Source organism: Aquarana catesbeiana, linkage group LG03 (assembly GCF_042186555.1).
Source record: "Aquarana catesbeiana isolate 2022-GZ linkage group LG03, ASM4218655v1, whole genome shotgun sequence".
NCBI lineage: Eukaryota > Metazoa > Chordata > Amphibia > Anura > Ranidae > Aquarana > Aquarana catesbeiana.
The window spans coordinates 328,911,833-329,056,011 of record NC_133326.1 but is presented as its reverse complement, the minus strand read 5'-3'; the positions used below and the strand labels follow the sequence as shown (position 1 = coordinate 329,056,011).

The 144,179-nt window shown below is 42.8% G+C and overlaps 1 long non-coding RNA gene across 1 annotated transcript; it reads right to left on the bottom strand.

Annotated features, from left to right (window-relative positions):
• Positions 1 to 40,712: 40,712 nt before the first annotated feature.
• Positions 40,713 to 123,126, bottom strand: LOC141134546 (uncharacterized). Its single transcript, XR_012243196.1, has 4 exons — positions 122,478 to 123,126; positions 53,808 to 53,895; positions 44,180 to 44,287; positions 40,713 to 40,984 (listed from the first exon to the last, which is right to left on the bottom strand). It is a non-coding gene; the product is annotated as an uncharacterized lncRNA (long non-coding RNA).
• Between the last annotated feature and the right edge of the window lie 21,053 nt (positions 123,127 to 144,179).

Genomic DNA, 144,179 nt, shown 5'->3' with positions numbered 1-144,179 from the left:
CACCTGATTTATAGAGGGCTGCTGACGGGGGCACCTGTTGTAAAGGGGGACTCTGATGGGGACACCTGATGTAAAGGGGGGCACCTGCTGTAAAGGGGGACTCTGATTGGGACATCTGATGTAAAAGGGGGATCTGATGAGGACACCTTATGTTAAGTGGTTTTATTTTACTTTACTTGAAATGTGAATGTGATTGGCCTACTGTGATGGACACAGTGATGCTGCATATGATGAGCACAGTGAGGCTGCATATGATGGGCACAGTTTTATCCAGCAGTAATAATACATAATCACCTGATAAATGGCTATTTACAGTCCTGCATTACTAACATATTTATGGAAAACACTAAAAATAAGTGTCTATTCTGTAAAAAATCCAGTAATACACTGTCTCACCCTGCTCTGCACATCTCTTTTTTGGGCACTGCCCAATTTGTAGAAGCCGATCTGCTGACAGCCTTAAAGTGGAATTAAATCCTCCTATCCTTTACAGCCAAGGAAGCTGCTTCTGTTTGATCTGCAACTGCCATGGTGCTGCACATGTGATCAGTTATGACACCAGCCATATGATGGTTTGACAGCTTGGTTGAGAACACAAGCAAATCTGACAGTTAGCAATCCCGGTGTTCCGTCGGATACTGCAGATTGTCGGATAATGCCTTGACAATCTGCGCATGCGCAGTAGTAATGTCATTCCAGCTGATCTGACAATCAGCTGGTGTGATGTCAACACTGCATGCACAGATGGTCAGAGGCATTATATGACGATCAGCAAAGACAGAACACCGTCTCCGCCACCGGTGCACGCCACACCTACCACCTCCCAGCTGCCAGGCATGACCACAACACAGGCTTATTCGCCACTCTCTGCACTGCAGACAGCCTCTCCTCAACGCGCGCAATGATCAGCCTAGGCAGGGAAATTCCCATTGACAAAAACACCCTCAATGTGGGGCCCTGCATCCTGCACTGTGCCACATCCATGCTCCGCTGGGTTCTCTATGCTTCTTGTCCCAGACAGAGCACAGGAAGGTGGCTACAGGGCAGGTGACTACAAATCCCAGCATGAGCCATCCTAGGGGGGCCTGGGACCTGTAGTCCTACAACACCTGGAGAGTGAGCTGGGGAGGACGATGTGGACTCTTTACATGTGATCTATAGAATATAGAGAGAGGCAGCGTTCCATGCACAGGAGGTGACCTTGTACTGATGAAGGTAGGTGGAGGATTCTGCCTCCGCATTTTGCTGATTGTCAGATAATGCCTCTGACAGTCTGCGCATGGGCAGTGTTGACGTCACGCCAGCTGATCAACAGATCGGTTGGCGTGATGTCACTAGTGCGCATGTGGAGATCGTCAAAGGCATTATCCGATAATCTGCAGTATTCAACAGTACACCGCCATTCCATGAATGCAACTGTTTTTTCAAACAGTTAAATCGAAGAGTTTTGTTCCGCTTTATGATTTATTGCTGTTCAGGGGCTCTGGGCTTTAGCAAAATGGCAGCCTCCAGCAAGAAGAAACAGGAACAATGCTGGAGGCAATTTACAGCACATACGTATTTTGGTAGCACAATTATTAATGTGGAATGTATGTTCCTTGCTAAAGAACATTCTTTTTTATATAGCTGCTATGGGTAAGTTACGCTTTAAAATCTTTAATTTGAATTGTAAAAAAAAAAAAAGCCCATGAAGACTCCTGGGATGTATGGCATAATTTTGGCCTAGGCCAGAAACCAGGAAGCAACTGAAGAAATGTAAAAATTATAAATCAAGTAAATAAATGATACCTTCCTATCTATTTACTTATGCTAGCAGCATAAGGATTTAACACTTTCAAACCCCAATGATCCCAGCTGAAAATAACTATCACTCACCTTTTCATTAATTTAAAGAGGAACTAAGCCCATCAATTTAAAGTGATTATAAAGTCTTGCTTTTTTTTTAAATAACAAACATGTTATACTTACTTCCTCTGTGCAGTGGTCTTGCACAGAGGAGCCCGGATCCTCCTCTTCTCGGGTCCCTCTTTGCTGCTCCTGGCCACTCCCTCTTATCGAGTGCCCCCACAGCCAGCAGCTCTCTATGGGGGCACCCGAGCTGAGTCAGAGCTCTGTGTCTCTATTCAGACATGGAGCCCTATCCCGGCCCCGCCCCCTCACTTCCCTGATTGGCTGACTGACTTTGATTGACAGCCGCGGGAGCCAATGGCGCCGCTGCTGTCTCTCAGCCAATCAAGAGGAGTGTCCCGGACAGCTTAGACACTCTTGGACATCACTAGAGAAAGATGGGGCTCAGGTAAGTAATTAGGGGAGGCTGATACACACAGAAGGTTTTTTATCTTAATGCATAGAATGGTAGTCGAGGGTAGGGCATAAAATGTCCCCGCCCACCACATATGGGATAGTGGCAGACCAAAAAAAAAGTTAAACCAGTTTTTGTACTTACCTGTGATTGGCAACATGATGTCATCAGTGGTCCTGGCACGTGCAGTCAACTATAAAAGAAGAAAAAAATGCGTCATTAGTAGTGCAGTCAGCGGGGATTTGAAGAAGGAAGCACATCCCGCCCTCCCTCCCATGTCACGGCTCACATTATGAGGTCTTGTCCCTTTCTTTACAAAAGGGACTTTAAGTTGTAATTTTATTAGCTCGAGCTTTAATAGCTAAGCTAAAATGTGCGGTTGTTGGTATACTTTAATATCGGTATTAGATTATATGCTGTTAATATCATTTATTACATACCTATAGTAAAGGCCCGCGGCCATTTGAATCCACAGAAATAGGAGTCCAGTGTTATATGTTATATTTTATAACTTCAATATATAGAGTGTGTTCTGCCCAATAATATATATAATAATATAAGGTATTTCATGGCAGAAAAAAATGTTTTACTATCCAAAGTTAAAACAATAAGGGCAGAAGATTTAATAGATGGAAAGTTGAAAAAATGACTGAAGGTCTGCTTTAAATATTTGTTCTTTGGCTGAGAAATGCTTTAGAGGTAAGTGGTCAAAAAAAATTATATATGTGTGTGTGTGTATATTGCTCAAGTTGTTTGACACAATGATAAAAAAAAAAATAACCTTAGTGCCATTGTTCCTAGCCTATGTGGTGCTCCTATGATCTACGTTATATAATAGAGGATGACAACGTAATGCGTGCACATGTGCATCCTGCCTTTGAGATGCAGTCATGCCATATGTGCTTATCCTACATGTCTGGTTTCATATGTGACCCACCAGTCCCTAGGGAGGAGACAGAATCTTTCTATAATTAGTTCCTTGACTCCCATAAATCACCTTTAGTTACTTTTCAAGAACTAATTAGGGAAACCTGTGAAATGTAACACATTTGAGTATTTATCACCTGTTTATATCTGTGTTGTGTATTAAGCTCATCTTGTATTGAATAGGTTAATTAAAGGATTATTGCTCCAACCTTTATCCTTATGTGTACCCTCCTGTCCAGGTTCAGGGAGTTCTCTGCTTTGCATTATGTGCTAACTTGGCCACATTAAGTTACTGTTTTTTTTTTCCTCTTCGTCTTCTAGTGGGGGGTGTTGACCAGAGTAAAGTCACTATGTGATTAAGCTATTCCTCTGTGCTGTTATTTTTACTAATGGACCAAGCTCCTTGCAGCTCTATTGAAATTGTAATGAGTCCCAGACAAAAGCACTAATCAGGACTAGGTGTGGTAAGCAGCTCAAGAAGGTGGGGGATGGGGTACACATTCGGCTTGACCATTATTTTAGGACACAGAAGGGGTCACTAATCTTCCAAGTTCCTTGACTGCCAACTGGACAGAAGAACATAGATTTGTCAATTAAATCCCATGCCATGTGGTGGTGTGCACAGCGATGCCTAATGCTCCATCCAAAAGAAATTGCCACAAACATTGGCCAAAGCTTCCAAATACAAAATAAAATGTGTACGTACAAAGCAGGTGCATATAAGCAGTAGCTAATTGTGCATAGTCCATTTAATAACATTTGTAGACTCGTGGTCCTGCTGTGGGGTAAGTGCTACTGCTTTTTATATGCATTGTTAAAAAGCGTATGGCGGGGCTATTTTTCTTTCTTATATAAATACAGGGCCTATTAACCTGACATCTTGTACCTTCCAGGTGATCATAGCTGTTACATTTTGAAGCATGCCCACGTCATCAGCCGTGCTTGTAATTTAGTCGTACATAAGACAAATATCATAAATGACCCTTAATGGAAATAGATATCGACAGAATGTCAACTGCATGAATAAAATACATGTCTAAATATAAGGATGGGTTCAGACGTTTGTGTTGTGATTAATGCATGCACGCTGACTCATGTTATGCCCCATGTTTTTGTGTGACGTGTTAGAGCAGCCCGTAGCTGCCTAACGCACCAAAAAAAAAAGGTGCATATACTTGTAGTGCAGCACACTGCAAAGCATTGTACCTGCATTGCTACATGTTGCAACACACATCCGTTGGCAAGGTGTATTGGGGTGAAATTAATCAATGGCACTGCAGCACACCAACGTGTAGGACATATGTTTTGTGCATTTTAGTAACCCATTCAGTAATGCACGCATTACCTCAGTGCAACAGGATGGACAAACCCTAAAGAAAACCTGTAGCAGCTGCAAATCTTGTATCCTCCACTTGATATATAATAGCATTCACCTCCAGGTGTCTGTTCCTGGTCTCAGCTATCCTCTAGAGCTGGGGTTTTCCAACTTTCAACACAAGGGGCCTTTTTACTGTCCTTCAGACTTCAGGGGGGCTGGACTGTGGCCAGTGAGAGTAGAAAAGGTCCTGACATCTGTGGGAAAAATAATGTCCCATCATTGGTGTCTTTGGGAGGAATTGTGACCCATCATCGGTGTAATTGGACCCAATCGTTGGTGTCAGTGGGGGGAATTGTGCCCCATCATTCGTGTTAATGGGTGAAATTTTTCCCCGTTGTTGGTGTCCATAGGAGGAATTCTGCCCCATCATTGCTGTAATTGGGCCCAATCGTTGGTGTCAGTGGGAGGAATTGTGCCCCATCATTTGTGCAATTGGGCCCAATCGTTGGTGTCAGTGGGGGGAGTTGTGCCCCATCATTCATGTCAGTAGGTGGAATTTTGCCCTATTGTTGGTGGCAGTGGGAGGAATTGTTCCCCATCGTTGGTGCCATTGGGCCCAATTGCTGGTGTCATTGGGAAGAATTGTACCCCATTATTGATGTCATTAGGAAGAATTGTACCCCATCGTTGGTGCCATTGGGCACAATTGCTGGTATCATTGGGAACAATTGCGCCCCATTATTGATGTCATTGGGCCCAATTGTTGGTGTAATGGTGAGACATTGTGCCCCGCTGTTGGTATCAGTGGGAGGATTTGTGCCTCTTCATTGGTGTCAGTGGATGAAATAGTGCCCCAAGGGCCAGATAAAAGCAAGCAAAGGGCCACAGTTTGCAGCTCACTGCTCTAGAGCTTCAGGGGAACTCTATATGGGGCATATTCTTAAAGCTGTAAATGTGGTATGCAGAACATTTATGGCAGGTAAATAAAACAATTTAATTTAAAAACATTAAAGTATAACTAAAGGCTAAATCTTTTCTGTTAGTTTTGCATAGAGTGGAGGAAGATTTAAACACCCGTCAGGGTTTAATTGTTGTTTGTGCCCAGGTTAGGGTATTTCATTCTCTCTATTTGTTCTGATTACTGTATTTACCGAAAGTGAAAGTAAAATGAAAATCCCAAATTTTTGGTTGTCCCCAGAGCAGGAATAATGGGAATATCTTCCAATGGGGACAACAGTTCTGGTGACAACTAAGGATGAGCTCCGGCGTGTTCGCATGCTGCACGTGCTGAGCCCGCCAGGAAGTCAGCGTAGCGCTAATCACAAGCAATGAGACATTTCCCGATGTGCGGCTGCAGAGATCGGAAAATGTCTCACTGCCTGTGATTAGCGCTGCGCCGTGCCGACTTCCTGGCGAGCTCGGCACGTGCAGCATGTGAACACGCCGGAGCTCATCCTTAGTGACAACTAGAGATTCCCTCACTTTAGGGGGGGTTTCTCTAACTTCCTCTTTTAGCTGTGGGACAGGAAGTGAAGGAAAATGTCCCCAATGAGAAACAGATGGCAAAAATAAACCTCCTTATAACCCTCCCTTATTCTACCCAAAGTTGCCATTTTAATATTCATTGAGCTTTGGCCTACCCTTCCCAATTCTCACCGCCTGTTTTCTGTCAGTGGAGCTACCTGCCATAATGATGGACCAATGGCAGAAGAGATGGACCAAAATGTTGATGCACTGTATGAAGTTTGGGTTTTGGTGCTCATAGAATGCTCTAAAAAAAATCTTAGACTGAAAGCAGATACCTGGAGAAGCCAGGAGAAGTAGTAGATGATCATTTTTAATAGGTAAAGTTGAATTAAAGGTAATGTTTTATATGGTGTGCTCAAGCAATGAAAACTATGGTTGCAACTGTACACCAGATACCATAGGGGGGTCACAGCATATGTTTACTTTGATTGCTCTTGGAGCAGCACTGGAGCCCTCCGAGTTCTTATGCAGACACCAACAAAGTCATCTGTCATGTTATATAATCTGTAGTTTTTAATTCCTGTAAATAATGTAAATAATATTAGTTGTTCCAAAAACCTTGCCTACACATACCATAGTTCTGCTTTCAGTTTTTGTATACTACACATTGGAGGACTGATTACTCTCAATGCAAGTTTATCTGTAAATCAATCAACAGACTATTTATGTGGATTCTTGATCTTATCACAGCAGTAATTTAGCATGGTTGTTAACTGCACTACCTGATTTACAGATAACCACAAGAAGGGGAATTTACAAATGTGTATATGAAATACAGTCATCAAAATATGGAACATTAGGCAAGTAAATTTTCAATTTCACTTTAAAGGGGACATAGCACATTTTAATGTTTTCTGAGCCGGCCATAGACCGTTCAAATCTCCTGCTGCTGAGATTCGAACCATTAACAGGCAGGCTGAATGTACCAAGTTGCTATAGCCATTAGCGATAATCATTGTCTTCTCCTGGCGGGGACGACTTCCCCTGTCTGGAGAAGACAATTGCTTGGCAGGAGGGATTCCCCTATCAACACTGTCTGTGTAGATGGGGGAATCGCTGCAAATTTCTTTCCTGCAACCTGTGGTTTGGCATCCTTTGAAAAATCAAAGTGGCTGGGAGGAAAATTACCGGCCAAACAGCTACTGCATCCAAAAAGATGCAGCCGATATTTGGGTATTTTGACAGCTGACAGGGCTGGCTGTCAGAATACAATAGCAACAGCAGGATATTCGGCCATCTGTGCTGAGTAGTGGTGGATGGAGGACTTTGTCAGACTTTTTTGGAGGCTGAATGGAAAAAAATCTGTATGTGTATGGCCAGCTTAATGCACACGATGAGAAAATCGGACAAAAAATATTGCTTTTGGAGCGATCGTCTGAACATTAGTACACAGCTTTCCAGAGCCGATCATGACCATTAATGCAAAATTATACAATGGGGCAAACACGAAAAATTTTCTCATGCGATAACAGAACAAATAATTTTTGTGCATGTTGTATGGTATTTGTTCGAAAAAAAAATTGTGTGACCAAGACCATGCATGCTCGGAAATAAAAGAATACATTCAAATACAATACAACACATTACATCACAAGTTTTATTCTGTCGTATGAGAATTTTTGTAACTTTAGTAACCTATTGGTTTTCGATATGAGACTAGCATGCAAAAAAAAAAACTAACAATCATTTGTCTGAGATTCTTATCAGGTAAATGAGGCTTTATTGTGCATTGCTCTTCCTTATAACTAGCTGCAAATTTACTGGACAGGGTCTGTCTGAGACAAAACATGAGATGGCGCTTGAGAGCATGGCATTTTTCTTAACCACTTAAAGAGGGAGTCCACCTGAAAATAAATTATTAAAAGCCAGCAGCTACAAATACTGCAGCTGCTGACTTTTAATAAACGGACACTTACCTGTCCTGGAGTCCAGCGATGTCGGCAGCCAAAGCCGAGCAATAGCTCAGCTCTCGGCTGCTGCCGCCGCCATTCTCGGTGAGGGAATAAGGAAGTTAAGCGGTGCGGCTTCACTTCCCAGTTCCCTACTGCGCATGCGCGAGTCGCGATGCGCGCCCTCCCAGGAGACAGCGGGGGGGGGGTTCGGGAGGGGGCGTGACTCCCACGGGGAGTCTATTCCCGGAAGTGTGTGCTGATACCTGTTGGTATTGGTAATTGGTAATTATGGCACCGGAGGGGGGGAGGAAACATATGAGCGGAAGTTCCACTTTTGGGTGGGACTCCGCTTTAAGGACCGAGCCTCTTTCTGAGATTTGTTGTTTACAAGTTTAAAACAGTTTTTTTTTTTTTGCTAGAAAATTACTTAGAACCCCCAAACATTATACATTTTTTTTCTAACACCCTAGAGAATAAAATGGTGGTCGTTTCCTTTCTGTCACATCGTATCTGCGCAGCGGTCTTGCAAGTTTTTTTACAAGAACTTTTTGGGGAAAAAATACACTTTTTTGAATTAAAAAAAAAAAAGACAACAGTAAAGTTAGCCCAATTTTTTTAAATTAATAATGTCATTCCATCAACAGTGTTGCCTGTTTTTGATGAATGAGAACACTTAAAAAAGGCGTGTTCTGTCTAGGACTAGGGACAAGACTCCTCAAACAGTACACAGAATAGTACAATAAATCGTCTGAGATAATAGAAAACACTAATCCCCTAACGATCAGTGGATTGTAATCCAAACACTCTGTTGACTAATTAGCCATATATTTTGAATACATATGGCTACAGTCTTGTTATTCCTTCCCACCTTTCTATTTTTTCCTTATTGAAGTGACTCTGCTGCTAAAAATCTAACTACGAATAAAAATCCTGAAAGATTTATTACACACCAATTGATGACCCGTATCTTTTATGGAGGCCAAAAGAGTGGTAGCTAGAGCTTGGAAGACCCACATAATTCCCTTTATAGAAGTCAAGTCATGTTCTTAACACTCATAGCAATGCAAACTGATACTGAGAGCTGCGGATTTAGTTCTATCATCCTTCTACTTTCCATAGAGACTCTCCGACAATGTAAACTTTATTGATTGAGATAGGACTCCTGGCTGTTAAGTTACTGAAAAAAACAAACATAAAAAAAAAAAAAAAACCTTATTAAACCAACAAACCAAAAAAGAAAAAAATACAAATTTATAGGGTGCCCTCCAAAAAAGAAAGCGAACAACTCTCCTTTGCCTGCCTCTGTAAAGAAGAAAAATCTACCAAAGTCTTATCAGAAATCAACAATTCCAGGAGAGTTCTTCTGCCCACCTGTTCAGTAGTTGCAACTGCTGACCCTTAAAGAGAAAGGGAACCCTGATGGGTTTTTCTTCCTTTCTTCTTCCCTGCAAAGTAAAGGCATAATGTGCTAGTATGCTTCGCATACTAGCACATTATGTAACACTTACCTGCAAACAAAGCCTGTGTCATCCCCGCTGCAGGCCGCATCCATCTTCGCCTGTCTTCCTTTCTGGGGCCACAGACTCCGGCTCTGTGACTGGCCAGAGCCATGTGATGTCACTTGTGCGCGTGGGAGCTGACGGTCACGGCACACTTGCCTAAAGAAACGGCACGGGCGGCCATTCCTTCAGAGAGCATGCGCGATGACGTCATCGACACAGTAAACAGTAAGTATCTTAAAAACGGTGCACGTTTAGGAGAGCTTTACAATACCGAATAGGTAAGCCTAGAATAAGGCTTACCTATAGGTACAACTTACATGGGGAGGTTTACAACCTCTTTAAGCCTTTTACACACAGGCTGAATGCCGGGTGACATTGGATGGTTCGACTCGTGTGTCTAAACACAAAACTCCAGCTCAATAACGTTGTTTTAATTTGCATAAGTACAGAACACAAACGAAAATACTGTACTGTACAATACAATGATGTATAGAGCGTTGTTAGGGTGGGGAGAGCTGGTCGTAAGTCCGAGTGGTCGTTAAATAGGTAAGTCGTTAAACAAGGAGTATCTGTATACAGGATTTAAATAGCGCCAACAGTTTGCACAGCGCTTTACAACATGATTGCAGACAGTACAGTTACAATAAGTTCAATACAGGAGAAATCATATATGTAATATATCATCATATATGCATGCTCTATATGTAAATTCTGAAGTCCCTATTTGACTGCTATAGGCAGCAGTTTTTTTCAACTATTTCAAACTATCCATATAGCTCTAATGGGCACTACAGTAGAAGCTCCCAGTTTTGTTCTGTTAGCCGAATAATTTACTTTTAATATAACTGAAGAATTTACTGTCAAATGGCATTTTGTTCCCCCAAGGTTGAATAAAACTGCAATTTACAAGTATGGAGTTGTTTAGTTTGGAGGGGGAGGGAAGTTATTTTGCTAATATATCTGCTAAACCATACCACCCAACTTTTTAAGAAGGGAAAGAGGGACTTCTTTAGTAAAAGTTTGTAGGCAAAGAGAATACTCCACATTACGCATGCAACAAGACATTGATAAGCAAAGAAAATGATTGGTAAAATCTATGAATGCTTTTCGCACCACTATTTTATACTGACTTTTCAAAATTACAGATGTAGCTATTTAGAAATTGGATAAAAGGTTTAGTTTTGTATAACACTTTAGTACTTACATTTTGCGTTTTTAATAAAGGTTCCTTCCACACTCCAAAGAGGTAGGTTTATTGGATCCTGTCTAAATTGGCCCTAGTATGTATGAATGTGAGTTAGGGACCTTAGATTGTAAGCTCCTTGAGGTTAGGGACTGATGTAAATGTATAATATATATGTAAAGCACTGTGTAAATTGATGGTGCTATATAAGTACCTGAAATAACATTAAACCAAAAAGAGGGTCACATAAGAAAAAGAGGTTCAGAGGGATTTGATTTTAAAAGAATACTTCATATTCCCATCGCACGCTTTCATGGGTGAGCTCACGAAATATGGGTACTGTAGCAACAGCCAGCTGGATACTGGTTCAAGTCAAAATAAAAATATTTGCCAGCACACCATGGAACAACGTAGATAGCGTCCAAACATGTAATTTATTGCATGATCACAACACAAAGAGAGTGCAACGTTTCGGAGTCACGCAGGACCCCTTCATCACATGCCTGACGAAGGGGTCCTTTGTGACTCCGAAACGTTGCACTCTCTTTGTGTTGTGATCATGCAATAAATTACATGTTTGGACGCTATCTACGCCGTTCCATGGTGTGCTGGCAAATATTTTCATTTTGATTTTAAAAGAGGGACAGCTCAGAGCTATGGCTAAACTTTGTATTCTGGGCTAGACCTGTAATATGAGGTCAAGTCACAATAAATATCCAGAAATGAGAGAAGTACTTTGGATCATATTTTCTAGGAATTGTTTGGTTCCTTTGACTTGACATGTCCATTTTCTTGTGTTTCCAAATGTTTAGAAATGAGCTTCCCATAAAACTTCCAGGACAGACGTAAAAATGTCAACAAAGCATTCAATTCATCTATTGGAGTGTTGAGTCCTGATGTCTCTCGTTGTTTTGCAACCCCAATCTCAAAGATTGATTTGTCTCACATTACAATATTCCTAAAAGTGAATGTGCTGTTGTGTAGAGAGCTAAGATTATTCCAGTACTCTATTTCAAGTGTTACCTCAGGTAGCAAAATGGCCTCCTTCTGCCTGGTCATTGGTTTATTAGTGCCTACATGAAATTGAGTAATTACAGGTGAAGCTTTTGCTTTTCAACAGGTAATTAAGTTTAATTTTGGGGGTAACTTTTACTGCCTTTCCACAGGAAACATAGTTAGTTCAGTGAGCCTGTAATTATTCCTCTTAAAACTTGTCCTGCAGGGGGTACTTGGAAGAGGGAGGGAAGAGGCCTGCTTTTTGGAGTAAAATGAACATCTGGAAAGATCAGAGGACTGAAAATATCCTACCTGAGCCTGAACACAGACCCCCTCCTACTCCACAGATGAACTCATTTTTGTACCATCAGGTAAAAATTCATTATTAACCGATAACATATTTTACAGCAGCCAGATTTTCTCTTCACCACCACTTTTCCACAGACCACACAATTTTTAAAGCTACACCAAGACTGTTACTTGATCTGGCCATGCTTTTACAGAGCTCTGCAGTAGTATTCTAAAAAAAATGTTGGCAACAAAAAATGTTCTGTTCAACCTTCTAAAAAAAAAAAATCATCACTTAAAATGTGTTAGTTCTATCTCTAAAATCCCAATTGATCCAGAAAATCTGAAAAAAAAATGTATATACGTAAACCCAATCATGAAAATCTTGTATAACCTTTACCATGTTAATATAATTTCAGTTTGTTTTTAATCTTCTTGCATATGGTTCTCCTACCATGAAGGCTTTTTTTAGGCAATCCCAGTAACTTTGATTGGCAAGGCATGGTCTACATGTATACCCAGAAACTTCTTAAAGTGGTCCTAAAGGCAGAAGATTTTTTTTACTTTACTTTACTTCCTGTTTAATTTGTTCATAAACAACCTGGAGGATGGGGTAAACAGTTCCAACTCTGTATTTGCGGGTGATACTAAGCTAAGCAGGGCAATAACTTCTCCGCAGGATGTGGAAACCTTGCAAAAAGATCTGAACAATATAATGGGGTGGGCAACTACATGGCAAATGAGGTTCAATGTAGAAAAATGTAAAATAATGCATTTGGGTGGCAAAAATATGAATGCAATCTATACACTGGGGGAGAACCTCTGGGGGAATCTAGGATGGAAAAGGACCTGGAGGTCCTAGTAGATGATAGGCTCAGCAATGGCATGCAATGCCAAGCTGCTGCTAATAAAGCAAACAGAATATTGGCATGCATTAAAAAGGGGATTAATTCTAGAGATAAAACGATAATTCTCCCGCTCTACAAGACTCTGGTCCAGCCGCACCTGGAGTATGCTGTCCAGTTCTGGGCACCAGTCCTCAGGAAGCATGTACTGGAAATGGAGCGAGTACAAAGAAGGGCAACAAAGCTAATAAAGGGTCTGGAGGATATTGGTTATGAGGAAAGGTTGCGAGCACTGAACTTATTCTCTCTGGAGAAGAGACGCTTGAGAGGGGATATGATTGCAATTTACAAATACCATACTGGTGACCTCACAATAGGGATAAAACTTTTTCGCAGAAGGGAGTTTAACAAGACTCGTGGCCACTCATTAAAATTAGAATAAAAGAGGTTTAACCTTAAACTACGTAGAGGGTTCTTTACTGTAAAAGTGGCAAGGATGTGGAATTCCCTTCCACAGGCGGTGGTCTCAGCGGGGGGCATTGATAGTTTCAAGAAACTATTAGATAAACACCTGAACGACCGCAACATTCAGGGATATACAATGTAATACTGACATATAATCACATACATGGGTTGGACTTGATGGACTTGTGTCCTTTTTCAAACTCACCTACTATGTAACTATGATAGGGGTGATCCCTCCCACGGAGCTATTGTGTGCTTCCGGCTGGCAGAACACATAGTGATTATTGCTAGCGGCTGTATAATAATAGCATGAAAAATCGGACAGATTGGTTGTACCCTAGAAAAAGAGGATCGGGGCTGCTCTGTGCAAAACCATTGCAGAGCAGGTAAGTATAATATGTTTATTATTTTAGGACATTTACGCTTTACAATCACTTTAATCACAGAAAGATCAGTTTTACCAGAGATAAATGCATATCTTTACTAATTATGCATTTTTTATTTTTATTTTTTTGTAATAAATCTTCTTTTCAAGGTGTCTGCTAAAACATGTTATTTAGAAGTACTTATTCTTTCACTATATTTAGAGATACCACAGGTTGAAGGAAAGAAAATAGCTTGATTCCCCCATCAACACAGTCAAGAAAAAAACGGACAGGCTGGTTGTACTGAAGTCGATCCTTTGTTTCCTGCTGTATTTTTATCCGTCTATGGCCAGCTTTTGTAGGTTTTCTTTTTAATTCATCCACGATTTAACATACAGTTGCTAATGACTACATGTTGTCTTAGGCAACAAGTCTAAGGCCCCTTTCACACGGCGGGCGGACCGTTTAGGTCCGCCTGTCAGTTTTTTAGGTGGACCTGAGCGGACCCTCCATAGAGGTCTATGGAGCGACAGATGTCAGCGGTGACATCCCACCCACTCAGATCCGCTAAAGTGTGACGGATGGAAATCCTATTTTTTTCATCCGTCTGGCAGATCAGATGAAAACGCACGCTACAGTCCGTCTTCATCCGATCCCCCATAGAGGAGAGCGGCGCTCTGACAGGTCGGTACCTGCACAGTGTGCAGAGACAGACCTGTCATCTGTCTGCTCAGCAGGGATCGACAGAGCGATCCCCCGCTGAGCAAAGCGGAGCCTGTACACGGACACGTCCATGTGAAAGGGCCCTATTGTCTATGTGGCACCTGCAAACAAAAGTTTCTCGGGGGTAACAGGGATCTGACACAGTAGAAAATATAGCCCAATCATTGTTTTACCCATAATAAGGCAGGGCCCAGAGTGTGCCTCTCCTGCCTTCCACATTGACTAAGCTTAAGTGGGTAATAGAGGGAACTGTTCATGTTTAAAGGCTCATCAGCTCTCTCAGATGAATGATTGCAGTGAGATTATGCTACATGTTCAACTTTTGTCCACGGTAGGGTTGCCACCTTTTCTTCAAGTCAAACCCAAACATTTCAGCATCGCACAGCAATTTTTTTTCATAGTATGCATAGATAAACTAAACTGTTCCCCCTTTACATCGTAGTCCACAGAGTTCCCCCTTTACATCGTAGTCCACAGAGTTCCCCCTTTACATCGTAGTCCACAGAGTTCCCCCTTTACATCGTAGTCCACAGAGTTCCCCCTTTACATCGTAGTCCACAGAGTTCCCCCTTTACATCGTAGTCCACAGAGTTCCCCCTTTTACATCGTAGTCCACAGAGTTCCCCCTTTTACATCGTAGTCCACAGAGTTCCCCCTTTTACATCGTAGTCCACAGAGTTCCCCCTTTTACATCGTAGTCCACAGAGTTCCCCCTTTTACATCGTAGTCCACAGAGTTCCCCCTTTTACATCGTAGTCCACAGAGTTCCCCCTTTTACATCGTAGTCCACAGAGTTCCCCCTTTTACATCGTAGTCCACAGAGTTCCCCCTTTTACATCGTAGTCCACAGAGTTCCCCCTTTTACATCGTAGTCCACAGAGTTCCCCCTTTTACATCGTAGTCCACAGAGTTCCCCCTTTTACATCGTAGTCCACAGAGTTCCACCTCACTGTAAGGGAGAACTCTGGGGACTCTGATGTAAGGGAGAACTCTGGGGACTCTGATGTAAGGGAGAACTCTGGGGACTCTGATGTAAGGGAGAACTCTGATGTATTGAGTGCTCTGAGAACCTGATTTACCTTAGCATACTCACTTAGAGGCAGGAGAGAGAAGGGGGGATACTTAGTCCAGTCTGAAACCCGGACACATGATTCCAAACCTGAACTGTCCGGGTGAATCCCGAAGAGGTGGCAACCCTAGTCCACGGTCAACGTTTGATTTATTGTAAAGCATTGTACATGCAGGCCCAAAATCAACAGCTTCAGCAGGGACGGGCTGACTTTCAGTTTCAGGCTGTATATCATGACCTTTACAATCACTTTAATTGTAGAAAGACATGTTTTACCAGAGACAAAAGCCTACAGTATCTTTACTAATTATGCATTTTTTTTTCAATTAATTTTTCTTTTCAAGGTGTCTACCAAAACTTTTACATTATTTAGAAGTACCTATTCTTTTATTATATTTAGGGGTAACACAGGTTGAAGGAAATAAAATTGCTTGATTACCCCATTAACACAGTCAGTGTTGATGGGGGAATCCCTCCATCTGCGAAAAAAACCTGACAGGCTGGTTGTACTGAAGACAATCTTTCATTTCCTGCTGAATTTTGATCCATCTATGGCCAGCCTTAGAGGTTTAATCTCTGATTCATCCAAGATTCAACATACAGTTGCTGATGACTACATTAAATCTGCTAAAACTTGATCAATTTGCTAAACAATAAATGAATAGTAGAAAACATGGTAAAACTGGCCTGGTCCATATACTGGTAGAATTTTGTTTGCATTTTCATAATGTTAATTTAATTTCCCATTCATTGGATAGTGGGGTTAAATCAACAATCCTTTTTTTTTTTTTTAATGCAGTGATGAGAAAATTTTGAATTTTTTTTTCTCAAATTAAATTCTAACTAACTATAAATGTGTGTTTTATTTGGGAAAAATCAAAATGCTGTAATGGTCAAAAAAGAGACCCACTTATTATGTCTAAAATTCTATTCAAGTGGCAGCTCTGGACGAAATTTGAAGGGCTTGCAAAAGAAATTAGTTGACTCAGAGCTAGTAAGATCCAATGCTCTGATGAATAATTTTTCAAAATTTCCATACAAATATTCAAATGAAACCCAGTGACGTAACTGGGTGACCCCGCCCCCTTTGACGCCACAGGGACTTCCCCGTGGCGTCAGAGGGGGCAGGGTCACCGGATGGCCCCGCCCCCCTCTGACACCACGGGGAAGCCATGGGGAAGTCCCCGTGGCGTCAGAGGGGGGCTGGGTCACCCGGTTACGTCACCGGGTGGCCCCGCCCTCAGTTATATAAGAGCTGTCACAAACGAAGATGTGTCAGACAGTAGAAGCCTCCCATGAAGGCGGATCGGTCACTTTTTTTTTTTTTTCAGTAACTTGTATATAAGCCTTTAAAATGAACACTTTTGATTATTCATGTTTGTGTCCCATAGACTTTAATGGTGTTCGTGTGTTCTGCCGAATTTTTTGCCTGTTCGCGTGTTCTGCTGTGAACCAAACAGGAGGGTGTTCGGCTCATCCCTAGTTCTGACGGGGCGCAGTGCCTCTGTCAGAACACAAAGGAACAACTGGGGGAGATCACAGCACTAACATAACCTGTGTTAGTACTGCAATCTCTTAATTTTTTTTTTTTGTTCAGCCCACTGGGGATATATATATATATATATATATATATATATATATATATATATATATATATATATATTTTTTTTTTTTTTCTTTTAAGTAACAAATGTATATTTAAACATGATACACAAACATGGCACTAAAATTTGGTAAATCATTGACTTGGGCATGACAGGGTGATTATTGATCTTCAACATATGCTTGTTATGTTAAGTGCTCCATTAATTACTTTTAGTTTAAATGGCACTGCTCGTTGCTATGGACAGCTGCAGTACTTCCTAGTGTGTAAGCACCTTAAATAAATAGAAAAAGTTGTATAGGTTGTCATGAAAGTTGGGGGTGGGGAAGAGGCATCTAGTGTCATAATAAATCACAGAGTCACTTTCATCGTTTGCTGCTTTTGCTAATTGCTCAGGTAATTAACTGAGACTTTGCACAGCAAATGTCATAAAATGGTGCTGAATCTCATTAGGAGTCATTTATTACACCTAATAAAAACCTTGTGTATACAGTGAACATACTAGGTAATACCTTATATACCAGGTAGGGAAGGTAGAAGTGGACTAGTGAGAATTAGGCCTCCTCACCGTTCTCACTAGGACCTCTGTGCAGGCTCCAAACTGGCTTAGTTAGAGGACAATGTTTATAGGGTCTTACACAACAGGTTCAGAGTTCTGTAGATGACTAGCCTTCTCAAGGTCGTAGACTTGGCTTACTATGAGCTGCCGTCTGATAGACATTTAGCTGATAGCCTATCTTGATGAGCAATATTTGGGATGAATAAACAAGCATTTTATTAGGGCATAATCATACATGCAGCTTTTATACTGAGCGATCTCTGTTGTCCACAAATCATCAATGTTACACATTGCATTGAAAAGAAAGCAGGAATAAAGTATTTTATTTATTTCCAGTACTTGTATAGCGCCGCCAAGTTACGCAGCGCTTTACATATACATTGTACATTCACATCAGTCCCTGCCCTCAAGGAGCTTACAACCTAAGGTCCCTAACACACATTCATACATATACTAGGGCCAGTTTTAGACAGGATCTGATTAACCTACAAGCATGTCTTTAGAGTGTCGATACCATCACAATTATAAAGTCCATCTAAATAAGTGCTGGATATTTTAACAATATAGGCCATTGTAGATTTAATCCACCTATATACAGTTGTGCTCATAAGTTTACACACCCTGGCAGAATTTATGATTTCTTGGCCATTTTTCAGGGAATATCAATGATAACACAAAAACTTTTCTTTCTCTCATGGTTAGTGTTTGGCTGAAGCCATTTATTATCAATCAACTATATTTACTCTTTTTAAATCATAATCACAACAGAAACTACCCAAATGACCCTGATCAAAAGTTTACATACCCCAGTTGTTAATAATCTTCTCGGATGGTACAGCTGCCCATTCCTCTTGGCAAAAAGCCGGTTCCTGTAAATTCTTGGGTTGTCTTGCATGAACTGCACGTTTGAGATCTCCCCAGAGTGGCTCAAAGATATTGAGGTCAGGAGACTGAGATGGCCACTCCAGAACCTTCACTGTATTCTGCTGTCGCTAATGACAGGTCGACTTGACCTTGTGTTTTGGATCATTGTCATGTTAGAATGTCCAAGTACGTCTCATGAGCAGCTTCCTGGCTGATGAATGCAAATGTTCCTCCAGTATATTTTGATAACCTACTGCATTCATCGTGCCATCAATTTCGACCAAATTTCCTGTGTCTTTGTAGCTCACACATCCCCAAAACATCAGCGATCCTCCTGTGTGTTTCACACTAGGAATGGTGTACCTTTCATCATAGGCCTTGTTCACTCCTCTCCAAATGTAGTGTTTATGGTTGTGGCCAAAAAGCTAAATCTCGGTCTCATCTCTCCAATGACTTTGTGCCAGAAGGTTTGAGGCTTGTCTCTGTGCTGTTTGGCGTATTGTAAGCACGATAGTTTGTGGTTTTTGGGTAGTGATGACTTTCTTCTGGCGACTCGACCATGCAGCCCATCTTTCCTCACGTGCCTCCTTATTGTGCATCTTGAAACAGCCACACCACATGTTTTCAGAGTCCTGTATTTCACCTGAAGTTATTTGTGGGTTTTTCTTTGCATCCCGAACGTTTTTTTTCTTGGCAGTTGTGGCTAAACCTTTAGTTAGTCTACCTGACCGTGGTTTGGTTTCAACAGAACCCCTCATTTTCCACTTCTTGATTAGCATTTGAACACTGCTGATTGGCATTCCAATTCCTTGGATATCTTTTTATACCCATTCCTGTTTTATACAGTTCAACTACCTTTTCCCGAAGATCCTTTGACAATCCTTTTGCTTTCCCCATGACTCAGAATCCAGAAACATCAGTGCAGCACTGCATGAAAGATGCAAGGGTCTGTCAGGAGTCCAGAAACTCATTGACCTTTTACACACACACAAATTACAAGCAAACAGATCACAGGTGAGGATAGCCATTCAAACCTCTTTGTGTCAACTTGTGTGCATGTTATCAGGCCAAAATCACCAGGGTATGTAAACTTTTAAACAGGGTCATTTGGGTAGTTTCTAGTGTCCTTATGATTTAAAAAGAGTAAACACAGTTGATTGATAATAAATGGCTTCAGCCAAACACTAACCGTGAGTGAAAAATGTTTTTGTGTTACCATTCATATTCCCTGAAAAATGGCCAAGTAATCATAAATTCTGCCAGGGTATGTAAACTTATGAGCACAACTGTATAGAAGCCACCAATTCCAATTACGGATCAATGTCAATCTGAATATTGAACAGCTTGACGAATGGTGCTGACTGGTGACCACACCCATCGTTACTTATGGAAGACATGTATAGTCTTAACAGTCATGCAGCCGTCTCAAATTTTATTCACGGCGCATCTGAATACATCATGTGAAAGGCGGATCTAGCATGGTTATAAAAAGATGCCTTAAAATATTTCCCTTTGTTTGACAACCTTGATCACACTTGTTTGTAAATGTAAATGCTCTTCTTTTGCATTCTGCTAACAGCCTTATGTATAGGGTTGCCACCTCATCCTTTTAAACCCGAACACATTAATCACACAGGTTATGTGGCTGGGTTAGGTAGTATTTAAACTCACGTGGTGACTTTTTTGCATTAAATTAGCCTCAGAACCTGTGTAAGTCATGTGTTTTCTGGTTTAAAAGGATGAGGTGTCAACCCTACTGTTGTACCTGTAGTCTGATTTAAAGGATCAGAGGTGAATATAAATCATCTTAGAGCACAGTGAAAGTTTCCCAAAAGTATTTCCTCTTCCTCCATTGCATGCCAATATGATTTATAAGAGACCCTGCAAAATCTAAGCCAATTTTATTTTTTGGTGCCTAAATAGCCAATTTTCCATCAACAGTGCTGTCATGTGAAATGGGAGTGAGTCCCATGATTCCCATGCCTGGAAGTAACACGTATTTTAGTTTTATCTCAGTGGCTGAACAGAATAGTAGGGGAGCAAAGGGAAAGTAAGTATAAGCAACTGGAGGGGCTGCATTTAAAATAAACGTATTCCGTTACCCTCCATGGTCAAAGCACTGGTTCATCTTTACATTTAAAAACAAAACACTGTATGTATGCCAGTACACAAGGCTCCTCCAAGCACTAGCTCACATTGCTAAGATTGTCAAAGACCTGGGAGACCAATGGGCATCTTGAACAGAGGAAAGCAGCAAACAGTACATGTGATCACATCTCACTGGACAATGGGTATGATTTAAAAGGGTATAATTTATATAGCACAATCCTTGCATATACAAAATGGGTAATGCTCCTTATATAGATGGCAAGTGGTGTATTTCCTTCTTAGACCCTGGAGGCGTTTTTCAGGTGCTTTAGCACCTAGAAAAGAGAATAGAATAGAGCCTTGAAATCAATTGGCAGCGCCGCCGAAACCGCGGCGCTTTGCAGGCGCTTTTAACCCTTTATTCGGCCGCTAGCGCGGGGTTAAAAGTGCCCCGCTAGCGCCCGAAAATCGTAGCAAAAATGACTTTACTGCCGACACTCGGGCGCTGGCAGTGTGAAAAGGCTCTTACATTGTTGGTCATTGGTGTGGTGTCCTGCATTATTGGCATTTTTAAGTGACTGAACTATGCATGACAACACTTCTCCTGGCAATGCCTACATGCAGCTGGGTCTTGGTGTTGATAAACTCAGAGAACCCAGCTGCAAAACCTGGGCATTTGGTTCAAGAGAGGACCAATATTTTACAGAAAGAGGTAAGGGCCATCTTATGTACAGTAAAATACTCAAGCTGACCATGCATGCTCAATTCCCCCATCAACTCTAAACAGTGTTGATGGAATAATCTTCCCTGTAGGCTATTGTATTCTTAATACCAGCACCCGCGGCTATTAGAAACCAGAACAGTAGCTGCAGCTAATTGCAGTCAACTGTTTTTCCATCTGACACCTTCAATTTCTTAATCGAAGTTTGTTGAGCCAGGTGGTGTCAGCAGGGCCAACTTGAATTACAGACAAAATTTGAGCATTGTATAGGCACTGGCAGCTTTACACACAGAGAAGAAACCTCACCATTTGTAGAAATATTGTGATGTAAGTCCATTGTTCTGGGTTTAACACGTAAGTAGACAATGGTCCATAATAATGCTACAGATCATTCATATGTCAGCAGGCAGTCTTGATTTTTGTAGCCTCTAAACTAATGATTATCACCTAGGATACTTAAATCTCTTGACAAAATAAGGTGATATTGATGTATTGCTAGCATTTATAAATATTACGTTTTGTGAAGTAGATAGTGCTATTATATTCTGCAATACTTTAATAAAACAAACTGATTTTATATTTGTCCCTCCACCAATGGATCTTACAATATATTGCTCTTACAGTTGCAGCACTCCATTACCCCTAGGCAGTATTGAGGATGCCCAGGTGGCTCGGTGAGCTAGCATTTCAGCTCTAATTCAAATTCTTGACTCCTTGTGGGGTGAAATAAATTGCGCTAGAGAAGTTTATAACGCAGGACACAGGCAAAGGATTTCACAAAACAACCAATAATGCAGACTCTATGCTCTACTTACAATCAATACAGAAAAAGTGCCTTTAAGCCTGAACTGCTACCCTGCAATCTTCAGAGTGGATAGCAGGACACAAACGTCTTGGATGAACCACCAGAACTCCCTACAATGTCCACAGCTTGAACCCAGCTCTAGTGAACATTCTTCAGCAGACAAAATCTAACCCTTGGTGTTCCAATCCAGATAGTTACTTTCCTGCTCTACTTCCCCTGGATGTACCTTCCAGCAGCATAACAGGAAGCTGCGGGCCTTAAACCAGCCATAGATGGATCAAATCTCTGCTGGTTCAGCAGGGACTGGCTGAGGTTCAATCTATATATGAGCAGGCTGGTTGAGTTAAAGTTGATCCATCAATCGACTTCAGTACAACCAGCCTGTTGGATTTTTTTCAGGTGATATCTGCTGGCGGCTATAGCAGCCAGCAATGACCATTGTGTATCTAAGAGCTGCTTTAGACCTGGGCCACCCTGTAGCACAGCACACCCCTCCCTTCCCCTTAGGCAGGAGGCCTTGGAGAAAGAGAATACAGACACACACACCTCCTCACCAGGCAATGCCTGGGAGGCAAATGAACTTCCAGAAAATCAACCCAAATATTTATATCCTCCCCATAGGTGTGCGCAGCCTATTGCATTAGGGTGTGCACCTCAAAGCTCAAACAAACATGCGTGTGTGACATATTTACTGGCATCTTCCCAGCTCTCCTTCCTGAAGCACTGGGGGGAGGGGTGAACAAGGGAGCTCACAGGGGGACCCAGGCAGCAGAAAGAACATGGACAGGGGGGTGGCATATATTGGTATGGTATTTCCCTCCTGTGGCAGCTGAATGTCGGTGAGAGGGAGAGGGGGAGAAGCCTACTTTCAGCTGCTGCAGGAGGAAAATATAGATTGGTTCCACTAAATTACACCTCCTGTCCAGGTTCTTGGGGTCAGCATGGAAGGATCGCAGTTTACCTGTCGCCTGCCCATGATCACTGGGGAGTTCACCATTTAATGGGTTGCCAACCCCAGGATTAGGGTGTGCCCAGGCACACCCCTTGCGCACGCCTATGATCCTCCCTATCATGATCACTGGCAATACATCTCCTGGTAGTTGGCCAGGGAGGCACAAACATTCATAAATCAAGATTATTGTATTCTCTAACACTATTGCCAGGGCCACTCCTCCACTAAAGGTAACAGATAATGACACTGAGTTTAGGGAAAACTGGAGCAAGGCACAAATAGAGCTCAGGCTGACTACAGCCCTGGGGCATTAAATTTAAGTTGGGGACACTTCTGCTAAGAGCAGGAGCTCTACAAAATCATAGCAGAACGCATTCTATGGCCAGTGTGGGTGAATGTTTTAGGTCTGTGAAAGAAAGTGGTGGCATCCATAGGAAACCTACATGAAAACAGGAGGAACATGAAAACTCTACTGTCCCTACTGAGGACTGAATCCAGCATCCCATTTTTGCAAGGCAAGAGCACTAACCACTAAACTACCAATTGAGAAAAACATTAAGCATGTAGTATTTTCATCCCAACCATTTTTTCCAATTGTTTTATTGTACAGGTTTGCTAATTTTACTGCACATTATGCACAATGAATTTTGACAGTATTCCTTATGTACAGGTTCATTCACAAAGATTATATGAAGAATATATGAAATCTTCTAGAGTGGAAGCATATGGCTAAATATAGAAATGATTTGTCACTCAATTTGATAGCTGGATCAGGGAATGATTATGTGTCGAAGTGTATGTCTGACAGGTGCAGACACCCCTGGACTAAATCTTGGGAGAATTTGCTTGATTAAGAAAAGTAGGTGTTTCAGGTGTCAAAGTGCATAGATCTACACATATGACCATTATAGGCATGTGTGTTCATACCTGTGTCATTGCAGAAAACAATTGTTTGGTTACTGTCATCTTATGTCTATTGGCCAACCTATATATGTGTATGTAATTGAAGGGCTAAAAACAAGCCTGAGTATGTCTCTTGCTATTTAGATTGTCAGCGGCATGACATTCTATATGTGGCTGGAAGATTATCTGAGAAAAGTATGTCACTTCATACTATTTGTGTGGTAGTCCCCAGCACTCATAAATCTTTGCTAAACTCTCTTTTCTAGTTTGAGCTTTTTAAGACCACTACATTGATGAAAAACAAAATTTGTGTTTGACAGTCAGTATAATAAAATTTATAGACAAAAAGCACAAGGCAAGGAAGCCAATCCTATTCTTGCAATTAGTACATCTTAAGTAGACATATTATTACTTTTAGGGATGTACCGATACCAGTTTTTTAAGACCGAGTACAATACTTTTTCTCAAGTATTCGCTGATACCAATTACCATTAGTTTTTTAGGGCTTGTTCACACCAGGGGCGTTGCTAGGTCTACAAAAGATCTGGGGCTAGAGCCCATAGCAGCGAAGTAAAGAGAGTCATACGCGGGCATACACATGTATATAATATACGTGTGTGTGTATATAGAGCAATATATATTATTACATAAGGGTCCCCAAAGCCCCCCTCATTAAATCGGGGTCACCAGAGAGCTTGTCACGTCACCTGCCACCAGATGCAGATTGTGTATACAGAGAGGCTGGGTATACAGAAGATAGGCTGGTTATTTACAGAGAGGCTGGGTATACATATAGGCTAGTGTATATACAGAGAGGCTGGTTATATACAGAAAGGCTGGGTATACAGAAGATAGGCTGGTATATATAGAGAGGCTGCTTATACAGAAGATAGGCTGGGTATATACAGAGAGGCTGGGTATACAGAAGATAGGCTGGTTATTTACAGAGAGGCTGGGTATACATATAGGCTAGTGTATATACAGAGAGGCTGGTTATATACAGAAAGGCTGGGTATACAGAAGATAGGCTGGTATATATAGAGAGGCTGCTTATACAGAAGATAGGCTGGGTATATACAGAGAGGCTGGATATACAGAAGATGTGCTGGGTATATACAGAGAGGCTGGGTATACAGACAAATCGGGGCTCCAGCCTCAATAGCCACCCACCTGTGGACAGCCTGTTCACATATGTGCAGGCCAGCCACAGTGCGATTTGAAAAGGAGCCCTGTAAGATTTCAGTCTATTTCAGGTGTGATTTCTAGTCTCATACACTAAAATTCGCATTGGAATCACACTTGAACCCCTGAATGCATTTGCACTGGACTGGGCTTTGAAATTGCACTGCAAAGTAGGCCGCACATATGTGAACTGAGTCTGAAGGTATCGGTTTATATATTGGAGCACAAGTACTTGTGCAAATGCTTAGTATCAGCACCGGTACCATTATAGGTCCAACGCTAATTACTTTAGTAAATACAGAATGTAAAAAGAGTTTGTAATAATAAAAAAAAGGATCATTTAGTTTCAGTCATTGAACTTCTAATGTCTCTCCAAAGGTAACTTGGGGCCATCTCTTCTACTGTCTTCCCAGAGTCATCTATGTTGCAAGGAGATAAGATTTGATAACAAGGATAGCTCCATGATAAATAATAATAAATTCCAATCCTAATGTAGAACTTATGCCAGATGGACTAAAACAGTACTGCTGGACAGAGGATCCCAAAATATACTTTTATTGTTGAGTACTGGGCATGTGGCAATCCTAAATCAAAGTTCAGGGTTTTTCTTTATTACAGCACATTTAAAAAGTGAAAGCAAAAATCTAGGAAATTACTCATTAATATATTTTTTTTATAACACAGTGCTTTGTTTTGTGTATATTTTTGTGATCTCCAGTAATTTATGTTTGCTATCTCCACATTCTGTATATATTACAGGTGTATATATAGGCGTTTTTCATTTTTGCCCATTTAAAAAAAAAATAAATAAATAAATAAATATATATATATATATATATATATATATATATATATATATATATATATATATATATATATATATATATATATATATATATATAATAATTTTTTAGAAACGCTTCTAAACGCAAACGCGGCAAGACAGACGTTTTAAACGTGGGTTACTATCTGTCAAGTTAAATCGTTCAGGAGAGGTTGTAAAAACGTCCTGTGTACATGAAGCCTAGGTAGAGATCTGTGTTTACGTACAATACATGCCTCTGCAAATGTCTTTCCCATGTTTGTGTATTTTTCTGGTTTATACAAAAGTTTGTCTTGTGTTAACACTGTAATTCTTTCATTAGTATTTGGTTACTGTTGCAGAATATAACACATAACTGCTTTGCATTATCATATTACTGTGGATAAAAACCCTATACTCCATATCTTTCAGGTCCTTTCAACAATATAATACTTATTCTCTCTGCCTTGATGCAAAATGTTAACCAGGGTCCTACCATATCTTCTTATCATTGTTTAGTTTCTGCCACTATACACATAAATACCCAATACAATATATAGCTGCCCATACACCAGTAGAATTTTGTTCAAAATGTTTTATTTTCAGAATGTTCATTTGATTTTTTTTTTAATGATTAGTGGGTTTCATTCTTCAATCATTTTCTACCATAGTGACAAGAACAATCAAAGGAACAGGATGAATTTTTTTTCTCAAACAAACCAAACCAACAAAAATCTTACATGTTGTAATGAAACCTGTTTAATACGTCTTGTATTCAATTTCAATAGCAGGTCTAGACAAATTTTTAAGGGTATTCAAGCAAAATTAGTTGACTCAATGATGGCAAGAATGAACTCTAAAGCCTCATACACACGATCCGATTGTTGGCCAACTGAGCGCCTGACTTTTGTCCAAAGGGCTTGTGCCAGGAACTTTTCTTGCATACTAACGGTACGCAATTGTCGGCCAACAAACACGAACGTTGTGACGTACTAGATGTACTACGAGACTATAAAGAGGAAGTTAATTTCTCAAGCGCCACCCTTTGGACTCCTCCTGCTAATTTCGTGTTAGTAGAAGTTTGGTGAGTGTTGATTCGCGCTTTTCAGTTTGTGCTTTTCAGTTCGTTTCTAAACGGATGTTTGTCAACCAGCCATGTTGCGTAATCGGAGGAGAGTACGTGTTATTGTTGGGCTTGGGGTTATTGCTTTGATCCAAGTCCAATCCAGGAACAGGAGGAGGAGGAGTTCTTGGAATCAAAAATTGGTTGCTTAATCATGACCAATTATGTCATATGCCATTGCTACGGGAGCTCCAGGAGAATAATCCGGATGATTTTCGGAATTATCTCTGGATGACGGACCCCTGCTTTCACCAACTATTGGTATTGGTGACCCCCTATATTAAGAAGCAGGACACATGCATGAGGCTTGCCATCACTCCCGAGCAAGGGCTCATAGCCACATTGTGGTACTTGGCGACGGGCAGAAGTCTCCAGGACCTCAAGTTTACGACTGGGATCTCCCCCCAGGTTCTGGGACTCATTATTCCAGAGACCTGCTCAGCCATTATTCAAGTCCTGCAGAAGGACTATATTAGGGTAAGTTTTTACCTTTTAAGATCACATTCTATGTATTGTTTGCTAATGTATTGTATTAATTTGTTGATTACATAATTATCAATATTGTAATATGCTGTGAATGTCCTCTTTGTCCTTATGCATGCTGTAAGCTTTTCCTGCTCCTTTTTTGGCCTACATGCATATTTTCCTTCACTAACCTCCCAAGCATGCTATCGTGGGCCCATACACACCTAGCTTAGTAACTTAACAATGTTTTTTGTCAGCTACATTTTGGGGCTTACCCTAAACAACCCTAAAATGTGTATAAATGTTAATGTTGTCCTCAAATTCAGGCAGAGTGCAAGAAGCCATTTTTTGGGGCCCAAACTCATTTGGAACCCTCCCTCCCCCCAAAAAAAAAATGCTAAGTCAACAGATACAAATACTCTATCTGCTGACTTTGCAAAACCCATACACACTATCCCTCTTTTGTGTTCATATTTCTGTATAAATTCATCAAAAAGTTGAATGCAAGGGCCTGATTACTTTCAAATTGTAACATAGAAAGTTTTTGTCTCCTATTATATTGATAGGTTATTTCAGAATGTCAAAATGTGCTGCAATTTGGACAGATTTTAAGATTATGACACTTCTTACTTGTCCACTGGGCTGCCACTAGTGTAAGTAAGGAGGGGCTGGCCAAAGTATCACAGGTTATTTATGCAAACAGCTCTCATGGAAGTGGAGAAGGTTACCTGTCCAAAACATCTACCCATTTTCTCCCCCACCCTAAAATTTGTCTAATGCGCCACCAGAGGGGTGAGGAATCAGATAAGTTGACCTTACTCTTTTGTCTTTAAATACTCATTTAAGTTTTATCCTTATGTTGCCTAAGCATGTTTGTGTCAAATCTGCTTGCAATGTTATGTGCAGAAGTAGTAATTTCTTTTTTCTTTATTTAATCCACAGTTTCCTTCCAACCCAAAGCAATGGCAGGACGTTGCAGCCCAGTTCCAGCAGCAGTGGGATTTTCCCAACTGTGGTGGTGCTATTGATGGCAAGCATGTCCAGATTGTCCCACCACCCAACTCTGGCTCATATTATTTTAATTTATAAGGGCTTTTGCAGCATAGTCATGCTAGCTGTAGTGTCTGCCAACTATGAGTTTTTGCACCTGGATGTTGGGAAGAACGGCCGCAACTATGATGGAGGAGTGATTATGCAGACAGAGTTCTACAACCGGCTCCAGAATGGCACCTTAAACTTGCCACCTGCTCAGGAGAATGTTGAGGGCCTCAATTTTGTTTTTGTTGCAGATGAGGCCTTTGCTCTGGGGGAACATCTGATGAAGCCGTTTCCTATGAGGAACCTCACCCCAGAGCAGAGAATATTCACATGCAGACTCTCTCATGCCAGAAGGGTGGTCGAAAACGCCTTTGGCATCCTATCGAGTCATTTCAGGCTCTACAAAATAAACCATGTGGTCCTGTGCTGCTGTATCCTACATCATTTTTTATGGAGGAATGCTACTAGCTACCTAGCCTCACTGCCAGGTGACATGGACCCTGCAGTGGCAGGCCTAGCTAAAGAGGCTGCAGCTCGTCCGTCTGTGGGCGTGCTGATGGCTATGGAAAATGCCCGTGCTGGATTGTCCTCACAAATTGCCAGAGAGTTACAGCAGAAATACCTTGATTGTTTTGTGGGTAGAGGGGCAGTGGCTTGACAGCAAATTGTAGCTGATCATGTCTAATATTTTTTGAGATCACAAACTCATATTTCATTTGAACTACTGTTGTCTGTGTTTCTTATCTATCTAATATGTTCACAAATGGGCTTTATTTTGGTCACTTGCTACAATAGTGCAAATGCACCTTATTTGCTACATGAGGTGACAATATCTTCTTCAGCTAACTATTATGGTGTGCTGTGGGTCTGCTACACACACACACACACATTGTTTTTGTTCTTAATGGATCTAATGCATGAAGTTCAAAAACATTATGCCTTTTCAACTCCTTTAATTTTTTTGAGGCCTAATTTAATTATCTACCTTACAGAATAGTTCTCCTGAAGAAGCGGTCACCCGCAAAACTAGTAGAGAACCCAATCAATTTTGAGAATTGTTTCAACAGCAGATACTTTCTAGGAGTACCCTGAGTATTTGCTTTTTGAAAATCAATTTTTTCCTAATTGTTGTTTTAATATACCCTGTATGTTGTTTTTATGTAATAATTTTTTTTTATATTATCCATTTGTTTGTTACTAGTACCTAGATAGTCCATCACAATTTCTTGAGTTTGGGATTAGATTTATGGCCAGCGTCAGCAACTGTCCCACCTTCCCATTCTCATCCCTTCCTTTTTATATATCAATTTGGATGATGGTACCTTGCTAATTTTTTTATTAAAAATATTCTATATGAGGCTATACTCTCAATTTAAGAGGCCTAAAAATTGCAGCAGGATAGATAAAAGGGGATTTTGCGAGCCACAATGGTATATTGCCTCAAATGTGGAGATCACCTAGCTGCCCGCGCAGAACACGTTTCATATGCCGTATACAAAAGATACGCTGCGCTAACGTGAAAATATCAATCTGGAGATTATTAATGCATATGAGGTATACTGAAAATACCGCATAAGCAGCTTATCGAGCCACAGCAAGGCACAAAGGAGATATATATATATATATATATATATATATATATATATATATATATATATATATATATATAACAAGTGATTTTTAAGTGCAGTGTGTAAATAATATACTAGATGTATACCATTAGAATGAGAGTAGCGATTACTGAACTGCTACCTGTATATATAATGGATGAAAAAATCATTTATATAATCTGAAATTTACCGTGAAAAAAAAAAATATATAATATAAATAAATATATCACAGTGATAAGTGCAAAATACAACAAAGTGCCAAGTGCCACACAATGAGTGTGAATATCAAATCCAAGATGTGGTACATGATTATTAAAGTCCAATATATGAAAGAAATGCACATAAAGTCCATAAAAACAGTTCATAAAAAAATCCAATATGTGCGCATTAATCTTAGTGCTCAAAATTCTATGCTCAAGTGCCATCCAGTGACCCCCCGGGGATAGCCGCTCACCTCAGAGCGTGCGACTCAGCTGTGAGACTGAGTCTAAACACGCTTTTGAACCATCCCACGGCTCAGTGATGGAATCCAGATACACAGTTTTCAGCAGCAACTCCATAGTTAGGAATAAAGGAAAAGAAAAACTGGATAGTGTGATATCGTTTATAAATCTTTATTAGAATAAAAGCTCCCTACATTAGGGTACTCACATTTGCAAGGTGCGTGAGTGCACCAATCTGATAAGTCTCCAAAATTTGCCTCAAAGTTTGCCTGTCAGGAGGGATAAGCTGTGCATTGCATCTCAGTGGAGTGAAAGGCTCCGTGCTCCGTCCTGGCCCTTCCCCTACGTGTTCGACACAGGGTCACGTGTCTTAATCAGGGGGATTTGGGGCCAATTTTCAGAAAACGCACACCTGTGTGATTTTGTGGCCCCACATCCACCACCTCCACAGCCACCCCACCCACCACAGCAGCATGGCGGTCAGTGGCAATACCAGCCACAACATTTTTTTTTTTTATAATGATTTTATTTGTTATATTTTTCTATATTTTTGTATGCATAGAATGCACATTTTGGTTAAGTTTTTTTGGATTTGGATGGCAGATGGCATTTCTAATTTAATTTTTTAATTTATTTTTTATGCACAATGAAACATTTGTGGAGAATAATACTTGGCTATGTGTTTTATTTCAAATGACAGTTTGGGAGTAGGCAATCACATTTTCAAAAATACAATGTAAAATTAACAAGGGACACCAACATCTTAAAAACTCATGGATAACGGTGTTGTGGTAACTTGCCCCAAAAAAGACAACAACAAGCATAATAATAATCTTGATATCACTAGAAAACAAAAGCCTTTTAAAATATGTTTGCCATAACTCCATCACTATCACCAGCAAAGCAGCTTCATTATTATCCCATTAAAGAAAAAGAGAATGTGCGCTGCATTTCGAGATTTCATAATTTGCCGCGTCACGAATATTTAATTCTTCATTACGATCGCTAATTTACAAGACTGACCGCTTCTGGCTCGTTCCCTGCTTCTGATTATGCGTGTTTGTACTTTCGACTTTTGTGTGACCGACTCGTGTACTGATGATACGAAATTCGGACAACAGACCATTGTCCGCTGAAAATTTACGAGCCTGCCATCCAACGTTTGTTGGCCGAAAGTTGGGCAACAATTGTCAGAAGGAGCGTACTAACGGTCAGATTTTAGGACAACAGACAATCTCCTGCCAACAATCGGATCGTGTGTACGAGACTTAACAAGCCATTTTTCTACAAAATATTTGAACACAAATTTGAGAAGTTTCAGTGCTAGAGTTTTAAGCACAGGTGAATTTTTGCATTGTGTAGGATTTCTCAATCTTTTCTCATCAAACTCATTGTGATAATCTTTTTTGCCATGATGATCTATATAAAGATTTAAAGATTTAGAGCGGAGCTTCAGTTTTTTTTTTTTTTTTGTGCTTATTAAAAGTCAGCATCTACAAAAAGTTGCTGACTTTTAATAAACACTCACCTGTCCCAAGATCCAGCGTTGGGGCTGCCTGAACCCTCGGTTCTCTCCCCCTCCTCTCGCCGGCATTACAACTGTGGGCACCCAGCTGTGACAGCTCGCGGCTTCACAGCCAGGTGCGCACTACTCATGCACGAGTCGCGTTGTGCTTCCTGTATGGTCGGGCAATCTTCTGGGACCTGCAACGTGTCCCAGAAGATTGTAGGGAGGGAGAGGAGAATTTCCCCTCGGACCGCCTAGATGGTCCGAGCGGAAGTGGAAGCGGGTACCTATCAAAACTAGGTAACAGCCCCTCCCCAAAAAAACTACATGTCAAATGTGGCAAACGGTGCGGGGGTTGCTTAAAGCGGAACTTCCCCTTTTGGGTGGACCTCCGCTTAAAGGTGTATGTTTGAGCAATATAAAAACATGTTCAGTAGATTGCTGCAATGTATGCACATGTTGTATCCCTTTTAAAAATGCTACAAGTATTGAAAAATATCTCTTGATCCTGCCAGAAATCAAGTGAGCTCTCAACTTCCTTTGTGAGCTTACAGCACAGTTTAAATGTCAGAGATTCTCTACACGTTGCATAATTTATGGTCTATCTAGAGCAGGGATGTCACACTGGTGGCCCTCAGGCTGTTGTAGAACTACAACTTCCATCATGTCCCTGCTTTTGGGAGTCATGCTTGTAACCGTCATCCTTGCAATGCCTCATGGGACCTTTTAGTTCTGCAACAGCTAGAGGGCTGCCAGCCACCCGTGCTCTAGATTGTCTTCCAAGTTGACCACCATCATACTGAATCTGTTTTCATTTTTTTTTTTAATAACATGTTTTTCATTCTGGCATTCTGTAAATCCTGATCGCAGGTTCCACAAAGAAAAAACAGGGATACATCATAGCAGTAGATAAGAAATGAAATAGAATATGTTATACATAGCCAGGACTACATCATGTTGTTTATATAGACCAGTGTTTCTCAACTCCAGTCCTCAAGGCACCCCAACAGGTCATGTTTTGAGGCTCACCATTATTTTGCACCAGTGATTTGATCAGTTTCACTGCCTTAGTAATTACCACAGCCGGTTCATCTGAGTGAAATCCTGAAAACATGACCTGTTGGGGCGCCTTGAGAAGAAATGTAAAGAGCAAGGCTAATTAACTCCCTTATCAATACAGCCACTGGAGATTATTTCTCATCTATGTGCATACTGTTTTCACCAGTCTTATCTAGCACTTACACTTTCAAGCTCTAACATTTAAACAGTGATAAAAAATATGTACTTGTTATGCTCCTGCTAAGCACCCAAGACCACCTTAGAAAGAACCGATCACCAATTGGCACCTATAAAAATTTAAGCCTCCACACATTTTACCTAAATGTTATAGTAGTGCATTTTTAGCTCTCATGAATTACTTGGCTATTCATTATATTTCTGTATTTTCACCCCGTTAAAGGTTAGGCTCCATTCACACTTGTACGACTCCAAACTTGCGCCGACTTTGGAGTGCAACTGTGACGCAACTTTGGATGGGTGCAACTTGGATAGGACTTTGATTTTGAACAGTGATAATGGACAACTGTTGTACACAAGTTGTATTGTATAACATTCAGGTACGACTTTCATGCAACTTCTGAGGATTAACATTGAAGGCTATAGCCCCTCAAGTTGCATGAAAGTCGGACCAAAGAAGTGCATGAACTACCTGAAGTTGCTGCAACTTTAAGTTGCGCATATATGAATGGGTATCATTGGAAAACAAGGGGAACCATTTGTCAGGCAACTTTGATGTCCAAAGTTGCATGACAAGTCGCACAAGTGTGAATGGAGCCTAAGGCCCCTTTCACACGGGACGGATCCGTGTTGATCCGCCCCGTGAACATCCGCTGCTCAGCGGGGATCGCTCCGTTTTCCCCAGCTGAGCCGGCGGATGACAGGGCGGGACCCGCACACTGTGCAGGGACCGCCCTGTCAGATCTCCGCTCTCCCCTATGGAGGATCGGAGGAACACGGACCGTCTGTCCGTGTTCCTCCGATCCGCTCTGCAGACGGATAGAAAAATAGGATTTTCTTCCGTCTGCAGAATCGGACGAGAGCGGAGCCGGATGACATCGGGTGTTAGCGGATGTACATCCGCTGACACCCGCTATCCCATAGGGATGCATGTATGTCCGTATTTCATCCGAAAACGGATGGATGAAATACGGACATACGATCCGCATGTGTGAAAGGGGCCTAAGGCAGTCCTCCTAACTCCTGGCTGAACTCAGGGCTGATAAAACACTCAAAAAATGCAGGACCTAGTACTATCTGCTCATGGGATAAAATGTATTAGCCAGAAAGGCTCTCTTTTGTCAGGCACATATTCATGCATGCTCTTCATTATGGAAGAATTGGATATTGTCGACTACAGTCTCTGATTACCTAAAGTTACTTAATAGGATCTGAAACAGATCCCAACCACGAGAAAACATCACCATTACAGTACCTAAGAACAAGAAAACGAATAAGAATAAGTAGCAGTGGTAGATTTAACAAGTACACCAGTTACCAGGCTTGCTTTTAGTTGAACTTTGTTGTGATTGTTCGATGTTTACTATATGAGTTGTCTCATAATTCATGTGGGCTGCTTGGTGTGTAAGCCATTCCTCAGCCTGTAGTGTGTGGTTTTAGCAGCTCATGTGCGTTTGATGGAAAGGAACAACTGGCGATAACTACACAGAATATTATTCAGACTTTAACCTCCCTCTTTCTGTCTCTCAAGTCATGGCCCTTCTCTTTCTCCACTTCTCGGCCGTCCACATATTCCTGCTTGATCTAAGCACTGTAATGAGTGCAGCTGCTGTTTAGAAACTGATACACTGTCTCTTTAAGGGCTAAAGAAAATTGTGTTGCCCTAAGCCTTTAATGCCTTGGAGAGTTTAAGCAGACTAGCAGAAAAGACAGGGTTAATGTCCCATAAACGGATACATTATCTAATAGAAAAATTACATCTACTCTGCCCATCACTGTTCATATATACATACCATATGTAAACTAGAGGGTTACAAATGTCATCAATTATGTGTACTTCCCATCCCATATGTCATTTTAATATGGCAACTTTTACAAGCAAAAAATATATTGTATATCTGGCAAAAGGGACTGTGGTCAGTTTGTCTGTGGCTGGGGTATATATGCAAAACAACCAAAGCCATTCCTGGCTATGGCTATATGCATACTGTCACTAAGTACAATTTCAGGCCAAAACATAATCTCAGGATCTTAATTTATAAGCTCCTATATATGTCTTGTCTTACTCATTTAGGTGCAAGCATCTGGTATGCAAACAGTTCAGATAAGGTAAATCATGGTAAAGGTTTTCATCCATCCGATAAAAAAATGACTGCTTGGGATTTTCTTCTACACTGTAGTTACCCATTTCTCCCTAGCCTTTTATTGCACAATGAAGGCGTAGCAGCTCATTTAATTAGATTTATGTGTTGGTGTTAGGCTGACTAGCACTGTGCAAAGCAATGGTTGGCTGAGAGTGCTTGCCCCACTATCTCTAGCACGCCTTTGGGATGAATAAGAGCAGAGACTGCGAGCTAGGCCTTCTCATCCAACATCAGTGCCTGACCTCACAAATGTGCTTCTGGAAGAATGGTCAAATATTCCCATAGACACACTCCTAAACCTTGTGGACAGCCTTCCCAGAAGAGTTGAAGCTGTTATAACTGCAAAGGGTGGGCCAACTCAATATTGAACTTTACGGACTAAAACTGGGATGCCATTAAAGTTCATGTGCATGTAAAGGCAGGCGTCACAATACTTTTGGCAATATAGTGTATGTGTATATGTATTAGGCAATATAGTGTGTGTGTGTGTGTATATGTGTGTGTGTGTGTATATATATATAATTTTTTTTTTTAAATATATTAGAGCTGGGCCGTGGCCTCACCTAAAAACTCCTGCCCACAGCTTCTCAGGACCGGCGCGGTGAAAAAAAAAAAAAAAACTAAAAAAAAACGATTTGCTTAAATTTTGAATCGATTTGACCTCTCAACTCGATTCAAGATTTAAATTGTTTTTTTTTCCCAGCCCTAATATAAAATATATATTCTACAAATATACAGTATTACAACATGCTTCACTCTATGTAGTTTGAATAAGTACAGTTCCTAACAGCGTGACATGTAACCCTTTCTCCAATGGACAGTGCTTGGCTTATGTCATGCATAGACAGACAGCAACTGCTTGAGATGTCAGAGATTTCATAGAACATTGTTAGAGAACATGATATATTGCCTCCAGTGATTTTTACATAGAGGAGTGCGAGGAATGCAGAGAAAAAAAGATCGTTCTCTTTCAAATACCCAAGTCATGTTGTCATTGTTCACAACTGGAGCTGGAGCTTTTCTGTGTAAAATCCAACTGCCCAATACCAGTGAGCAGATGCTCTCAATGCCAGACTGCAGTCACATTTCACAACCCATGACATGTCACCCAATACAAATACTGTGTGGTAGAAAAGTGAAATTTGTTTCCCTGCAAACAGTTTCAGGTGTGAAGTTTGCCCTTCACATATATGCATGCATGCATACATACATACATACATACATACATACATGGTCATGTTCTTATTATTTCATGAATCCAACAATGCACAATATATGCTTACAACAAAAAAAGACTAATTTAATTTATGTGTGTGTGTGTTGGAGATGGGTCAGATCAAGAAAGTACGCACAATATACTACAAGAACTCTAAAGCCTCGTACACACGATCGGACATTCCGACAGGAAGTGTTCGACGACAGGCTGTTGGCGGTAAATCCGACCGCGTGAATGCCCCATCGGACAATTGTTGGATTTTCTGCGGACAAATGTTGGATGGCAGGTTTTCAAATTTTCCGCGGACAAATGTGTGTTGTCGGATTTTCCGAGCGTGTGTACACAAGTCTGTCGGACAAAAGTCCAAAGTACAAACACGCATGCTCAGAAGCGGTCGGCCTTGTAAACTAGCATTCGTAATGGAGAATTAACATTGGTGACGTGGCAAATTATGAAATCTCCAAATGCAACGCACATTCTCTTCTTCTTTAATGGGATAATAATGAAGCTGTTTTGCTGGTGATACTAATGGAGTTATGGCAAACACATTTTCAAAGGCTTTTTTTTCTAGTGATATCAAGAATAATATTTTTATGCTTTATTTTTTTTTATTTGGTGCAAGTTACCACAACACCATTATCCCATAGTTTTTAAGATCAAAGATACAACTATGTTGGTGTCCCTTGTTAATTTTACATTGTATTTTTTTAAATGTAACTGCCTACTCCCAAACTGTCATTTGAAGTAAAACACATAGCCAAGTATTATTCTACACAATTTTTTTTTTTGTGCATTAAAAAAGGAAAACTGATCTATGGCCAGCTTCAGAGGGACTATTCAGAAATGAGGAGGCTTGGATCACATCATTAAAAATATTCAGTTTTTTGTTCTTTTAAGCTGGATACACACTATACAATTTTCTGTAGATTTTTTCCTTCAGATTTACAAAAACCATATAATGAGGTCAAACCTTAAGGCCCCATACACACTATTAGATTTTCTGCAGATTTTTGTCTTCAGATTTACCAAAACCATGTAGTGCAAGGGCCTGCCTGATTGCATACAAATTGAAACTCTAATGCCACGTACACACGATCGGACTTTCCGCCAACAAAACCGTGGATTTTTTTCCGAAGGATGTTGGCTCAAACTTGTCTTGAATACACACGGTCACACAAATGTTGGCCCAAAATTCCGAACGTGAAAACGCGGTGACGTACAAGAGGTACAACGCGCCGAGAAAAAGGAAGTTCAATAGCCAGTGCGGCTCCTTCTGCTTGATTCAGAGCATGCGTGAACTTTTGTGCGGACTTGTGTACACACGAACGGACTTTCCGACAACAATGTGAAGTTGGTGGAAAATTTGAGAACCTGCTCTTAAACATTTGTGGGCGGAAATTCCGACAGCAAATGTTCGATGGAGCATACACACGGTCGGACTTTCCAACAACAAGCTCACATCGAACATTTCCTGCGGAAAGTCCGACCGTGTGTACGCGGCATTAAGGTTTGACCTCATATTACATGGTTTTGGTAAATCTGAAGACAAAAATCTGCAGAAAATCTAATAGTGTGTATAGGGCCTAAAGCCTCATACACACGATCGGACTTCAAACAAACTTTTCCGTGGATTTCTGTACAAAGGGCCTTGCCCGTAAGCTTGTTAAGCATACACATGGCAGGACTTTTTAGGCAACAAACACGAACGTAGTGACGTTTCAACGTACTGACGACACTTCAAAAGAGGACATTCAATTCTCCGACACCACCCTTTGGTCAACTTCTGTATTGTTGTCTGATCTTTTGCATTGGTTTTGAGCATGTGTGTTTGTACTTTGTACTAAAGTCCGATGGTTTTGTGTACACACGATCGGACTTGCCGACGTAAGACTTTTGTTGCCACCAAGTTTGTCTGCTCGCACAGCCAACATTTGTCCGATGAAAACCAAAAAAAGTTTGTCCCATGGAGCGTACACAAGGTCGGATGTTGCCTTAAAACAGCTAATTTGCATGTTTGTTGTCAAAAAATCCGATCGTGTGTATGGGCCTTTAGAGTTTCAATTTGTGATGATTTTGGTAAATCTTAAGGAAATCTGACAACAAAAGTTGTATAGTTTGTATGGTGTCTTAAGCCACGTACACACGATCCAATTGTTGGACCCGAGAGTGTCCGATTTTTTGGCTTAAGGGCGTATGCCAGGATCTTGTCTTGCATACTAACAGCACACAATTTTCGTGCAACAAACACGAACATAGTGACGTACTACGAGGAATTTCAGCTCTTGAGCGTCACCCTTTGGGCCCCTTCTGCTAATTTCGTGTTTTGGAGCATGCGTGTTTGTACTTTTCAACCTTTGTGTGACGGACTTGTGTACTGACCATATGAAAATCAGACAACAGACCGTTGTCCCCCGAAAATTTACTAGCCTGCCATCCAACATTTGTTGGCCGAAAATTGGACAACAATTGTCAAAAGGAACGTACTAACGGTAAGATTTTAGGACAACAGTCTGTCAACAATCCCCTGCCAACAATCATACCGTGTGTACGAGACTTTAGTGTCTATCTATTCAGATATCACTCCTTTGGAAAACACTGTAAAGTACTAGAGTGTCTTTTTGTACACAATTAAAACATTACTGTAATTAGCGAGAGGAAATCATTGTGTACTTTTAAACCCCCTTTTTACAATCTCTTGCTTAAGCTGGAGATTGGAGGCGCTATCTTATACAGTTTGTTTCCTTTTATAACTGCTGTAAAGCAATAAACCCCCCCCCCCCCCCCCCCCCTGCCGTTTTTATAAAGTAACACTCATCCCATAGTTACCCATAGTTATTTTGACTTTACAAGCATAAGGAAAAATAATAATGACAGACGTAATATGTCTGTAAAAGTTTAGTTTGCCTCCCTCTTATATGATGAAATCCATGGATGTGAATGAACTGTCTGTCCCAGAATGTGACACAACGCATTCAAGGTCATGTTCAAAGCACATTACTTCAGATGCTGTATGCAGTCTCTGCCCAAGGTCAATGGCATTACTGCTGATACTTTTCAGACTTTTGAACTGAGCATAAACATTGTCGCTGTCGGGAATCTGTGTGGAAGGTCAGAATAAGAGAAGTGAGCATTACTGCAATGGAAAGACATGTTAAAAGTCACATTTTAGTATTTTTTCATTGTTTTACACATTTTGTGTTTGGTGTGATGTTTACTCCTTTTTTTTGCTTGTCATTCTATAGTATCAGAAGTGTATTTCATATATAAATTCAGATTGCAGATTCTCCTTCTGGTGGCTGTCTGTGCATCAGATAAGCAAAGTTAGCGTCCTTGCTAAATGCTGAGAAAAATCCATCACCAGCCACTTAGGCAAAGCATGGTTTTTAATCGGTCCTAACAAACTGATAACACCCAAAGGGCTTGTTCGCACTTGCTCAAAGTACTGACGCTTATCAAATGCGCCTATTGCGTTAATGCGCTTTAATAGGTGCATTCAATAAACATTTAATGAGCATTAGAAGCCTTCCCCCAAAAGCCCTATGTGCATTTGCGGCGCGGTTGACATGCGTTTTTTTTTTTTTTTTTTGCGTGTTAAAACCCCACCACAAATACCTATTAGTAACTGTAATATACTAAAATGCCACAACCGCATAGCAACAGCATGCCAGTTACCATAGACTTGAATGGAAGGATTTGAAATGCTTCAACTTCTTTCAAACTCAACATAAAGTGTCAATTTTGAAGCGAAGCGACGTTGGCGCTTCATGTATTGATAATGTGAACAGCACTGTGCGCTGTCCATATTATCAACTACATAGGCATTTGAAGAGTGTCCCTCAAACATCCCTCAAATGCCCGCTTTCAGTGTCAGTGTGAACTAGGCCAAAGGAAGGAAAATGCGTACATTTTTTTTGATCCTCTTAATATGTGTATTATCCACTAACAGTGGATAATAGGTATCACATATGAATCTAATATAGATTCATGCATATAACAGAAAAGGATGATATTAATATAAACAAGTATTTTATTAAATAGCCTTATTGGCACGTAGTAAAATATTAATACACATCGTGTTTACAGCAATCGATATGGTAAAACATTTACATGGTAGTCTAATAGATCGATACCACACTAAAGTGGGGATGTAGGGTTAAAAGCTGATAACGTGAGTGGTCACAATTATTACAATTTTAATGATGGACAAAAATAATTACAACACAAATCTAAACACATAACTGTAACCGAGAGATTGCATCCTATAGTGCTCGACGTGTTTTGTCGGATTCCACTTCCTCAGGAGCAGGTGCAATCAGCGTATCTACAAGGAATATATAGACAATGGAATTGGATTAAAAAAAAAAAAATACAAACATTTAAAGAGACCAAATTAGACTAGTACTCTTCATAACTTCAACTCACAATTCAGGTTAGAATTTTGGCGCATGGTCTTGAGGGCCAGTAAAAAGTAGTCTGTTCTCTTTGTATTGCTTACTTGGTGGTGAAATGCTTAGTGATCCTGCCAGTCCCGCTGCAGTTCTGTTTTAATCTGACTATGCCAAGCATATAAGCACATCTGTCCTAGCATGATTAGTTTGCAGCTGTGCCTTCTATTTGGGAGCTTCAGGACATGGTACATGTGCACAGCGTGCATGTAATCCTGCAGTCAGACTTCTGCTGCCACACCCCTGCCCAGCTTGTCAGGACCAGAGTGCAGAAGCCTGTGATATATATAATTTTTATTTTTACATGGGCATTGTTTGCCTGTATTCTATTTGGACTGCTGCTGCCATGCCACCCCAGCCCTGCACTGTTTTTTTTTTTTTTTTGTTTTTTTATTTTGAAAAGCCAGTGGCGTGCAAAACGCACCCCAAAATTTCCACCCGGTGCCAAAAAGGTGCACACATAAAGAGTGAAACACAAAAAACGTGCAACGGGTGTACAGTGTCCTCCACTAGGGAAAGACCTTACCCTGATCCCCCCGGGGCGTTAGGCTCCAGACAGGGACTGAGGTACTTTACAATGGGTCCATCTGGCCGAAACCAGGCGGACCCCCGTTCTCTGGAAGGTCTGCCGAAACAGACCCACCCAAGTACTAGGTGGGGCTCCCCCAAAGGGAGACCCCCAAGGGAGAGGGTGAACCAAGCCAGAAGGTCCACCCCTTCCCAAGACTTTCAGAGTAGGCCCGAGGACCCACACCCTACTCATCACACAGTGACAAACGTGTATACACATCAAACAAAAATATACAAAAAAGTGACAAACAAGGGGATAAATAAAAAGAGTGGGGAGATATGGAGGTGGGAGAGTGAAAGTGACCATTGTGTAACACAATGGCCGGCCCTCCGGCCAGGAATAAAAATGTCCCCTGGTCCTAGCCAAAAGGCTCGGCCCAAGAGGCAGGTGTGAAAAACGTGTGTTGTGGTGAAGTGACCATGGTGCCATAAATCAAGTGCTGAAACACAGTGACTGTACAGCACCCCTGAACTGCCACTTCAGAGGCACATTCACCACTGGCTTTTGGTGCAACCCTGACCCCAGACCACAGCAGCCCCCACCCCAGCCAGGAAGACCTGGAGTTCAGGAAACTTGGTGAGAGCCCTTTACCATCAGGCCTCACCATCGTTCCATCCCTCCTGCCTAATTACATTCGGGATATACTGACCACTCCCCCCCCCCCCCCCGAAGGAGGAGTCCCGAATTACTGACCGGAGCTAGAGCTACCCCAATCCAGGCCAAAAGGCCAGGGACCTGACCCTCCGGCTCAGACCCTGTGGTTCTCCATCCCCATCAGAAGGCTTCCCTTTCGGCTACAAACCGTTCCAGGTCACCTTTACTCCAGCAGGTTTTGCATAGCAACGGCCATCCCAGCTCCACTTCGCCGTAGATCAGGGACGGAAGCAAGCGCCACCTCCTGGAAACTGATAAGAACAGATACTGCACTTGATCTTAGCCAAAAGGCGATACCCCAGGCCTGCACTGGTTGAGTGGTTGTGGTTGGGATATGTGATGTTAGCAGATCATCCGATCGCCACAAAAAGTCTCCTTCCCCACCCCTCTAAGCCTGTGTAGCAATAACTCTTGGTGGAGCTGCTGGTTTAGGCGGGCTTGTTACCATCACTCTCAATACCTCTGTTTCACCGGCACCGGGTCTAGGGTTCCGTTGAGTTTACCTCTGGACGATACAAGCACCAACACTTGAGTACGTTTTCAATGCTTTATTGAACCAAGTAACGAAGGAAGTAGCAGGAAAGAGGCAGGAGGGAAACTGCAGGGAAGCTCAAATACCTTTCTTTAGGATTCTTTAGAACGTCCTTTAAAGTTGAATACTGTAATTGAATGCGATCCCCTTGTGGGACACGATCTTTGCTCGCCTGGATAGGCCTCTCTCACTTGCCTAGCAGCCAGTACGTAGCACGAACAAAAGTCTCTGCCACAGACTTGCTTGGAATAAACCCGTACGATCCTCTGCCACAGGATGTATTGGTTCGCAGTGAATGTCAGACACAGTACTTGGACCTCTAAGCCAACCCGGCAGTACTACGTAATAAGACTACTTCAGGATACGTCCTCCAACCGAGTCACCAGGCCCCTCTCCAGACCAGCACTCTGCGTGATCCTTCCATGACGGGTCCTCCCCTGGGATCTCCTCGGTTGTCCAGCTTCTTCACTCTGGATAGACAGCTCAGGACCATTCCTCGGCTGCTGTAGTAGGCCCCAGACAGACCTCTGGGCCCACCCACGCGCCGCAGCGACGCGGTCGTCCGGAACGGAGGACCACGAGGTGGTATTCTAACACATACCTGTCTGCCAGGAGGGCCAGCAGGTGGCTGTAAAACGAACCCTAAACATGGCGTCTGTCCCATAAATACCCTCTCCCAGAACGCAACTCGGAGGACCACCTCCACCGAGTTGTCTCCGGGACAGAGGAACACCCATACGCTTTGACACGTTGCCTTTCCAACACCAGCTAAGGGTAATAACGACACCCACCGGCTCAGTGTGGAATCACACGCAACGTCAGCCAAGCTGGAACAGAGGCAAATCTAACTTCCTATAACGAGCAATTCACTAAATTTACCCATCAGATGGTAGATCATAAATCTACCAGCGCTACACCTGTAATACAGCCAAGGAGAGCAGCCATGTGACTGCTGATCAACAAATAAAGGAAGGATTAACTTCTGGTTTGCCTTGCTTTACTCTTTTTTTTATTTTTTTTTTTTAAACTAATGGGCATGATGTTTGAACATTCATATCCACTTTAATATAATTCCTCTTTAAAAAAAAAAAATGAGCAGAAGGTTGACTTTTAGGTATGCTGCTGCTCCCTCATTGTTCAATCAGCATACTGGGTGTGTTAGTGTCCTGCTGTAATACATTCGTTGCGGGGGATGTCCCAGAGCTGACAATGCTTTTGGACAGGGGTGGCTGGCTGGCTCAAAAGTGAATGCAGATACGGTAATTAAAATTTATCAGGGAAAACAGCATACGTGTATTTTTACCAGCTATTTACCTATTTGCCTGGAGTTCTTGATAAAGCATTTTTCCAATGTATATTCCACTCCTCTAAATACAGAAATCTGCACCTCCAGCTTCTGATTTATGTGACTTCATCTGTAGGCTGTAAAAGTATGAAGGCGTACACACAATCATCTGTGAAATGTTTACCTTTACTGGGAATCTCTTTAATGATGATAGAGTTTTGTTCATTGTCCTTGTGAAAAGCACATGCTATGCATTAAAGGATCACTAAAACTAAAATAGAAGTTGTCTGATATAAATCATCTACTAATAACAGTCACAAATATACATGCATGCACATGTAAAACCCGAGATGGTTTCCATTGTATTTACATCTTGTGATAAGCAACTGACATAAAGGTATTGTTAGCCATTTCTGATGGACACAGCGCTGAGATAAAGATATATAGATAGAGATTTATAGATATATATCTATCTATCTCTCTACTCTGCATCCAGTGTAGCCTATATCTACAGTGCATTCTGTGGTGTACTGTTTCTAATGCACTTCAGGCGGTGTATTATATATACTCTGCATCCAGTGTAGCCTAATGCCCTGTACACATGGTCGGATTTTCCGATGGAAAAAGTGCGATCGTATTATGTTGTTGGAAATTCCGATCGTTTGTGGGCTCCATTGGACTTTTTCCGTCGGAATTTCCGACACACACAAAGTTTGAGAGCAGGATAAATTTTCCGACAACAAAATCCGATCGTTTAAATTCCGATCGTGTGTACACAAATCCAACGCACAAAGTGCCACGCATGCTCAGAATAAATTAAGAGACGAAAGCTATTGGCTACTGCCCCGTTTATAGTCCCGACGTACATGTTTTACGTCACTGCATTCAGAACGATCAGATTTTCCGACAACTTTGTGCGACCGTGTGTATGCAAGACAAGTTTGGCCCAAAATCCGTCGGGAAAAAATATGATGGATTTTGTTGTCAGAATGTCCGATCAATGTCCGATCGTGTGTACAGGGCATAAATCTACAGTGCATTCAGTGGTGTACTGTTTCTAATACACTTCAGGCGGTTTACACAGTATCTAATACAGTGTGTACAGTGTCTACTACACTTCTGGTGGTGTACACAGTATAAAATACAGTGCAGCCGTCGTATAGTTTCTAATACAGTGCAGGCGGTGTACACAGTATCTAATACAGTGTGTACAGTGTCTACTACACTTCTGGTGGTGTACACAGTATCTAATACATTGTTGTGTGGTGTTGCAAAACAAAATATACATCATGTCCGGAAGGCCACCAACGAGAGGCAGATCCTCACAGGCCACTAAAAGAGGGCAAGCAGCCTCTGTGTCTAAATATATATATATATATATATATATATATATATATATATATATATATATATATATATATTATATACACCATGTCCATGACAGTGCTGGTCGTGGACATGGTGCATCCTCTGCAGGTGGCTGTGGGGCACGCTTGTCCTTTTTTTCTGCTGCTGGCCGAGTTATTGAGCCAGAACATGCAGAAGAGTTGGTGTAGTGAAAAACAAAGCCGTCCTCATCCTCTTTATCCTCTGTCACCCAGGCTCAGAGTAGTTTGCCTTCCAACAAAGCTGCCAAAACGGCCCATTCCACTGGCTCCTTGTCCACAGTCACTTCTTCCGTAGCCCCACCATCATGCATGGAGGAGTCCCCAGAATTATTCGACCACAGTGTGGGGTACATGCTGCTGGAGGATGTGCAGAGATTTGAAGGCTCTGATGTTGGCTCCCAGGTTGAGGAAGGGAGTAACGTGAGCCTAGAGAGAGGGGATGCCCAAGAAGGACAAGAAACTGGCAGTCATGTTCCCTCAGCTGCAGCATACAGCCAAGTTTGGTCCTGTGACGAGGAGGGAGGGGATGATGAGGTCACTGACTATAATTGGATGCCTGAGAGAAGAGAGGAGGAGGCACAACTTCAAGGAGGCAGGATGCCCTCTAGGGGGCAGCTTAAGGGCAGCCTCCCTAGTGCATCACACTGCAGAGCTCTGCAGGTGCAGGGCACTGCTGACTCCCCGCTGACTTTTAAAAGCTCCTTGGTGTGGGCCTTTTTTTCGACACGTGTGCAGCAGATCGCACCATTGCTATCTGCAACCTATGTCTGAATAAGATCAAGCGTGGCCAGAACAGCAGCCGCTTGGGCACCACATGCTTGACCAGACATATGATGACCTGCCATGCAGTCCGTTGGCAACTTAAAAGACCCACATCAAAGAAAAAGGCGGCCTTCTCCTTGCTCCTCATCTGGGATCTCCAACCCTACTATACCTCCAGTCCTCTCAAAAACCTGCACTCAGAGTAATGAATGTATAAAAATAGGTGTCCCAAGTACTTGCAGCCAATCTGCTAGCAGTACACCACCATCTGATTTTAGCAGGTAAATTTCCCTACCCCAGCTGCTGAACCGTAAACAAGAAATTTGGTTCCAGCCATCCACATGCTCAGCGTCTAAATGCTAGCTTGGCCAAATTGCTAGCACTGCAACTGCTGCCTTTTCAGCTGGTAGACTCTGCCCCCTTTCGTGAATTTGTGGAATGTGCTGTACCTCAGTGGCAGGTTCCAAAACGGCATTTCTTTTCACGGAAGGCCATTCTGGCTCTCTACCGGCAATGTTTTGGCCTCGTTGGACAGGGCGGTCAGCAGTAAGGTGCATATTACCGCTGACTCGTGGTCCAGCAGGCATGGGCAGGGACGTTACCTTTCCTTCACAGTGCACTGGGTAACTCTACTGGCAGCTGGGAAGGTTGCAGGACAGGGTTCAGTGCTGTTGGAGCTTGTTCCGCCACTACGCCTCCAAAATGCTAGTGGTAATTCTGCCACAGCTCTCTCCTCCAACCCCTCCTCTTCTTCCTCTATGGCCTCTTCTGCAGATTTGTCCTCTGAGCCAGCGGTGCTCCGTAAGCGTTCAAGGGGCTAAGCAAGCAGTCAGGCTAAAAGATAACATGCAGTGCTTGAGTTCGTCTGCTTAGGGGACAGGAGCCACATTGGGGCAGAGATTCTGTCAGCTCTGCAGGGGCAGGTTCAGAGGTGGTTGGCGCCACACCAGCTTCAGCCAGGAATGGTTGTATGTGACAGTGGCACCTACCTTCTCTCCACCCACGACAGGAACACTTGACTCATGTTCCATGTTTGGCACACGTCCTGAATTTGGTGGTGCAGTGGTTCTTGAGCAGGTACCCAGGGTGTGATAATTTCCGCCGGTCATACAATGCCAGTGCTCGGCTGGCTGACATTCAAAGGGAATGCAACCTGTGGAGCTCAACGTGGCACACACAGCAGAGGGCCATCAATGAGTACCTGTGCGAGTATGGCACCAGGACAGGGTCAGGGGAGCTTGGCTTCTGTTTGCCATGCCAGTGGCTCCTGATCAAAGATGCATGCACTGTCCTGTCACCATTTGAGGAGACCACAAGGATGGTGAGCAGCGACAATGCATGCATCAGTGACACTGTCCCTCTAGTCTTCCTGTTGGAGCACACGCTTCGTGGAATCATGGACAGGGCACGTGAGGCAGAACAGCGGGAGGAAGAGGAGGACTTCCTTACCTCTCAAGGCCCCCTTTATCCAGATAGCATTCCTGCAGGCCTGCCAAACACACAGGAAGAAGTAGAGGAGGAGGATTGTGTCAGCATGGATGTAGAAGATAACACTCAGCAGCAGTCTTCAAGGGATGGTTTTCATTCCCCAGAAACCCAAGGAGTTGTACGTTGCTGGGAGGAGGTAGTTATGGATCATGTGATCCTTAGTGACCCAGAGGACTCAGAATCGAATCCCTCTGCAAACTTACACTGCATGGCCTCCCTGATTCTACAAAGCCTGCGAAAGGACCCTAGGATTCATGGTATCAAGGAGAGGGATCATTACTGGCTGGCAAACCTTCTTGATCCACGTTACAAGAGTAAGGTTGCAGAACTCATCCTGCCTTCGCAGAGGGAGCAGAGGATGAAACCTCTTCAGGAGGCCTTGAAGAAAGGTTTGTGCAATGCATTCCCAGACCCTGGGAGGTTACAGTTTCCTGGTGCTGGACAATGTGTTGTTGAGGCTTCGTTCAGTGAGAGGAAGAGCGGTAGAGAAGGTGGCCGGCTGACCGATACCTTTTAAACAATTTTTTAATCCTCAGCGCCAACGTCTGATCTGTTCAAGCAACCATCGCCAGCGTCTGCATTACATGGTGCAGAAATATCTAGGGGAAAGAGCAGACTTGGAGACCTTTCCAACAGAGCATCCACTGGGTTACTGGGTCTTGATGATGGACCACTGGCCAGAACTTGCTCAATATACAATTCAGCTACTGGCCTGTCCTGCACCCAGTGTGCTTTCTGAACACACATTCAGTGCTGCTGGAGGGTGTGTAAACAGACAGAGTGCGCCTGTCCAAAGACTCCGTTGATAGGCTCACATTTGAGTTTGCCTGCTCATCTTTTAGTTTGCTGGAACTTAGACCAAGTGGAACTGGACTAAGTGGTGAGTTAAAAACCAGAGTGGAAAACAGGAGGTTATAACAGGGGTCAAATTACCTGTGTAGTGTGAGTGTGTACCTGTGTATTGTAAGTACATGAGTGCTGGGAGTACACGTGGGCTGTATTGAGTATTAGTATCAGTACCTGAGTGTTGTCTGAGTAGTGTGTGTGTGTGTGTGTGTGTGGATCGTTAGTACTTGTGTATACTTGTGTATTGTGTATTTTGTGTATTGTTTGTGCATGTTGGTCTTTGAGTGCACGTGGGTCTGTGAGTGCACGTGGGTCTGCGAGTACCTGTGTACTGTCTTGTTGAGTACCTGTGTATTATCTTGTTGAATATTAGGAAGCTAGTTAGGTAATTTGGACCTGGTATAATCCCCAATTGTCATTAAATTAGTAGGTACCATGCCCGGCGGGTGTGGAGATGAGACTCGGTGTACATCTTGCGGCATGTATGCATTCCTTAATCATCTGATCAAGGAAGAATACTTCTGTGCAAAATGTAAGCACATTGTTTCCCTGGAAGCCCAGGTTCTGAATCTGGGGAAGCAACTGTCAGCACTGAGAAGACCCTCTATACTAAAGGAGAGCCAGGAACGTACCCGGCAGGTGCCAGCACAGAGGCGGATGGAGACAAAAAGGTGCAGGCACTAGAAAAGAGTAGATGGGTGACAGTCAGGAAGGGTAGAGGGGGAAGTGCCAGGGAGGCCGATCTAGGGCTGTAGCATCCCAATAAGTACTCTCCATTGAGTGACATTGGTGAAACCAGTCAGGGACCAGCACTGCTGGAGCTGAGCGACTCCCCTAGCTGCCAGGGGCAGATTCTGGTGGTAGGGGACTCAATTCTTAGAAGGACAGAGAGGGCAATCTGTGACAAAGACCTGAAGCGCCAAACTGTATGTTGTCTACCGGGCGCTTGGGTTCGGCACATCACGGATCTGGTGGACAGATTACTGGGAGGGGCTGGGGAAGACCCAGCTGTCATGGTGCACGTTGGCACCAGAGGCAGATTGAGTGTCCTAAAGAACGATTTTAGGGACTTGGGAGCTAAATTGAGGAAAAGGACCTCCAAGGTAGTATACTCAGCAATACTACTGGTACATAGAGCCACACCAGAAAGGCAGAGGGAGATTAGGGAAGTAAACAAGTGGCTGAGGAGCTGGTGTAGTAAGGAGGGGTTTGGGTTCCTGGAGGACTGGGTTGACTTCTCAATCGATCGCCAGTGCTATAGAAGGGACGGACTGCACCTAAATGAGGAGGATGCAGATCAGCTGGGAGTAAAGATTGTCAAAAAGTTAGAGGGGTTTTTAAACTAGGCGATGGGGAGGAGGGCCCAGAGGTAGAGATAGTCAGAGCAGAACATATTCCAGAGGGTAGTATTGGGGGCATTAGTGGTAGGTTGACTAAAGCACATAAACCCAAGGTAAGTATAGTAACAAGTCCTAGTTGCAATCTCGGAACACCCAATAAGAGGATAGTATGCGACCGGTCTAAATTATGTGGCATGTTCATCATAATGTTGTACAAGGAGGATTTGGATTTTGTGGGAATCTCAGAGACCTTGTTCAACAGCTCTCATGATTGGCTGGCAACCATTCAAGGGTATACCCTTTATAACAGGGATAGAGAGGGTAAAAAAGGGGGAGATGCCCTTCTCTGTCTGCGCCAAACCTATTATGACAAAGCTAATAAACTGCACACCCTTTTAGCGAGACAACTCCACAAACGGGCAGCTGCCACTTCACCCACCTTTATTAAAGACGCGAACGACACCCTTCAATCCCATCCCGCTAAAATCGCCCAACTCTTTCATGACTCGAGTGTTCCACATAATCCCCCCTCTCCTACTTTAGCCCAAGCCATCCACTCCTATTTGGCAGACTGCGACCTTGCTGCTCTCTTCCCCTCTGCCCTAACCAGCCTTAACTCCCCTATTTCGGAAGAGGAAGTAGCTGACATGATTAAATTTCTCCCGAATAACAAAGCTCCGGGGCCCGACGGGCTACCATACCTTTACTATAAAACTTTTCCTGCCGCTTCTTCTACCCCATGTCACCCCGCTGTTCAACTCCTTCATGGCCAACACACCCATTCCGAGAGATATGCAGACCTCTTTCCTTACAATGATCCCCAAATCAGGAAAGGACCATACACTGTGCTCTAACTTCAGGCCGATTGCGCCCCTGAATACAGACTTAAACATTTTTCCTAAATTACTGGCAAACAGGTTAAATAACTTCATGCCATTAATGATCCATAAAGATCAAGTGGGGTTTATCCCCCTTCACCAGGCCGGGGACAATACCAGGAGAGTTATCGACCTTGTGGAGGTAGCAAACAGGAACAGGTCTGAGGCATTGCTTCTAAGCCTAGACGCGGAAAAGGCCTTCGATAGGCTAGGCTGGCCCTTCCTCTTTGCTACCCTTCGCCGAGCCAGTATAAAGGGCCCCTTCCTTCAAGCCATCACCCACTTATACTCATCTCTCTCGACCCTAGTCAAGACTCAGTTTGCCTCCTCCTCTACCCTACCTATCATAACGGTACCTCGACAGGGCTGCCTGCTCTCCCCTCTCCCCTACACCCTATGTATCGAACCCCTTGCTGCCCATATTAGACAAAACTCAAAAATTCATGGAATCCCAGTCCGTATTTGGGACTTTAAGATTTCCTTATTTGTGAATGATGTCCTGCTCACGCTAACCCAACCCCATATTTTCCTCCCGAACCTACATGTAGAATTAGATCGATACAGCGCCCTTTCAGGCTACAAAATTAACAACTCCAAGACTAAAGCCCTCCCCTTCAATATGACCCCTCAGACACTGTCTGCCCTCCCAATCATTTAACTACTCATGGAAGACATCCACCCTAAAATATCTCGGTGTCCACCTTACACCCTCCTTCTAAGCTCTATATAAGGCCAACTTCCCTCAACTATACACGTCTATCAGGGCCTCCTTAGCTAAATGGAAAACCTTAAAGTTATCCCTCTTTGGTCATCTGGCAACCATTAAGATGGTGATCCTACCCAAACTCCTTTACCTCTTCGAGACACTTCCTATTCCTATCCCAGCTGTACACTTCAGGACTCTTCAAAGTGACCTGCTAAAATTTTTCTGGAACTACAAGAGGCATCGGATTGCTAGATGCATACTATACGCCCCCCGCAGCCAAGGCGGCCTCGCATTTCCCAACATAGCCAAGTACTACTTAGCATCCCTGCTACGTCCGATCGCTTTCTGGTGTACTCTCCACGCATACAATCGATGGACTCAAATTGAAAAGCTGTGGCTGGCCCCTACCTATCCAAACTCCATGCTATGGAGTACAGATGTGACTCTCGGTTAGTCCCAACTGCTAGGGCCAATAATGTTTGTACGAACGCTGTGGCGACGCGCTAAATTGATGTACCTGCTCACCTCCACTGCTTCCCCGGTCACTTCTTTTCTGTTTACTCCCAAATTCTTGGACAGCTTGACCTCACAGATGTCTTATTTCTGGATGGATAGGGCCATGTTTTGGTACGGTCAATTGGTGGATACGAGAACCAGAACATTAAGGTCCTTCCAGGATCTGAAAGATGCTTTTGATCTACCCAGACAGGCCTTCTTTAGTTACCTACAAATCCGCCACTTTGCACAGTCATTTGTATCTACAATTCTCCCCCTTAACCGAGTTTGAGAGAATATGCTTACAGGGCTCGTCCCCCAAAGGTATGATATCATGCACCTGTAACTCCTAATTACAGATATGTCACCAACAGGACCTCTGCATACCTATATGCGCAAATGGGAGCAGGCGCTGGGTGAGGTCAAACCCTTGAAGACATGGCAGCTTACCTGGTCACAGGCCTCTAAGAGCTCTGTATGTACGTTATACAAAGAAAATCAATACAAGATCCTACTTCACTGGTACCAAACCCCTGACCTGCTCCATTCTATATACCCCTCTACCGAATCACCGTTTCTGGCGCTGTCACAAACAGGTGGGGACGCTGTATCATATGTACTGGACCTGCCCACTGGTCACCCCTTACTGGCAGATGACAAAATCTCTTCTCCATTCCATCTTTGATTCCTGGGCGCCACTCGACCCTAAACTGTTTCTCTTATGCCTCCCCCCTCCTTCCTTCTCTAAATCCTCCAAAAAACTCCTGGCCCAAGTGCTAACGGCCGGGCGATGCTTGATAGCCCTGAAATGGAAAAAGAGGGAACCCCCCTCTTTGTTTCAATTGCATACCAGGATTAGGGACGTCAAACGGATGGAATATCCTAAACAATACCCTTGATAAACACAACCGAGTATGGAAGTTGTGGGATATGCTAGAAGCTCCCAAGCTCAGCTGAACTTATGGTTGATTTCCCTAGGCAGTGCGGAGGCCCAGGGCCGGGTGGGTGTCCTCTTCTCTCTTACCTTTTATCTCCCTTTAACCTCTTCTTCTTTCCTTATCTCCACCCTCTTTAGCCCCCTTGGCTATACCTAACCTCTCTACTCTTTTTTTCTCTTCTTCCTTTTGCTACAGATGCCCACTTGAGCAAGTTTGAAATTAGTGGTAATACAGAGACGCTGAAGCACACTTCATTGTTTAATTGCGGATATGCAATTTTTTTCTTTATTTTGTTCCCCTCCTGTTTTACATGCCTCAACCTTGTTTCTCTATGGGTGACAATGTGTATGAATAGCTCGTATACCACTTACCACAATGCAAGACCTTTCTTTTTTCTGTTTGTCTTTTTATGTTGGAAAATATGGAAACTCAATAAAATTGTCAGTTTTCAAAAAAAAGGGGGAGATGTATGCCTATATATCAAGATTAATGTACAGGTGAATGTGAGAGATGACATCACTAAGGGAGCTAGGGAGCAGGTGGAATCCTTATGGGTAGAGCTCCAAAGGGAAGGAGAAAATACTGGGAGTATGCTATAGGCCCCCTCACCTGAGGGAGGAGGGGCGACTGATGGGAAGTGTTATCATAATGGGGGATTTTAATTATCCAGACATAGATTGGGTGGAGGGAACCACACATTCGTCTAAGGCTCGCCAGTTCCTAAATGTCTTGCAGGACTATTTCATAGTTCAGATGGTAGATGCACCAACTATAAATAAAGCATTACTGGATCTACTGATTACCAACAATACACACCTGATCACGGATGTGGAAATACGGGGCAATTTAGGAAACCGCGATCACAGGTCAATTGGCTTCAGTATAAATCACACAAATAGGAAACCTAAGGGGAATAAAAAGACAATGAATTTCAAAAGAGCCAACTTCCCTAAACTACGAACCTTGCTAGAAGGCATAAACTGGGATAAAATCAATGAACAATGATCAAAAACAATGAACACGGAGGAGAAATGGGTTTGCTTTAGGAGCATATTAAATAAGGACATTATCCTGCATCCCATTGGGTAATAAATTTAAAAGAGCGAACAAAAGTCCTGGGTGGCTTAACTCCAATGTAAAAATGCATATAAAAGCAAAGGAGAAGGCCTTCAAAAAATACAAGGTTGAAGGATCATCATCAGCATTCAGACTTTATAAGGAATGCAACAAGAAATATACGGGTGCAATTAGGGTGGCTAAGATAGAACACAAAAACACATAGCGGAGGAAAGCAAAACAAATCCCAAGAAATTCTTTAAGTGTGTAAACAGTAAAAAAGGGAGGAAAGACCATATTGGCCCTATAAAGAATCAGGAAGGTCATCTGGTTACAAAGGATGGGGAGATGGCAAAGGCATTGAATTTATTCTTCTCCTCAGTCTTCACGAGGGAATCGGGGGGCTTCCGTAACCAAAACTGCAGTGTTTATCCTCATGACACATCACAGGAAGCACCTCCATGGTTAACAGAGGACAGAATTAAAATTAGACTTGGGAAACTTAACATTAACAAATCACAGGGACCAGATGGCTTGCACCCGAGGGTACTTGGGGAACTCAGTCAAGTAATTGCCAGACCATTGTTCCTCATTTTTACTGACAGTCTACTGACTGGAATGGTACCAGCTGATTGGAGGAAAGCCAATGTAACACCAATATTTAAAAAGGGCCCAAAATACATCCCTGGGAATTACAGACCAGTTAGCCTAACATCAATAGTATGCAAGCTCTTGGAGGGGATGATAAGGGACTATATACATGATTTTAGTAATGGGAACGGTATCATTAGCAGTAATCAGCATGGATTCATGAAGAATCGTTGTTACGAAACCAATCTATTAACCTTCTATGAGGAGGGGAGTTGCCATCTAGATATAGGAAGGCCCGTAAATGTGGTGTATCTGGATTTTGCAAAAGCATTTGACACAGTTCCCCATAAATATTTACTGTACAAAGTAAGGTCCGTTGGCATGGACCATAGGGTGAGTACATGGATTCAAAACTGGCTACAAGGGCGAATTCAGAGGGTGGTGATAAATGGGGAATACTCGCAATGGTCAGGGGTGGGTAGTGGGGTCCTCCAGGGTTCTGTGCTGGGACCAATCCTATTTAATTTGTTCATATATGACCTGGAGGATGGGGTAAACAGCTCAATCTCTGTATTTGCAGACAATACTAAGTTAAGCAGGGCAATAATTTCTCTGCAGGATGTGGAAACCTTGCAAAAAGATCTGAACAAATTAATGGGGTGGCAACTACATGGCAAATGAGGTTTAATGTAGAAAAATTTAAAATAATGCATTTGGGTGGCAAAAATATGAATGCAATCTATACACTGGGGGGAGAACCTCTGGGGAAATCTAGGATGGAAAAGGACCTGGGGGTCCTAGTAGAAGATAGGCTCAGCAATGCTGCTGTTAACAAAGCAAACAGAATATTGGCATGCATTAAAAAGGGGATCAACTCCAGAGATAAAACGATAATTCTCTCGCTCTACAAGACTCTGGTCGGTACCAGTCCTCAGGAAGGATCTACTGGAAATGGAGCGAGTACAAAGAAGGGCAACAAAGCTAATAAAGGGTCTGGAGGATATTAGTTATGAGGAAAGGTTGCGAGCACTGAACTTTTTCTCTCTGGAGAAGAGACGGTTGAGAGGGGATATGATTTCAATTTACAAATACCATACTGGTGACCCCACAATAGGGATAAAACGTGGCCATTCATTAAAATTAGAAGAAAAGAGGTTTGACCTTAACCACAAAGCCACCGCCCACCGTCATATGATGGCTGGACGAGGCTTCTGTTATTCTGGGAGGACGTCATATGACGTCCTCGCCTTCCCGAGCCACTAGGGGGCGCGCGCGCGCCCACCGTGTCACTCGGGACCCGGTGCGCGTGCCCGGCGGCCGCGATGTCCGCCGGGCACCCGCGATTGCCGGGTAACACAGCAGGAGCGTGGATCTGTGCATGTAAACACAGATCCACGTCCTGTCAGAGAGGAGAGGAGACCGATGGCGTGTCCCTTGTACATAGGGACAGCGATCGGTCACCTCCCCCAGTCAGAATCACCTCCTTAGGTAATACATTAACCCCTCGAGCGCCCCCTAGTGTTAACCCCTTCCCTGCCAGTCACATTTACACAGTAATCAATGCAATTTTATAGCATTGATCGCTGTATAAATGTGAATGGTCCCAAAAATGTGTCAAAAGTGTCCGATGTGTCCGCCGCAATATCGCAGTCACAATAAAAATTGCAGATCGCCGCCATTACTAGTAAAAAATAAATAAATAATAAAAATGCTATAAATCTATCCCGTATTTTGTAGACGCTATAACTTTTGCGCAAACCAATCAATATACGCTTATCGCAATTTTTTTTTACCAAAAATATGTAGAAGAATACGTATCGCCCTAAACTGAGGAAAAAATTTGTTAAAAAAAAAAAAAAAAAAATTGGATATTTATTATAGCAAAAAGTAAAAAATATTGTGTTTTTTCAAAATTGTCCCTCTTCTTTTGTTTATAGCGCAAGAAATAAAAACCGCAGAGGTGATCAAATACCACCAAAAGAAAGCTCTATTTGTGGGAAAAAAATGATAAAAATTTAATTAAGGTGCAGTGTAACACGACCGCGCAATTGTCATTCAAAGTGCGACAGCGCTGAAAACTGAAAAATGGCTTGGGCAGGAAGGGGGTGTACGTGCCCTGTATTGAGGTGGTTAAACTACGTAGAGGGTTCTTTACTGTAAGAGCGGCAAGGATGTGGAATTCCCTTACACAGGCGGTGGTATCAGTGGGGAGCATCGATAGTTTCAAAAAACGATTAGATAAGCACCTGAACGACCACAACATACAGGGATATACAATGTAATACTGACATAAAATCACACACATAGGTTGGACTTGATAGACTTGTGTCTTTTTTCAACCTCACCTACTATGTAACTCTCATAAAAATTAATCAGTCTTGGATCAGCAGCTATCAAGCACCTGATGCTGATGTAACTGATTGAATTTGCTACGGATGTGGGATCACTTGAAGACTGCCTATGCTGACTATACTATCCTAGTCTTCTTCCAAATAAACCCTCAGAAGTCAAAAAGCATGGTTGTAACCAGAGGATACAAAGTAAAACTAATGCTTGAAAATGAAAAAATACAGCAACCAACTTACGATACTTTTTTGAATACGGATCATTCCAAAAACAAAAAAAAATAGAACATAATTCTACTAGTTTATGGCCAGCTTAACTAAGCCCGAGGCCCCCAGAATTGGAGTGAACTGTGACAGAAATCTGCTGAACTGTTTTAACACAATGAAATTAGATGGCATAAGATTCAAAAAGCAATATGAAATTTCAGTCCCCTTTCTATTAATGTTCTTACAGGAATAGCTTCATGGTTTCTGGTCACTTTTATTTTACTTTTTTTTTTTTTTTTAAAAAACATTCTAATCTAATAGTTTACATGTTATTTTATTTGCATAAAAAAACGATCTTCCTAATCCAAATTTGTCCATCTGCTAGTTATTCAGCAGTCTACATAATCTGATCTCTCCTGCAATTAAATTCCATTTTATAATAACAGTTGATTTTTTGAGCCTGTAAATAAGCAGCTGTTCTGCTTCCAGCTTGCCACCAGCTGGATGCAAATGGTTTAATATGAACTAATCATAAGCCATATTAATATTTCATATGTACCTGGATGGATATATATATATATATATATATATATATATATATATATATATATATATATATATTATTATGAATATATATATTATGAATATAAAAAAAGGCATTAAAATAAAACTGTACAATCTCTTTAAAATATCTTCTAAAGCTGGGTATACACCAGAATACTACAGTTCCAGTGAGGTGGCATTCTCATCCTTCAGTCTGGGATCCCTTCAGCTGTTTTCCTGTGTTACCAGAGCTAACCTGGACTTCATTGTGAGGGATGTTGTTTTTGAGGAAAGTTGTAAATAGCTGTGTTTTTACTGAAGTGGTGATTCTCAGCTTGACTCTGTTATAGAGTCTTATAGAGACTATGCTATACAGCCACGTGTTACCCTGATTGAGCCACAGAGAAATTGCTGTGAAGAGTCCATATTTGTGCAGCTTTCATAATCTGTTTTGCATTATTCTGCAGTGTTTGCAAGCTCTTTACCTTTCTGACCCTGTTTTGCATTATGTATTCTAACTTTGCACCTGTTTAGTGAACTGATAGTTAATTCCTGTACACACAATCAGAATATCATAAAATAAATAACACTTTTGAGGAGATTGTACAATAATCTGATCGTTAGTACGCAGCTTTCGTCCGAATTTTTCCAAAGGGACAAATATGACATTTTTTCTCGTACGATAACAGATAATATGGTTTTCATTTAATTAGTACAGTTTGCATCCGAAAATACAATACAAATGCACTACAACACATTACATAATTTCTGGATTTTTATTCTGTTGTATGAGAATTTTCATACTTTAATAACCTATTCGTTTTCAATATGAAGACTAGCATGCAAAAAAAACCACAGGACGATCATTCGTCTGATAATCTCATTGTGTGTACTAGGCTTAATAGTTGAACACGGTACACATACAGAGTTTTTTTTATTTTTTATGTTCAACCAGTGGTTTGAATGAAAAAACTTAGATCCCTACATCCCACAGATCTCTCCTGCTATGCTATTGTATTCTGACAGTGGTGACCCCCCCCCCCCCCCCCCCGTGAACGAATGCTAGTTTTCCAGTAGGACCGTTCGACAAAAGCTGGACGTTAGACTGGCTTCTGTTGAACAGACAGTGGTACACACAGAGCGAGATTCGTCCAGTTCCTGCCGAACCGGTCAAAGACGGTCAAAATCTCCTGCTATTGCGAATTGGATGTGGGGAACCCATATCCAATTCGCAATAGTATGAACCCAACCTCACTCTTTTTTTCCAATCGTTCAGATGATTACCCATCCTTTTTAACAGGGCTTCAAAGTAGACCTTGTTAAGTTGGCTGCAAGGGCAATATAAATACATTAAAAAATATACTTAGCAGCACTCAGAAGATAAAAAGAGAGGAAATTAAATGTGTGAACCACCAATTGCCTACTACAGATCACTGAACCCCATATCCTAGTATCCTGAGGTTGATCCAGGATCCTATCAAGTCAATCTATATACATCCTTCCACAAGATCAGAAGGAAGAAAGCTCCTTGTGTCATTGGTAATGTAAGCAGAAGGTTTGAGTTATTGAAGTCACTGACCCATACCTGAAAAGCACTGACACGTAGCACAGAGTAATAACAATCTCATTTTGGAATCTAGATCAGGAAAGTGAATTGACTGAGCAATAACACACTGTGTAATGAGGCAGAACTTAATAACACAGACCACAATTATGCTTTATTAAATCCTCTCTGAGCTCCCAGCACGCACATATGTATACAATTTACACACATAAATATGAAAATGTCCCGTGAATTATGGTTATTTTTTCTTTAGAGATATGCGTGTTGGAAAGGAGATCTGATAGGAAACCGCCCAATCTTCTTCTGCGGTTCAGGTCCTGGGAGAAGGCCAACAATTGCCACTAGAGATGAAAACACACACCCTGTAGCTCCTTCCATTTTGGCTGCCATAGAAATGCTCAAGTGTTTGTGTCACAAACCAACAGAGGCAGTGAACATTGGGGAGAAAGCTGAGACCCTTTGATGGATGAGAGCTGATTAAAACCAGGGAAGCTTCAAAAGGAGATGTTGCTGCCAGGCTAGGAGATCGACAATAACAAGTGGAAAAGAGTCAGTACAAAGAACAGATAGAAAAACAAGACACAGATACAGACTGGAAACTAAACTGGAAATAAATCAACGAATTAGCAGGAATAATTATGACACTACATGAAAGACATTACATGACCTCCTTCTAAAAATGCATGTTGCCTAGCTAATATGCTGACTCTTTAGTGTGATCTGGTCCATATGATGAGTGTTTTAAATTATTGAAGGACAAGTGCGTTGCCTTAATGAGTTGGGATGCCATTCACCAGCCCTTAAAGAAATAATAAATTATTATTTTTTTTTTTTAATTTTTTTAAAATAACAAACATGTTATACTTCACTTGCTCTGTGCAATGTTTTTTGCACAGAGCAGCCCTAATCCTCCCCTTCTCAGGTCCCCCACTGGCTCTCCTGGCTCCTCCGTCTTGCTGAGTGCCCCCATAGCAAGCAGCTTGCTATGGGGGCACCCAAGAAGGCTCGCTGCTGAGCCGCTGCTCTGTGTGTTCATTCACACACTGAGCGCGGCTTGGTACCACCCCTGCTTTATCCTCATTGGCTCACTGGCTGTGATTGACAGCAGTGGGAGCCAGTGGCTATCGCTGCGGTCTCAGCCAATGAGGAAGGAGAGATCTGGGAGAGCCAAGGCTTCCATGCACATCACTAGATTGGGATGGGGCTCAGGTAAGTTTTAGGGGGGGGGGGGCTGGGGGCGCTGCTAAACACACAAGGTTTTTTTTACCTTTGTGCATACAATGCACGAAGGTAAAAAAACTTTGAGCCTTTACAAATATCTTAATCACTTGCCACAAACCGCCATAGCTGTACGTCGGTACTTTGAGCTAGCTACCATAACCCCGGTATTTTCATCAACGGCGGGCAGTCTTCTTTAGAATAAAAGTGGTCTCTGCAGCAGGTTCGCTGCAAGATCACTTTTATTGGGGGCGGGCTCCCGCCGCGCTCCGGTCGTCTCTGCCGCTTACTGGAGCCGCCGGTAGCAGTGAAGACAATCGCATCCTCTCCCCTGACAGGCCTGGAGTCGAGTGAGGGAAAGATGGCCCCCACTCGGCTCCATAACATTGGATGACGGAAGTGACCTCAATCTTCACTTCCACCCAATGGTCTTAAAGGGGAGATTTTTTTCTTTTGAAAATAAAAAAAAAAGATATTTCATTTTTATTTTTACATTTTTTTTTAATTGCATTTAAGTGTAAATGTGAGATCTGAGGTCCTTTTTGACCCCAGATCTCACATTTAAGAGGTCCTGTCATATTTTTTTTCTATTACAAGGGATGCTTACATTTTTAAACATCGCCTATGGAGATTTTTAAGGGTCAAAGTATGTCGCCATTCCATGATCGGGTACAATTTTGAAGCATGACATGTTGGGTATCAATTTAGTCGGCGTAACATTAAGTCAAAAAAGGGTATTTTTTCCAAAAAAATCCAAAAAAATTGCGCTTGTAAGACCGCTGCGCAAATACGGTGTGACGTAAAGTATTGCAACAACCGCCATTTTATCCGCTTGGGTGTCAGAAAAAAAATATATAATGTGGGGGGTTCTAAGTAATTTTCTAGCAAAAAAAAAAATGATTTTGATTTGTAAACAACAAGTGTCAAAAAGAGGCTCGGTCCTTAAGACCCCTTTCACACTGGGGCACTTTGCAGGCGCTACAGTGCTAAAAATAGCGCCTGCAAAGCACCCTGAAAGAGCCACTGTTGTGTCTCCAATGTGAAAGCCCCGAGGGCTTTCACACTGGAGCGGTGCACTGGCAGGACGGAAAAAAAAGTCCTGCTAGCAGCATCTTTGGAGCGGTGTATATACCGCTCCTGCCCATTGAAAGCGCCGGCATAACGCTCTTTGCAGTGGTTTTAACCCTTTCTCGGCCGCTAGCAGGGGGGTAAAACCGATGAATAGCGATTGTCACCCGATGAATAGCAGCAAAATTGCACCATGATCGAGGTGCCATTGGAAGTGACAGGGATCACACGGGCGTCCCGCGATTTGCTGCTATTTCGAATCGCAGGCTGAATTGCGACGATTCCGCACACAATTCGGAACATCAAGATGTGAACGGAGCTTAAATTCTGGTACACACTACTCAGGTCGGAGCCACTGTACTAACAATCCGATGTTAGAGCGATCTCCCCTGCTGTGCATTGTGTTCTGACAGGGGGACATCCCCCCCCCCGGCCAAAACACTCTGTTCCCAGCCAATGGCTGAGAGCACTGACTGGGAGACAGTCGGCAGACCTGTTTCGGTCATGACCCTGCGACAGTCGGACTAGCTCTAGCTGCCATACAATGTCGCCCGACATTGGGTCCGTGTGTACAAGGCTGGAAAAAACATGAAGAAGTCGATATGACGAAACATGTCGGAGGCGTGGCTGTACGGTAACCCAGCATCTGTGTATGACGCTTGACACACTGTGATTCTGCTTCGGCCGGTCGACACCACCTCGTAGCGCTGAGGATCCGACGAGGGGAGGGGTGAGAGTTTCAGGCTGCATCCCGGGTCCGCCATGACCATTAGCACACTGTGTGTTGAGTTATTTTGAGGGGACAGCAAATTTACAATGTTATACAAGCTGTACACTCACTACTTTACATTGTAGCAAAGTGTCATTTCTTCAGTAATGTGACGTGAAAAGATATAATAAAATATTTACAAAAATGTGAGGGGTGTACTCACTTTTGTGAGATACTGTATGTGTGTGTGTATATGTGTATATATATAGTGGCGGCCCATCCATAGGGGGCGCACGGGTGAAGCCCCCCCCCCCCCAAGCAGTCACCAAAAAATTAAAAAGATTTAAAAAAAAGGCCATTAAAAAAAAAAAAAAAAAGTATCTAAGTGCACTGTGTTCGGGCGCCGGACACAGTGCACTATGGGAAGCGGCACGTCAATGCAATCACAAGATGGCAGACAAGGCGCTTCATTTGTATGCTTTGGAGTTGGCTTGTGGCGCAGTCCATCGCACCGGACAACTTCCGCCCGCCTGTAGTATCACTTAACTCGGAGGTTCTTTGTTCTCCGAGTTAAGACGTCACTTCCGGTTTCCCTGTGCCAGTGGTAAACCGGAAGTGACGTCAGAAGCTCTGTGGAACGCACAGCCCGAGCGAAGCTGGTAAGCTGAAAAAGTCCACTCAGCTGTGTTAGGAAAGCGAATGACTATTCGCTTTCCTAACACTGAACCGCCTCTCCGCCAATCAGGTGCTCGGGTCTGTTACCTGTCACCTGATTGGCTGAAACGACAGGCGACGCTATTGGACGCCTATCAGGAGGAGAGGACAGGAGATGAGGCAGGACTCAGGAGACACATGAAGAACCCCGCTTGTCGCTGTCACCCGCTGCCCCACAGACACAGGGTAAGTGCCGGGCAGATGGCGAGCGGGCAGGGGGCACGCTGGCAGCATTTAATGGGCATACTGGCAATTCATTGCCATATGCAAACGTGTAAAAAAAAATGCTGATTACTCCCCCAGAGTAGTACAATGTTACTATGGTAACATTATAGTGCTCCGGTCATAGTGTGTTTAAAAAAAATTATATAAAAATGTTTTTTTTTTTTTTTCGTACTGTCACCAGTCCGTGTCCCTGATCAGCGCCACACCTGTTATATGATGACACTGTACTGCACTGATGACAGTATGTAAAAAAATGTTTTTTCAAAAAAAAAACAAAAAAATTAAAACTTAAAAATCGCCATGGTGTCTACATTTCAAAAAGGGGTAATTTGGGGGATATTTGTACTGTCCTGACATTTTTGGATCTCAAGAAATGAGATGTTAGTACATATGTCAGTACATAAGAATTGATCATATTTCCATGGTTTATGGACTTTCATACATACTAAATAATATACACTGATTTGGGTTATTTTCACCAAAGAAATGTAGCAGAATACATTTTGGCCTAAAGTTTCAGTGTTTATTAATTTTATTTAGCAAAAAATAAACCCAGTGGTGAATAAATACCACCAAAAGAAAGCTCTATCTATTTGTGTGAACAAATGATAAAAATTTAGATTGGGTACAGTGTTGCATGACCGCGCAATTGTCATTTAAAGTGTGACAGCTCTGAAAGCTGAAAATTGGCCTGGGCAGGAAGGGGGTGAAAGTGCCCAGTATTGAAGTGGTTAAGAGACATTATTAAGCTAGGTTCAAATATATGCGGGTGCAGAAATGCATGTAAAATTTGCAGGCAAAACACGCTGCTATATAGCATAATATACACTATATAACCAAAAGTATTGGGACGCCTGCCTTAATGCCGTGTACACACGGGCGGGATTTTCGGCATCAAAGGTTCGACGGACTTTCAAACGAACAGACTTGGCTACACATGATCACACCAAAGTCCAACGGATTCGTACGTGATGACGTACGACCGGACTAAAATAAGGAAGTATATAGCCAGTAGCCAATAGCTGCCCTAGCATCAGTTTTTGTCCGTCGGACTAGCATACAGACGAGCGGATTTCTCGATAGGAACTGAGTCCGGCAGAGTTCCGGCGGAAAGATTTGAAACATGTTCCAAATCTAAAGTCCGTCTGACTTTCGACCGAAAAAGTCAGCTGCAGGTCCGATGAAGCCCACACACGGTAGGATTGTGCAACGGATTCGTTCCGTCGGACCAGTCTGGTCGAAAAGTCCCCCCGTGTGTACATGGCATTACATGAACTTTAATGGCATCCCAGTCTTTGGTCCATAAAGACATGGCTGAGTGAGTTTGGGATGGAGTCCTGACCTCAACCCAAACATAGAACTTTGGGATGAATTAGAGTGCAGACTGCAAGGCAGGTCTTCTTGTCCAACATCAGTGCCTGACCTCACAAATACGCTTCTGGAAGAATGGCCAAACATTCCCATAGACACACTCCTAAACCTTGTGGACAGCCTTCCCAGAAGAGTTGATGTTGTTATAGCTGCAAAGGGTGGGCCAACTCAATATTGAACCCGACGGACTAAGACTGGGAGGCCATTAGGGTTCATGTGCGTGTAAAGACAGGTGTCGCAATACTTTTGACAATATAGTGTGTATGTGGGTGCGGGAATGCATGCATGCTATATAGCATATTTTATATTTATATATATAATTTTTTTTTTTTTTTTTAATGACACCATCATGCGTCTCTAAATGGAGCGCATTTTTGGGTCCCTGAAACTACCCTGCAGCTGCGATTTTAAAGAGGTGATTTTTCCTGCGTTTCCCACAGGTACAGAAGCCCAAATGAACTGCTGTGCCTACACAAATACAGCACGCAGAAATTGCACATATGTAAACCTAGCCTAATTAAATATCCCTTAATGATATATTTATACATCATTTGAGAAAGTTAATTGTATGTCTTTTATATGAGGTAATACATATATTAAGACAAATTTTGTTCCAAAGCCCTGCTACAGGTGACACAAACAAACAGATAACACGCCCAGAAAGTCTTGCAGCAGAGAGCATAGAGATGGAGATAGAGGATTATAAACTAGGAATGTTGTCTTCTTGGCACATTCAAATTGTAAACCACACAATTACTCTCCATATTAGGAGTGGTGAAGAGATTCCTCATGCTTTGAGGATTAAACCGGCACAAGTGTGTGTTGATAGGATTTAATTAAAAATTCCCTCGGTTTTCTGTAAAGCTTCCAGAGATGTGCATTTATTTGGCACAATCCGTGTAAAGCAATTCAATGGTATCTCCAGCCATAATGAAACTCATGCATTCCAGTTTACAAAAAGTTACTTAGTCATTTGATTTATTTCTTTAATGCTGTTTGAAAAACAGAAACTGATAGCTTGCAGCAGGAAATAATTCTTGTATGCTTTATCGTAGCCTTTACAGCCAGAGATTACATACCATTATCCTGATTTTCCAACGTTTATATTGCATTCAATGCTAACAGAGCATTTACACAATATGAGGAAAATAGGTGTGGATGGGGGCATCCATTTGTTTTTTTGTTTTTTTTTAAATGATCCATGAATGGGCAGTCTTGGGCATGATCCGAATGTTCTTAGGCATCAGTGACCACAACTAGACCCCGAAACAGTAAATGTATGGTTGCCCTTGTGACTAATATTTATTACAGGTACTTGTATAGTGCCATCAATTTACACAGCACTTTACACATATATTGTACATTCATATAAGCCCCTCCCCTTTAAGGAACTTACATTCTAAGGTCCCTAATAGGATGAGCTTCGTGTTCGAGTCGAACCCATGTTCGACTTGAACATTGGCTGTTCGGTCGTTCGCCGAATTCCGAACTTTATGGGCCGTTCGCGCCAAATTCGTGTGGCGCGTCACGGCCCATAATTCACTGCGGCATCGCAGTGCATTGCTGGCTGATGATTGGCCAAGCATGCACTATGACCCGCATGCTTGGCCAATCACAGCGCCGCCTTAACAGAGAGCCGTAATTGGCCAAAGCCAAGGAGGCTTTGGCCAATTATGGCTCAGGGGATTTAGTACACGCCCCACACTATATAAGGCCGCCTGCACCGCGGCCCTGTGTAGTGTGTGTTCCGGCGTTCATTGAGAGAGAGAGAGAGAGACAGACAGTGACATTTGATTTGGGTTAGCTAGATTAGGCAGGACAGTCAGTCAGTTAGCTGCACTTAAAGTGTATTGTCTATATATATGCATCCCAGGTGTTGCATATATATATACACTGTATTCAGTTTAGCTAGATCCGTTCCTGTTATCTTCTAGACTATTTACATTTAGTGCAGTGCGTCCTGCTCACAGTGTTCAGCTAGATCCGTTCCTGTTATCTTCTTACTGACAGGCAGGCTTGTCTTGTTACAGTATTTTGAAGAAAATTACTGGTGTTCTTTTGATCCTATTAGTACCACAGTCAGGCAGCTAGACTATTTACATTTAGTGCAGTGCGTCCACCTCACAGTGTTCAGCTAAACCTACAAGCTAGTGGGGTGCGTCCTGCTCACAGTGTTCAGCTAGATCCGTTTCTGTTATCTTCTTACTGACAGGCAGGCTTGTCTTGTTACAGTAAATACAGCTACCTGAAGAAAATTGCTGGTGTTCTTTTGATCCTATTAGTACCACAGTCAGGCAGCTAGACTATTTACAGTTAGTGCAGTGCGTCCTGCTCACAGTGTTCTGCTAAACCTACAAGTTAGTGGGGTGCGTCCTGCTCACAGTGTTCAGCTAAACCTACAAGTTAGTGGGGTGCGTCCACCTCACAGTGTTCAGCTAAACCTACAAGCTAGTGGGGTGCGTCCTGCTCACAGTGTTCAGCTAAACCTACAAGTTTATGGGGTGCGTCCACCTCACAGTGTTCAGCTAAACCTACAAGCTAGTGGGGTGCGTCCTGCTCACAGTGTTCAGCTAGATCCGTTTCTGTTATCTTCTTACTGACAGGCAGGCTTGTCTTGTTACAGTAAATACAGCTACCTGAAGAAAATTGCTGGTGTTCTTTTGATCCTATTAGTACCACAGTCAGGCAGCTAGACTATTTACAGTTAGTGCAGTGCGTCCTGCTCACAGTGTTCAGCTAAACCTACAAGTTAGTGGGGTGCGTCCACCTCACAGTGTTCAGCTAAAGCTACCTGTAGAAGGTTGGTGGTGTTCTCATACTACAGGCAGGCAGTTGATTTTGCTAGCTGCAGTATCAGTACATATATATATATATCCCAGCTTAGTGCAGCTACAGGCCATTAGTATGTCTGGAAGGCCAAGAAGGAGAGGCAGACAGTCACAAGTCAATAAGAGAGGGCAAGCAGGCTCTGTGTCTAGTGCTGGTCGTGGAGACGGTGCATCCTCATCAGCACGTGGCCATGGGACACGCTTGGCCTTTTTTCCGGCAGCTGGCCATGTTGAGCCGCAACATGCGGAAGACTTGGTCGAGTGGATGACCAAGCCGTCCTCATCCTCCTCATCCTCTCTCACCCATGCCCAGGGTACTTTGTCTGGCAAAGCAGTGGCCTCTTCCCTTGGCTCAATGTCATCAGTGACTCCTTCCCTAGCCCCACCATGTCCTCCTGAGGAGTCCCTCGAACTGTTTGACCACAGTGTTGGGTACATGCTCCAGGAGGATGCCCAGCGTTTGGAAGGCTCTGATGATGATACTGAGCTCGATGAAGGCAGTAACATGAGCACGGACAGAGGGGGTGCCCAAGAAGGACAGCAATCTGGCAGTCATGCTCCCCCTGCTGCAGCATACTGCCAGGTTTGCTCCAGTGATGAGGAGGGAGGGGATGATGAGGTCACTGACTCAACGTGGGTGCCTGATAGGAGAGAGGAGGAGGAGGAGGAGGCGGCACATCACCAACGAGGCAGGATGCCCTCCAGGGGCCAGCCTAAGGGCAGCACATTGACTGCATCACACCCCAAAGCTCCACATGTGCAGGGCGCTGCAGTCTCTGCGCGTTATTCAAAAAGTTCTTTGGTGTGGGCCTTTTTTGAGACGAGTGCATCAGATCGCACCGCTGCTATTTGCAACATATGTCTCAAGCGTATCTCGCGTGGCCAAAACATCTCCCGCTTGGGTACCACATGCTTGACCAGACATATGTTGACCTGCCATGCAGTTCGTTGGCAAGCGTATCTAAAAGACCCACACCAAAGAACAAAGAGGACCTCTCCTTGCTCCTCATCAGCTGAGATTTCCAACCCCACTAGACCTTCAGTCCTCTCTGAGACCTGCACTGAGAGGAATGAAGGTGTAGAATTAGGTGTGTCACAGCCAAGTACTTGTGGGCAATCTGATTTTGGTACACCGACGTCAGATTGTACCAGGCAAATTTCCCTGCCCCAGCTGCTGCACCGCCGAAAGAAGTTTGCTCCCAGCCATCCACATGCCCAGCGGTTGAATGCTAGCTTGGCAAAATTGCTAGCACTTCAACTGCTGCCTTTTCAGTTGGTAGACTCTGCCCCCTTCCGTGAGTTTGTGGAATGTGCGGTTCCTCAGTGGCAGGTACCCAAACGCCACTTTTTCTCACGGAAGGCGATTCCGGCTCTCTACCAGCATGTGGAAGGCAATGTCCATGCCTCGCTGGACAGGGCGGTCAGCGGTAAGGTGCATATTACCGCTGACTCATGGTCCAGCAGGCATGGACAGGGACGTTACCTAAGTTTCACGGCGCATTGGGTGACTCTGCTGGCAGCTGGGAAGGATGCAGGACAAGGTGCAGTAGTGTTGGAGGTTGTTCCGCCACCACACCTCCAAAATGCTAATGATTGTGACACACCTCTCTCCTCCACCCCCTCCTCTTCTTCTTCCTCCATGGCCTCTTCCTCGGAACCAGCGGTGCTCCGTAGTCGTTCAAGGGGCTACGCAAGTACGCAGGCCAAAAGATGCCATGCGGTGCTTGAGCTGGTGTGCTTGGGGGACAGGAGCCACACTGGGGCAGAGGTTCTGTCAGCTCTGCAGGGGCAGGTTCAGAGGTGGTTGACGCCACGCCAACTTAAGGCAGGAATGATGGTTTGCGACAATGGCACCAACCTCCTCTCTGCCCTCCGACAGGGACAAATGACCCATGTGCCCTGTTTGGCTCACGTCCTTAACTTGGTGGTGCAGCGGTTCTTGGGCAGGTACCCGGGCTTACAGGATGTCCTGAGGCAGGCCAGGAAAGTCTGTGTGCATTTCCGCCGGTCATATAATGCCAGTGCTCGGCTGACGGACCTCCAAAAGGAGTTTAACCTGCCCAAGAACCGCCTAATCTGTGACATGCCCACCAGGTGGAACTCAACGTTGGCCATGCTGCAGCGGCTGCACACGCAGCAGAGGGCCATCAATGAGTACCTGTGCGACTATGGCACCAGGACAGGGTCAGGGGAGCTTGGTTTTTTTTCCCCACGCCAGTGGGCCATGATCAGGGATGCATGCACTGTCCTGTCACCATTTGAGGAGGCCACGAGGATGGTGAGCAGTGACAGTGCATGCATCAGTGACACTGTCCCCCTTGTCCACCTGTTGGAGCACACGCTGCGTGGAATAATGGACAGGGCACTTGAGGCAGAACAGAGGCAGGAAGAGGAGGACTTCCCTAGCTCTCAAGGCCCCCTTTATCCAGACAGAGTTCCTGCGTGCCCGCCGATCACACAGGAAGAGGAGGAGGAGGAGGAAGATTGTGTCAGTATGGAGGTGGAGCCTGGCACTCAGCATCAGCAGCAGTCTTTAAGGGATCAGTCCCAAGAAACACATGGACTTGTACGTGGCTGGGAGGAGGTGGCTGCGGACCATGTTGTCCTTAGTGACCCAGAGGACTCCGGACCGAATGCCTCAGCAAACCTACGCTGCATGGCCTCCCTGATCCTGCAAAGCCTGCGTAAGGATCCTTCGTGGTATCAAGGAGAAGGACCAATACTGGCTGGCAACCCTCCTTGATCCACGTTACAAGGGTAAGGTTGCGGACCTTATCTTGCCATCGCAGAGGGAGCAGAGGATGAAACATCTTCGGGAGGCCTTGCAGAAAGGTCTGTGCAACGCGTTTCCAGAGACTGGGAGGTTACAAACTCCTGTTTCTGGACAACGTGTTGCTGAGGCTTCGGTCAGTCAAAGAAGGAGCGGTGGAGAAGGTGGCCGTCTGACCGATGCGTTCAGACAATTTTTTGGTCCGCAGCCCCAAGGTATGATCGGTTCCAGCAACCATCGCGAGCGTCTGTTTTACATGGTGCAGGAATACCTAGGGGCAAGATCAGACTTGGACACCTTTCCCACCGAAAATCCTCTGGGTTACTGGGTCTTGAGGATGGATCACTGGCCAGAGCTTGCACAGTATGCAATTGAGCTACTGGCCTGTCCTGCATCCAGCGTTCTTTCGGAACGCACATTCAGTGCTGCTGGAGGCGTGGTAACCGATCACAGGGTGCGTCTGTCCACTGACTCGGTCGATCGACTGACCTTCATAAAAATGAATCAGTCTTGGATCACCACCAGCTACCAAGCACCTGATGCTGATGTAACCGAATAATTTTTTTTGAAATCTCAGATCCCTTCAAAGACTGCCTATGCTGATGCTGAGTGACTATCCCTGAGTAATTATCCTCTTCCTCCTCAATCATCACGCTGATAGCTTGTAAGAACATTTTTGGTTCTGGGCACCACCACCAGTGCCTAAGGCCCATTTTTTCTGCCCCTGTTTAACAGGGGCGTGTAATTACAATTTTTGATGCAATACTTTGCAGCAGGGCTCGTTCCTTCGTTCCAACTAGAGTGTCTGTGAGGGGTTGCAGTGTTGTGGCACCAGCACCAGTGCCTAAGGCCTAATTTTTCAGCTCCTGTTCAACAGGGGCATGTAATTACAATTCTTGATCTAATATTTCACAGCAGGGCCCTGTGAGGGCTTACAGTGTTGTGGCCACAGCAACACCTAAGGCCCAAATTTCTGCTGAGTATATAGGGCAGGACCCTACTTTCAAACAACTAACTTACAAACAACTCCTACTTGCAAACAGAAGGAGACAACAGGAAGTGAGATGAAATCTACCCCTAGGAAGGGAAATTCTCTCCTGTAAGAGTTAATATGGGAAAAACATTTCTCCTTTCCACTGATGCTTTCCAATCCATTGGGACAAAAAGTGAGGTGAAATCTTCTGAAGAGGAGGAAAGACAGCAAAACAAATGTCACAGGGGTGATAACCCTTCCCTATGTTTTCCAAAAAGCTTAAAAAAGATTTTTTTGGCTGGAGCTAAACACGTTAAAAATGTACCCGTTCAAAATTACAAAGAGATTCTACTTAACAACAAACCTACAGTCCCTGTCTTGTTTGCACCGCCTGTATACTGCTGTTCAGAGTATATAGGGCCTGGTGGCCCCACACCTTTCCTTATTTTAATTTGGGTGTGGGGTTCCCCTTAATATCCATACAAGACCCAAAGGGCCTGGTAATGGACTGGGGGGTACCCATGCCGTTTGTCTCACTGATTTTCATCCATATTGCCAGGACCCGACATTACATTAAACCCGCAAGCAGTTTTAAATGAGATTTTTTCCTTTAAAAATGACATTTGGTGCAGGGACTGTTCTAAACACGGGAAACACGCATCACTTTACAGGCATACTATAGACACCCCTCAGGTACGATATTTAAAGGAATATTTCACTTTTTTTTTTTTTTTACTTTAAGCATCATTAAAATCACTGCTCCCGAAAAAACGGCCGTTTTTAAAAGTTTTTTTGCATTGATACATGTCCCCTGGGGTAGGACCCGGGTCCCCAAACCCTTTTTAGGACAATACCATGCAAATTCGTTTTTAAAATGAGCACTTTTGATTTCGAACGTTCGAGTCCCATAGACGTCAATGGGGTTCTAACGTTCGTGCGAACTTTCGGTCTGTTCGCAGGTTCTGGTGCGAACCGAACCGGGGGGTGTTCGGCTCATCCCTAGTCCCTAATGCACATTCATACACATTCTAGGTCAGTGATGGCGAACCTTGGCACTCCAGATGTTTTGGAACCACATTTTCCATGATGCTTCACTACACTGCTGAGTGCATGAGCATCATGGGAAATGAAGTTCCAAAACATCTGGGGTGCCAAGGTTCACCATCACTGTTCTAGGTGTATGACCAGATCCGATTAACCTATTGGCATGCCTTTGAAGTGTTGAAGGAAACTGGCTAACCCAATGGAAACCCACACAGGCAGAACATGCAAACTCCAGGCAGGTAGTGCTGTGGTTGGGATTCAAACCAACAACCCTAGTGCTGCTAGGTGGAAGTGCTAACCACTTAGCCACTGTGCTGCCCATATTCATATTAAGGCCTCATTTACATGGGCACCGATGCCCATACACCGTGAATTAGATGTTTTTTTATGTGACTTGAGCCGCCAGGAGTTGCATGCAGGCATGGAGATTTCCTCTCATTTCCTGTTGGGTCTTAACCCCTTCCTTCTAAACCTGAAAGTTTTTACTGTGTATACAGCACACTTTTAATATGCATTCTAAACAATTTCTGCAGGAGTTAATCATTTGTAACTACAGACTACATTCAGAAATAATTTCAAAGCCTAAAGCCTGGTACACATGATTAGATTGTTGGCCAACAAAGCATCAGACTTTTGTCCCAAGGGCGTGTGTCAGGAACTTGTCTTGCATACAAACGGTACACAATTGTCGGCCAACAAACACGAACGTAGTGACTTACTACAAGGAATTTCAGCTCTTGAGCGCCACCCTTTGGGCACCTTCTGCTAATGTTGTGTTTGGTGAACATTGATTTTGAGCATGAGTGTTTGTACTTTCAACTTTTGTGTGACGGATTTGTGTACAGACGATAGGAAAATCTGACAACAGACCATTTTCCGCCAAAAATGTACTAGCCTGCCATCTAACATTTGTTGGCGGAAAGTTGGCCAACAATTGTCTGATGGAGCGTACTAACGGTCTGATTTTAGGCCAACAGTCTGTCATCACACAATTCCTTGCCGAAAATCCGATTGTGTGTGCGAGGCTTAAGAGTTTTCCAGTATTAAAATAAATTCCATTGCTTTCCCAAGCAGTTTACCTTCAGTTCTTCTTTCAGCAGCCATTGTAGCAATGTCTTCATTGGTTTAACATGCATGGCTGGGCGTCCAGCATTTGAATCTCTTGAGTATTAGACCTGATTGCTAATATACCAGCTTAATTTGAATCTATATGGATTTCATTTAATCCATGTAATAAAGATTTCCTGTGTTAACAGACCATAAGAGAATGCTCACACTGAAGGCATGCATACTTCCGTAAATTCACTTATCCACCCACCCAACATTATTGTTTACATGAGCATTCCGTTAAAAAAAAAAAAAAAATCTTGCCTCTTGGACAGGACATAATTTACTGATGTTTAGATGCAGAATCTTGCTGCCAGAGGTTGGCAGAAAGATCTTAAGAAAAAAATGCAAGTTATGTACAGACCTCTCACACACATGTACAGTAAACTGTATGTATGCGCATAAATGCATAAAAAATTCTTCATCCTCTTCTAGCTGCTAGTTTTTTTAAACTTACATTTATATGCGCATGTGCTAATTGCATATACAGGCATATATGCATAAATTACTGCACCCAAATGTAAAATGTTCTATTTTTTTTTTCTTTTTTTTTTCTTAACAGTTTTTTTAGATTTTTTTGATTTTTAAACAAAAGAAAATAAAGATGAAGGAAACAATCACCTTGTGTACAGCTAGCAAATAAAACTCTTAGCACAGAGAGAGAAAAACATTTAAAAAAAGGACGCTATAAACATAGGACAAAAACAATAGACTCTTCAATGTAAATATACATCAGAAGTCTCAAATTTGGCTAAACTGGCAAATCTTCAGTCATGATCATCTAACTGCTGAGGTACCATAGCGCTAAAACGAGGCAATATCTGAACGATGCATAATCACACAAGGAGTACTCCGAGGGAGCGGAGAGAAAGAGAAAAGAAAGGGGAAGAAAAGAGGGGAAAAAGAAAAAGCCCAAGGAACATTGAGATACAACAAATAAAAGGAAAAACGAAAAAAGGTAGGGGAGACGGGAATCAGGGTGGGTTTTCCTGGAGATTCCATAGTTCCCAAACACGGTTATGGGCCTCCAACCTATTATATATCCTAGCAGTCATCTTTTCCATCAGTTCCACATCCTTAATTATAGCGTACAGTGCAGGTAAAGAGGGAGGAAAGCGCTTTTTCCAGTTAAGAGCTATAAGACAGTGTGTCGCCGTAAGTATGTGGCGTAACAGCTTCCTATAGGGCCTAATGAGTTTCAAGGAAGATAGAACTAGTAAAAAAAAGTTCGGAGTGAATGGGATGGACATCTCAGTTAAGAGCTATAAGACAGTGTGCCACCATAAGTATGTGGCGTAACAGCTTCCTATAGGGCTTAACGAGTTTCAAGGAAGATAGACTTTGTAAAAAAAAATTTGGAGTGAATGGGATGGGCATCTCAAAAAGACGAGCAAGGAGACTTTGCACTGAATGCCAAAAAGGAACAATCAGGGGGCAACTCCAGTACACGCGAAGGAGAGTGGCCTTGTCCCTATGACAATGCCAGCAACGATCAGAGCTAGTGGGATAGATGGCGTCAGTAGTGTATTAAGGTTTTGTGCTGCCCTAGGCCTGAATAAACTTGTGTACCCCCTAATTTAAATATGACCCACCCCTTCCTGTCAAGGCCATACTCCTTGCTGTTTAAGACCCGCCCTGAAATTTTTGAGTCGGGATACTAGTTCTGAGGGCCTGGGGGGGGCAATGGATTCCCTTTGCATAGATTTATCTCACTTCCTGTTTGGCTATGGGGCAGGAAGTGAAGGGAAATCTCTGCAATGGGACAGGGATGGTAAAAAATAAACTGACAGGGGTTATAACCCTCCCTTACTCTATCCAAAATGGAAAAAAAAGTGTTGCCTATACTTCTACATTAAGCACAAATTTTCTGATAATTTTATGGAGAGGACTAAGAAGATATAACCATGCCAATAGTGCAGCAGAAAACATATAGCACAGCGAGGAAGGTTTGTGGTCCAGGATAAGAGGACAGCCAAAATTACAAGCGGTGCCCCCACCCCCCCACAATGCCGGCCGCCCGCATACCGGAAGCAGTGCAGCCACTTTATGGGAGCGCTAGACTAATTTGCCTCTCAGCCCAGTCCACCCCATGAGACTGGTGCTACACTAACAGTGTAGCGCAAGCTGGCGGGGACTCTTTCCGTGCTGCCCCCCTGCAAAGTGCTGCCCTAGGCCTGGGCCTTGTCAGCCTAGGCCAGGATACAGCGTTGGCAGCACATCTGGTGTCAGATACCAAAAATTTTTCCTTTTTTTTTTTTTTTTTTTTTATTGTATTGAATGTATCACTGCAATATAGATCTCTAAGTAGCTGTGTGCATTGTTCCATAGACAACAATGCACCTGTGTTCAGAAAAAAAAAATGTTAAGGCTAAAAACATCCAAGATGTTATAACATAAGATCCTTATGTTTTTCTGAATTACTGAAATTTAGTTGCATTCTACAAGGATAGTAGTTAATTATGGTGACATGATAGTTATCAGCATCCATTACATCACTAAATACTGTGCAGTGACATAATTTTGCTAAAAAAAACAATGATGGGGATCTGCTCTACAACAGGACTGGGGAGCCTTGTACATTTATGGTGGCACATTTGTTGAATCAGTATCAAATGATACAAACCACTTTGGAGTAATTTGTACATCATTTAAAAAAAAAGAAAGCAGTCACACAAATGTTTTTATCTTAGCAATTAGCAAATTAGGCTGCTTAGAGGATTTTGTCCAATTCCCTGTTAGCGTTTGCTGACCGTTTTGAGAAACTAGATCCAGAATTTTTAGCATTTGGAGACTTTGCCTGTTAAGAACTGAATAGTCAGGTATAAATCTCAGGATGGTGAGCTTTGCGCAGTGGTAGTATCATAGCCAATGAGGTTCACCTTAGGCGTAAAAAATTATTTTTATTGCAAAAAAAAAAAAAAGAAAATCTCAAGATGGTGGTGGTCATCACTCACCTTGTAGCGATGTCATCTTCAGTTTAATGCCAACAGCAGCTTTAAGTGCATGGAAAGGTATAGTCTCCCTTTTTTTTACCATGGGTTTTCTCTGAGCACTCTGGCTTCCTCCCACAAAAAAAAACAAAAAAAAAAAACAATACTTGTGGGATAATAGATTTCTGACAAAACCTGGCAATCTGTATGACTGTCACAGGAATGTAAGATTGTGCTCTCCTCTGCGCAGGGACTACTGTAAAGGGTTCTTTTCACTCTGGAAACCATTATGTAATATGTTTGGACTTGATTATTTTCTACAGGAAAATTGTAAAAGCAGTTGTTTCTGTTCATAGTACCTCTCTCTAAATAAAAGTTTGTATGGGGCAATACAGAGCAGGGAAATGAAAAAAGTCACTAAAACATACCTGGTTAGGGACCAAAGTGCCAAAAAGGTTTCCCTTGCACCTCTGGTCCAAACAACCCTGGAATGGAGGACAGAGGTTGAAGGGGGGCAAAGTGGCATTGATGCCAAATTGTCCAATCCATGGGTGCTCAGTCACTAGTAGTAGTGGTAGGGTTGCCACCTCATCTCTTTAAACCCGAACACATATTAATTACACAGGTTCTGTGGCTGATTAAGGTGGTAATGAAACTCAATTGGTGCCTTATCTGCATTAAACTAGCCTCAGAAACTGAGCTTTGAACAAAAACAAACTCTTGCCTATATCCAACCAATAATAAGCCCAAAGTGCAAAGGTACAATTATCCCGATATGCTAAGCTAGTATAAAATTGTGTATTCCTGAAGATTAAGAAATATTTGCGTCAGTCAGTCACTGGCTGACATCCTGGACTGGAGAGAGGCTGCCTTCTCAGCAGGGCTGGGAACCCAGTGCTACAATAGAAGAGGGGAGGGAAAGAGAGGCACCAAGCCGCCGCTGGCGTAGCACAGTTTATTGTTAAAATACAAAGATGCAAATAAAAAACACTCCACCACCATTTGCCTCCAAAACGCGTCCCAATTGGCCACACAGCTCCTTGGGTTGATAGCTTGCTCCCTGAGCTTGGTGGCATCCACCCGCAGGATTGTCCGGACTCTGTCACCAAGGCTGGAGTTAGGTTATAGTTAGTAAGGTTGAATAAAGACACCAGTCCATCCTGAGTTAGTGTGGGTGCGTGTCTACAATTATCCCTATTTTATTTAAGGTACCCATATATTGATATCAATTTACATAGCGCTCCACATATACATCGTACACTCACAGCGGTCCCTACCCTCAAGGAGCCCACAATCCAAGGTCCCCAACTCACATTCATATACTAGGGCCAATTTTGGCAAGAAGCCAATTAACCTACCAGCATGTCTTTGGAGTGTGGGAGGAAACCAGATTACCCGGAGGAAACCCAAATAATCACAGGGAGAACATGCAAACTCCAGGCAGGTAGTGTTGTGGTTGGGATTCCAACCAGCGACCCTTTTTACTGCTGCTAGGCGAGAGTGCTAACCACTACACCACTGTGCCTAAAGGTATATGTGTTCATGCATCCATGCAACCTGCCCACGTGAGTGTGCACATGCAAACCACTTATTAACCCTAGGCTATTGATCACACATTGAAGCATGCACATATGTACATTGGGGTTGATTTTTCTAAATCTGGAAAGTGCAAAATCTGGTGCAGCTCTGCAAAGAAACCAATCAGCTTCCAGTTTTTTTTTGTTTTTTTTTGTCAAAGCTTGGTTGAACAAGCTGCAGTAAGAAGCTGATTGGCTAACATGCATAGCTGCACCAGATTTTGCACTCTTCAGTTTTAGTAAATCAACCCCATTGTCTTCTGATGCCATCCTGACAGCCATTCTTCTAACTCATTCATGTATTTGTTTGTGTGAATTCTAAACCTAAGCTATTAGGCTCTGTAAACAGCAGTTTATTTACAGCAAAGCAGTTAAGATTAGCCGGGCAAACGTTTGAAAAAGAGCTTAAAGCTCTGTCTGGTAGCTGAAAATTGCAGCTATGAAGTATTCTTGTGCAGTATTTTATATTTGGCTGACTAAAAAAATGAAAGCATATAAACATATAAGAAATGTATACAAAAACACTATGCCGCCCCCTTAGTTGTAGCTGATTGGTTCATTCCTTCATAACCATATGGGATTTGGCTCACTGGTCCTATCTAAAGCCTTTTCACCCCCTCTTCTTTAACTGCCCCTTTTCTCAGTATTATGGCACATACACATGATCCGAAAATCGGACGAAAAATACCTCTTTCAAAGTGATCGTATGATAATCGGATCGTTAGTACAGAGCTTTTGAAAGCTAATCACAAGTTTTATCTGATCAGACAAACATGAAAATGTTTCTCGTATGATATCAGATCGTACGATTTTCGTTTAATCAGTGCAGTAGTTATACCAAAATACAATACAAATACACTACAACACATTACATCACTTCCGATTTTTTATTCTGTCGTACATCAATTTTTGGAACTTTAGTAACCTCTCCATTTTTGATATGAGACTAACATGCAAAAAAACTGACGATCTGTCGTCCAATTTTCAGATTGTCTGCACGGGCCATTAGAGACATTTCTAATTTGTCTAAGCCTGGGTTCACACTAGATGAGGTGCAAATTCACAGCGAATTTGCTGCGGATTCGGCACCACATCTAAATCACAACCCATCCCTGCAAACCAATTGCGAAGTGTATGTTAACAACACCCCGCAATCGATTTCCAAACGCAGCGCAATTTGCAGAACTGGATCGTATGGGTGTGAACACCCATGCAATCCGATTCTGGTGAGGACAAAAACATGATCCTGCACCGGTTTGGTGTGAATGCGGTGCGATTTGAGACGTACAAATATGCTGCGATTTCTGTGTGAATTACGTGCGGCTTTCCGCACCGCAACAGCGGCAACCCAGTAAATATTTGAGCTACAGTACTGGCATTACGTATCCCATCTCAAAATCAGTCATGTGATAACAAGATAGACATACAGTACAATGTATGGCTGGAATTTTTTCTTCACATATGACTTCACATATGACTACTTTGTGCTATCATCATATGAAGCAATCATTTTAGAAGAGAATTAAAACAATGGAGACTAGGCAATCCTAGAAATGAAAGATATATGGTAAACATTTCAGTCACATCACCGTCTCATTTATCAACATCAGTACTCTCTGACAGATCAGAGAACTCGCTCTTCAAAGAATGCTCAGAGTGTTGCTATTTACATTTTTGCTCTGTGGTACAAGTAACATAATTGATACAGTAGTAGGATTCTCTAGATTAGCCTTTCTTAACCTTTTTACCCCAGAGTGAGCCATGAAATAACATTTAGGTCTCAGGGAACCCCTGCCAAAATGTATATCTACTACTGACAGGATATTAGCAGGATCAATGAGTTATAGAAAAAAATAATAATATAAGAATAAAAAAAGTGGCATACCTAGAGTGTATGACATCCAAAGTGGGTCATTTTTGTTTATACCCCATGCTTTCTATAATAAATAATTTAATAATTTTCAGTAATCACAAAATTAAAAAAATAAAAGAAAAAAAGAAACACAGAAACGTTTACATCGGTGGTCAGTGGAGAAATGTAGTCTGAAAGTTATATTCAGTAAATGGTCTGCTTGCATTGTAATCAGTGGTAGAAGTGTCCTGTTAATTGGTGGTCCTTGGAAGAAGGAGACCCTGACATCTGGATCAGTGAGAGAGGATTTCCCTTATACACTATATTGTGAAAAGTATTGTGATGCCTGCCTTTACACGCAGATTAACCTTAATGGCATCCCAGTCTTATGCCCTGTACACACGGACGGATTTTTCGATGGAAAATGTGTGATAGGACCTTGTTGTCGGAAATTCCGACCGTGTGTGGGCTCCATCACACATTTTCCATCGGAATTTCCGACACACAAAGCTTGAGAGCTTGCTATAAAATTTTCCGACAACAAAATCCGTTGTCGGAAATTCCGAACGTGTGTACACAAATCCGACGCCCAAAGTGCCATGCATGCTCAGAATAAATTAAGAGACGAAAGCTATTGGCTACTGCCCCGTTTATAGTCCAGACGTACGTGTTTTACGTCACCGCGTTTAGAACGATCAGATTTTCCGACAACTTTGTGTGACCGTGTGTATGCAAGACAAGTTTGAGCCAACATCCGTCGGAAAAAATCCATGGATTTTGTTGTCGGAATGTCCGATCAATGTCCGACCGTGTGTACAGGGCATTAGTCCGTAGGGTTCACTATTGAGTTGGCCCACCCTTTGCAGCTATAACAGCTTCAACACTTCTGGGAAGGCTATCCACAAGGTTTAGGAGTGTGTCTATGGGAGTGTTTGACCATTCTTCCAAAAGCACATTTGTCTCTGCATCAGTCTCTGCTCTAATTCATCCCCAAGGTATTCTATTGGGTTGAGGTCAGAACTCTGTGCAGGCCAGTCAAGTTCCTCCACCCCATACTCGCTCATCCATGTCTTTATGAACCTTGCTTTATGCACTGGTCCAAATCATTTGGTGGAGGGGAGATTGTGATGTGGGGTTGTTTTTCAGAGGTTTGGCTTGGCTCCTTAGTTCCAGTGAAGGGAATTCTTAAGGTGTCAGCATACCAAGACATTTTTGGACAGTTTGGGGATGGCCCCTTGGGGATAGACACACTCCTAAACCTTGTGAACAGCCTCCCCAGAGGAGTTGAAGCTGTTATGGCTGCAAAAACTGGGCCAACTCAATATTGAACCCTACGGACTAAGATTGGGATGCTATTAAAGTTCATGTGCGTGTAAAGGCAGGTGTCCCAATACTTTTAGTAATATAGTGTATCTATACTCAGTGAGAAGAAGAATGACTACTGCATTAATGTTTAGTGGAAAGAATGCCCCCTTACATTGGTGGTCAGGGGAAAGAATTCCACCTTTTTAAGAACAGGTACTAGGTGTGCGCATTAGGGTGTGCACCCCAAAGTTCGAACTCACAAGAAAGTGTGTAAATATATACTGTATGTGTATATATATATATATATATGTATATATACTGTATATATACAGTATATTTGTGTGTGTGTGTGTATGTATGTATGTATATATATATATATATATATATATATATATATATATATATATATAATATATATATTGGTATGCCACTGGGTTTACTTCCACTTTAAGGTGGCCAGAACAATTTTTATATAGAAACTTTGAAAAATTGATCCTTCAAAGATGACCTCTAAATCCAATCTGCAGTATCCAATGTTTTTGCTGGTTTTTAACTTTGTACACGTGTTTTTTGTTCAACTGGAACTGCTTCAGAGGTCATCTGAAGCAGTTGGGTGGTATGGGAAGCAAAGCTGACCTCCAAAGAAAATTTACCGGCGCTCTATAACAAGAGTCAAGCTGAAAATCACTATTTTAGTAAAACAGTTCAAGACACAGCTACTTGCAATTGTCCTCATAGGCAGCATCCCTCAGGGCTTGTTTACCCGAGCTTTGTATAGCGCTAAACTCACAAGGGCCGCTCTTTTGTGTCTCAGGCTTTCTTCCTGGTAGAGCAGTAACAGCCAGGCAAACAGCAGCTTCCAATCCTCTGGCTCAAGAAACAGTCTTGGAGTTGCCTTTTTTAACACTGTATTGCAGATCAACTTGCATGGGGATTATGGAGCTGTGGGATACTCCAGAATGCTGAACAAGGGTGTGAGGGCACTATTACCTTAACAATAGCTTCTTAACACAGTCCTCCAAGTGACAGGACATGAAGTGGGCAGCACTGGTACACCATTAGCAATGTCCCATGTCAGGCAAGCCTGAGTGTGGCAGGGGTTAGCAGCAGGTACCAGTCACAAGGATCCCTCTCTCTGGTTTGTACTCAGTGTACCCAAAACATTGATGTCTCCTGCAGACTCCAGCAGGCAGACTCCTCTGTAAAGTTCCCAGATGAGGCCCTCAGTGGCACCCCTCTATGGGTCTTAATGGTTTGTAGCTTGATAGCCCCCCACCCCCACAGCTGGGACCTCGATGAGCAGGCTGAAACCTCCTGAGGACAGCCAGGAAGGGCAGGCAGCCCTCCTAGCTGGGAACCTCTCCTCCAGGGAAAAGAATCCTGCTCTCTGTGGCTCCAATATATTTATGCATTCCCCAACCAGAATCTGGGCACACCCCCCAAGGGATTGGCTGGAGCTGCATAAATAGTCAGGCCACTCATTTGACTCTCCCACCCACTATGTTCTTGAAATCTCTAGAAGCAATCATACTTGCAGCCTGTAGTCCCCAGAGCAGCCTAAAATAATCACACACAACTCTGCTGATTAGAGGAGAGTCACAGCAATAAATTTGCCTACTCAAACCTAACAGCCTATCTAGGGGGGTTCTACGTCCACCCTCTGTGAAAAGTGACTCAATTTGGATCGCTTTTCAGAGTGTGTTTGATAAGTAAGGTGGTAAGGAGGTGACATGTCACCTCCACAATGTCTGTTCTAACGTCTAAAAACCTGTATTACCCTGCGGCAATGACGTGTATTGCATGCAGTTTTGGGTGGGTACAGCTTGGCCCCATTCAGTTGAATGGGTCACATTCGGCAGGCAGTGTTGCCTGCTGAATGCAACAGGGGAGGTCTTTGCAGCTTCAGAGGGAGTATGAGAGTCTAATGTCTGGCTTGCGCTGATAGAGGAGGCTGCTGACAAAAAGGTTGATACAAAAGCCTTATGGAATAATAAAACTGTAATCATCTGCAGAACCACACCATCAGAGTGCAAAAAAAAAAAAAATCAGCATATGTATATGTGAAGTCCTCTGAAGATCTAAGAGAAGGCCTATTGGTTGAAACGCATTGGGGTGGAAACTCTGCGCTGACATCACGCTGCTGCTTGACACTGTTCAGCAGCAGCACTTTATGTATGTTACAGCATTTATTTATTATAGATATACCAGTCCTTTTATGTGGCGTGCTTTGATTCATATGGTGCAATAAAGATTACACTATATTGTATCTGAGGACGAGAGAGGAGTGGATGGATGCATGTGCTACCTGTGGATGATTCTTACCTGAGATGACATGCTAAAGCCGGCCAAAGACAGTTCGAATCTCAGCCGATTCAGCAGGAACCGGCCGAGATTCCAACCATGTATGGGCAAGCTGAATGTACGTAAGCTGATTGATCGATCAACTTGGCTACAATCAGTTGTTGGATTTTACATGCGATTATTGCTAGCGACTAGCAATAGCAATGCCTTCTACCCCATGGTTGCAGCAATGAAAATTACTCCATCTATGGGTGGATTAAGTTTGCTACACATATTGTAGCTCACTCTCTGGTGGCAGCAGCCTGTCTTTTTGGTGGAGGAATTACAGCACATATATGTTTGTGTGAATGATACAGGACTTTTTTTTTTTTGTACTTTTATGGTCACTAAGGCATTTTTATATGATCTGTTTACATTGGAATATCATATGCACTTTATATAGTGGAGATAATGCACTTTAATAATACATAATATTTCATCTTATTTTGTATTTGCACTTTTATATGTACAGTATATATATTATTATTATACACAATTTATATAGCGCCAACAGTTTGCGCAGTACTTTACAATGTAGTGGGGGGACAGCACAATTGCAGTACAGTTCAATACAGAAGGGACAGGAGGGCCCTGCTCGTAGAGCTAACATTCTAAAGGTAGGGGGTGGTGGTACAAAAGGTAACAGCTGCGGGGGATGATTTGATAGGGGTGGCTTGGGTACAGTTCTTAGGTGGGTGTGGGATAGGCTTCCCTGAATAAGTGAGTTTTCAGGGATCTCCTAAAGGTGGACAGGTTAGGGGCTGATCGGACATACCAGGGCAGGGAGTTCCAAAAGATGGGAGAGACTCTGGGGAAGTCCTGAAGGCAAGCATGGGAGGTGGTAACAAGGGAGCTAGAGAGCAGGAGGTCCTGGGAGGTGCGGAGGGGACGATTTGGGCGATATCTGCAGTCGAGGTTGGTGATGTAGCTGGGGGCAATGTTGTGCATGGCCTTGTATGTTATGATTAGTATTTTGAATTTTATACGGTGGGTAGGGGAAGCCACTGAAGGGATTGGCAGAGAGGAGCAGCAGTCACAGATCAGTTAGTGAGGTGTATTAGTCTAGCAGAAGCATTCATAATAGACTGAAGGGGAAATAGCCTGCGTAAGGGTAGGCCATTAAGGAGAGAGTTGCAGTAGTCAAGGCAGGAAATAACCAAGGAGTGAATAAGTTGCTTTGTGGTGTCGTTAGTCAGGAAGGGTCGAATACTGGGGATGTTGCGGAGATTAAGGCGGCAAGATTTAGCCAGTGACTGGATGTGGGGGCTGAGAGGTTGAAGTCAAGGATTACACCCAGTACACTGGCATGTGTGGTGGGACCAATGGTTGTGCTGTTGTGCCTTTAATGGTAAAGTCATGGGGGGGAACTGGGATAGAGGAAATATAACAAGCTCAGTTTTAGAAAGATTGTGTTTGAGAAAATGGTGTGACATACATACTGATATGTCATTCAGTAAATTTGAGATCCGTGAAGAGATCGAAGGGGTGAGTTGAGGAGTGGAGAGATAGATCTAACCATAACCTACAAGGCCATTCATAACATTGCCCCCATCTACATCACCAACCTTATCTGCAGATATCACCCAAATCCTCTCCTCCGCTCCTCCCAGGACCTCCTGCTCTCTAGCTCCCTTGTTACCACCTCCCATGCTCACCTTCAGGACTTCTCCAGAGCCTCTCCTATCCTCTGGGACTCCCTGCCCCAGTATGTCCGATCAGCCCCTACCCTGTCCACCTTTAGGAGATCACTGAAAACTTATTTATTCAGGGAAGCCTATCCCACGCCCACCTAAAAACTGTCCCCGAGCCACCCCCATCAAATCATTCTCTGCAGCTATTACCTTTTGTACCACCACCCCCTCCCTTTAGAATGTAAGCTCTATGAGCAGGGCCCTCCTGTACCTTTTGTATTGAACTGCACTGTAATTGTGTTGTCCCCCTATACATCGTAAAGCACTGTGTAAACTGTTGGCGCTATATAAATCATGAATAATAATAATCTGGGTGTTGTTGGCGTAGAGGTGGTATTGGAAGCCATGGGAGGTTATCAACTGGCCCAGGGAAGAGGTATCGAGAGAAAACAGGAGGGGCCCAAGGACGGAGCCTTGGGGTACCCCAACAGAAAGAGGAAGAGGAGCAGAGGAGATGGAGTTGTAACTGACACTGAAAGTGCGCTGAGATAGGTAAGAGGAGAACCAGGATAAAGCAGAATCACGGAGGCCAAGGGAGTGGAGTTTGCTGAGGAGGAGCAGGTGGTCAACTGTGTCGAAGGCAGCAGAGAGGTCCAAAAGTAGGAGCATGGAGTACAGGCCATTGGTTTTAGCAGTTAGGTCATTGGTGAGTTTTAGTAGAGCAGTTTCAGTAGAATGTTGTGGGTGGAAGCCGGACTGTAGGGGGTCGAGAAGGTTGTTGTCAGGGAGGTAGCAACTCATTCAGTCATGGACAAGACGTTCCATGAGCTTGGAGGCAAACGGGAGCAGTGAGATGGGTCTTAAGTTATTCAAACAGGTGGGGTATAGTGAGGGTTTTTTTAAGTATGGCAGTAACCAGTGCATGTTTTAGCGGTGAAGGAAAGGTGCCGGAGGAGAGGGAGAGGTTGAAGATGTGGGTCACTGAGTTTAGGATAGAGTGGGAAGATGGTCGCAGTAATTGCGAGGGGACAGGTGGTGAGGTGGGCTTTGGAGAGGAGTTTATCAACTTCATCGGTGGTAACCGGGCAGAAGCAGGAGAGTATTGAGTGCGGTGTTGGACTTGATGTGTTGGGTAGGGAGGAATTTGAATGCTGGATATCTCCTCGTGAACTGAGTCGATTTTGCTTTTGAAATTGTTGGCAATCTCCTGAGCGGTAAGCAAGTTGGTGGGTGGGGGTAGTGGGGGGTTAGTAAGGAATTAAGGGTAGAAAAGAGTTGACGAGGTTTAGATGAAAGGGTTTTGATGAGAGTGTTGAAGTAGGTTTGTTTGGCAGGTTGGAGGCAGGAGTTGTATTTGAGAAGGGCAGATTTGTAGAGGGTAAAGTCTTGCAGGGATTTAGATTTATGCCACGCTTGCTATGTCTCTTGAGACTTTTGGTGTTGTCGGTTTGCCAGGGTTGTGGCAGATGAGGCCTGGTTCTACGTGTAGAAAAAGGAGCAAGTGCATCTAGGAAGGATGACAGCAGGAGAGGGGTGCGATTTTGTCGTAAAGGTCATCAGTAGCAGAATGAAGAAGGGAAGGATTAAGGTTGCAAAGGTTTCTGAGGGTAGTGGTTTGCAGGTTGGCAGCATGGGAGGTAGGAGAGAGATAAGGGGGTGTTAAAGAGGGCTTCCTGATGACGCTTACTATGATGTGAAACGCGTAGAGGCTGGTGGAAGATTTTCGTCACGCCAATACGTCACTTCCGTGCTAAGTGAAAGCGAGGGCTGAAGTGCAAGCCGACCGCAAACGAGGTTTGCACCGCACGCCGACACGGGATTCACACGGCGCCATCCCTACACCCATTACCAACTGCTGGAATAGCTTGGTGCCGGCCTATGGGCACCTGGAAATATGAGTGTAATACTTCCTTTTTAAACTGAGTATTAATAAAATAGTTTTTACATATTGCGCAATGATCGTTGTCTGTTTCATATGAGGAGGACATGGTCTATGTATAGCGCATTGGGGTCAGCAACAATACGAAATATGTGGAGTGGTTATCCCAGATAACTGAACCAAAGGCGCAGTTTAAACGGCATCTGGTGAGTGGCCAATCCAGGTGGTGGTGTTTTTGGCACTAAAGTGGTGAAGGGGTCACGGAAAGTCACGGATGATATATACTACAGAGATCTTGGCAATTACTGCACATTGCACTTTGCACAGGAATCTGGACACTTTAGTTTGGTTATAAATGTCATGCACCAATGTTTGTATATATTTATGTTGTAATTTATGTAAAATACATCCAGTAGGGTGAATAAGTGGGGCACTACTGTATGTAGAATTTTAGGGGGGCATAATGACTGTGTAAATCTTGAATATAACAGAGTGGTGTGTTTTAGAGTAGCGCATTCAAGACATATATATATTTTTAGGTTGCAGGGAGTGCAGCGATGGGAGAATACAAGGTCGAGTGTGTTGCCATTGGAGTGAGTGGTGGCTTGTGTTCATTGTTTTAGGTTAAAAGAGGAGGTTAGGGAGCAGTTGAGAAGTGGTTGTGGTATTAACATTGATTGGAGTGTTAAAGTCACCTAGGATGATGGCAGGTACTTCAGAGGAGAGAAAATAGGGTAGCCATGCAGAGAAGTCGTCCAGAAAGCGTAATGCCCCGTACACACGGTCGGACTTTGTTCGGACATTCCGACAACAAAATCCTCTGATTTTTTCCGACGGATGTTGGCTCAAACTTGTTTTGCCTACACACGGTAGCACAAAGTTGTCGGAATTTCCGATCGACAACAACGCGGTGACGTACACCACGTACGACGAGACTAGAAAAGGCCGGTTCAGAACCAAGCGCGGCACCCTTTGGGCTCCTTTTGCTAATCTCGTGTTAGTAAAAGTTTGGTGAGAGACGATTCGCGCTTTTTCAGACTCGTGGCTTTCAGATCGTTTTCTGACGTTCAGTTTGTGCTTGTGGGTTTGTATCTGCTCTTCAGTGCGTGCAGTCAGTTCGTATCAGAGTTTTCTGTGTGATCTTGCCCGCTCGTTGCTGTTTTTCAGGTCGCTCTTCACAGGCCTTGCTGTTCTTCAGTGCGTTCTGTTACTTCGTTCTGAGCAGCCGACCGTTTTCTAGCCATGTTTCGTATGCGTACTCCTCGTAGAGTTCGTGCTGTGCGGGGGCTTGGTGTTGGGGTCCTGACCTTGACACAAGTCCAGTCCATGAACAGGGTGGGGAGGAGTTCATGGACCAAGAATTGGTTGCTTCAGCGTGACCAGTTCTCTCATATGCCTTTGTTCCGTGAGATCCGTGAGAATAATCCTGATGATTTCAGGAACTTTCTCAGGATGACGGACCCCGTGTTTCACCGTTTGTTGGCTTCGCTGACCCCCTATATCAGCAGGCAGGATACCTGCATGAGGCAAGCCATCACTCCGGAGCAGAGGTTGGTCGCTACCCTGCGGTATTTGGCCACAGGGAGAAGTCTGCAGGACTTGAAGTTCTCGACAGGCATCTCCCCCCAGGCTCTTCTTTGTGGACATTTACTGCTTGTGTTTGTTTTAGCTGACCCTGACAGAAATGTGTGGTGTCCAGAAAATGTCGTGATTGTGTAACCTTATACAAAGCACTGTTGGCTGTTATTTACTAAATGCAAAGACACTTTTCACTACAAGTGCACTTGCAACTGCACTGAAACTGCACTTGTAGTGCAAAGTGGATTTCCCCTTAGGAAATAACCCCCATTTTCTCATAAAACAACAATTACATCACCCCAAAAGTGTTGTAGCGTTGAGACAATAATCCACACATTCTTGATGAACAATCTTTTTATTACCTGCACAATCACATGTGCATTTACCAAAGGTTTTTCTGACAAACCAACATGTTTGTTGTATAACAATTTTTGTGGTGTCATTATCCAAAATCAAAATGTCCATTTTATAGAAAACAGGCCTGTGTAAAACCCACAAGAAAGACACAAATCTTGATCTTACAAAGTTCACATTTGGTAGAACCTGAAGGCAATATCAGACATGAGTATTTAGGAACTGTGTTTGATATTGCGTTCAGATGGGGGGAAATCACCCCTGGCAAAGCCAAATTTGGAAGATGCACACAAATTTCACAATGTCAACATGTGCTATCTGCCATCAGGGGGGATCAAGGGACGTGTTTTGGGGGAGAAAGCCCTTCCTCACCGCTACTTTATTATTGAGGAAGGGGTTGCACCCCCAAAACGCGTCCATTGATCTCCCGTGATGGCAGATAGCACAAGTTGACACACTGTGTGCATCCTCCAAATTTGGCTTTGGGAAAAATCACAAAAACATTTCGAACATTGTAGCAGACAAAAGAAGAAAGTGATTTGGAGGGGCTTTAAACTCGCCCCAAAACATCAATGATGTTTTTATATTTTGGAATAACATCATTGATGTTTTGCTTGATGTTTTCCAATTGTAAATTACACCCCATGATCTCCCCGATCACAATCTGGGCACTTTCGGATGTGAAAGGATCTTCATCCACAACCTCACGATCACCTAAAAAGAGAGGAACCCAAAATAAATTAGGTCTAAAAAATATATGCTGCCATCCATCTCTTATCTGAGCCTGTGGTCGCAGACACTCGCCTGTTGTGGTGACTACTTCCACCACGTCTTCTTCCTCCTGCTCATCTTGTGTTGGGGGGATTTCACCTTCTTCCAGAGGGGGGGGGGGGCTCTGGTCTCCTCGGATGAGGGGTGTCCTCCGAGTCTTTTCTCCCCTATGTAAAACAAAAATGGTATAATTAGCACACAGATATTTAATGTCAGAACTATAAAGATGAAACATTGCTTGGAAGTGGGGTACAATGATATATTTTAGCAGAGTTCCAAGATGTAGCTTTTTTAGTGTCCTTTGTCAACCTGCAATACTTTACCTGTTTAGTACAAGCTTCACAGATGTAGCCCCCCTATAGTATACACTGGAGCACCTGTGTGGCCCCCCTAATAAAAATGGTGTTCTTGTGTCCCACACTAGTGCTCCAGTGTCCAGATGTGAAAACAGCTGCTCTGTGTCCTCTCCTTACACACAATCTAGTTTGCATTTCATTCTAGTAACAAAGCCATCTACACAACCCAATTCTTTGAAGTCAAGTATAGGGCCTCAAAATGGTGGCCAAATGCATATGGCCTAAACAATGGTATTTTCTAGTCCGCAAAAAAAAGTGTGATCCGAACGAATAATGTGCCCATGAACATGAAAGTTGCCATTTTAAACTGTACAACAGTTCCTAAAAGCACATGGAGCAGCACGAACGTAATAAACATAAAAAAAATAGGAACACAGCACAAATACTTACTTTTTTGCAGCACTCTCCGGATCTTTCTGTACTGCTCGTGTTCTCGTAATTTCAGGTCCGACCACCGCTTCCTGAGCTGATCTTTCGATCGTCGTACCCCGAATTTCCGGTGCAGACTCCTGACCACTTTCGCCATGATCTTGGCCTTTCGGACATTGGGGTTGGGGTAAGGCCCATACTTTCCATCATAGTCAGCCTTCTTCAGGATGTCCACCATCTCCAACATCTCCCCAAAGGACATATTTGAGTCCTTTAATCTCCTTCTGGATCGGGACGTTTCAGGCTCCGGCCTTTCCTCCTCCTCCTCGTTGCTCCAATTCTCAGGATCCTGCTGTCTCTCCGCCATGTGCTCTTCCTCCACTGCGCCGAACGAAAAGGGGCGGGGAATAGAATAGAAAGAACGTCAGGGGCGGGCGGAGTTATACGCATGCGCAGTGTGTATAAATCGTAACGCGCGCATCTTACGTACGATCTGTGAGCGGAGGAAGGAGCATCGGAGACGCCGATCGTGCTAACGAAGGTAGGATCTAAACTTGGCCCTATACTGCTTTGAAATTGAAGCCTATATTGTAACAAGATTAGGGGAGTTTGGCCTGACATTAGGCTTTGTCTTGTGTTGTGTCTTGCATAGAAAATGGATGGGTTCAACGACCACAATTTCCTGCCCCTGTTCATAGACAAGTACAGAGAGCTGCCCTGTCTGTGGCAGGTGAGACACCCCCACTATAATCACAAACAGAAGAGGCAGGCAGCGCTGGAGAAACTGCTGGAGTTGGTGAAGCCGGTGGTCCCCACAGCAACCATCCCTTATTTAAAAGCTAAAATTGGTGGCCTGAGGAGCACTTATCTTAGGGAGCGCAAGAAGGTCACGGATTCCCAGAGGTCCGGAGCTGCAGCAGATGATGTTTATGTCCCCAGGCTGTGGTACTATGAGAGACTGCGATTTCTGTCAGACCACACTGAAGTCAGGGAATCCCTCTCCACGCTTCCTTCCACTCTTCCTTCCACCTCAGCTGAGGCTTCTGATGTCCAACCTGGGCCTTCCAGCCAGGAAGAAGTGGAGGAGCCCAGCTGGAGTCAGGTATAGCATTCTTCTACGGATTTCTGGTCAATAAATAAATGATGTTTATTAGATGTTATTATTGATCACTAATTGCTGTTTGAAAAAAGTGTTTTACATATCAATAGACAGTAGTGGGCACCCAAAATTGGGACAAGAATGAAAACTGCTGGGCTCAGAAGGATAGTCTGTTATATTTGTTAACATTCAATTTGCAGCAGTCAGGAGGTGAAAATTGTGTGTGACTGATGAATAAAAAACTAAAACTATGTCCCTTTTTCATACACAGGAAGACCTCAGCCAGGAGGAGGCTGTGGAACGTGGCAGTCAGGAGGAGGCGGGGATTAGTGTCAGCCAGGAGGAGGCGGGGATTAGTGGCAGCCAGGAGGAGGCGGGGCTAAGTGTCAGCCAAGAGAAGCCTGGGACAAGTCGCAGCCTGACTGAGTCTCAGGTCCCTCCCCTCCGCCTGCCATACAAAAGGGCCAGGAAGGCCACTCCGAGTCCCGTGCAGGATTCAACATACAGGCTGATCCAGGAGGCTTCGGCGTCCCTCCGAGCCTTCCCCAGTCCTGAAGAGGCCTTTGCCTGCATGGCTGCCACAAAATTGCAGGGCATGCAGGAGGGCCAACGCAAGATCTCTGAGGACCTGATTTATAAAGTCCTACGTAAGGGGGAGAGTGGGGAACTGACACACAAGACAGATGTCATGGAGAGGGAGGATCCTCCTCCTCCTCCTCCTCGTCCTCCTGCTGCCACAACTCCACCACCACAGCCAAAGCCTGTAAGGAAGCGTGGAAGGAAGACCAATTAGTGATTGCCCTTGGTTCAGTCTGGTCTGACAGAAGATGCAGTCTCTCGTATGACCACAGCCTGGGGACACAGATGTCATCTGCTGCTTTCCGGATCTCTGGGACTTCTGGACCAGACTGCCCTCCCTTAGATATGGACTCCTCAGGCCACCAATTTTGCTTTTAAATAATTGATGTCTGCCCTGGGGGTCCAAGGCTTCGCCCACTTCTGCAGTTTCTCCAGCGTTGCCTCCCTCTTTGTTTAGTTGTGAGCCCTTAATAAAATTTTTTTAGGGAAATTCTACTCTCCTGTGTGTGTTTTCATCCAAAAAGGACAGTTTGTTGGTGACGATTCATGTACATTTCTAACATAAAATGTGAAATTAACAAGAGACAACAACAACAAACAATCTCCTACAGATTAAATAGAACAACATATTAGTGGTGTTGTGGGAACTTGTCACCAAAAACACACAAACATTTTCGGGAATACAAATCCAAATCACCAAAAAAAAACAAATAAAAAGAGAAACACAAAAAAAGATTCTACATTAAAGTAAAAAAACCTAAAAAAAAAAATATGTTGTCAGATGTGAGAAATCAAAATATATTGAGGGAATCCCGATAAATAGTAACGAAAAAAGTTTGTGAGAAGTGTGTGTGAATATGAGCATCAAAACGACTTAATTCTTGTCACATTATAAAGAAGAAGAGAGTGCGCTGTATTAAACCATTTTGAACATTGCAGTGTGACGAAAGTGCTTTATCCATTACGAACGCTAAGTTTACCAGAACGAGCTGTCCCGTGTCTGAATTTCTTCTGAGCATGCGTGGCACTTTGTGCGTCAGAACAGGCCACACACGGTCGGAATTGACGCGATCGGATTTTGTTGTCGGAAAATTTTATCTCCTGCTGTCCAACTTTGTGTGTCGGAAAATCCGATGGAGAATGTCCGATGGAGCCCACACACGATCGGAATTTCCGACAACACGCTCCGATCGGACATTGTCCATCGGAAAATCCGACCGTGTGTACGTTGCATAACACTGGTCCAGGAGGCCGATAAATGACTGTGACCCTCAGACAAGCTGAAATGACGAATGCAGTGCACTTCGAAAGAGCAGGGGGAAAGAGAGGGAGGTGTGGGAAGAACCTGGAAGGTGCATTTTGGGGAGAGGAGAAACCCGACGCCACCTCCTTTTCGTCCGCTGGGTCTGGGGGAGTGCGTACAGAGGAGGCCCCTGTGGGACAGGGCAGCTTGAGGTAGTGTCGAATTCCTGGAGCCAGGTTTTGGTAATAGTAAATAGATTAAAGGAGTTGGAGAGGAAAAGGTCATTGACAGAGGCTAGTTTGTTAAAGACTGAGCGGGCATTTCAGAGGGCACACAAAAGGAGGGGCCTAACTTGTGAAATCAGGGGACTTGGAATGAGAAGGGAGTTACGACTACTGTTGAAGAAGGTAGACAGCCAACTTTGGGGGTGAGAATTGGGTGTAGGAGGGCCGGGGTTTGCTGCAATGTCCCCAGACATTAGCTCTCAACTGTCCCTGATTTCGAGGGACTGTCCCTCTTTCCTCCTCATTTGTTCCTCATTTTGGTCTGGTCTATATAGTTGTACAGTAATACCTCGGATTGCAAGTAACGCGGTTAACAAGCGTTTCGCAATACGAGCTATAATTTTTTTAAAATCCTGACTCGGTTTGCGACCACTGTCTTGCAAAATGAGCAGGATTCAAGCCTCTGCGGTGTGCAGTACCGCATTTGGCCAGAGGTGCGGGGCGCCGATGACACTAGAATGCACTCGGAGCCACTCCGAAACACTCGGAAACACTCAGTTCCCGAGTGTTTCCGAGCCCCTCTGAGTGTTTCCGAGTGCACACGAGCAGCTCCAAGTGGTTTCTGAGTGTTTCCGTGTTTCTACGGCACCCCCCCACCTCTGGCCACATGCAGTACTGCATACAATAGAAGTCACTGTGAAACTAATTATCTGAGTTTCCATTGACTTCTAAACTCCCTTTTGATATGAGTGCTTTGGATTACAAGCATTCTTCTGGAACAAATTATGCTCTTAATCCAAGGTACCACTATATATACAATCCACTACTTATCTATCAAAAGGTGTTTTACAATTCTTAACCTTTTATACAATTTCTAAATTGCTGCATTTGTAAATTCCTAAATTCAATTTAAAAGAATAGTAGTGGTAAAAAAAAGCAATTGTGGGTTTAACTAATCATTATTTTTGTACAATTCTCCTTTAAGGGGGGTCTGGCAGGGGGTATGTCCCATGCCTACATATTTTTGCTAATATGTGTCCCTCATCCCCATCTTAGAAAGTTGGAAGATAAGTAAATATGTTTGATTTTTTTATGCACTCTTATGCCCCGTACACACGGTCGGACATTGATCGGACATTCCGACAACAAAATCCATGGATTTTTTCCGACAGATGTTGAACTTGTTTTGCATACACACAGTCGCACAAAGTTGTCGGAATTTCCGATCGCCAAGAACGTGGTGACGTACACCACGTACGACGAGACTAGAAAAGGCCAGTTCAGAACCAAGCGCGGCACTCTTTGGGCTCCTTTTGCTAATCTCGTGTTAGTAAAAGTTTGGTGAGAGATGATTCGCGCTTTTTCAGACTCGTGGTTTTCAGATCGTTTTCTGCTGTTCAGTTTGTGCTTGTGGGTTTGTATCTGCTCTTCAGTGTGTGCAGTCAGTTCGTATTGGAATTTTCTGTGCGATCTTGTCCGCTCGTTGCTGTTTTTCAGGTCGCTCTTCACAGGCCTTGCTGTTCTTCAGTGTGTTCTGTTACTTCGTTCTGAGCAGCCGACCGTTTTCTAGCCATGTTGCATATACGTACTCCTTGTAGAGTTTGTGCTGTGCGGGGGCTTGGTGTTGGGGTCTTTACCTTGACACAAGTCCAGTCCATGAACAGGGTGGGGAGGAGTTCATAGACCAAGAATTGGTTGCTTCAGCGTGACCAGTTCTGTCACATGCCTTTGCTCCGTGAGATCCGTGAGAATAATCCTGATGATTTCAGGAACTTTCTCCGGATGACGGACCCAGTATTTCACCATTTGTTGGCTTTGCTGACCCCCTATATCAGCAGGCAGGATACCTGCATGAGGCAAGCCATCACTCCGGCGCAGAGGCTAGTCGCCACCCTGCGGTACTTGGCGATGGGGAGAAGCCAAGTTCTCGACAGGCATCTCCCCCCAGGCTCTGGGGATCATTATCCCAGAGACCTGTTCTGCCATCATCCAGGTCCTGCAGAAGGAGTATATTAAGGTAAGATTTATCCTTTAACATCACATTTTATTGTATTTAATGTTTGATAATATATTGTATTTCTTTCCTCATTCCCTAATTACCATGATTGTAATATGCTGTGAATGTCCCCTTTGTCCTCATGCATGCTGGATTTTTATGTAATAATTTTTTTTGTCCTTCATACATATTTGCCTTCACTTAACTCCCCAGCATGGTCTCCCGGCCCTATATTCACCTCATGTAGTCACTTAACAATGTATTTTGTCAGCTCCATAGTAGTGCTTTACCCCAAACACCCCCTAAAATGTGTAAAAATGTGATTTGTGCTTTAAATTCAGGCAGAGTGCCAGAGGCTTTATTTTTTGGTTCCCCAAATCATTTGGAACCCTCCTCCCCCCAACTGCTAAGTCAGCTGATACCAATTCTCTATCTATCTTCAATCATTTATCTGCTGACTTTGCCAAACCCATACACACTATACCCATCTCTTTTGTGGTCAGATGTATGGATGAATTCCCCAAAGCATGTAGTGCAAGGGCCTGCCTGTATATTTTCAAATGGTACTGTTTCAAGTTTTTGGATACTATTATTTGCTTGATAGATAATAGCAGAATGTCCAAATGTGCTAAAATGTGTACAATGTGTATTTATATCTTTGTATTATGACACTTCTTACCTGTCCAGTGGGCTGTCAATAGTGTAAGTAAGGAGGGGCTGGCCAAAGTAATACACATTATTTAGGAATTCATCTCTCAATGAAGTGGAGAGGGTTACCTGTCCAAGAGTTCCCCCCTCTAAAATGTTAGAAATGGCCCATGAGAGAGTGGGGATCTGATAGGTGGACCTTATACCTTGGTCTTTCCAAACTCCCTAAAATAAATGTTATACTGATGTGGGCCAAGAATGTTTGTGTCTAATCTGCTTTCCCTGTTTAGGTGCAAAATGATACATTTTTTTTTCTTGTTTGACGCCACAGTTTCCTTCCAACCCACAGGAATGGCAGACTGTGGCCTCCCACTTTGCCCAGCGGTGGGACTTTCCTAACTGCGGAGGGGCAATCGATGGGAAACATGTCCACATCGTCCCACCACCCAACTCGGGGTCATACTATTATAATTATAAGGGGTTCAATAGTATTGTGATGTTGGCGGTGGTGACGGCTACTTACGAGTTCCTGTATGTGGACGTGGGGAAGAATGGCCGGATGTCCGATGGTGTAGTCATCACCCAGATGGAGCTCTATAGGTGTCTCCAGAATGGCAGCTTGGACTTGCCACCTCCAGAAGACAATGTGGAAGGACTCCCAATCGTCTTTGTTGCGGATGAAGCGTTTGCGCTGGGGGACCATCTTATGCGCCCATTCCCGATGAGGACCTTCACCCCGGACCAGAGGGTTTTTAATTATCGGCTGGCCAGAGCCAGAAGAGTGGTGGAGAACACGTTTGGAATCATGGCCAGCCGGTTCCGCCTATTTCTTACACCCATACACATGGTGGAGTACAAACTGAATCATAGACCTCATGAATTTATCTTTATTTATGTTTATATTTATATACTTTGTATCACTGTGTCTATACCTTGTGCTTTTATGTATATATGAAAATGACCATATTTACTTTGTTATAAATAAAATTGTATATTTATATCATCACCTCCGCAGTCCAGCCGCTTCATTTAAAGTCCCATTTCCCTCTCGATTAGATTCAATTTAGGGATGGAGGTGCTTACCCGCACCTCATTTAAAGTCCCAAACCTTCCCCCTTCTCTTTTTTACAGTTTGTATAGGGATGGAAGCGGCTGGAATATTGGATCAGCAGTGTTCCCCTGCCATCCATGCGTGAGGTGCAGTTTCAGATGTGTACATTCCCTACTTAGGGATTTACACATCGGGACTGGCTAAGCAAATTCAGGGTATATTGATACATGTATTTATTTATTTTATTAGCGACAGCAATTTATGGCATTCTCGGCATAGGTTTTACGTTTAAACCTCATAAGTTACATTCCCTATATGATTACACTATTTACAATTCTTATATCCATGCGCTCCTGCCGCTCTGGCGATGTGTGCAGGTTTGGGGTCTTGAGCCTGTTCACGGTGTATGGGGGTCTTTTCCTTATCGCGGGAGCTGCGATGCGCCTCGTGGGTCCTCCCTTTTCCCGTTGCACAGTGGTGTTCGGGAGATCGGGAGGACGCCCCTTCGCGCATCGGCGCCACGGTCCTCACGTCCAGCGTTTGACGTCGATCATGACGTCATCACGCTGCCATTGAGAGCACCTTCTGCGTGACCTGTGTGGGAGCGGTTTGGCGCCAATCGCCTGGCGGTTTGACCCAGGTGCGGACGCCTTCTCCCGCCCCCCCTGCGTTCACGCACGTGGCGTTGGTGGCGTACCTGTACATATACCCTCAGTCAGAGCCGGCTGTTCACATGGCCGGCCTCTGCCTGGGGCTCCTGCACACCAGCTAATCCACCGCCTGGTGTTGCATGGCATGCAGCTTGGGTAAGTGTCCTTTAGTTCAGACCCACACACAACACGATTGGTTTTTGCACTTTTTTGTTTATACACAATTGTTTTTTACACTTACTTCACTTTTAGGTTCGTTTTTCTCAGACCATTCTCACGTATAGGTCAGCCCATCTCATACACATCACACCAATCACACTTCACATCCCATCCTTTTTCTCTATTATTTACACATGCTGACACATTGGGCTTACAATTTTACACCACCATTATATATTTTTTCATTTTTTTTTTTTTTTATTATTCCCCTTACACATACCTTGCTTGTTTTTACACATCCTCATCATCTCACCTCACACACATCTTCATTCTTACTTTCAGATGTTTTGATTTGCTCATACTTTCAAGCCAGCACCTACATTCATGGGGACCACCTTAGGCACCATACCACCACCCCAAGCTGCCCATGTACAGTTGCGCCGCCTCAGCTCCCGTGGTGTGGTCTGTGCTTCCGGTGCACCTGTCTCGCTCGCCCCTTATCGCTCCCACTGCCGGGACTGGTGAGTGTATTTGGTTAATTTTCTATAAATAATATTCTTTACTCTTATACATAATGTGGCTTCACCATAAACATTTAATCTACAGGAACCTGTTGCATCTGCTCCTGACGAGTGGAGACAATTCCACGAAACGCGTAGAGCTATTGGATGCTGCAGAGACACATACTACGCTTTGACGATGTTATAACATGAACCCAACATTTGTAGATTCCTTTATGTGATTATTAACACAGATGCCGGGCATGCTGTGTCTAGCATTTTAAGGCCAGATTGCTGTCATATACTATTCATTAACCTCATGAATTTATCTTTATTTATGTTTATATTTATATACTTTGTATCACTGTGTCTATACCTTGTGCTTTTATGTATATATGAAAATTACCATATTTACTTTGTTATAAATAAAATTGTATATTTATATCATCACCTCCGCAGTCCAGTCGCTTCATTTAAAGTCCCATTTCCCTCTCGATTAGAAACTGAATCATATTATCCTGGCGTGCTGTGTTCTACACAACTATTTACGGCAAAATTCTGCCAACTATGCTGGCTCAGTTGGCCCTGAGGCCGGAATTCATAATGAACCAACCCTGATGGCGCTTGAAAGTGGCCGTCCTGGCTTGCCCCCCCTGAGTGCCCGTGAGGTCCGTCTAAAATACCTTGATTACTTTGCGGGTAGGGGGGCCATCAATATGCCAGACAATGTCTGAAACATTTTTAAAATAAAAAAATCATTTGAACTACTAAAATCTTTGGTGACATTTACTGCTTGTGTTTCTTTTAACTGACCCTGACAGAAATGTGGCGAGTCCTGAAAATGGCGTGATTGTGTAACATTACAAAGCACTGTTGGGTGTTATTTACTAAAGGCAAAGACACTTTGCGCTACAAGTGCACTTGAAACTGCACTTGTAGTGCAAAGTGGATTTTCCCTTAGGAAATAACCCCCATTGTCACAGAAAACACCAATTTCAGCACAACAAAATTTTTGGAGCGTTCAAACAATAATCCACACATTCTTGAGTATCAATCTTTTTAATACCAGTACAATCACATGTGCATTTATAAAGGGTTTTTAAAACAAACCAACATGTTTGTTGTATAACAATTTTTGTGGTCACATTACTAAAAGTAGAAATGTCCATTTAAGATAAAACAGGCATGTTTAAAACCAACAAGAAAGACGCAAATCTTGAACTTACAAAGTTCAACTTTTCAAGAAATTGAAGGCAATATCAGACATGAGTATTTATAAACTGTGTTTGATATTGCGTTCAGATGGGGTGAAGTCACCCCTGGAAAAGCCAAATTTTGAAGATGCACACAAATTGGTGAATGTCAACATGTGCTAGCTGCCATCACGGGGGATCAAGGGACGTGTTTTGGGGGTACAACCCCTTCCTCCCATCTATTTTGTTTTTGAGGAAGGGGTTGCACCCCCAAAACGCGTCCATTGATCTCCCGTGATGGCAGATAGCACATGTTGACACACTGTGTGCATCTTCAAAATTTGGCTTTTCTCGAATATGTCAAAAAATGTTTGAAATTTTGAGAGCCCAAAAAGCACAAAAAAAGGAAGGGATTTCAATGATGTTCTTCATTTTTTTTTTAACATAATTGATGTTTTTCTGGATGTTTTCCAAGTCCCTATTACACCCCATGATCTCCTCGATCAGGATCTATGCACTTTCAGAGGTGAAATGATCTGGATCCACAACATCACGATCACCTAAAAAGATAGAAACAAATAGAAACAAAACACACCATGTATTATAAATATGCCGGCATCCATCTCTTACCTGAGCCTGTGGTCGCACACACTCACCTGTTGTGTTGACAATTTCCACCACATCTCCTTCCTCCTCCTCCTCCTGTTGTGTTTGTTGGGTCTCCACTTCTTCCTGTGGTGGGGGGTCTGTTGTCTCCTTGGATGAGGGGTGACCTCTGAGTCTTTTATCCCCTATGTAAAAAAAAATAGGTATACTTAACACACAGATATTTGATGGCAGAAATAGGAATATGAAACATTGCTTGGAAGTGGGGTAAAATTGTCTATTTTGGCAGAGTTCCAAGATTCAGAATTTTTTTTGTCCTTTGTCAACCTTGAATACTTACCTGTTTTTTACAAGCTTCACAGATGGAGTCACCCCTATAGCATACACTGGAGCACCTGTGTGGGACCCCCACACTAGTGCTCCAGTGTCCAGATGTGTAAACAGCTGCTGAGTGTCCTCTCCTTACACAGAATCTAGTTTGCATTTCATTCTAGTTACAAACCCATCTACACAACCAAATTATTTTAAAAGAAGTAGGCCATAAAAAATCTATTCAAATGCATATGGCCAAAAAAATTGTGTTTTCTAGGCCGAACAAACAATGTTTCATACGAACGAATAATGCGCCCATGAACATGAAAGTTGCCATTTTAAACTGTACCGCAGTTAAGAAATGCACATGGAGCAGCACGAACGTAATAAAAATAAATAGGAACACAGCACAACTACTTACTTTTTTGCAGCACTCTCCTGATCCTTCTGTACTGCTCGTGCTCCCTTAATTTCAGGTCCGACAACCGCTTCTTAAGCTGATCCTTGGATCATCGTACCCCAAATTTCCGGTGCAGACTCTTGAACACTTTCGCCATGATCTTGGCCTTTCTGACATTGGGGTTGGGGTAAGGTCCATACTTGCCGTCATAGTCGGCCTTCTTCATAGTACGTACGATCTGTGAGCGGAGGAAGGAGTATCGGACGCGCCGATCGTGAAAACGAAGGTAAGATCTAAACTTGGGCCTATACTGCTTCTAGATTGAGGCCTATATTGTAACAAGATTAGGAGAGTTTGGCCTGACATTAGGGTTTTTCTTGTGTTGTGTCTTGCAGATAAAATGGATGGCTTCAATGACCACAACTTCCTCCCCCTGTTCATAGACAAGTACAGGAAGCTGCCTTGTCTGTGGCAGGAGAAACATCTACATTATAATCATAAACAAAAGAGGCAGACAGCGCTGGAGAAACTGCTGGAGTTGGTGAAGCTGGTGGTCCCCACGGCAACCATCCCCTATTTAAAAGCCAAAATTAGTGGCCTGAGGAGCACTTATCTTAGGGAGCGCAAGAAGGTCACAGATTCCCAGAGATCCGGAGCTGCAGCAGATGACGTTTATGTCCCCAGGCTGTGGTACTATGAGAGACTTCGTTTTCTGTCAGACCAGACTGGAGTCAGGGAATCCCTCTCAACCCTTCCTTCCACTCTTCCTTCCACCCTATCTTCCACCCCAGCTGAGGCTTCCGATGTCCAACCTGGGACTTCCAGCCAGGAAGAAGTGGAGGAGCCCAGCTGGAGCCAGGTATAGCATTCTTCTACAGATTTCTGGTCAATAAATAAATGATGTTTACTAGATGTTATTATTGATCACTAATTGCTGATTTAAGTGTTTTACGTATCAATAGACAGTAGTGGGCAAAAAGAATTGGGACAAGAATGAAAACTGCTGGGCTCAGAATGATCATCTGTTATATTTGTTAACATTCAATTTGCAACAATCATGAGGTGAAAATTGTGTGTGATTGATGAATAAAAAACTAAAACTATGTCCCTTTTTCATACACAGGAAGACCTCAGCTAGGACGAGGCTGTGGAATGTGTCACACAGGAGGAGGCTGTGGAATGTGGCAGCCAGAAGGAGGCGGGGGTTAGTGGTAGCCAGGAGGAGGCGGGGCTAAGTGGCAGCCAGGAGAAGCCTGGGCCCAGCAGGAGCCTGACAGAATCGCAGGTTCCTCCCCTCCGTCTTCCAAACAAAAGACACAGGAAGGGGAGTCACGTGCAGGATTCAGCACTCAGGCTGATCCAGGAGGCTTCTGCGTCCCTCAGAGCCACCACCACTCCTGAAGAGGCCTTTGCCTACATGGCTGCCACAAAACTGCAGGGCATGCAGGAGGGTCAACGCCTCCTGTGTGAGGACCTTCTTTTATAAAGTCTTAACTAAGGGGGTGTTAGGTTCAACTTTTAAATAAGTTGCTTTAAGTTTATATTGCTTTGTCAAATTATTGCTTCTATAGGAATTAAGACACAGAGTCAGAAATCCGTGTATCAGTTCTTGAGCATAATGGACTGCTGCTTTTTACTTCTTTCAAAGGCCTTTTATAGGCAATTATACAAACAATAGCATCAGCACAACCCCACAAAGGGCAAGGGTAAACAACAACAGGAGTCACCTGGGCTACGAACACAAGCTTCAACACCATGGCAATACAGTTACAAGAAAACAAAAGCAGCTTCAATTGAGTTCAACAGCCAAAAAGTTACATTCATAACAGATTTACACGTAGGCATTATATTAAGTGAGAACTCTAAATTAAATCACTGACCTTATCAATTTCCCCCTTTGACATCATCCTCTCCTTCCCCCTGGGTCCTCATGAATAAGTTCTAGTCAGTTTTTCCCCAGAGTCCTTTCCCTGACCGCGAGTTGTCAGAGGGGTAGAACCCATCCCCCTAGGTATTACCAACATCTTAAAATTCAAGAAGAGGAGTTTTATAGGAGTAGGGTGATGTCAATACACATTTATCGGTATGCCCTGTCTATTCTCCTAATTTTCCTATTTATTTTCCTGTATACACATATATTCGTGATTGTAAGTGATATTAATATTAGAATAATAATTACCATTGGACTTAACAACCAGTGAAAGGTATTGGTTGCTGTAGAAGACATTCCACTAAATATATCCCACCAATGTGGTGCAGTATCCTGTTGTATCTGTGAGGAAAGATGTACTGGTCTACCTTTGTCAACTATTGCGGATACAAGGTTATTCTGTAGGGTATGTTCTAGTGTTTCTATGTGTTGTCTTAACAACTCTGATTGTTCCAAAACCTGTTTTAGTGGGTCTAAAGAAATTATAAAGGGTGTAGTGTCAGTGAGATTATGTACCTCATAGACTGAAGAGAATATCTTATCGGCGTCTGGTTCAAAAAGATAGGTGTCATTACCCCATTGTAATATTTTAATCTTTTTTATACATCCCGCAAACGGCGCCGATCTATTTAACGCTAACATGGTGCAGTTGTCATTAGTAATGATACAAATATGCTGGGGTCCTATTTCTATGAATCTATTGTTCACATTTATCGGTGTTCTTTGCATTTTGCATATGCTAGTTTGGTATTTTAACAAGCAAGGTTCATATACTGGGGAACTTCTGCCACATACCATTCCCTTATTAGTTCCTTCACATAGAGTTAAATCATGGGTTCTGTTTCCTTTATCTACATATTTCCCATATATTTCTGGATACCAAAACTCGTCATTAATTACTAGTGGCATGACCACTATTTTACACATTTCCATTACATCTGCTACCCGGTATGCTTCAAACCTTCCTACACACCATTTCTCCTCACATTCTATCTTATCCCCTTTTACTTGGAACCATACACCATCGTCAGTTAAACCCTTAAAATATTTCATCCAGGTATGATAATTTCCCAACTGTAGTTCAGTCCTGGCCCTATTTATTTGTATATGATAGGATAAGAGGTTAAAAGAGCACTGTGTGAAATTTACAAACTGTTGATTTTGATTCCACAGCTGGAGCTCTGCTCCTATCGTGTGATTTATTAACCCTCCCAAAAAGTGTAATAGGGGTATTTCTTGCAGTTGGGTTTCAAAAGCGGTGGGTAACCATTTGCTTGTAATAGTCAAACTGTCAGCTATGTGTCCCCCTGCATGCTTCCATCTGTTGTTCATTTCTTCTATCTCGACCGAGTTTAAAACTCCCATTCCTGTACCTGTTAATCCCAATAGAGTATCATACCATTCTCGCTTATACCTACACTCCGGTATAGAGGGAAAGGTGATATTGAATTTTATTTTTGTTTTCTGTTGTGATGTCGATACATTTATGCAAGTGTTTGGTACGGGTGTTAATATGGAAGATTCAATTGTTGGCGTTACTTCTTCCTCCATTTGTATGTGAAACCCATAGGCCTCTGCATTCCAATACCACCCATCATTTCTCTCTTCCCTCCACCAAGATGCACAGAGGAAAGTACTGGATTGATTAACGGTAATATCTGTCAGATTAATCATCCCTTCGGTTATATTCCCTCCTTCTGCCATGACTGTTAATATTTGGTACATTTGTCCCACTACCCGTTCCCGGGCTTGTTTCCATGTCTGTGAAAGGGATATTTTATGACACCTATGGTTCTTACTATTGTTAAAGGGGAAACCCATATTATCGTTCCACTGGAAAGTTACAGTTACTTCTGAGAGGGGGTCTGCCTGTATCCATGCTATACCTACATCTACATGAAACGGTCGCCTATGTCCTTCAACAGTATAATTACCCACAGTGTAATCCTTATTTATCTCATATCCTGATACATTTGCCACTTTAGGATCATCTATAACCCATTCAAAGTTTGCTGTTTCCTCTACCTCAATTACATTAATACCAGGAGTCCATGCATATATTTGTAAAACAACAATTTTCAACAGAAAATATGTAAGTAGATATTTCATCATGTTGTTTTCTCGGGTTGTTTCTTGCAGTGTGATGCGTGTATCCAGGTAGGTTTTCCTTCCAGCTTTACTGAAGTGGCTGTGGTCAGAAGCACTTGATAAGGACCTTCAAACCTTGGCTCCAATGTCTTTCTGGTGTGTTTCTTTACATATACATAATCCCCTGGTAGCAGAGTATGTGTACCTGCTATTGAATTAGGGTCTGGAAGAGAAGAATACACACTTTTGTGGATCTTAGTTAGACGTTGTTGTAATTGTATCACATATGCAGTCAAACTATCACATTGCAATTGCATACTCTGTGGAAAGTATAAACCTAATCTAGGTGCATTCCCAAAAAGTATCTCATATGGGGATGATCCTGTCTTTCCTGTTGGAGTGTACCTTATAGAGAACAAAGCCAAAGGCAGACATTCAGGCCATGGCTTGTTTAACTCCTGCATGGCTTTTTGTATTTTTAACTTTATTGTCCCATTTACTCTCTCCACTGATCCCGAACTCTGTGGGTGGTAAGGGGTGTGAAAACTTTGTTGAACCCCTAACATGGTCATCACATTCTGCATGATTTCTCCTGTAAAGTGTGTCCCCCTATCTGATTCTATGGTTTCAGGAAGACCAAACCTAGGTATTAACTCAGTGATCAGTTTCTTAGCTGTGGCTTTAGCTGTAGCCGATTTTACTGGATAACTTTCGGGCCAACCTGAGAATAAATCGATACACACGAGGACAAATTCAAAGGGGCCGCTCTTAGGCATTTGTATGTAATCAATTTGCAGTCTCTGGAAGGGGTATTGGGCCCGGACCTGGTGTTTTCGTGGGGTTTTTACTCTCTGTCCTGGGTTATTCAGGAGACAGATTTGGCAGGCTGCACAGTAGTTTCTTGCAGTGCTACTGAATCCAGGGGCGAGCCATCCTTGGTTCACAATCCTATACATGGAATTGGAACTGACGTGTGTGGGTAGGTGAACTGCCGCTGCCATTGCTGGGTACAGAGAGGCAGGTAGGCATATTTTGCCCCCTTCCCTCCATACATTGTCAAGGTCTGGTGCTGCTCCCATTCTGACCCACTTATCTTTCTCGCTCTCCCCTGCTTGCTCCTGTAATTTACTCAGCTGCTGCCATGTTGGTTCTGGGATACTCACCTCTACTGCTGCTAAGGTCTCAGGGCTTCCTTCCCCTAGAGCTGCCTGTTTTGCAGTCAAATCTGCAAATGCATTTCCTTATGCCTCAATTGTTTTTGCGCTCGTGTGTGCCGCTATCTTCATGATGGCTACTCGTTTAACCTTTTGAAGATTGTTCAGGACTCTCTTAATCCCTTCTCCATGTTTTACAGGTGTACCTGCTGCTGTCAGATAACCTCTAGCCTTCCATATATGGCCATAATCATGCGCTACGCCATAAGCGTAAGCGGAGTCAGTGTAAATATTCCCTTCTCGTCCTTTTAAGTATTCTAGGGCTTGTTCTAAAGCTTTTAATTCTGCTTCTTGTGCTGACATGTGGGCTGGTAAGGGCTGTGCGTCAATCACCTGTGTATCAGTCACTACGGCATAACCTGTGTGATATTTACCCTTGTCATCAGCAAACCTACTGCCATCTATGTACAAAGTGTGCTCAGCGTTTAAAATTGGTGTATCTGTAACATGTGGAAATCCCATTGTCTCCTGTTCCATGAGCTGAAAACAATCGTGTTCATCTACTTCTTTAAACAAAAGAGTGTTAGGTACCTCATTTCCTTTCTCACTAGTACTATTAGCACTATCATTATCATTCCCCCTTGCCAAATCTGGTGACTGAAGAGGCAAAAAGGTGGCCAAATTTAAAGTTGTACAGCGCTGAAAAGTGACATTTGGAGGTAAAAGTAAAGTACACTGTAACCTTAATTGCCTAGCCATTGAAATGTGTTTGGGCTGTACCTGAGACAAGATTGCATGTATGTCATGTGTGGTATGCACTACAACTGGATTGTCTAGAACAATCTCTGATGATTTATCTATAATTGACACTGCAGCTACCGCCCGTACACAAGACGGTGAACCTCTAGATACTGGATCTAATGCTGCTGAAAAGTAAGCGACTGGTCTTTGTTTTACATGTGCCTGTGTCAGAACACCTGTGGCATGTCCAGTGATCTCAGCAATGTACAGATTAAATATCTTGGTGTAATCTGGTATACCAATAGCCAGGGCAGAAATCAACTTTTTCAAAGTGATAAACGACTCATAAGCTACTTCTGTAAGCATATACGGTACAATTTTCAAACAATCGTATAATGGCTGCATCAAAGCGCTAGCATGTGGTATCCACTGTCTACAATATGACACGATACCTAAAAACATACGCAATTGTTTGAAATTCCGTGGGGGTAACATTCCCTTTATCACTTGAACCCTCTCCTCAGTGAGATGTCTCGTACCCTGTGATATACAATGTCCCAAAAAGATAACTTTTTCCTGACACACTTGCAACTTTTTCTTATTAACCTTGCAACCTTTTTCTGCCAAAAATCGCAACAAATTAAGGGTGGTGTGCAAGCTTTCAGTCTTTCACTTATCTGTGGAATTAATCCTTCCATAAACTGTCTATTGAAGGCTCGGATCGTGACTGGCAGCTCTAAATCCATTCCCTCATCTGCCATCATACTTTCTATAGATAAGTAAAATTCTGATACAGTCTGTCCTGGCATTTGTTTCATGGGTGATATTGACCCCCCCTCTTGTTGTATTGCCTGACAGAAAGCTTCTAATCTAGCAATAAAAGGAGCCCTTGAGTCTATATGTCTGACATGTCCTGTCTCCAGTATTGCCATCCCCCTCAGCTCGGTCTGCAGGTCAGTCATAAACTGGTTAAACAGGGTCAGAGTCATTTTATGTCTGCATAATCCCTCCCCATCCTGCCAGGTTGCTTCATGTGTATTCATTTAATTGTGTCACAAATCTACAGAAAACAGCTGGCTTTACTATAATGCATGTATCAATGCGTACGGGGGCTACAGTTTCTGAATGAAATTCTTATACTCCACAAACCTGAAAAAAAAAAAAACATTCTCTACCCTTAAGTACAGGATATATCTTGTGTGGTTTACGTTCTATGTCAGTATATGGGGGTGGGATGGTTGAACTAAGATTATTTAAAATTTCAACATTTTTTGTTCTTCTGTCTTTCATATCCCAACCATCACAGTCTGGATTATACTTCCACCCCTCTTCTTTCGCTCTATTTGAGACCTTAATTAAGCATTGAACCTGACGCATCCATTGCTTCTCTAACACCTCTCCTTGTCTGTCCCTTTTTTATTTCACTCCATACATCCGGGTCTAAGCCCGCTGCTCCTTTCACCTTAAATTTACGAAGGACATCCTTTAAGTCCTGTGCTTCGGTTTTCCCATAAATGTTCTTAATTATCTGTGGCACCGTATAGTGCGCCACAATTCCCTGACGGGGTTTTGTGTTCCTCTGGCCCATTCTAACAGTCCTGCCTAGGTAGCGTGTGGGACACTTAGTGTACAATATAATGCGGCTACAACATATACAAGAATGAATAATTACTTTATATGCTAGCCCAATAACAAACCAGCTAAGTTACACTAGTTCCTCGTTGCCTTCCTCCTAGGGTGCTAGAATACTAGAAACCTCTTCCGGAATGAGATTTCTGAAATCGAATTACTTTATATGCTAGCCCAATAACAAATAATTACTTTATATGCTAGCCCAATAACAAACCAGAATGCGGCTACAACATATACAAAAATGCGGCTACAACATATACAAGCATTCCTTTAAGTGGCCAGGTATCCGACTAGATCTCCGGACTTTTGGAGATCTTATTCCCTCCCCGTATCTGGGAATCCCTCTCATACACTCTTATCCCTGCTTTATGGAGCAGACAGGGCTTATACTCTCAACCCGTCTATGGTTTATGAGTTAGATGTGAGGTTAAGCATAAGCGTCAGACCCCCAAGCTCACAAGCCCTCAAGTTCCCAATCATGTGAGGTAAGGCGCATTCCGTTGCTTAGTTCGGCAATCCCCTTCTAACTCATACCATCCTTGACAAGGCTCATTCACTTTCTCAACAAGACAGACAAGACAGACACAGACAACAAAACAAACAAATAATTCCAGCAATATAAACTAAAATATGCAGTAATTCTAGACTCACCACTACAGAGGCTGGTGTTTTAAAACCAGGAGAACCGTAACTGACAGAACGGATAGGCACAAATCAGGGGAGCACAGAATATAAGAAAAATAAAGCTTACCTGCGCAGGTTTTTTGATCTGTGGTTCCCGGAATGCCTGTCCTTTCGTTCCGTCAGCGTAGCTCAGCCACCTCTTGTAGCAACTTGGTGGGTCCCTGTTCAGGCGCCAAAATGTTAGGATCAACTTTTAAATAAGTTGCTTTAAGTTTATCTTGCTTTGTCAAATTATTGCTTCTATAGGAATTAAGACACAGAGTCAGAAATCCGTGTATCAGTTCTTGAGCATAATGGACTGCTGCTTTTTACTTCTTTCAAAGGCCTTTTATAGGCAATTATACAAACAATAGCATCAGCACAACCCCACAAAGGGCAAGGGTAAACAACAACAGGAGTCACCTGGGCTACGAACACAAGCTTCAACACCATGGCAATACAGTTACAAGAAAACAAAAGCAGCTTCAATTGAGTTCAACAGCCAAAAAGTTACATTCATAACAGATTTACACGTAGGCATTATATTAAGTGAGAACTCTAAATTAAATCCCTGACCTTATCAGGGGTGAGGGGCGAAATCACACCAAATACCCACCTGAGTGAGTTGGACCATCCTCCTCCTCCTGCCACAACTCCACCACCACAGCCACAGCGTGGAAGGAAGCATGGAAGGAAGACCAGAGAGTGATGACCTGAGTTCAGTCTGGTCTGACAAAAGATGCAGGCTCTTGTATGACCACAGCCTGGGGACAAAGATGTCATCTGCTGCTTTCATGATCTCTGGGACTTCTGGACCAGACTGCACTCCTTTAGATATGGACTCCTCAGGCCACCAATTTTGCCATGAAATAATTAATGTGTGCCCTGGGGGCCAAAGGCTTCACCAATTTCTGCTGTTTCTCCAGCGTTGCCTCCCTCTTTGGTTCTGAGCCCTTAATAAAGGAATTTTTGTTTCAATTATACTCGCCTATGTGTGTTTTCCTTCAAAAAGGACAATTTGTTTGTGAGGAGGCAGGTACATTTCAAAAATACAATGTGAAATTAACAAGAGACACCAATACCAAACAATCTCCTTGAGATTAAAGATTAAATAATACCAGATGATAATAGTGTTGTGGTAACTTGACACACAAAACACACACAAAAATATTCAGGATCTAAAATAAAAAAAATAAAAATTAACAACAAGATCAGGCTTGAAAACAATACAAACCAAAAAAAAAAAAATTATATATATTTTTTTTCCGATGTGACAAATCTAAATATATTGATGAAATCACAATAAATAATAAAGAAAGAAGTCTGTCTGAATATGAGCAGCAAAAATACTTCATTCTTCTAGCAGAGTGCGCTGTATTAAACAATTTTAAACATTGAAGCCTAATGAAAGTGCTCTATCCATTCTGAACACTAATTTTACCAGACCGAGCTGTTCCGTCTCGGAATTTCTTCTGAGCATGCGTGGCACTTTGTGCGTCAGAATTGGCCACACATGGTCGGAATTGACTCGATCGGATTTTGTTGTCGGAAAATTTTATAGCCTGCTCTCAAACTTTGTGTGTCGGAAAATCCGATGGAAAATGTCCGATGGAGCCCACACACGGTCAGAATTTTCGACGACAAGCTCCGATTGCACATTTTCCGTCGGAATGTCCGACCGTGTGTACGGGGCATTATTGTGTGGCACTGCAGATGATTACAGCTTAAAGTGTTTGTTACCCCAACACTTCATATTCCTGATATATCCCTGCTGTATCATGTACTTGTAGGAGAAAGTCTCCCGTTCTCTTTGTATTGCTTCCTTTATGTGAAATCTCTGGTGTTCCTGCCAGTCCCGCTCCTGTCCTATTAAAATCTGACCACACTAAGCAGGTGAGAACAGCATGGTCAGTTCTCTAGCTATGCTAGGAACTCTGTGTACTCTTCTCCAATGATCAGACTTGCCCTGACATGCCCCCACTGCACAGCCATTCACTGGCAAGCTCCGTGTACTGCTGCTTCCCCTCCCCCCAGCTCTTATGCAGCTGAGAACACAGGGAATATGATCACTTATAAAAAAGGGAAACATTTATAATTTTTTTTTTTTTTTATATCTATACAAAAATGTTTTTCCTTTCATTTCTATTTTAAACTGAATGGGTTGTCTTACATGTAGATCGTTTACAATCACTTAAAGGAGAAGTCCAGCCTGAACTCATTCGGCTGGGCTTCTCCTATGTGACCCATTTTCAGCACTGAGGTAATGTACAAACTCATGCAGTACTTATTCCTGGAAACTGCTCTGTATATTAAGCTGTAAAAACTTTGAGTGCTTAAAGGGTTGATTGGTGATTCACCCAAGACCTCTGCTCTGGGGCCATTACTACCAGTGCTAACCGCCGCACAATTATGACCTATTGTATCATAGGCAGAGCATACTGACAGGCAAAATTATAGCAAAGGTTCCTTGTGGCCTTGTGGAGGGAGGTACAGGCATGAAACATGTTGATCTAAAAGCATATATACCAAGAAGTCATTATTATTATATAATGCATGGGTCCTGGGCCAATAATAGTATTGTATTGTAGTACTGGATATAAAAAAATGTCCAGATGTGTACATAAGCGATAAAGCGGTAGACAAGCTAACATCTGGCTTCTCCTCCAAAAGCCTTTTACACTGAATTCTGGTCACATGATGAGCTGAATACTGAAACAGCTGCTACCTCTTGTCTCCACTGAGTCAGACATGTAAACGGTGATGAATGGTGCTTCAGCCAGGTTGTACAGACACTTCAGCGCTGAAAGACATCATCGCTGAATAGACTATATGTTGTTCCTTACACTTAGAGATATACTTAGAGGAAAGCATGTATTGGCATATAATGAGCCATTATTATTTTGAGGTATGAACCTAATCTTTGCATAGTATTCAGTACAATCCAATCGTACTTTTTCTTCACAGACAATGGTGGTGAAACCCACAGATGTTCCCATACATATAATGACTACATATGTAAACCCAAAAAGAAAAACTTTATATATTGCAGCTTACCAAATGTGATGGATACGTTCATTTTCTTTTTCAGGCTTTTTTTCTCTATTTTCACATCGTAATCCTACAAATAACACTCTAATGCCGCGTACACACGATCGGAAATGCCGCCAGCAAAACTCCGATGAGGAAAATGCAACCGTGTGTATGCTCCATCGGTCTTTTGCTGGCGGAATTCCAGCCAGCAAAAGATTGGGAGCCTGTTCTCTATTTTTCGGTCGGGAAAAGTTCCTATCCGAAAATGTGTTCTTCTGTATGCAATTCGGACGCACAAAAACAAATCACGCATGCTCTGAAACAATTTGACGCATGATCGGAAGCATTGAACTTAATTTTCTCGGCTCGTCGTAGTGTTGTACGTCACCGTGTTCTTGATGGTCGAAAGTTCAGAGAACGTTTGTGTGACCGTGTGTATGCAAGGCAAGCTTGAGCGGAATTCCCTCGGAAAAACCATCCAAGTTTTTTCTGATGGAAATTCGGATCGTGTGTACGCGGCATTACTTTCCTAGACTAAATATGCTCACTTCTCCATGGCATCAATGGAAGGTGCTATGATTGTTACCCAGGCTACTTTCTTGATTTTAACTACAGACAGGTCCTCCTCTTTTCGACTTGGTTCACATCAATGCATTTTTGGTGCTTTTTGCATTTTGCAGATTTGCACCACAGAACACGTTCCATAAGAAACCATGTTACATGGACTGTAGTGCAAATCTGCAAAATGCAAAAAGCACAGAAAAATGCATAGGTGTGAACCAGGCCTAAATCTCCATCACGTGGCAGACCAGGGAATTGGTAGTTTACAGAAGGCAGCTTCAAATCATTGTATCCTGATGGCAGGGAAACCTCCCGCTGTCAGAAAACAATAGCGCAGTAGGAGGGATTCACCCATCAACACTAATTGTGCTGATGTGGGAATCAAGCTATTTTTTTTTTTTCCTTCAACCCTTGTTGAATAAAAGAAAATTTTATAATCTAAAGCCAGACTTAAGATCGTTTGTTCTTTCAGTTCAGTTTACAGGAAGTGACAAGGCCACAGCATTTCTAACAAGATTAAAGCGGAGTTCCACCCAAAAATGGAACTTCCGTTTTTCGGAATCCTTCCTCCGGTGTCACATTTGGCACCTTTCAGGGGGGAGCAGATACCTGTCTAATCCAGGTCTTTGCTCCCACTTCCGGGCATAGATAGCCGTAGTATCTGCGGCTATCCAAGCCACATCCGGCGCCTCCTCCGCCCCCTGCCCCCCGCTGTCTTCTAGGAGACACACAGGTCCCAGAAGACAGCAGGGACCAGTGGGATCGCGCAGCACGACTCGCACATGCGCAGTAGGGAACCAGGCTGTGAAGCTGCAAGGCTTCACTTCCTGTTTCCCTTACCGAAGATGGTGGTGCCTCCACCCGAGAGCCGAGGGACAGATCGGCTTCAGGTGCCGACATCGCAGGCGCCCTGGACAGGTAGGTGTCCATATTTTAAAAGTCAGCAGCTGCAGTATTTGTAACGGCTGACTTTTAAAAAAAAAAAAAATTGGCGGAACTCCGCTTTAACAGGTATTTTCTGTACTTGCTGAAAATATTTATAGTCTAAAAAAAAAAAAATGCAGCTGACACATCTTTCGTTTTTGTTCTTGAGTCGAGATATCCTTTAAACACACGTCCATGTGAGAGTACTTGAGTCTGCTGATTGAGAACTATTAAAAAATATTTTAGGGAGCTCTGAAGTCACTGTGCAAAGAATGCCTGTTTGGGTGGGTTGCCACCTGCCAAGTTTTAATAGTTACATTCCCCTTCTTTAAGTGCTGTGGGCACAATGACCCCACCCCCACAGTACATCCAGATCTGACTCTTACAAGAGTGTATTTGTGAATAAAGCTTGCTATCACTGTTTGCAGGCTTTATTCATAACTACATTGTTACATTTGTTACGGTTCTTTTCGGTGTTTCTGTTTAGGCTCGGTTCACACTAGGACGACTTGTCAGGCGACCTAGGTCGCCTGACAAGTAGCGTCCCGTTCAGTACAATGGAACCGTTCTAAGGGGAGCGACGCAAGTCGCTCCGACTTAGAAAAAGGTTCCTGTACGACTTTGGGGGCGACTTGTGGCGACTTGCATAGACTTCTATACAGAAGTCGTTTTCCAAGTCGCCCGGGCAGTCGTGTGCAGGTCGCCTCGGTGAGGCGACCTGCAAGTCGTGCCGCCTCTGGTGTGAACCGAGGCTTAGACTAAAAGCTTGTCCTTTGTTCTGTACATAATATTAGTTCCAGCAAACTTGCAAGTGTAATAGATTTTTTTAAAGTGGCTGCGACAGGGAGCCTTCCCCACTGGCAGAACACATTGATTAGTGTTGCCAGTGGCACTGATCACTTGGGGAAAAACCCTGATAGGCTGGTTGTACACAAGTTTATTGATAGATTGACTTGTGTGCAATCAGCTAGCCCATACGTGGATTGAAATGCAGCCAGTCCCTGCTGAACCGGCCAAATTTCGATCCATGTGGGACTGGCTTAAAAAGACTGAAGAAAAATGGTAAAACCCGTGCCTGTTTTTCCTTGCTCACATGGTCGTGACACATGCTTTTCACTATCTTATCACTTCACTATCTTTTTAACTATCCTGTGGTTTTCCATGGACCAAAAGGTGGTAACTCTACTTTTTATCTAAAAGAAAGATCTGGCACCTATGGGTGTATGTGGAGCAGGGGCGGATCCAGAGCCTAGTCTCGGGAGGGGTACTGGCAGAAAATACACTAACTGACCTCCATGCTACACTAACTGACCATTATACTACACTAACTGACCCCCATGCTACACTAACTGACCCCCATGCTACACTAACTGACCCCCATGGTACACTAACTGACCCCCATGGTACACTAACTGACCCCCATGCTACACTAACTGACCCCCATGCTACACTAACTGACCCCCATGCTACACTAACTGACCACTATACTACACTAACTGACCTCCATACTACACTAACTGACCTCCATACTACACTAACTGACCACTATACTACACTAACTGACCCCCATACTACACTAACTGACCCCCATACTACACTAACTGACCCCCATACTACACTAACTGACCCCCATGCTACACTAACTGACCCCCATGCTACACTAACTGACCCCCATGCTACACTAACTGACCCCCATGCTACACTAACTGACCCCCATGCTACACTAACTGACTTTCTCTCTCTCTCTCCCCCCCCCCCCCCCCCGGGCCAGTAACAGGACTGTCACGAGGGAGTCTCACTCACCTTCGTGTCTGCCTGGCCTGACAGTCCGGAGGAGGAGAAGACAGCGGCGGCTCACAATGCTTCTCTCCCCCGCGCTGTAGCTGCCATGTTTAGTGTCCGGCGCAGCGCTCTGTGATTGGGTGTATGGGGGTCATGTGCGGAGGCGGGACTTCAGGAGCAATCACGGACAGGCCAGCTCTAGCCTCACGTGACCCCCATATGCCCAATTACAGGGCGCCAGACACTGAACATGGCGGACGGACACAGGAAGATAAAATTAGGAGGAGACAGCCAGTGACACATACTGGCGCCCCCCTAAATGTCACTCCCGGGGCCACGGCACCCCCCACGCTAGGAGCTCACTCACCTGCCTACTCCCGCTGACTGGCCCGCCCGCACACGAGTCCCTGGGCCCTGACTGGCCTGTTCATTGCACTCATTTCTCGGAGGGGGCAATTGCCCCGTTGCCCCCCCCGGATCCGCCCCTGATGTGGAGGGGGGAGGTAGGGGGGAGCTTACAGGGAAGCTTTTAACAGTTGCCTTTGCTGACTTGTTTTTTAATGTCCATGCTTGATGCTGCTATGCCTATCCTTACTGTACAACCTGGATAGTCATTTACTGGGAAAAAGCATGTATACTGGCTGAAAAAAAAAAAAAAAAAAAAGACTCATCTATGGGCTGCCTTACAGTATGCTTTTGTTGAGTCACTTTTCTAGGTGCAACAGTAAGTGTAACTAAATCACAGTATCAGTAAAAGTTAATAAAATAGCTGTGAAATAAAACATCATGCATTAGGTTAATACTATGTAGTAATTTCTGCATTTAGACACCTGAAGAAGGTAAAGAGACAAAGAATATTTGTCAGCAGAGAATAAAAAGCTGTAATGATGCCAACAGCAGGGAAATCTGGCATTTTCCCTAGCATATGGAGACAATAGACTAATGTTCACTGTGCTGGAAATGGTTGTATTCTGTTGTGTGATTTTGTGTGCTAAATAGAAATAGAAATCATTATTATTATCGTAGCACCGTTATGTGTAGGCATTGTTGCTAGTAAATTTATCTGCCAGGTATAGTTGCCCTGGCCAATTGATAGGAGATCAATTGATTACACCCTAATTCTGGAATTGCTGCACTTCTCTCTTCTTTCACTAGATGGCCGGGTATCTGGTGGCACTAGATAAGACAAGGGCATTGCAAGGACAGATTAGGAATAGATGGGATATCTCAGCCAATGGGTAGGGATTCTTTTTGGGTCCATTGGCCTGCTGGGAGAGCGTATTTATGTGGGTGAGATCAGGTGATCAGGGTTCTGTGTCACCTGGACGGCTGTCTGGGTGGATGTGTGTTGTGCTGCCCTGGGCTGCTAGGCAAGAGCCTGAGGCCTATCCCAGGCATATCTGGCTGCTAGGCTATCTGAGGGCCTATCCAGAAGCAAGAGAGCAGCGTAGGGTTGGGATTGCGGCTTGCAGTCCAACCAGGATTGAAGGTTCTGCCGGCCGGAGAACCTGTCATGGTCGGTGGTAGAGGGGAAGCTGTCGCCACTAAGGGACCATCCACCTTTTTACCAGGGACAGCCATAAGTAGCTCAAGCAAGTACCAGAGCAGTGTTCTCACCAACTGGGGACGGTGAAGAGTTGGTAAATTTCAGAAAGTGTCAAGCCAGGGACCCAACCAGCGGAGGTGACACTTGCAGAGCAGTCTTGTGCGCCAAGCCAGGGACTGAGCAGGCTAGTGGGGTGACGCCTGAGGAGTATCTGTGAGTGCCAAGCTAGGGACCCAGCAGGGACGGAGGGGTGACGCTTAAGGAAGATACTCGGTGATAGGGTTGAAATAATGACTTAGAGTTCTATTTAAATTGTTTGTGCTCCTTTCTTACCTGTGTACGTATCAATTGTTCTATTTAAATTGTTTGTGCTCCTTTCTTACCTATGTACGTATCAATTGTTCTATCAATCTGTATCTAGATGGAATTTGGAACTGCTGAATAATCATTACATGTTCGCTGATGAGAAACTCTTTGTACCTTAACCTCATTTGGTAATGCCGATAAGATTACTGCTTTTGGAACTGCCTATAAAAGAAGTAAAGGGAGCAGTCCTTTTGGGGGATGCTCAGAACTGTGATACAGACATACCTGACTCCGTGTCATTATTCTTATAGAAGCAATAATTTGGCAAAGCAATATAAACTTAAGCAACTTGTTTAAAAGTTGAACCTAACATCGGTGAAGAAGATTAGAAGGGCTCAGGAGATCCAGTGGCAGTGGATCAGCGGGTCTAGTTGATAGACTGGGAGCTCATTTGAGTGAAGATAGAAAAAGGAGACTGTCGAGGAAGTGAAAGAGTTCATCGCAAGCTTTGTTAGAAATTTTTCAAGATTCTTGCCATAGGAGACAGCATGCCTACACATGCACATGTGGCGTCCGGCTGGGTGCCTTTCCCTGCATGGCTGTCTACCTATAGAAGTCTTGGAGTCTACCAATTAACATTGCAACTACTAAAGGGTGTCCTGGCCCTAAAACCTCCCACAGTTCTGTTTTTTTTTAGTAATCTCTGCTTTCAAGAAGTGTCTGGTGCCCATTAATCTACCTTACATTCCACCCACCATGCCTCGTAACCCATGCTACACAGAAGGATGTCAGCTGTCCCTAACTCTGGAGGTCACTATTAGGCCTGGAGAGGCTCGGGACTTGGCTACATTATTATTATTATTATTATTATTAATAATAATAATGTATAATAATAGTCAACTTTGAGTAATGTTTGTGCTGTGTCCTCCATCTCCAAAATACAAATAGTATTAAAAAGCCATACAAGAAAATAATTTACCAAAAATAAAAAATACTTGCCCTGACCTTGGCCTCTAATGCTTCCTGGTGACTTCACCATGCCTCATTGCTGCCTACCAGGAAAGCAGGGAGCTCCAAAAACTGCAAGAGTGCAGTCCAACCTATTGTAGAAGTACATTCGAGCTCCCAGTGGTCCCAGGATGAGCAGTGATGTTACCTATGCCTCCTGGGAGCGTTGGAAGGTGAGGTGAGTATTTTTCATTTTAATTTTATTTTTTGATCAAACTTTTTATTTTTGTTTGGTTTTTTAAGATATTTGTATTTGGGGGTTGGGATTGGAAGGTGTGCTTCAAGGCCCAACTCCAGTTAAAACAATTGTTTTTAGCTTTAGAATGAGTAGGGATGGTTTAGAACTTCTGTTGCTGTGTCCCTAATGGCAAGACCCACTATTCCCAATCTAAACCTTCCAATTCTGCAGAGAAAAAAATCTGAAAAGATCTGAAATGTTTCACTTTCCTTTAGAAGAGGAAATTAAAAGAGGATTATACATTAAAAAATGATCCACATAGTAAACTCTATGAATAGTTTTTACTTTTAGGTCACTGTAAAAGACACCCAGGAATTCTCTGCAAATGCTGAAAGTTTAACTTCTGTATAGCATTTGGGTTCTTTTCTGTAAAAGCTGTAAACGTGCAGAATATTTTTTCACATGAACGGATTCTAAGTGACTAAGCAGAATGGTTTAAATATGGGCTGCCTAGAATATAAATGGCTGCAAATTGTTTTTTAAAAATAACATTGTAGAATGTTGATGCATGGGGTATCCCGACTGTCTTTTGTGGGTCAGAAAGGATTTTTCTCCTTTTGGAGCAAGTTGGGTCATTTGCTTAAAGTGGATGGAAACCCTCACATATACCCAGTGAAGTAAATTGCCTCAGATTATACACAGAGATGAAACAAATCTCCCTACATAAGTTCTACATGTACAGTATATCTGCTGTTCAGATCGTGTTAAAGATGTTCTCTTCCTGTTGAATACTGGAAGTGAAGTCTGGGCATACAGCCAAGACAGCTGATTGGAGAAAAGGTGCACACACCTCCCTCCTTATAGGCAGAGGCTTTCAGAGCTGTTCTGTGACATGGCAAGCTCTCTGCTAATCTATTTATAGCAACCTCCCTCTAAACAAAATTCAGGCTGGTTTTATCTCAGTTGATGGAGAACTTGTCAGAAGTTTTCATGCTGATAACAGAAGAATGGAGCAGGAGAAAGCCACAAGACTTGGTGCTTTGAAGAGAGATAAGAAAACACTGCAGATATATGTGCCCAGCTCAAATTTCATGAATCGGGTTTACATCCACTTTAACCTGGGCATACACTAGTAGAATTTTGTTTGATATTTTTTGTTTTAACCACTTCAGCCCCAGAAGCCATTTTTTGCGATTCGGCACTGCGTCTTTTAACTGACAATTGTGCGGTCGTGTGACTTTGTACCCAAACAAAATTGATGTCCTTTTTTTCCCACAAATAGAGCTTTCTTTTGGTGGTATTTGATCACCTCTGCGGTTTTTATTTTTTGTGCTATAAACGAAAAAAGGGCGACAATTTTTGAAAAAAAGCAATATTTTTTACTCTTTGCTATAATAAATATCCCCCAAAAATATATAAAAAAACAAATTTTTTCCTCAGTTTAGGCCGATATGTATTCTTCTACATATTTTTGGTAAAAATAAAATCGCAATAAGTGTATATTGATTGGCTTGTGCAAAAGTTATAGCGTCTACAAAATATGGGATAGTGTTATGGCATTTTTCTTAATATTTTTTAATTAGTAATAGCGGCGATCTGCGATTTTTATCGTGACTGCGACATTATGGTGGACACATCGGACACTTTTTACACTATTTTGGGACCATTGTCATTTATAGAGCGATCAGTGCTATAAAAATGCACTGATTACTGTGTAAAGGACACTGGCAAAGAAGGGGTTAACCACTAGGGGGCGATGAAGGGGTTAAGTGTGTCCTAGGGAGTGTTTCTAACTGTGGGGGAGGGGCTACCTAGGATATGACAGCGATCACTGCTCCCGATCACAGGGAGCAGTGGATCTCTGTCATTACACAAGGCAGAACGGGGAAATGCCTTGTTTACATAGGCATCTCCCCGTTCTTCCTCTCCACACCGCAAGAGAACATCGTTACCTGGGACCTGCGGGCACGCTGCCGCGCGCCGAAAGGCGGCAAATTTAAAGCGACATATCTGTACGCCCATTTACCTGCCTGTGCCATTCTGCCGACATACATCTGTGTGCGGTGGTCGTTAGGAATGCTTGTTTGATTTCCTAATTGTTAGTGGGATCAAATTGACATTCGTTTTCAACCATAGTGACGAGGAAATTCTAAAGAGCAGGATGTAACATTTTTCTGGAATGAATTTCTTAACAGTGTATGTGATTTTCTGAAATTATTCATTCCAAAATGAACGTTAAAAGCAAATGAAATGTTGAAGTACTTTTGAATGACATTTGTCCAGTCATCAAATGTGCAAAGAATATTCATACAAACGTTTGTTCAAATATCTACTTGTGTATAGCTGGCTTTAGCATACAAGTCTTGATTTCCTCTGACTTCACTGTCTACATTCTTGTCCTGGTCTGAAGGCATTGAAGCAAGGGGCACCTACCCATAACTAGCATTGTCAAGAGGTCAGCAATGGTAGCCTACATATTTCTCCTAGACATAAGTGCAGTAACAGGCACAGAAGAAAAGGTTATAGATAACATGGGTCACAAAAGGTCATGTGTACACTGGAGCTATCAAAGTGATATAGAACTATCATGGTATCATAATAAGAGGGCCATTTTGAAGTAACCGCTAGTTAGTTAGTAAGAGAACTGAGGCATGTTGAATTTGTTTTAGTAAACTCTATCCAAGTGAAATATATACAACAAATAATTCTGCACTACCCAAACAGCAAGCAGCTAACACAGCCAACAGGATATAAGCCGAACTCAAAAAAACAAAAATAGTGTAGGGCTAATATAACAAAACATAAAAAAACAACCATGTATTGCATAACATGAACAATGGATTCCTCCCATACACCCTTCACAAAGGAGGACATAAAGGGTGCATAAAAAGCAGAAAAGTCCTAATAGTCCTCAGGAAATATGTCTGGCAAAATGAGGTTAGTCTTCAATATATATGTGACTTCATATTGCACACATCCATAGACAAAGACAAGGATGATTCAAAGGTACACCACCACCGACAATAAGAAGGCTTACCGGAACCTTTGGACCCAATGAAACCTACGTTTGAATGGGTCAAACAAGCTTTGGTCATCAACGGCTGCTGAACTTCGATGGAGAATGGAAAAGGGTCCAAAGGTGATATATGGAACCGTATGAGCCTCCGGGGTGATATCCTCAGTAAAATTGGTTATATTGAAAGGGGAAAAACAAAGAGAGGCCACATAGTGTAACCCCGTATAAAAAATATGACAAATTTATTATAAAAGAATTACACTCACATGTAAATATATAAAACCAGCGCTGTATAGATAAAAAATGGCGGCAGTGGGGTCCTACCCTAGCCTACATATTTCTCCTAGTACCAGCTTCAGAATTACTGGAATGAAGACATAAGTGCAGTAACAGGCACAGAGGAAAAGGTTATAGATAACATGGGTCACAAAGGTGATGTGTACACTGGAGCTATCAAAGTGATATAGAACTATCATGGTATCATAATAAGAGGGCCATTTTGAAGTAACCGCTAGTTAGTTAGTAAGAGAACTGAGGCATGCTGATTTTGTTTTAGTAATCTCTATCCAGGTGGCCACAAATCTCCCCACCAGCTATGAGGCTAATTGAGGTTTGCTGATTTTGCCTGCAGGTTATGCTTTTCAATCCTGTTAAGACAAAAGTAGTGTTATTCATGCTGCTGAGCTACAAAGAGCTAGAGTTTCTGATAAGTGATAGCACAACAGGCACACAATGGATACAAAGACCCCAATGCTCTCTTATCTCTCTCTGTGCATGGACTCTATCAAAGGGGCTCTGCCAGCTCACTCATTAACCAACAAAAGATTGCTGGTGCTAATTAAAGAGTTCATCACAGGCTTTCTTCTGAACTAAAAAAATGCCATCTCAGAAGCAGCAGGACTCTGTTTTGATAAGAAGATAAAGTATGAATCCTTCAATCCAAAGGATTAAAATCAGTGTCATTCCTCCTGAAGGTACCCATAGACCCATACTTGCATGTGCAGGAATGATCCGTCTCCCCTCGGGCACCTATGTCTTGTGGCTCTGCCATAAATATGAATGCTGGGTTTGGCTGAGTGTTTGTGTTTATACCTATGAATAGGAGTGGGGGGAGATACATGTAGACACTGCGGTGCCTGCTATATTAGCTAGGAAACCACAAGAAAGAACAGTGATGGGGCAATGTTTTTTTTTTTTTTTTTTTTTTTAATCATAGCTGAGTGACATTGAATCATCTGCCGACAGTGCACATTGATTTTTATAAATACATGACTTTAACTTGTACTTGCCAAAAAAGTAGTTATGTTTCAAGAGCAGTTTACCAGGCTATCTCTCTATGGATTATTTCATTTTTTTTATTCTTCGTAAGCAATACCTAAAGCAGCTGTCCAATTGCGGTGTCCTCACTTAGGGCAATTAAATTAGCCAGTTTGACCTTTTTGCACAATACTTTCACCTAATCCCTTCATGTACAGCGTCAAAAATGAAAGGTGACACCCTTAGCTGATAGTGAACCATCATAATGGTAAATGTGGTCATCTGTTCATACATGTGATTATGTAACATCTTATTGTGCACAGAGTCTGAAGATTTTTCTCAAGCATGCAAAACTTGCATCAACCACATTTGGTAATCAGCTTGTATGGCCAAATCCCACAAAAAGGAGGGATGTATATTACATCTGTTTATATCCTATATGAAAGGACTGCTCTTCACCTGTAGATTGCAGACATAAACTCAGTTGTTGTAATATATAAAATAATATACGGTGGAGTAAGTTTACATTTATTGGGAAAATGTGCTTAGTTCAATGAAGATTGCGATACATTAGGAGTTACCTTGGAGTTGTCTGAATATTATAGTTATAATAATACCTCAACAGTTTTTATTTTAAATCTATTACTTTTCTTTTGGTGTTTATGAGTCTTAAAAGGTGTTGCATAGTGTGTTTTAATATCTTTAGATATATATGTATACAAGATCAGTGTTCTATACGTATTTTACTGCTAGTTAAAGGTGTAGCGGTGCCCCCGTGGGGTCTCTGCATGTTTCAGCATCCACACATTACCCTGCTTGGTCAGACATCCATTTTAGGCACACTTTCTCCAGTCAATGAATAGTCTCTTGCTTGTTTTTGTTGTTTTTATTATGGAAGTAAACTTGGATGCTGTCTTCCTCCTGCTCCTGTTCCAGGACCCCTCATAATGACCGTGTAAAGAGAGGCTCCCTCCCAGCTCCCGAGCTCCAGGCCCGAGGTCACCCCCCCCCCAGAAAGGGGGTCCCTCAAGGGCCACCACAGCCTAACACGCCATTATTCAGTTCTTCCACCCGTCAACTCCTCCCACAACAGGCTGACCATGGGTATATATAGGAGGCCTGCCCCCTGCCAATCCTAGTTGGGGATTGGTCAGGGCTTCCAAATACACCCCATGTCACTCCAACCCCCTGCCCTGCCTCTTTTCCAGAACCTTCTCACTGGAAACAGAGGAGGCGCCAGAGAGCTGAAGCACATGTCAGTCACCTGCTGCTACACTAAACCACTCCCCTGCCTCCAGATCAAAAACAAACAGCTCACAGCTAGGCTTGTCTAAATTTACCTGCACTGGCAGTAAAAACACAAACACTACTCTAGCACCTACCTACCTAAGGTAGAGGGTGCTACACTCACCCCCCGCCAGTATACAGCTGATCCCCAGCTGAGAAAAAAAATGGAAAAATGGCTCCTGGGCCCAAGAGCAAGGGCATCCCAAGAATTAGTTGGATGGGGGGAGGGAAACAACTTGGACAGGGCTATGGTACAAATACGTTACGTACAAAATTAAATATGTCAAGTATATACACTGTACATTACCAATATACAACCCTAGCTACAGGTCCCTGCAGCTAGACATATGAAACACTTTTTCTCCTGCAGGAAAAACTGCTCACAGAATTTTTGTCCTCTGGAACAATGGAGATGGAAAGCCGTCCAATCCTTGAACATCCTAAAAGAAGACATAACTTATAACATCCTACACTTACATGATACCTATACACTGTACATCACCACTGAAAGGGGGTTATGATCCTTCCAGCAGAGAAAATCAAATCACCACCACCACATATATTTCCTGCTTGTTTTGTTCTGTCAGAAGTTAACTACTAACCTAAAAACAGAACAACAACAAAACATATATGTAACTTGTGAGCAGTACTTCTTTTGTTCCTGATAGGAGAGGCTCCTCCTCGGACAACAGGCTCCAAAAGAGGTAGGCAGGAACAGTACACCCAAAGTGTCCATGATTAGACAGTCCCTCTATCAGGCACAATGGGTGGCAGGCATAGTCTGTTTCTGCAAGAAAATGTCAGAAAGTATAAACCACACACAACTCTGCCACTTCCCTGCAGTCCCTGTGGCTGCTTCTATGGTGGCTGTACAGCACAACAGTCCTCCTCACACATAGAAGCAGGGATCTGGCAATCTCCTCTTGCTATCCCCTTACTCTCTGACAGAGACCGAATGGCTCCTGGTAGGCTGACCCGCCTTTAAAACCATGACTCAATCCCTGTAAATGGCACGTCCCAGCTTCCATTCCTCCCGAATGTCCACAAACCGGGCCCAAGCATCACTCTCTGGCACCCGCAAAGGCTTTGGACGTGCAGAAAATCCCAGATGAGGACATCCTCCCACTCTCCCCGGGAGTTCTCCACGATGTCCATTATCTGGAAGGGGACATATGAGTAGTCCATACCCCACTCCAGAGCAACCCTTCTCTGCATCTCCCTTTGAAAGAAAGAGAACCTGGGTAATTCTTTAGGCCCCTGGCCGTGCCACAGGTCGCGGCAGCCTCCTCTTCGCCACATATGTCCTTTATCTTCATGAAAGGGTCGCTAGGCCGCAACACCTTTCCACCTTTGGGAAGTGATCCCTGGCCCTCTCCGGCAATCCGGGTTCTCCGCGGCTTCGGTACACAAAGTCCTTTCGAGCAGGTTCAAGGTGTAATACTGTGGCTCCTGCTGGACAGGTCCCAGCCTGGTAAGTGGCTCCCCACAATGGCCACACCGGGCCCAATCAGTTACCTCCGCTGTCGGAATCTGGCACTCAGGGCAGAGCAAACACACCTGTTCCGCTCCAACAATCACCCCCAAGGCGAGCCCTCTGCGTAGCTCCAGCCGGATGCCAGTATCCACCAGCGCCTGCTCCTGCGCATCAGGTAACCACTGCAATGTGGGCATCAGCTGATTACCCTCTGCCATCTTCAGCTGCCTCGTGGTGTCTGCAGCTAGCTGGAACCTGTAAAAATGTGGATTTCTGCCCTCCGATTGCAGTAGTTTGTGTTGGTATAGCTGAGTAATAGCTACACCCCTCAGCATAATTGTCCTCATACAAACTTGTATTCCATAAAAAAGGGGGAAAAGTCTATCTCTGGTGTCTTTTCGTCGTAGACCCCCTGTACAACTGCTGTAACAGGAATGAGGACGTACCACAGATTTTCTTAATACAATGTCCATCAGACTGCACATATTTTTTGAGATTTCATCTCGCTTTTGGAAATGTAGTACCAGTCTTGGGTGGGAAGATTTTTGGGCTAGAGGAAAGCTAAACAATCAGGTCTGATCATCTGGATCTCCCTCCCGGGTTTAAAGAGGAAGTAAACCCTGATGGGTTTTACTTCTTCTTTATTTCCCTGCAAAGGTAAAGCATAATGGGCTACTATGCATCGCATAGTAGCCCATTAAGTGTCACTTACCTGAAACCGAAGCGTAGGATGTCACTGCTGTCCCCTCTAGCAGCGAGCATCTATCTTCACCCCTCTTCCTTTCGGGGCCGCGAACTCCGGCTCTGTGACTCGCTGGACTCGCGTGACGTCACTCCCGCACATGTGCGAGGGAGCCGTCAGTCACGGCATGACCCCGTTTAGAAACGGCACGATCTGCCCTTTCTAAAGTGCGCATGCGCCGTAGACATTGGCGCAGGGCTTTATTGTAAATATCTCCTAAACCGTGGAGGTTTAGGAGATATTTGCAACACCTACAGGTAAGCCTTAATATAGGCTTACCTGTAGGTAAAATTGGTTGTACAGGGTGTACAACCACTTTAAGCTGGTTGCCACATATCGAAAATTCAGCCTGTTCAGCCGGAACTTGACAAATTTCAGCAGTAGTGGCTGGTGCTTAATTTTTTTGGGGTGGGTGGGGGGAGTGAGGGGGCCAGGTTTGCCGCCTTGCCCGCTCGCCCGTTGCCGCCAGCCCTGCACTTACTCCATCCAGGTCATGGCTTCATGGCTTCCCCTGCAGCATTCTCCTCCCGAGTCCCGGCAGTCGCTTCTTCTCCCAGCCAAACGGGTCTTAGGACTCCCGGACAATCGGGTCTCAGGACCCACTTCCTGATTGGCCGGGAGGAGAAGCAGGAAGACATTAGCGAATAATAATTCGCTAATGTCACACAAGTGGGAGGGCTCGGGGCGCAGTGCTCTGCGCCTCAAGCCCACCCTTTTTTAAGCCAATTAGAGCCTCAGGCTCTAATCACGTGCTTCAAAAAAAAAAAATAATCCAGTGTGTCCGGCACCCTGCATGGAGATTAGGGGCGAGCGCATGGATTAGGGGGTGGCACCCCTATTAAGTGGCCGCCACTGAATTTCAGTATGTGTAAATTCAGCCAATGGCTAAGGCGCTGACCTGTGTTTCCTGATGTGGGGGAGTCCCCGCTGTCAGAATACAATGGTGAGTGTGCTAGAGAATTATTGAAACATACAGTTCCCTTTAAAACTGACCTCATGGGAAACAGTAAAATACACAGATGAAACAAACATCTATCCTGTCAAACAATTAGTATTTTTGTCCATCCATTCATGAGCTTTACACAGCTCTGCCAAATAGCACAGTCCTGCCTGGTGGGAGAGGAGATCTGATCTTTCTCTGCTGTTGTTTCACTTTCACTTACAGGTCTCCTCCCTACCCCACCCTATGACTGAACAGTGAAAGGAGAAGCAGTACACTGATAAGCTCATTGCTCTCTTACTATTAGCATGATTTCATTGCTTGCATTTCATTTTAATACATTTATTAAGTAATACAGAGCTGAATTAATTTGTGTATTTATATAACTGTTAGGAGTTCAGCTTTAACGTCTAGCAGTCACGATAAAAATTGCTGATCGCCGCCATTACTAGTAAAAAAAAAAAAAAATTCATAAAAATGCATAAAACTATCCCCTATTTTGTAGACACTATAACTTTTGCGCAAACAAATCAATATATGCTTATTGCGATTTTTTTACCAAAAATATGTAGAAGAATACGTATCGGCCTAAACTGAGGAAAAAAATTTTTTTTTTATATATTTTTTGGGGATATTTATTATAGCAAAAAGTGAAAAATAATGCATTTCTTTTCAAAATTGTCGCTCTTTTTTGTTTATAGCGCAAAAAATAAAAACCGTAGAGGTGATCAAATACCATCAAAAGAAAGCTCTAGTTGTGGGGAAAAAAGGATGTCGATTTTGTTTGGGAGCCACGTCACACGATGGCGCAATTGTCAGTTAAAGCGACGCAGTGCCGAATCGCAAAAAGTGCGCTGGTCTTTGGCCAGCCAAATGGTCCGGGGCTGAAGTGGTTAAAAAAACAAAAAAAAAAAACAAGGGTTTACAACCCCTTTAAGACAAGTCCTTCAATTCACTTCACGTATTCATTTATCTAGATTCACCCACCTGAGCGGTGTTCTTTGTTTTTTTTTTTTTCCCATAGACACCTTCTAGATCTGCTGTGACTTTTCCACCAAACTTGGATGACATTTAGATGTGTCACAAGTGCAGTAAATGTATTTTCTCACTATCATGCAGGTGCAAACCATTATTACTACTGCAGTCATTTCAAATGATACACAGACTGGACAAACTGTGGTTGATTTACTAAAGTTAAAAAAGTTGTTTACTTTGCAAGGGAAATTTCCCTTAGCTTAGTGAATGCAGTAAAAAAAAAAATCACTTTGCAAACTATATCCAATCACAAGCAACGAAAAAAAAAAAAAAGTAGTTTTGCTTGCACGATTAGATGATGGAAGTCAGCCGAGCTTCAACTTGTTTACTAAGCTAAGAGAAAATTCTCTTGAAAAATGTAAATTTCATTGCAACGTGAACAGTTTATTTATTTGACTTTGATAGATCAACCCCCATTATTTTTAATAAATCCCCTTTTTTCATGCAGGCCTGTAAATATGGACAAATGTCATATGCGCTTTATAAATGTAACAAGCATTTCATTTACTGCTCACTGTCACCCGGAGACCATAGGAAGACAGGTCACCAGCACACAGCTTCTCATGTGCAGCAGAACACTCAGCAGCAGGAGAATGCTGTGGTCTGTGTTTAAACTGAGCACATATTAATGTAATGATCCCTCAGCCCTCCCCCTTCCACGCTTATGGGAATTAAAAGCCTATTAAAAGGCACAGTGGGAATGTGTTCCTGGCGGGAAGAAGGTGCCATGTGTACAGCACAGCAGCCTGGAGCCTGGCCGGAGTCAACTATGTTTCTTTTGGAAGCTGGCCGGGAGTAGGGAACACTACATGCCTTGTCCCTCCTAACCCATGCCCACCCCAGCCCCTATACAAGTCATACAGTATCTCCCCTCTCCCTTTCCTTCCACACTATGACTGGCCTCCTGTTTTCGTGATCTCTCCTTGCCTCCCCTACCACATACTTCATACAAACAAATTCATTATTAGATTATCTGGTGTTTTTTGCCCAATATTGTTGTTAGTTTTTGAAGCGTAAACAGACATACTTTTAAGTGATCCAATTCAGCAGCTAAAATAAAAAAGTACTCTGTCCTTGGTCGCTTCTAGTTGCTGACAGCTCAGTTCCATCCAAACTAGTTTTGTATTTATTAAACATTTCCTGCTCTTCTATCATTTTACATGCATGCGTTATAATAAGCGATTTTAATATTACAAATCAAAAGAGTTCATTCAATAAGACGGTGAAAAAGGCAAGACACAGCAACCCACAAAATTGTCAGCTAAGTGAAATCTGAGAATTTTTCAACTCTATTATTGTAGCTGAAATAATTGTCTGTGCACAGTCACACAATGTCACTGATAATAGATTGGCAGAAGGTGAAAGAGTTAATTTCCATGCAAATATTTTATCTGTCTATATCAATCTTGGACAACCTTGTGCCACCAACTGCATGTTCCCGCACACCCTGCTAGCCAGAAGCCACAGATACTTTGGACTCATAGAAAAAGACTAAGACTATATTATAGATACTGGGGCTATAAAAAAAAAGATTGTGTTGCATCAGTATTCTCGGTGTTGACAGGGGTCCAACCAACGCCATAGATACCAGCCAAACTGTGCGAAACAAGTAAACTCAAGATGAGACACCATTTGCATATTCTAATATTGACTCAAAGAAAACCTTCAGTAAAGATTGCCTTCCTGGAAAGTGTATAAAACATGCTGAGAATTATTTGATTTTGTTAAAGGGAAATTACTATTTATTATTATTATTATTATTATTAATATGTTTGCAAGCCTAGTTTATAAGCCAAGGAATATAACACATTTTGGAAGAGTAAATTTAAACCCAATTACTAAAATCTTATATGAGCTTCAATATATTACTTCTAAAAGTCATTTTCAATATTTTTACATTTTCAGAATCCATTTACTTAATCCCTGGTGATCCTGCCATAATTGCAAGCTTCTTGTAAAGGGGTGACAACTGTCTCCCAACTATGCTCCTGCATTGTCGCCCTGTCACATGCACCCCTGATGTAAAGTACTAGTGGCAATGCCAACACTCTTTAAGCATGCATGGTGCACCATTTTACTATCTGGAAGCTAGTCCGGAGCAATAATGTGCATTCAATACTGTAGTGATTAATAGTAGACATAATGTAGACACCCTTTCTCCAAGACACCCACCCTAGAAAAGCCATTTATCCCCATTTTTATTTTCCCTTGTCATTGAGCCTCTGGCAATAGCCCTCTGATCCTCTTCTGATTGGAGCCTGGGGGGGGGAGGGGGGGGCGGGCATCAGAGAATGTGTGGCATTTTACACAGATTACCTACTGTTGTTCCTTTAAAGATCCAGGCCCCTCCCTGCAAGCTGTTTTCCACACCTTAGACAAATTCACTAGCTACTCGGGATTCACTATAAATTGGTCCAAATCCTACATTTTGTCCCTGGATGCTACTTCACAGGCCGTAGCAGATCCCACTAGTGGGTCTCTCAGCTAACCTACCTAGGCGTCAAAGTCAAGGCTTCAACTTCAGACAATATTGCCCTAAATCTTCTGCCTTTATTAAATTTTCTAAAATTTAAAATTGACAATTGGCGAAATGTACCCCTCTCTCTTATAGGAAAGATAAATCTCTTGAAAATGAAGGCCCTACCAGTTTTTTTTTATATTACCTACACTACACCCCAGTTTGGGTACCAAGGTCCTATTTTAAGAAAATACATTGAATGTTTTGCTTCTTTATTTAGGCACCATCCCCTCCAAGAATAGGACTCAGCGCTCTTCTAGAAACCATGGGGTCAGGGGGGGCCTCACTTTGCCAGACCTTTACAAATACTACCTAGCGGGGCAGATGGTGTTTGCATGGAGATGGTTGATGAGGGGGATTTGGCCACTGTACATAAATCTGCACTCATATGGAAGCCTTACATTTTTATTATGCAGGGGATCACGTAATGTTATCCCCTGACTGGCTTGATGAAAGCTACCATGAAGGTGTGGGATCACATTCAAAAACTGCTTGAGCTGCAAGGGGCCTGTTTCTCACCGGCTTTGCCTCTTGGGCTGAATCCTGTCTACCGCATTTTGCCTCCATACCAGATCTGACCTTGTGGGCCGCCAGGGGGGTTATGCACCTAAGAGACATACTTCACGGCGGTAGACTACTACTTTTGATGAGTTAGAGGCCCAGTTTACTCTTCCTAATCAGTATTTTTTTGTTAGCTTCAAGTACGTCTTGACTTCATGGCACAATTTGGCTCCTCTGGGATGGAGACCTTGCTCTCCACGATTGAAACACTGTTGCGGGAGGATTCTTTTAAAAAACCCTTGTCTGGGGTATATAAGGAGCTTTTCTCTCAGACACCACCCTTGGTGGCCTGCTGCAAGGCAAAATTGGCAGGGGACTTTTCTGACCTACAGGAAGAAGTTTGGGAGGACATATGGGACTACGCTTTCCAATACCTTGTTTCTGCTAGATATTGTCTGATACAATTTACATTTTTGCATCGAATTGACTTTACTCCAGCTGAGTTAGCTGGTATTTACCCTGATCTCTCTGCTGACTGCTGGCAATGCTCTTATTCACCTGCTGAATTTAGTCATGTTTTGGCACTTCCCTGTGGTTCAAGTGTCTTGGTCGGAGGTAACTAAATGCATCCCGCCTCCACCTAACAACTGAATTTCCACTATCTCCGTCAGCTCATCTGCAATTATTGCTTTTTGTATCATTTGACTCTTCCTTTTAGATTGTAAGCTCTAACAGGCAAGGCCCTCTGATTCCTCCTTTATTGAATTGCATTGTAACTGTACTGTCTGCCCTCATGTTGTAAAGTGCTGCACAAACCGTTGGCGCTATATAAATCCTGTATTATAATAATAATAATATTAAATGATTTTCTGGTCCCACCTATACCATTAACAATTTATGTATGTTTGTTGGGATTGGTGGACGGAGTGGCCCCTACTATACTTACTATTCTCTTATTCTACGCCTGAAAGGGGATCATTTTACATTGGAAGAATCTACTGCACCTATCTTAGCCTCTTGGAAGGCCTTGGTTAATACCATGATTCCATTCTATAAAGCCACATATCTCAATAGGGGTTGTCCTAATAAATTTGACAAAATATGGCTATCCACGCCTTCCACCAATGGCTAAGGGTATCTCTATTATAGTCAACATTATAACATGCTGCACTGATTCAGTTGTATTCAGTGGCTTAAATTGATTGGCCCAATTTATGTTGTTCTATTTTATAATCCTGCTGTATGACTAATGCTTATTGGGTATCTCCTTGTCTGTGGAAAGGTACCATTGACACCTACGTGATTACCAGATTTATAAGCAAACTTTTGTCTTTTGACTAACACTGGTCTACTACTGTGTTGAGGAGCAGTTAGGTTTCAATGTGCATAATTAACTTTTTTTTATTGAATTTTCATAATGAAAAACTTTTCTTTAAAAAGGAGAAAAAAATAATAGGTAATAAAAAAGATAATGGCAATTGTTCATAATCCAAACAGGGGAATTCATTAAAGCATTAGCGACACTTTTCTGGTAGTAAGACCCTGGTAGTATTTAGGGATGAGCTGAACACCCCCCTGTTCAGTTCGCACCAGAACATGCGAACAGGAAAAAAGTTCGTTCGAACACCCGAACACAGTTAAAGTCTATGGGACACGAACATGAATAATCAAAAGTGCTAATTTTAAAGGCTTATATGCAAGTTATTGTCATAAAAAGTGTTTGGGGACCTGGGTCCTGCCCCAGGGGACATGGATCAAAGCAAAAAAAAGTTTTAAAAACGGCCGTTTTTTCAGGAGCAGTGATTTTAATAATGCTTAAAGTGAAACAATAAAAGTGTAGTATCCCTTTAAATTTCATACCTGGGGAGTGTCTATAGTATACCTGTAAAGGGGCGCATGTTTCTCGTGTTTAAAACAGTCTGACAGCAAAATGACATTTCAAAGGAAAAAAGTCATTTAAAACTACTCGCGGCTATTAATGCATTGCCGGTCCGACAATACACCTAGAAGTTCATTGATAAAAACGGCATGGGAATTCCCCACAGGGGAACCCCAAACCAAAATAAAAAAAAGACGTGGGGGTTCCCTCTAAATTCCATACCAGGCCCTTCAGGTCTGGTATGGATTTTAAGGGGAACCCCGTGCCAAAATAAAAAAAAAAAAACTGTGTGGGGTCCCCCTAAAAATCCATACCAGACCCTTATCCAAGCACGCAACCTGGCAGGCCGCAGGAAAAGAGGGGGGGATGAGAGAGCGCCCCCCCCTCCTGAACTGTACCAGGCCACATGCCCTCAACATTGGGAGGGTGCTTTGTGGTAGCCCCCCAAAACACCTTGTCCCCATGTTGATGAGGACAAGGGCCTCATCCCCACAACCCTGGCCGGTGGTTGTGGGGGTCTGCGGGCGGGGGGCTTATCGGAATTTGGAAGCCCCCTTTAACAAGGGGACCCCCAGATCCCGCCCCCCCATGTGAAATGGTAAGGGTACCATTTCACTAAAAAACTGTCAAAAATGGTAAAAATGACAAGAGACAGTTTTTGACAATTCCTTTATTTAAATGCTTCTTCTTTCTTCTATCTTCCTTCATCTTCTTCTTCTTCTGGTTCTTCTGGCTCTTCTGGTTCTTCCTCCGGTGTTCTCGTCCAGCATCTCCTCCGCGGCGTCTTCTTCCCTTCTTCTCCTCGGGCCGCTCCGCATCCATGGCATGGAGAGAGGTTCCCGCACTTCTCTTCATCTTCTTCATCTTCTTCTCCGGGCCGCTCCGCATCCATGGCATGGAAGGAGGCTCCCGCTGTGTGACGCTTCTCCTCTTATGACGGTTCTTAAATAACGGGGGGCGGGGCCACCCGGTGACCCCGCGCCCGCTGACGCACGGTGACTTGACGGGACTTCCCTGTGACGTCACGGGGAATGCCACAGGGAAGTCCCAGCATGTCCCGTGCGTCAGAGGGGGGCTGGGTCACCGGGTGGCCCCCCCCCCGTTATTTAAGAACAGTCAGAAGAGGAGAAGCGTCACACAGCGGGAGCCTCCCTCCATGCCATAGATGCGGAGCGGCCCGGAGAAGAAGATGAAGAAGAGAAGAAGATGAAGAGAAGAGCGGGAGCGGCCCGAGGAGAAGAAGGGAAGAAGACGTCGCGGAGGAGATGCTGGACGAGAACACCGGAGGAAGAACCAGAAGAACCAGAAAAAGAAGATGAAGGAAGATAGAAGAAAGAAGAAGCATTTAAATAAAGGAATTGTCAAAAACTGTCTCTTGTCATTTTTAACATTTTTGACAGTTTATTAGTGAAATGGTAGGGGTACAAGTACCCCCTTACCATTTCACACAGGGGGGAGGGCTGGGATTTGGGGGTCCCCTTGTTAAAGGGGGTTTCCAGATTCCGATAAGCCCCCCGCCCGCAGACCCCCACAACCACCGGCCAGGGTTGTGGGGATGAGGCCCTTGTCCTCATCAACATGGGGACAAGGTGTTTTGGGGGGCTACCCCAAAGCACCCTCCCAATGTTGAGGGCATGTGGCCTGGTAAGGTTCAGGAGGGGGGGCGCTCTCTCGTCCCCCCCTCTTTTCCTGAGGCCTGCCAGGTTGCGTGCTCGGATAAGGGTCTGGTATGGAGACCTGAAGGGTCTGGTATGGAATTTAGGGGGACCCCCCACGTCATTTTTTTTTTAAAAACTGGCCCGGGTCCCCTTTAATATCCATACCAGACCTGAAGGGCCTAGTATGGAATTTAGGGGGAACCCCCACGTCTTTTTTTTTTTTTAATTTTGGTTCGGGGTTCCCCTGTGGGGAATTCCCATGCCGTTTTTATCAATGAAGTTCTATGTGTATTGTCGGACCGGCAATGCATTAATAGCCGCGAGTAGTTTTTAAATGACTTTTTTTCTTTTGAAATGTCATTTTGCTGTCAGACTGTTCTAAACACGGGAAACATGCGCCCCTTTACAGGCATACTATAGACACCCCCCAGCTACGAAATTTAAAGGGATATTACACTTTTATTGTTTGACTTTAAGCATTTTTAAAATCACTGCTCCCGAAAAAAATGGCCGTTTTTAAAACTTTTTTTGCATTGATCCATGTCCCCCCTGAGGAAGGACCCAGGTCCCCAAACACTTTTTATGACAATAAAATGCATATAAGCCTTTAAAATTAGCACTTTTGATTTCTCCCATAGACTTTTAAAGGGTGTTCCGCGGCATTCGAATTTGCCGCGAACACCCCAAATTGTTCGCTGTTCAGCGAACTTGCGAACAGCCGATGTTCGAGTCGAACATGAGTTCGACTTGAACTCGAAGCTCATCCCTAGTAGTATTGCCCTTTAAAAGGTCCTGCGCCAGATTCAAAAAGCCCTGCCGCCAGTTTAAGTATTTTTACCAAAACATGCAGCAGATTCAGGTAGTTCTTGATAATGCCAATTCTACAAACATCAGTGTTTTACCCTAATTTTCACTTATAGTGGCAGCTTTCACAAACCTCATCACACATGCAATGAATAGGTCTTGAAAAATTTTGCTCTTATAACTTTCTCTTTGTTTCCGATGTATCAATCATAATAAAACTTCAAATCCGGTTTAAATCTAATTGTCAGGTCTGAGACAGTAAAGCCGAGTACACACGGGCCAAATATTGGGCGGCATCGACTAGTTCAATAGAAACTGGCCAACATTCCGTTCGGCCGGCTTCTGTTGCATGATTGTAAAAGATCTGCCAACCATCTCCTGATCAGCACTCTCAGCCAATGGCTGAGAGCGATGACTTGAGTGTTCTGGCAGGGGGGCTGCCCTCCTGTCAGGACACAAAAGCACAGCAGTGGAAATCACTGTACTAACATCGGATTGTTAGTACAGTGGCTCCGACCTGAGCTGTCAGTTTTCACACTAGTCATGTGTACGAGGGTTAAGACCGCCATTGATGGGGTAGATATCTGCCTGTAAGCAACAACTGAGGAGATATCTGCCTATCCCTGACTGGACCATTGCACTCACACATGTCACCCAACAGACTGAACCAATGCAGGTCTCCAGTTCCTTCTATCCTGTTAGTGAGAATAGGAAAGGACCTAAAGAACTGTTCAGAGATTTTGCGAATTGTAAAATTTGGACACTGTAATCTGATATTGACCCCCATGAAGTACACCCATAAAGAGTTCAGTAAAGTGAAAAAGAATTCTGGCTTTCTTTGACTTTCATTTGCTGTATGCTTGTTTCAGGTCAGTTTTTAAAAAAATATCAAAGCCAGATTTCATTTTATGAAAGAAGTCACCAATAGTAGCCTACCTACTGTATGTATCTCATGAAAGGTATACTGTTAAGTAGATCTATGGACTCCAAATAAAAAAAAAAAAATATATGCCGCAAAAAATAATTGTAAGTGCACACGATCCAAAAACCAGATGAAAAATACCGCTTATGAAACGATCATTTGATAATCGGATCGTTAGTACAGATCTTTCGAGAGCTGATCACGACAGTTCATCCGATATTATTCGATCGGACAAACGTGAAAAATTTTAACGTACGATAACAGATTGTACGATTTTTCTTTTAATCAGTACAGTTGTCGTCCAAAAATACAATAGTAATACACTACAACACATGACATCACATCTAATTTTTTAATTATTATTATATTTTTTATTTTTTATTCTGTTGTACGAGAATTTTCGTCACTTTAGTAATCTCTCCATTTTCGATATGCGGGCCATTACAATTTTCCTTTTTTTTCCCCTCTGCCAAGTCTCACAAATACCTGTTAATCCTGCCAGGGAAGTCCACCTCATTCAGTTTCCTGTGATAGGGGGGCCACTCTGCTGCACTGCTCCTGAGTATAGAGCAGTGTTTTCACGCTCATGTAGGCTGTGCCTTTTGTACTACAGTGCACTAAGAAGTTGCAGCGTATCAACTGTATCAAGAGTAACTGGATTTGATACCTATTTAGACTGTCACAATGAAAAAGTTTAGTAATTGAAGCCTATTCAAATGTCTGGGGCTCCGAAACAAAAGGGTTTTGATAAACTAAAAATGCATAAACCCCAAAAAACTGCCTATATTTGTATGAGATGATCACCACCTCAATTACAGTCAGATTATTATCTTACAGCATTTATATAGCAACAACAGTTTGTGTAGCGCTTCACAATATAAAGAGAGAAGGTATAGATACAATACAATACAATTCAAGACAAGAGGGCTAGGAGAAGTAATACTAAAGTCTCGATTTATTTTGTTTAAAAATAACAAACATGTTATACTTACTTGCTTTGTGCAGTGGTTTTGCACAGAGCAGCCCCAATCCTCCTCTTCTCGGGTCCCTTGCTGGCGCTTCTGGCTCCTCCCTCCTGCACAGTGCCCCCACAGCAAGCAGCTTGGGTAAAGGGGAGAGGCTCTGAAGGAAACCTGGACTTGAGCATGAAAGGAGGTGACACGGAAGCTAGAGAGCAGGAGGTCTTGGGAAGTCTGAAGAGAATGGTTGGGTGATATTTTAAAATGAAGTTGGTGATGTAGCTCAGGGCAAATTTGTGGATGGCTGTGTATGTTGTTGTCAGTATCTGAATTTTACACTTTGGGCTAGTGGAAGCTAGTGAAGGGATTGGTAGAGGGGAAGGGGTGGCCACCACCTAGTGTTTGGTTCGGTAAATAAGTCTGTAGCAGCATTCATGATAGACTGAAAAGTAGATAGTTCATCTACAGGTAGGTCAACCAGAAGTGAATTGTTGTATTCAAGGCAAGAGATAAGATTACAAAATAACCACATATACTGTATTTAGAAACTCTGCAATCTCTGCATACACCTTTTACCAGTAAGACTTGGTGGAAGATTCCATTGGCCATAAATGGATTTTTTGTGGATGTTCTCATTTGTTCAAGATCATTGCTTGCACAAACACATGTTCTTAGCTGATACAACCAGAATTAGAAATAGGGAGTCAGTAGCAGGATCTCTTGACTGCCATCTGGTGTTTGTGGGCACATATAAATGTTCTATTGCAGGCAGCTGCATCACTCAGAATAAGATGGTTCAAAACGATAATTGAAAAAAAATAATTGGCCAAAGTTCCATTCTTGCAAAAATGCTATGCTGGCCTATTTGGTACTTACTGAGGTTAGCTTGGTCATTTATTCAACAGCTTGGTCACTTATGAAATCCTCCACAAATAGGAGGTATGATACAAGAAGGGTCCAATATTTGCATATTCTAATTATGCAGTAGAGCCACTTTAAATAACTACTGCCTACGCTAAAAGCTTTCATTTTGTTTCAGACTGGAATAATAAATGGCTTTTTGACCAAATGAAAAATATCTTTTTGTCCAATCTGTGGCTTGTTTACTTTGGTAATTATCCTGCAGAGCTAAAAGGAGAAAGTACAGATGGTCAGTTAACTGGGAGAGCGTGATGTTTGCACTGGTTACCACATTGACAATCTTCAGTGTTTATTTTTTTATTGCTTCTTTACTCAAAGATACATAAACAGAAAAAAAAAAAGCTGAACTAAATCCGGGGCTTGAAATAACAAAGGTACCAATAGGGTTGCGACCATAGAAGCATTTAGATTTTACCATTATCTTTGAATTGTGAAACATTTAATTATACTTATCAGAATTACACACTGGCACAGTGGTATGTTATTGCCAACAGCAGTGGTTGGTTGCTATAGATTTAGTCAAAAAAAAAAAAACTTTTTCTTTCTTCCAATTTTTTTCTAGAATATAAGGATGGTCTGATGCAAAGCATATGGGAGCATTGCTGAAGGACACTCCAACATTTGACAATCATCACCAGAGCACTGGAAGAATTCCTCTACTCCTGTTCCAGGGATTGTAACATTTTAGGTTTCCCTTCACTTTTTGTCTCAGCGACAATGGTCACAAGATTGGGAAAGAATTTCTCAAATCCAGACACAGCTGGTACTAACAAATGAAATTCCTTCTACTGAAGTCAGACTAGCACAAAATAGATTCTGTTGGGTTGCCATGCTTTACTTCACTTAAAAATTTGCACATACACGGTTAATTTTTCATTTGAACGTCTGCATGAAATTCTGAAAAACCCTTCATCAGAGCATTTGATTATATAATCATTGGGTCAACTAATTTTGTTCAAAAACCCTAAAAGTTTCTTCCAGACCTGCTACTTAAAGCGGGGTTCCATCCAAAATTTGAACAATATCTGTATGTATTCTCTTCCTTGCCTAGATGCTGACATGCCGTTTAAAAAAATTTAAATCGCCGTAATTACCTTTTATTTTTCTATTCTTCTTTGCACTTCCTGGTTCTCCTCCCGTGGGAGTAGGCGTGTTTCTAGCCTCTCCCAGACTCCGCACAGAATCCTGGGAGCTAGTCTCAGGCTTCCCAGGATGCCACTGAGCATGTACGGGAACGAGTGGTGAATGCTGGGAGCACAGCATTCACCACATCCAGGAAATAAATGCTTGTGGGCTTCAAATGCCCACAATGAAGATGGAAACCGCCTGCAGTGAATAATATAAGTTATTCTTTCCGACGAAATCTGACACAGGCGGACATATTACACACAATATGTGAGTATGTAATACTGAGAAGAAAAGTTTGTGAATGAACTCAAAAAAAAAAAAAAAAACGATAGATAGGTGGACCCCCGCTTTAAAAGGATTCCAGACACATCAAACAGATTTCATTTATTAGTTATGAAATCGAGGAAATAATAATGTAAAGTAAAATGTATTTAAATGTATAAGTTCATTGCATATTTAGAAGTATATTATATATGCATTATATGTCAATCAGTCCATGAAGTTGTAATAAATATAATATATATATATATATATATATATATATATATATATATATATATATATATATATATATATATATATATATATATATATATATATATATATATATATATATATATATATATATAATTTTTTTTTTTTTTTTTTTTAATTTATTTAACATTTTATGAAACCAACTTTGCATACGCTATAAAGAAACCTTTGTTAATATTGTTCTTTTTCATCTCTATACCATACATAATCGTTTAAAAGAAGGAATGTTCATGACCATGAAAGTTCTAATTCAGGAGGGAACTATTCCTTACATAAGCTCATCACATTAGGTATGATTTTTCTTCACTGAGGACCTCATCAGCAGTTAGAATTTTGTTTGTTCAGAGGGAAAATGAGAAAAAAAATTCTATCCTTCACCAATAACCATTATAAAATCAAATGAACGTTGTGAGTACTAACATTTTTAAATGAAATTTTATTGGCATTTGGCTAGCTTAACAGTAAGAACTCACAAATGCTTTCTGCTGCTTGAACCATTTAGAGAATTCTTCAATGTGAGTGTCACCAGCATTGTCTGTTAAACAAATAAGAAATACATATGTATACGCAATGACAATCAAGGCTTTTTAGGCTATGTGCAACTAATAATGACAATCACTGATTTTTCTGTAGACCGATTGTTTTATATATGTTTCTGAGAACACGTTAAAGCACTGGTATTGTATACCTATAGGAGCAGTATGTGTGGCTGCAGGGGGGATGTTTGCTCTCAAAACTGATCTGAGATTAACTCAGTACAAATGTGTTACTGATTGACAGCAATGTTCCTGGCATCTGTGATCAGCATTGTTCTTGTTTAATTATCTGATATAGTTATGAAAGCATCCTGTACAATGTATATTTACTTTAATATTTACAACTAGTATGTATATGTATGAATGTGAGTTAGAGACCTTAGGTAGGTGATAGATGATGCGATTTTCTTTCCTGCAACCACGGGGGCACGGGGAGCTGTCTCTGCCAGGAAAAACACAGTGATTATTGCTGACGGCTAAAGCCGCTGGCAAGTGGCAATAATTGCATGCTAGACATGCTGCTTGTACCTAAGTCGATCGACTTGGCTACAAACAGCCTGCCTTTACATGGATCAAATCTTGGTAAATTCCTGCTGAACCGGACCAGATTCAAACCATCTATGGCTGGCTTACGATTGTAAGCTTCTTTAGGGCAGGGACTGATGTGAATGTACAATATACTGTATATGTAAAGGGCTGTTTAAATTGATGGCGCTGTAATAAATAATAAATACCAACACAGGCAGTAAGAAATGTAGTTGCTCTACAGTATGACCACACATGTACAGATGGCCTGCTAAGTTGGCCATACATAGAAAAAAGTATTCATCTGAAACTTAGATTCACTGAAGAGCTGTACAGTATCAGGATAGCAAATTAACTTAGAGGAAATGCTGTGGAAAAAGAAGATCATCCACAATAATTAACTTCAGCCACAATCACATTCTGAAATTATACTGCCTGATTTAATGATGTTAGCATTCTGTCCTACTGAGGCCTTGCACTGTTTCTTTATTGTACACATCTGTCATACAACCCAACATTCTTCAGTCAATTAATTCAAAAATTTAATGTTCAGACATTTTTACTTAGAACCATATTACATCTTAAAGGGGGTTAAAATTCAATGCCAGAGCGTGTGTACACAAGTCCGTCGGACAAAAGTCCAAAATACAAACACGCATGCTCGGAAGCAAGGACGAGATGGAAGCGGTTGGTCTTGTAAACTAGCATTCGTAATGGAGAATTCACATTCGTGTCGTGGCAAATTATGAAATCTCCAAATGCAGCACGCATTCTCTTCTTCTTTAATGGGATAATAATGAAGCTTCTTTGCTGGTGATACTGATGGAGTTATGGCAAACAAATTTTCAAAGGCATTTTTTTCTAGTGATATCAAGAATAATATTATTATGCTTGTTGTTTTTTTTTTTTTTTTTTTTTTTGCAAGTTACCACAACACCATTATCCCGTAGTTTTTAAGATCAAAGATACAACTATGTTGGTGTCCCTTGTTAATTTTACCCTGTATTTTTTAAATGTAACTGCTGCCTACTCCCAAACTGTCATTTGAAGTAAAACACATAGCCAAGTATTATTCCCCACAATTTTTTTTATTGTGCATTAAAAAAAGAAAACAAATAAAATTAGACATGCTATCTGCCAATAGAACTTAACCAAAAAGTGCATTTTATGCATCCAAAAATATAGAAAATATACCAAATCAAATCATTATTCAACCAACAAATAAAATAAAAGCCTCATGTATGTGTCCTGCTTCTTATTATAAGGGGTCAACAATGCCAAGAGTTGGTGAAAGCAGGGGTCCGTCATCCGGAGATAATTCCGAAAATCATCCGGATTATTCTCCTGGAGCTCCCGTAGCAAAGGCATATGACATAATTGGTCACAATTAATAAAGCAACCAATTTTTGGTCCAAGAAATCTTCCTCCTCTTGTTCCTGGACTGGACTTGGGTCAAAGCAATAACGCCAAAGCCAATAATAAATAACACGTTATCTCCTTTGACGAACGGCCGTTGAGAAACAAACTGAAAAGCACGAAATGCAAAGCGCGAACTGAAAAGTGCTAAATGAAAAAAGCGAAAAGAAAAGCGCAAATCAACACTCACCAAATTACTATTAACACGAAATTAGCAGAAGGAGCCCAAAGGGTGGTGCTAAAGAGCTGAAAAACCACGTAGTACGTCACTATGTTTGTGTTTGTTGGCCGACAATTCCTTGCCGTTTGTATGCAAGACAAGTTCCTGGCCAATGCCCTTCGGACAAAAGTCCACTGTTTTGTCTGCGAAAAATCCGATCGTGTGTACGAGGCTTTAGGGCGATAGCTTTCCACCTGGCTTAATCGATTTTTGAAACCGCCTTTTTCAAGCCAGGTGGTGTTTGCAGACAATGGCTTGTGGACAGTAGAACAATCCTATGGGTTTCTGGTAAGGACTGAAGTCAGTACCCCAATGCTGCATAATTTTGCTGCTGCCTAAAGAAATTGCTCCTATAACATTCTTGTTTTGGAATATGCAAACTAGCATCTAATTTACTGCTACAGGCAATAATTAGTCTTCATAATCATCTCTTATTGGAATTAAGAATTTTATTATCTGTGCACAATCCCAAAGCCCCATATCTCTGCAAATGCTGGGATCCAGCTGCATCATCCTTAAATGAGTTATGTCCCAGACCTCCCTACACAGTTAAAAGATCAAAGGTGGGTTAAAGAAAACAGGACCCCATAAATCACCCCCTCTGGTCTGTGATTGTCTGTCTAGCAGCACTGTCTTTTCAGGATGCAGCTTTCACAATGCCATGATATCAACATCCAGGACACAGTGATATCACTGTCCAGAGCTGATAGGAAATGTTTGCATGTTTAACAGTCTTATCTCTTATCAGTGTGTATGACATAGCTACACTTGAGCAACAGGACAAAAGGAGCACACTTTGTTTAATTCGCTCTGTACAAAGTGCAAAAAAAGTACCATTCATTTGTTTAGAGGACTGAATGTCCTCTATGAAATGGTCATAGTTTTTAGGCATATCTGGTATTCAACTAACACAGATTAATTACCTTGATGAGTATAAGCACTTTTTTTTACCAAATAGATTTATACTTAGCTAGAGCCAGAGCATCCCTGGCTCCTCCTCTTCTTGGTGTGCCCCCAAGACACTAAAGGGAGACGATACAGTTACAGAGCTACAATTTTTTATATACAGTTACAATACAAGAGTGTTAGGAGGGCCCTGCTCTTAAGAGCTTACAATCTAATAGGGTGGGACAAGTCGTACTAAGCTAGTAACTGTAAGGGATGAGCTGATGGAAGAATTAAAGCGGAGTTCCACCTGCAAAAAAAAAAAAAAAAAAAAACTAAAAGTCAGCAGCTACAAATACTGCAGCTGCTGACTTTTAAAATGAAGACACTTGCCTGTCCAGGGCGCCCGCTTTGTCTGTCCCTCAGCTCCAGGTGGAGGCGCCGGCATCTTAAGTAAGGGAATCAGAAAGTGAAGCCTTGCGGCTTCACAGCCTGTTTTCCTACTGCGCATGCACGAGTCGCGCTGCACGTTCTGACTGGTCCCTGCTGTCTT